The following is a 124,017-nucleotide window of genomic DNA, read 5'->3' as shown; positions in this document are numbered from 1 at the left end:
ATGTCACACATCACTTCTGGTACTGCAATTTCTGTCAAATAAAAACATTACAGTGTGTCTTCATCCACCTTATTCACTGGATTGAGCACCGTGCAACTTCTGGCGCTTCCCCAAAGTCAAAATGATTCAGGACATTGAGGTGGCCACGACAGCACAACTAAAGATGCTCACAAAAGAGGACTTCCAGAACTGCTTCAGAAAGTGATAGGAACAATGGCATAAATGTGTTCGAAGCGAGGGAGAGTATTTTGAGGAGGATTAATGGCAATGCGGCTTTTACTGTAATAATTTTTTTTAATTTACAATTATTTTTTATCACACCTCATATATTGGTTTAATAAAGACTGACGTTTTTGCACATTTAAGACTATCATTTTAGTTGCATATATCTTAAGCTATTTAGAAATCATAAGGTAATGAATTTAATTCTTCCTAAAGCACCCTAGCATCAAGGTACTGATTTAATAAAGAATTTCCTATTTATGTGTATTCTAGTTGACTTAGGAATTTACTAATTTAACTTTGTCCTAGTTCCTATAAAAGACCACTAGGGAGTGGGCTTCCTCAGACAGCAGCAAGGGTTGGTGACTAAAATTCATGTGTCGCATATAGAATAATATAATATTAAGACCTTTAGTTTTGCCCTTTTGAAGTTTACATCCTTTTCTTGTCAGTAAAATTGTGCTTAACATGAATGGGTAGGTAATCTTGCCACTTTTAATTTGTTTATTGCCTATTTAATGATATGCTTCCACCTAGAACTGAGAAAATGATTCAAAATAATAAAAGTAAAATGATTTGTTAAATTTAACTTTGTTAATAAAAATGCCTTGTAATACAATACTTTTATAAGAAGCCACAGAAGTTCTGTGGTGTTATCAAGTAGTCCTAGTAAGAATTAGTTACAGTTGCTGAAAGGGCAGCATGTAACATTGCCAATAGTTTAGGGTGGCGAATTTTTCAGTACAATGTAAACTCCCTTCTCCTTCCCTGTTTTCACACTGCTTGTTCCTTGTCTCCACTGAAATAAAATCTTTTGGGTCCTGAGAAACTGGGGAAATTGTGTAGTATTTTTTTCTTTTCCCAATTATATATTAGAAATAGTGTTTTTATACATGTCAGGATACATGCACCCCAGCAGCAGTTGGCAGCTCTAACAGATTTTCGACTCCAAGAGTGACAGCCTGTGCTCTAATCAGAAATGCCACAGGTAACGGTTAGAAGTGCTTTTGATATCAATATTTTAGTCACTGCCAGAGGTTTTGATAATTAGCAGAGTAATGTTTGAAGTAGATTTTCTTGCTGAAATCAATAGTTTATTGATCAATACAGTAGGTATTAGTAGGATCTCTCATTGGTAAAACTAGAGCTATTCAGGACATGTGAACTGACTGAATTATTTCAGAGTAGTTCCCCATTCTTGCATGAAAATGATAAAGAATCCAGTGAGGCCTGTAGCCTACACCCGAGGCCTGGTACCTGAGGCTTGACCCCTGAATGGTCTTGCTTCCTGCCGTTTTGTGCAAGGATTTCTGGTTGCTTCTTGGTAACTAGCTAGGACAATCCTATTTCTGGAATATTATCAAGTTCACCTGAAATGGACCTTTCATAGAAAGAGGTGAGTTAACTACTGAAACACAGAAGTAGGGCTTCACTGAGCTTACACAATAAGTTGTATAAATACTTTTGCATGCTTGCTAATATATGTTTATTAAAATCAGTGTGTGGAACAGTTTGATCTGAGCTTGACTTTTTTCCCCCTAACTTAGCAGAGATTGAAAATAGCTAACCCTCATCCACCTCAAGTTTCAGTGCCTATTAGCTAATTTATAAGAATTTAACAGTAGCTGCAAAAGAATGAATGAATAATAAAAGAATAAGAATTGTGTATGACTATATTGGCTCAAGTCTGTTAGAAACATCAGAAGTTTGGTTAGATTGGATTATCCAGATTCCTGGTTGGTTCCCAATGAATTTAGCAAGTAACTTGGCTCTCATCTATAGTTTTCTAGGTGAAAATGCAACTTTATTTTAGGTTGTATTATGCTGAGCATTCTAATGTGGCGTCTTAAAACTTGGAGATTTCACAAAATAGTGAAATTTTAAAACTTTTGGGACCAACATAGGTGCCAACTTATCTTGTAAGATAAGAGAATATTAAAACTATACCATTCATTATCATCACCATTTCACAAAACATTTCAACATAAAAATCTCAGAAAACGCAGTTAGTAACTACGCTGACAGTAAACTAGAAATATTCAAAACAAATTTCAAATGAAAATTTACACCATAAAATTGTATTTTACAATGTTATACTTTATGTTATTTTATTGATATCAGCTTGTCAGTTTGGAGATCTTAAAACTTTGGGGGTCTCAAAAATAGTAAAATTTAAAAATTTTTAATGCCACCCAAAATGGAGTCTGAATGGCCACTTCTTTCTGGTACCTTGTTTTTATTACAGTCATTGGTGAAAATCCGTTTTCAACTGGATATGTGAAAATGGAAGCAGCTCTATGAAGGCTACTTTAGTCAATTCAGAATGTTCTGTGTTAAGAACAGCAGTCCCATCTCCAGACAGGGCTAAAATTAGCAGTGGTACACCAGGTGCATCAGTTAATAAGCACTGCAGAGAAGGTCAAGGGAATATAGCTGCCTTTCCCAGGGCTGCAACCAGAGACGGTCCTGAGTGCCAAGCCTAAAGCAGTCTGGGAATTAGCTAAAGGAGAGCATCAGCTGCCAGGAGAAAGCCATTGAATTAACTGGTATATTGTACCTCTCCCACAGCAGAACACTACTTAGGTACTGGTTGGTTAATTAGGTTTTACAGACTGAACAAATGACTGAAATGAAATAATTTCTTGAATGAAATACCAAAACGTGGCTCTGTGAGCACTGAGTGAGCAACATATTCCTAGACACTCCGATTCCCCCAAAAACACGGGGTCTTTGAGCTCCATTAAGGCAGCTCAGGTAACTGAGAAACAAAAAGGGAAAAACAAAAGCTTTTTATAGTGTAAACTCAGACTAATAAAATTTCTCCTTTGTTCCCTGAATACTTGAAGAAGAAAGTAAGAAACAATTCAGGATTGCCAATTTTTTTTTTTTTTTAACAGCCTCGGGGAGTGAGCATTCCTTTCCTAAAAAACATTTAATCCAGTTTGGTAGGAGCAGCATAGTGGGATGGAAAGAGGAATCATCCGTGATTCAGAAAGTGCTTTATAATGACCAGGCTGACCTTGAACAAATCCCTCGTGTACCTAGTGTCTTCAATTTTCAGAATCAAAAAGCTCTTTCTTACTCTAACATTGTATGATTTTAATGAATCAGATCAGGGCAAATGTTTCAAAATATTAAACATTTCCTCACAAAGCTGACTTCAAACAGGTTTTGACTAAAAATAATTCCAAAATTATAGTATATTCAAACGTTCACCAATAAACTACTTAGGTGTTGCAGAATTTCTTTAAAAAAGGAATGAAAGTTAGAAAAAGGAAAATGGAAAGTAATGGAGTCCCAGTGACATAAAAAACTAACCCAAACAAAGCATGTGTCAAAAAAGATTTCTTCCCCCAAGTTACAGATTGGGATCCTGGTTTCTAATGGCTCTTGGGTATTTTACCTGTAATGTTGTTGCCAAGTGGACTTTTTTTCTAGAGTCCTTAGTTTTGATCTGCCACTGCTGTTGGTATTGATAAATATATTTTGTGAAACAGAAGTTTTGTTATCAACAAGGTTGGCTTTATTGTTGGCTATTTTGTATAGAGGTTTTCTCTTTATTGCTAACAGAAGACCTAGAGAAAAGGAGAAAACTATTAGCGCACTTTGCTTGGTCTTGCCTTCAATTTCTCCTTCCAGCACCAAATCACTGCATTACTGAGCTAGAAGGCTGAACTCAGTCTGAGGCGACTATTTCACCATGTGATCATAGCCCTAAAATTCCCACTCTTCTAATAAGCCTCCAAAATGGTACTAGAGTCTTTCTTTGGCTTTCTCTCGAAAGAGCAGGGAGCTCTTTCCTTGATTCAGATAGCAAGCCAAGGATATCTAAGATAACTTTGAATTGGATTGCTTTTAATCACAGCTGGAAACAAAAACTTATCTACTTTAGGGCCTTTTATATAGTTTCTGATTTTCAGGTGATTTCTTACAAGCACAAAGATGCAAGAGCCCAGAGGCCCTATTTAACCCAGAGGCTAAAAAGTGGGTCTGCCTTCCTCATTCCCAGCCATAAACACGTCCATACTCTGATTCCCTAAGACTGGAGGAGTGGAGGGAGAAGTAATTCGGTCCAAAAAGACTGCGATCCAGAAATACGGTTTCTATTAAGTGTTCTCCATTCATCTCCTATTTAAACCTCAAGCCTGCAAAAAGTGTGGTTTTCATAGCCCCTATTTGGCTGAAAAAAATATCTGTTCCACAAAAATATGAGATACAAAATTTTATGAGCAACTTGAGGGTTTTTTATATGCAAAGCCCACTAAAGACTGATTCATTCTCTATTACTAAAATACAGAACGCTACCTGAAAATTTAACTGCCTTCTCAGTAAACCAAGAGATAATGTGATTCCCAGTTTAGAGAATGGGCACAAATGAAGTCAATTGCTCGGAGGTCTCATAAAAATCAGAGGTGGGCAAAGATCTGAGCGTGATCTCTACTTGGGACAGCAACTAGAGATCAGCCTGCGGCTTCTTCCTCTCCCACCACAAGGTGGCAGGATGCCCCTTGCCTGAAATCTTCAGGTTACGGGAAGGACGCTGAGTCCCATAATGTATATATATTTTCTTTGGATTTAAGTGATTGTGTCAGACTGTCTCGTCTATGATATTGTCTGTGCTTCTAGAGGCTGATAACCTCTAGCTCAGTTTTGAGATGTTAACCAGCAAAAAGTTTTCCACATCATCTGAGTGGTGGCTTTTCACAAAGTGGTGTAACTAGAAGGTAATAAGGTCAAAGTCCAGGTTTCAGTAAAAATAAAAACAGCTGTTTAGCTGTTATTTATTACCTGATTACTATGGGGCCAGGCCACCTGGTAACTATATATATTATGTCATTCTCACAGCAATACTGAGAGTTAGGTACCCACTTTATGAATGAGGAAACCAGGATTACACGTAACTAGAAAGTGGAGGTGCTGGGGTTTGAACCCAGGTTTGTCTATCTCCAGAACTAGAGCTCTTAACCACCATGAATCAAAGAAAAATTAGTTCATACGGATGTGTTGAAGTCATGTTTCTATGATCAGATAAAATAGTTCACTGGTGAGATAGTCATTGTTCACAAAGACTTTATTATATCCTAAAGTGGGACCCAAATTCTTTTCCAAACTACAAAAGCATTCTTGTACCCTCAGTTCAAGCATGTTCTACACCCTTTCATTTTGAAAAAAATCAAATGTTAGATATTCATAGTTTCTCTACTTTGGTTCTAAAGACAGTGTAAGGTTTTATTTACGAAAATTTAAATCACTTGACCATTTCAAAAAGAATTCAAGTATATATAAATACAATGGCTTTAAAAAAAATTAATTTGTTCCTAACATGCCAAAAGGGAAGTTTAGTATATGAAAACTGAGAAGTACTTCAGGAAATGAATCTGTGTCATTTGGTTTAACCGACTTTGATTTTTCCCTAAACTGATTTCTGCCACAGAACCTTTCTCCTTCCCCATTCCTTGGAATCAGCATTCCTTGCAATACCCTTTAGGAAATGCTGTCTTGTTCGACAGCCATAAAGAACTTACCATTCCTTCGATACACCGTCCGCCGTCATGCCTCTATGACTTTGCATACGGAATCCCATCTTCCTGGAGTGGCTTTTCTTCTCCATCTGGATGAACTGTTACTCACCCTTCAAGAGACAGCTCAAATGTAACCTTCTCTGTCAAGTCTTTTCCAGCTTTCATAGATTATCTCTCCTTTCTGCTCTCATTGCACTGAGACTTCTACTGTCATACTTACATGTCACCTTTTCATTATTTCATGTTTGTCTCTCTCACTAGATTATTTCCTTAAGAGTAATGACCATATTTTATGTCTCTTTTACCACCTGTAGCTCTAACTGCACCTCGAACTTAGTAGGTGCTCGCCAGATGTTTGTTGAAGGAATGAATGAAGATGAGGAAACTGAGGCTCAGAACATTGAAGCAACTTGAGGTCACATAGGTATTTCATAGCAGAGTTGGGATGCACACACACGGCGCCTTGACTCAGTCAGAGGACCCTGCTCTTTTTACTATGCCTGAATAGCAAATTCATGGCAGAAGTTCAGCTTTTCCCCCAGCCATACTCCATGGCAGACAATACTCATAAATCAAACACCACCAAACCCAGCCTTTTGCTCTGGAACTTCAAGCATCACTTTGGAAAGCACCAACAGCACGGGCCCACGAGGACATACACGTGCTCTCCTTGCCCTACTCCACTATATTCTCCTATCAATCCAATTTTGTGGGCCTGGCAGAGTGGTTGTTGATTGTAGAGTTCCCCCACTGCTCTGCTCAAGATAAGGCGCCCTAAGCTGGCTCTTGGTGGCTTAGCAGGCTGTTCCTCTGCAGGGAGACCTTACGGTAGGGAGCGAAAGGCTCCAATTTTTTCTCTATCTTCCTCCAGTTATTCCTAGCATTCTGTGTTATAAAAGCTGCTGCCTCTCGGCACATGGATGCTAGAGCAGATTGTGCTTCCCACCCATTCATACACCAAGGTTTGCTCAAATATTTTCCCCTTTAATTTTGTAGAGGCAGTGTCGGAATATTTACTAATGATAGGAAAAGAACATAAACACAGGAGCCTGGAAACAATCCAGCTTACAGAGCATAAATATTTCCTCACGAAGGTCTTGCCCAAGACTGATTTGGCTGACACAAATCTTACAAAGCATATCGCCTATTCTGCTTGCTGCGGTTATCTCTGGAGGTCATCATCCCAAATCCTCCTCTCCCACCATACTTTTCTTTGGCTTTCCCTCCCCTGCCCCTTGGCCCAGAAGAGGCTGTTCTATTTTGTTCACATGACCAAGAGGACAGTAGATCACTAATAGATTAATGAGTATTGAGGCCCTTCCTGTAAAGAGAAAAAGATGGTTTTTCTTCTTCCTGTTCACTTCTACACCTCAAGACCCATCAAAAGTTATACCAAAGTCACTTTTTCGCATGCAGGTGTCCTAGAGATGTCTAACTTGGACAAAGATGAGTTGATGCTCCATGCTTTCCAGCTTCCAATAAGTATGGATGACTAGAGTTGTAAAAATACCTAATCTTTATTGAGCACTTACTATATACCAGGTACTGCGCTAACTGCTCCTTGTGAATAATCTCATTTACTCTTCATTATGTTTCCATACTATAGATACTATTCTAACCCTCATTAGAAAAAACTGAGGCTTAGGATAATTTACCTAATGGCACATAGAAAGTGGCAAAGTCTGGATTCAAACACAGGTCTGTCTGACTCTGCAAGTCCATGACTTGGACTACATTCTTTTAACAATGAGAACTGTCCAGTAATGGAAGGGGCCACTTTGATACGTAATGAGTGAGCTTCTGATTTGGGGAGGTGTTTAATCAGGAATTGGACAAATAGTAATCTCAAAAATCTGCTCTACCAATACAGCTCCCTCTAATGGCAGTGATGATTTTCTATTTGCCAGTATAACGGCTTCTTATTAGCCATCATTCTCTTCACATCATCATCATCATTTCTAATTAGCACACACTGTGTCAGGCATCTGTCTGAGCAGGTTTACTTACATTAACTCAATTACTGACAACAACCTATGAAATAGGTATTATTATCCCCATTTTATACATGAGGAAACTGAGACATAAAGTGACTTGTCCAAGGTCACACTAGTCAATAACAGAGCTGGGATTATAACCCAATCATCTGGCTCTCAACCATTTTCTTAACACTACATTGTACTGCCTCTTAATATTTGAGACATATGCCATATTCTTTAAAACTTTATCTTTTTATCAGTCATAATATATTTATTGGGAAAAAGGATATGTAACACAGAAATATGTTAACAGAAGTTGGAAGTCCCCCATACCCAATGTCCCAGACATTTACTGTTATCTTCACTAACCACATATTTTTATATATTTGTAGATTATAAAATATATAATGCTCACTAATATGAATTTTTTTTCATGTTTGTAACAGTATATCTGCAATATTTTCTTTGACTCTTCAAAACTCTACTTCATGCTTTTGAATCACCACATTATACAGTCATGAACATGGATCTTATTATATGGAACATAAACACATGCCAGTGCTTCTACTAGCGAACATTTGAGTTTTTTCCTACTGCTTTGCTATGATACAAAAATCTATAGGGAAGGTATATATATAAATTCACACACACACACACACACACACACACACACACACACACCAGGGGTGCCAACAAAATGTGTACAAGTGGACACTTTGGACACTTTGGTCACCATTGCTCAAGCAGTAGTTCGCCGTAATCAGAAGTGTCTGGATGCTGATGGTAACCACTTTGAGCACCTCTTGTAATTGCAGAAGTCAAACGTGACTTGTATTCATCTTTTATTATTGGTATATATTGAGTATTACAATTTTAATAGTTTTTTCCTTTCTTAAAAAGTGTATATTTATTTTTTGGAAATATATAGCAATTTCAGAATCAAAGAATACACATTTAAACATTCTACTCACTTTGGCCAAAATGTCTACCAAAAAGGTAGTATCAACAAGCAGCCCCACCAACAGGGTCCTGAGCGGGCTAACCTCCCATACCTTTGCTAGAACTGGGTTTCTATTACCTGTGTTTTTCATTACCACAAATATGATAGGTTAAAAGTGTATTTCATGCTTTCAATTTTTAAATTCTGATTGAGATTGGATATCCTGTTTTGCGTTTATTGATCATTTGCATTTCCTTTTCTTTGACCTGGCCCTTCATGTCTTTTATGACAATAATATTGACCACTCCTTCTCCGAAACTTTCTTCTCCAATGAGTTGGGTTTTTTTTTCTGTTCTTTGCTGACTTTCCCAATTCCCTGAAGACTCTTTCTGAGTCATTTTCCCAGTTCCTCCTTCTGCATGACCCCTAGATAATACAATAACAATAATGACAATAATTACATTTCACACAAGCTTACTGTGTGCAACACATTAAATAAAGCACTTAAAATAGTGGCCTTATGCACATTTTTTTTTAGGTGAAGAAAGGAAGACATAGTAAGTTTCACTGTAAGTGGGAAAAGTTCAAATTTGAGTCCTGTCTGTTTTGATTCCAAATCACCACTTATATTCTCTCCAAAATCCACTGTTCTTTCCTAAGGCTTGTCATTTCATACACATATTTTACGGGTTTCTTACCCATTTCCTTAACCTCAGAATCTATATTCTTGAACTCCTGGTCTATTAGACATTACCAAGTGGATGTAATGTGGTACCTCAAACTTAACACATCCAAAATGAAAATCATTACCTTCCTCGGACCCCTCTCAGACATCCTCCAAGATGACCACCTCTTGCCAATACTATTTCACTTAATAACACTGCCATTCACCAGTGGCCCAAGCTAGAAACTCCAAAACCACCTTTGACTTCTGTCTCCATTACACCTCATCTAATTGGTTCCAAGGTCTTGTCACTACAGACTCCAAACTATTTCTCCATCCATCCTCTCCACATCCCTTCTCCTGTGCCTTTAGATAATTAGGGCTCTCCACATTTCTGCTTTGTTGTATCTGCCTCCTAACTCTTCTCCCTCCTTCTAACATCTTCCTAAGTCCCATCTATCCTTCCTGTTGCTGTCAAAGTTGATGTTCTAAAGCCAGTAACTGATCATATCACATCCTGTACAACTCTGACAGTTGCCCTCTGTCTCCTGAATAAATTCTGAAATCCTTAGCATGGCACATAAAACATTCCATAATCTGGCCCCAATTCCTTTCCGAACTCCTCTCTAGCATGTTCCTACTCATGTACCTGAACTACAACCACTTCAGGCTTCTTGCTTTTCCTCAGAAATACCACGTATCTCCATGCCACTATGCTTTTGTTCATGCTACTTGAAATGCCCTCCTCTGGCTTCTTCTCTACCTGCTGATAGTTTACTTTTCTTTAAAAACCCTGCAACCCGCCCCCCAGCCTTACAGACAGTTTCCACCCACATTTCCAGCTTCACAATTGACTACTTGTCCACTTCGTTTATGTTTCTATTAAAGCTTTACTACAGACTAACTGGTAAGCCGGTCATGTGTGTCTGTTTTCCTGAAAGGACTGTATCTTAAACACATTAGGAACTCTAGTGCTTAGAAGGAGCTTGATATGTAAATGATTACAACATTTGTGATTTAGGTAATAGTTAGAGTAAACAACCTCAAAGTTTACTTCCAAATCTGAGATTTTGTGTCTTTTCTATACACTTAAATCTCATTTGAGGCCCTTGCAGCTATCATTTATCCTTGGAATTAACTCCTATTTCAAGAGGCCTGTTCTGCTTTCACTTCTTTGCAGAGGCTTCAAAAGCCAAGAATTGGGGCTCCTGGCAATGAAAGTCCAGTGAGTGTTGTCACTGGGCTCCTGGAGGACGGGGGGTGGGGGGGGGTAAAATGCACAAGAGCACATGGGAAAACTAGCAGAGCTCCAGGACATCTGGGATGGATTATTCCAGTGAGATGCTGAAGCAAAGAGAACAATTCTTGTACTGGGTTTTTTAATCGCATCTGGGCTTTGGCAGCCACTCCCATGGCTTTGCTCAGCAGTTCTTGAGGAATGAGATACGGGCTTGTTTCAGGGAAAGAAAAGCCTTTATTGACTCAACTTCTGCTACAGCAGAGTTCTTCAAAAGACTTCTCTTCCCCTTATATGGACTTTCGTGGTAGGTCTTGGTCTCATTATCATTTAAAGAATTAGTCTCCAAGCACCAGAAGCAAAATCATTACCACCTGGGGTCTCAACTGGGTTATACCAATGCCTCCTAATTTCTCCTCCTCCTATGATTCTTTTAAATCATGGACAAGGAACAAGGAACAGTAAAAGGCTGAAAGAAAAAGCAACCTCCGGCTACTGAGGGAACAGACATTCTAGCTATCCTGAAATTTCTCTTTTTAAATACAACGGCAGTAGAACTTTTGTTCCAGTTTTGAGGAAACATCATACATTTCTCCCTAGAATTACGTGTTTTGTTCTTTTAGTTTCATTATTATTACCTGCAAAGCACAAAATGTACTTCGGATCTATTCAAATTCTCAATCTAATTCTCAAATATACAATATATGGTGATACTGCCTAACACTTATCCCTGATTTCAGATATTCTGACCTGTGGCCCTGGAAGCAAAAGGCAGTGGACTGCAGACGAGGGAGAGGGGGGTGCTTTGCTAACAGTTACTGAGCACATACTCTCCCAGGCACTGCCCTATGCAAGTTATAAGCATTACTTTATTTAAACCACACAACTCTATGAGGCATACTATTATCTGCATTTTAGTGATGGAGAAACCAAAGCTTAAGGAGGTTAAGTGATATACCTAAGGCCACATTCATAGTAAGTCACAGAGGCAGGTTAAGATGCCACAGCTAGAAAAGGGAACCCTCATACACTGTTGGTGGGAATGCAGACTGGTGCAGCCGCTATGGAAGGCAGTGTGGAGGTTCCTCAAAAAATTACGAATAGAATTACCATGTGACCCAGCAATCCCTCTCCTGGGTATCTACCCAAAAAATCTGAAAACATTTATCCATAAAGACAAGTGTGCTCCAATGTTCACTGCAGCTTTATTTACGGTGGCCAAGACATGGAAACAACCAAAATGTCCTTCAATAGATGAATGGATAAAGAAGCTGTGGTATATACACACAATGGAATACTATTCGGCAGTTAGAAAAGATGAAATAGTACCATTTGTGACAACATGGATGGATCCTGAGATGATAATGCTAAGCGAAATAAGTCGGACAGAAAAAGCAGAGACCCATATGATTTCACTGATATGTGGTATATGAAACAAAAACAACAAAAGAATAAGACAAATGAGAAACAAAAACTCATAGACACAGACAATAGTTTAGTGGTTACCAGAGGAGAAGTGGTGAAGCAGGTGGGAGATGAGGGTAAAGGGGATCAAATATATGGTGATGGAAGGAGAACTGACTCTGGGTGGTGAACACACAATGGGATTTATAGATGATGTAATACAGAATTGTACACCTGAAATCTATGTAACTTTACCACCAATTGTCACCCAATAAACTTTAAAAAAAAAAAGACGCCACAGCTGCCTCCAGTAATGTATACTCTTTACCATTATTCTTAATATAAAATAATAATGGTTGAATTGATACACAGAAGCTTCTTACTTAAGCATTCTCTATTATCTCCAGCATCTCACAAAGATAATAATGTTCATTATTAGGCTGACATTTATTCAGCATTTAAGACTTGTCAGGCTCTGGTCTAAGTGCTGTATTATATGTGATGTCACTGATTCTCAGAAATCTTCCACTTTTTGAGGAAGGCACTGTTATTTTACTAATGAATATAACAGAGGCTGCCAGAGGTTAAATAACTTCACCGTGGTCGGACAAGTGTTTGAACCTAATTGTAAATCCAGACAGTGTAAGCCTGCGGAGTGTAAGCTTCACTGCCCACAGCATGTTCTGGAGTTAGAGAAACCTAGGTTCAAACCTCAGCTCTGCCTCTTCTTGGGTAAATCACCTTGAACATACCAGACCTTAGTTTCCCCATATGTAAAATGGAGCTCTGGAGACTTATATGCTATATCCCCAGGAGCATTCTCTCATTCATCAAAGTTAGAATCCTTATTATCTACTGAAAGAAAGTGTGTTTTTTAAGTAGGATAGATCTGGGTTCCAATCTTACTACACTTACCAGCTAGGTGATTTTAAACAAGATACTCAAACTTTCTGAGTCTCAGTTTCATCATCTGAACATGGGAGATAAAAAAGTACCCACCACATACAGTTATTTATGGATCAGAAATAGTATATGTAAACATATTCATACAATGCCAGAGAACTGGAAGGAGTTTTATATTATAGTTATTATTAATATTTTTATGGCTATTAATTAAGAAAATATACTTTCGTATACACTAGTAGGCAGGGGGCAAAGTTCCCCACATGCTCTCCTACAATGAGTATTACTGTGACAGGCCAGAGAAACTCCTATTCTAGAAAATGATAAAACAGGAGACAGACTCCTGTCGGGCCTACTTTAGGGGTGCCTGTGACTGAGGTGGGTGGGGACAGGACGGGCTGCATGTATCTCTATGCTCATCTTGTCCCTGACCTGTCCAGCCCGTTGAGAAAGGTCCCAATCGTGAGCCATCTCCAGTGAACTGTAGCCAAAGTCCTAATTCTCAGCCCATAATGATGCCCCTCTTTGTTAGAGCCCCTGGGGGGGAAGCAGTGCCTTCAGAGTCACATTTGCTTGGGCTCAAACCTCCAAGTTCCTTCACAGAACATCAGGGTCCCTTCTGTCAAATGAGAGCTACCACACTGGGTATTTGTGAGGATCAAATACTTTATGAATAGGACCTATCTCAGTTTTAGGGATTAGTACACACTCAAATTTTAATTCTCTTCTTTTTTAATAGAGAATAGTTCAAAAAGTCAACATCATTTTGAGATGAACAAATAGCAATGATATGCCAAGGATATAGAAGAGGGCAAGCATGCAGAAAACACTCTCTCTGTCTTAAATTCTAAACATTTCAAAACAGAATCTGAAGAGGCTCTTTTATTACTAGCTCTGGAGACAACTATCTATAACCCCCCCCCAAAAAAAAATTGCCTTATGTTTAAGGACTTAGATTTTATATATTCAGCAAGAAAAATAAGTTTAATGCGTTCCTATTGTATCTATCACAGGCTGTCAGCTGAGACACTGAATCGTAGGATTTGTTTATAATGCTCAGCATTGAAAGAGATATTATAAATACTGAATATTATTATAGCAGACCCCTGTAATATGGGGTTCTGAGAGACTACTAGAAATTGACTAGTTACTTCCAGTATAGGATTTGGCCAAATCCAGAGTACAGGTTGGCATTTTGCCTCACTCACAAGAATAACGGAAGTGAATCACCGTAACTGAATGAACCTGGGAGAGGCCATGCGACCCACATATCCACACAGGTGACCTAGCGGACGGCCAGGGTCAGAACTCACCTTTGCAACAGAGTAAGGACGTTTTTTGTGTCTCTGCTTTTACCATGCTCACTTCCGTATAAAAGGATCTGAATCATCAGACACTGTAGACAAGTTGAGAAATGTTAATAGGTTAAAGAGAGAGCCAGCACCTTCATTATAAACCAGGAGCCCACCAGTGGGACTGAGATGTCCCAAGTTCAAGCGCCCGCACAACATGTCCTCCTGGTTCCCTAACAAGGAAGAAAAGAAGTTTGCGTTGAAGGCTGTGCATCCCTCACACTGTACGTATATCATTCCACTCCACTGCACCTACCAGTGCCACTTTTGGGGGGAGGGGGGTGACTGACATATTCAGTATCTTGTTTGTGGTCATGGTTTCATAGCAACAACTTTTGCTGAGGTCTCTTACCTTCTTTTCAGCTCCAGGAGCAGTTTTTAATCCCCAGAATGGCATCCATTAGCATGGTCTCGTTCAGAAACTTCACCAGCATCCCATTGCTAGTGAAGACCCAGCATGAGGATAACGTTCAGACCTCGAAACAACAGCCCTGCTGTCAGAAGGCCTTTCCATTTCTTCCCTTTCTGGACGGGGACACTGGGGTAGGGCCATGTCTAAAGCCCTAAGGATAACAGCTGGTAACAAAGGTGCAACCCCTGCCTACCCTTACAGTATCCTAAGTCTCCAAGTTGAATCCCTGTTCCCAATGGAGAATGTAGCCAGACCATCAAACCCTCATGGCGAGGTAAAATCCAGACGGGGCTCTCCTTTCACTGATTTTGTGTAGAATAAGGTAATCCCTTACAATGTATATGCTGGCGTCTTTTTTCATTTCAGAAAAGATACCTTCAATGATGTCTTTGATTACTGTGTCTATTCCAAGTATTACAGGTCATCTTCATAAATAACGTACAATTCTTTGGCTAAATCTCTACTTTGTTCTCCACATCAAATACTTTCTCATTACACCCCCTCTCCTTTTCCTCTGCATTCTAGAACTTTCCACGTTTGTCATATAAATCACAGGTTTTTTAAAGTGGTTTTTTAAAATACCTCTAGAAGTATTAAAAATATAGGTTCTAGACCCAACTCTTAGAACTTCTGATTTGATGGTCTGGGATGGGGCTCAGGATTTGGTGTTGTTTGTTTGTCTGTTTTACAACTGACTGTTGTAATTCTAGATTTGCTCAACCTCTCTACAACACGTTAAGACTCTCCTGTTTTCAAGGTGGAATTTAATTTTATTAGATTTGTTGTTTCCCTTCTTATTTCACTCAGCATTTTAGCGTCATCCCATCTTTTGGCCTCATAGTGTCACCCTTTCATTTTAAAGTTTTATTTCCCGGTAAGTTTCTGATCCCATTACATTGATGCCATCCATATGTCCATGCTTCCCTTGAGGAAGCCATTGTGATCCTATAACTTATATTCATAAGGTTGCATTTAACTCTAAATCTTCAAAATGAAGGCCCCTTTCTCCTGTTATTCACTATTGTCATACTTATTTTCTGATTACATTTAGTTAACCTGAAAAACAGATAAAATCTCTGCAGATCTGATGTTTGCCAATGCATATGTGTCAATCACTTTTGACTCTACCCTCTGTTCACCTGAATACTGATTCTTTCCTAACTTCTCCTCTGATGTGGGTTATATTTACAGACATCGCTACTGATCTTACCAAGTCTTTAGCCTTGGCCGCTCAGTATACTTACTGACTGGTTGAACTGTTTGGTCACACCTCTTGCCATATCCCATGACTAAGGAATGAACTTTCAGGGTTGTCTGAGCTCCTTGGAGGAGGAGTCAGTGCTTAAGTAAGGATGGTTATACAAGGTGTTTCTGATTCCACCCCACCTTGGATGCTTTCAACGAGATTCTGCCACTGCCATACCTACATTCCAAGGTGGCGGTGTTGCTCTTTTGAGACTGGTCCAGGGGTAGACACAAGAAAAGTTTCTGTATCATGTTCTCTCCCTCAGCACAGCTAAAAAAGTGAAGATTTTTCAAGAGAGAATACTTTAAAAAAAAAAATAAAAGAGTGAGAGAGAAGGAAGGGAAGAGAGATGGAAGGGAAGGGAAAGGAGGCAAGGTGCGTGTACACACACACACATGCGCACGTGTATACACACACACACACACACACACACACACACACCCCACTCCTCATATTGTGCTTATAAGCCTGTGAGAAAATATAACAAAACCAGACAGTATTCACCTTCCTTAACAGCCGAATTGCCTTTCTGAGGTCTCCTTTGGCAAAACATATCCTGCCCATGTTATAATAAGCTTCAGCCACTTTTTCACTACAGTTACCATAGCTGATGTCCTGAGACTTCAATGAAGACTTTATGAGTCTGTAAGCCTCCTAGGAAATAAAATAAACAATTTTTTTTATTAAGCTGGCAATTCTGAAGGAACATGCAGGTTCTATTCCGTGAACTCTAAGTAGGAGGCACCCTACCCCACACTAACATAACCCACCAAAGGAAGGCAGTTGTGACCTAAATAATTTGTTTCTATGAAGAATTAAAATTTCAAGCTCATAATTAATAGTAATAGCTAATTCATATATATATATGAGTTATATATAATTCATATATATATATTCATATATACATATATATATATTCATATATATATATATATATAATTCAATTTTTGTGGCTACCCTATTATTCTAATATTGTTATAGATGAAGAAATGGAGACTAACAAAAGCTCAGGATCTAGCCCAAGATCACACAGCCTATAGTTGGCACTGTCAGGATTTAAACAAAACAAGTCTAAATTCCATAGCCCTCGCTCTTTTTTCCTTAAACTACCTTTTATTTTGAAAATTTTTAAATCTTCAGAAAAACTGAAAGAACAGTAGAATGAATATCTGCAATATTTTCACTAGATACACCAATGGCTATCATTTTGCCACATTTGCTTTATTGCATCCTCTCATTAAAAATTATATATATACATATAATATGAGCCATATTATACATAATATTTAATATATACATATATAAATACATACAACGGGATGTAAAATACAGCACAGGGAATATAGGCAATGGTCCTGTAACAGCTGTATACCATGTCAGAGGGGTAGTGGACTCGGCGGGGTTATCACTTTGTGAGGGGTGTAAATGTCTAATCATTATGTTGTTTTGTACACCTGAAACTAATAATAAAACAAACAAAAAATAAAATAGATACATACATATTTTTGTTAAAAATAAGTTAAGCAGTTATGATACTTTATCCCTAAATATTTAAGCATGTATCTTCTTAGAACTTCTCCTACGTAACTACAAAAATATTATCACTCTCAATAAATTTTATATTGATATAATACTATTAACTAATATATGCTCCATATTCAAATTTCCCAATTGTGCCAATAATGTTCTTCATAATTTTTAAAAATCTGTTTTGACAAGAATGCCCACTCTTGCCACTTTTATTCAACATAGTGCTGGAAGTACTAGCCAGAGCAATTAGGCCAAATTGGACAGGAAGAAGTAAAATTATATCTGTTTCAAATATTAAGAATCACATATTGCATTTAGTTTTCATGATTCTTAGTCTTCTTTAATAATTCTCCTGCCCGTTAAGTCTTTCGTGACACTGACAATTTTTTAAAGTCCAGCCCAGTTGTATATCAGCCCAGCTCTCACTCTTAACTACTTACTATACAGCAAATTATTTAGAAAAAAATTAAGTATACATTGGAAATTATTCATAGAACACTTCTTGTACTCATTTAACTTCCCAATGTGCTTTATTTAGGAGTGAAGTGGCGTAGTTATTGCTCAAATCCTCAAGAATTGCTCACCACCCTCTGCCTGTATTATCTATGTTGATATTTATAAATGTCTGGAACTGAGTTGAACATGTAATCACATCCTTCATATGTGGCATGTGAGAACTAACAATACATAAAAAGGATGTTAATTGCTGTTTTCCACGAAACATGGACATTAATTCAGGGATCTCGAGGCTCTACATTATCTTTGCACTTTTTAGAGTAGGAAAACATGCATGTAATCTGTTTATTTTTCTTCAGTGTACAAGTCTTTTCCCTCCTTGGCTAAGTTTATTCCTAAGTATTTTATTCTTTTTGATGTTATTGTAAATGGGAGTGTTTTCTTAATTTCCTTTTCAGATTGTTCATTGTTAGTGTATAGAAATTCAACTGATTTTCGTATGTTGATTTTTATCCTGCAATTTGTCTGAATTCATTTATTAGTTCAAACAATTTTTAAGGGTTTTCTACATATAAGATTTTTAGGGTTTTCTATATATATATATATAAGATCATGTAATCTGCAAACAGACATAATTTTACTTCTTCCTTTCCAATTTGGATGCTGTTTATTTCTATTTCTTGCCTAATTGCTCTGGCTAGTACTTCCAGCACAATGTTAAATAAAAGTGATGAGAGTGGGCATTCTTGTCTTATTCTTTTTTTTTTTTTTTTTAATTTATTGGGGTGACGATTGTTAGTAAAATTACATAGATTTCAGGTGTACAATTCTGTATCACATCATCTATAAATTACATTGTGTGTTCACCACCCAGAGTCAGTTCTCTCTTGTCTTATTCTTGATCTTAGAGGAAAGCTTTCAGTTTTTCACCATTCAGTATGATAGTGGCAGTGGGCTTTTAATATATGGCCTTTATTATTCCTAGTTTGTTGAATGTTTTTATCATGAAAAGGTGTTGGTTTTTGTCAAATGCTTTTGCTGCATCTTTGCAATGATCACATGATTTCTATCCTTCATTCTGTTAATGGATCACATTGATTGTTTTCATATGTTGAAAACCAAAATCCCACATGGTCGTCATGGTGTGTGATCTTCGTGATGTGCTGTTAAATTAAATTCAGTTTGCTAGTATTTTGTTGAGAATTTTGCACCTATATTCATCAGGGATATTCTGCAGTTTTCTTATAGTCTTTTTCTAGCTTTGGTGTCAAGGTAACATTGGCTTCATAAAATGTTTGGAAGTGCTCCTACCACTTCAATTCTTTGGAAAAGTTTGAGGAGGACTGGAGTTAATTCTTCTTTAAATGTTTGGTAGAATTCACCAGCCATTTGAAGCCATTTGTTCCTGGGCTTTCCCTTGCTGGGAGGTTTTTGATTACTGATTCGATCTCCTTACTAGTTATGTCTGTTCAGACTTTCTATTTCTTCATGGTTCAGTCTTGGTAGGTTGTATGTTTCTAAGAATTCATCATTTCTTCTAGATTATTCAAATTTGTTGGAGGGTCATCATTCACAATAGTCTCTTATAATCCTTTTAATTTCTGTGGTATCTATTGTTAATGTTTCCTCTTTCACTTCTGATTTTATTTGAGTCTTTTTTTTTCTTATCTAATCTATCTATTCCTAGGGAAAGGGTTCCACCAGTTCAGGCTGCTTTCCATTGGTTCTCACAGAGTGTACTTCTATGAGTGGAGCAGGCTGGCACTTCAGTTGAACCCAGGTATCATTTTCTTTGGCGTCCTTCTTTTTCTGATCACTTTCTTTCATGCATTTTAGGAACTGATCTTGGCTCTTAGAGTGCTTAATATGCTCAACATATACATGAATTCTCTTGGCAAAAATCTTGCCCTTTTTGTTTGTAATGCCAACAGCATGCTGGGTAACATTGTAGATAGACCCTTTCAGTTTTGCCACAGTCACATTTGTAGGGCATTGCTTTTTGAACAATGCCCATTCCTTTACTGTATATAATTACCACCTTTCCTATAGATTCCCCTACATGAGGTCTGACAACTAAGTTTGCAAACTTGTTGCAATGATGTTGCTTTGATGTTTTTTGATATCAGAGGGCTTATTCATTATGAATTTGTATCAATTGGACAAACAGTTAACCAAGTTTACTATTTGGAAGTGCTGAAAAGGCTCCGTGAAAAAGTTAGACGACCTGAACTTTTCACCAACAATTCATGGCTCTCGCATCACGACAATGGACCAGCTCACACAGCACTGTCTGTGAGGGAGTTTTTAGCCAGTAAACAAGTAACTGTATTGGAACACCCTCCTTACTCCCCTGATCTGGCCTCCAATGACTTCTTTCTTTGCCCAAAGGTAAAGGAAATATTGAAAGGAAGACATTTTGATGACATTCAGGACATCAAAGGTAATATGACTACAGCTCTGATGGCCATTCCAGAAAAAGAGTTCTAAAATTGCTTTGAAGGGTAGACTAGGTGCTGGCGTCGGTGCATAGCTTCCCAAGGGGTGTACTTCGAAGGTGATTGTCGTGATATTCAGCAATGAGCTTTGTAGCACTTTTTCTAGGATGAGTTCACGAAGTTAATCGTCAGACCTTCGTATGTGTCCATGTTTTCTAAAAGGCCTAGAGAACATATAGCAGGTACCTCTCCTCTTTCCTTTTGTGTTCGTCCTTTTGAGGAATTACTGGAAGACGGCGGTCCTGGCCAATGGATCATGTTCATTTTTTTTTAATCAGTGGCAGATTAAACCTCTATATTAAAAAAAAATTACATTCCCTGGGAATACAATTCCCTTCTGAGTTTCTGTTCAGGTCCTCTAGAACACGCCTAGAGGCTCATATCAGGCTTGAGGGTAGGAGAAAAAGCTCCTTTTAAAAATGGATTTACCCACAGGAAATGTGTTACAAAATTCAGCAAATTAATTCAAAAGTTATTGAGCACTTTCTATGTATCAGTTATTGTTTCAGGCACTGTGGAAACAAAACAGAAAAACGCTTGCCCTCCTGGAGCTTGTTTTCTAGTAGTAAAAGTGACCCGCCCATAGTCCTGTCTATGGCTGAGATTCAGAGCCACCTGGCACTCAGGTCCAATCACATCTCTGACCAGGAGCACGGTACACTTGGTTAGAAGCAGAGGCCATCAGGCATTGGTACCAGTGTTTCACCACAAAGTCATGATGTTCGTTGTACCAGAACACGACGAGGATAAGCAATGATGTTCTAACAAAGTACTTGCACATCTTTGAAAATAAAATTAAAATATTAGATCAAGCGGAACTGTAAAAAAAAAAAAAATTAGATCAATCTGTGGCATTGAGATCTCATGTTCATCTTCTGAACCAACAGAAAATATCACGGCCGCTGTAAAAAGAAATGTTGGAAACCACGGTAAGATTTTTGCCTTTAAAAGTGGTAGTTAAAATAGAACTAAAGAAAATGCCACCATTTATAAAAATCTTCAAATATGGAATAAAAGAAGCTTTGTTCTTCATTCTTGGAGAAATTCTTACTTACCGTGTGCCTATAGCCATATTGTTAAACTGCTGGTTGCATGACCAACAAGACAATGCCAGATCCATACAAGTTTCTCACTTGCCTGGGACAGCATAAAGTTGGCTTGGTGAGCTCTCATGACAGACAAAGGTCTTCACTGCATTCATGCTGTGTACTTAATATATAAAATTCAGGTCAAAAGATTCTAAGGAATAGACTAGATTCATAGGACTTCTAACTAAAAAGGTCAGCAGTCAAAAGCATTTTCTACACCTTTATTTTTTAATGTGGAAACAAAATTTTGGCTAATAAAGAGCTTAAGACCAGAAACCGAGAAGAAAATAATATATCAAGAGAAAGAAACTAGCAGTTAGATCCAATGCTTGAAGCCAATTTTGACTTAAAATATTAAATTTACAGGGCCATAGATTATGAGAGTCCTGGATTCGAAGGATCGCATGTACCAATATACAAGAAAAATACTTTTTTTTTTTAATACCAATTTACACCACCCGTATTTTCATTCCTGACTTTACCTGGGACTTCCCTGAGCTCCAGTGTCTGAATTGTGAGATAAAAAAGGCTGTTCCAATCAACAAACAAACTAGCAGTTGCGTTTATAAGTTGATCGTATTCACCTGTTTTTTCCCATTATGGATAAGCCACTTGTACAAATCTTCAATGGCCATCAGTGTTTCATAATCCTCTGGGCCCAATGCAGTTTCATATGCTCTGATACTTTTTAGAAAATATATCTCAGCAACATCTGCAAAACAAAGGGAAACAATTATTTAAGGCAAGCTGCTCGCCTTTACTAGTGCCTAATTTCAGCCCTGGCTCAATTAATTAAACATTTTCATGCTTCAAGTCCATGCCTAGGACTTCCGGGATTATATTGAAGGAGAGTGGTGAGAGGGAACATCCTTGTCTTGTTCCTGATCCTACGAGGAAAGCTTTCAGTCTTTCACCAATAAGCACTCTGTTAGCGGTAGGTTTTTCTGTACATGCCTTTTATCAGAAGTTCCCCTTTCATCCCAAATGGAGGTTGAATCTTGTCACATGCTTTCCTGCTTCCGCATCAATTGATAAGAATATGTGCTTTTCCCCTTTGGATTATTAATATGGTAGAGTACATTGATTCAGGTTTGAATACTGAACTAGAGTGACGTTCTCAAGATAAAAAGAAAAAAAGCCCTCACTTGATCATAGGGTACAAGGTGTGATCAAACAATTCGGTGACTATTTAAATAAAAAAAATTATTACAGTAAAAGACACATTGCCATCAATCCCCCTCAAAATACTCTCCCTCGCTTCAAACACATTTATCCCATCATTCTTGCCACTTTCCTGATGCAGTTCTGGAGGTGTGAATGTCTTTAGTTGCCCTGTTATGGCTGTCTTGATGCCCTGAATCATTTTGACTTTGGGGAAGAGCCAGAAGTTGCACGGTGTTAGATCTGGTGAATAAGGTGGATGAGGACACATTGTAATATTTGTGTTTTTTTTTTACAGAAATTGCCGTACCAGAAGCACTGTGTGACAACGGAGTGTTTTTATGATGGAAGATGATTTACAACACAGTTTAAAACACACCTTCTCTCAACCATAGCTCACACCCGACTGACTACACCGAACAAGTTGAAACTTGTCACACTCTGTTACTAAGGTTCGATGTGCTGCTTCCCATATTGAAGATCCCTGCCTTTCCGTTGGATGGCACTCGGCAGCAGCATTCACCGTATTTTGTGATCACAACAGAAAGGCTCCGTGTTACCCATGGCTTCTGGTACAGCAATTTCTGTCAAATTAAAACATTACGGTGTGTCGTCATCCACCTTATTTACCGGATCTGGCACCGTGCGACTTTTGGCTCTTCCCCAAGGTCAAAATGACCGTGAAAGGTAAACATTTTGAATCCATTCAGAACATCAAGGCAGCCATGACAGCGCAACTAAAGACACTCACGAAAGAGGACTTCCAGAACTGCTTCAGAAAGTGGCAAGAACAATGGGATAAGTGTGTTTGAAGCGAGGGGGATGAATGGCAATGTGTCTTTTACTGTAATAACTTTTTTATTTAAACGTTCACTGTATTTTTTTATCATACCTCGTAGTACTTTTTTATTGCTATATATTTTGTTAAGGATTTTTTACATCAATGTGCATGAAAGGTATTGGTCTGTAGTAGTTTTTTATTTGTTTTATTTTTTTCTTGTAATGTCTTTGCCTGGTTTTGGTATCAGAGTAATGCTGGCCTCATAAAATGAACTGGAAAGTGTTCCCTCTTCTTCAATTTTCTGGAAAAGATTACGTAGGATGGGTGTTATTCTTTCTTAAATATTAGGTAGAATTACTCAGTGAAATCATATAGGCTTGGAGATTTCTTTCTCAAAAGGTTAACAACAAATTCTTTTTTCTTTCTTTTTTTTTAAAATAATTAAGGGCCTATTCAGGTTATCTGTCATCTTGGTTGTTTGTTTTTAATTTATTTATGGTATCTTGTGACAGGCAAAAGTTTTAGATCTTTTTATAATTAAATCTATCATTTTTTGTGGTATACCTTTGTGTGCTCAGAGAGTTCTTCTTTCCACCAATTTTTAATTTTAAAAATTCAAGTACCGTATTTTTCAGTTTTAATGTTCAAAATGTTAATCCATCTGGAATTTAGTGAATGACGTGAAATGAAGATCCAGATATTCTTTAAAGTTAAAAATTAGTATGCAAGAAAAGAATAATGTTGCCTTAGAATCTCCCAATTCCATAAGCATAAACTTTTTCCAACTTAAAAAACGTTTACATATTCACAAATAGTTTAAAATTGTTACAACCATGAAGACTATTTTTAAAAACTCAAATATATATATAGATGTACTACACATACTGCAAAAATACACAAGGAAATTTTAAAAAGGAGCATGATGGTTAGCTAGAAAACAGAATCAGGAAGTCTTCAGTGAACATTTATGCTAAGGAAAACAACAATCAAAACATTATAATAACTTCTGAAAACTGAAAAAAGAATGTTTATTTAATGACATGGGGAAATACCAAAGGAAAAATGTGGGATGCAAAACTTTCCCTATAATTCTTTCTCACTCTCTCTGTCTCTCATATATGACTGGAAAATAATGTACACCAAAGTGGATTTTTTTTTTAACTTTATTTATTTTTTTAAGGAGGGCGCTGCTCACAGTTGCCCATACAAGGATTGAACTGGCAACCTTGGTGTTATTAGCGCCATGCTCTAACCAACAGAGCTAATCGGCCACCCTGGATTACTATTATAAGCAGGGAAAATCAACATTTTAAAAATGTTTAAATTACATTCTTCACAAATCCCAAATTCCTCCTGATGGGCCATGGAATTCATTGGTGTCCATTAATCTGATCAAGCCAGCTGAGCGTGGGACACATCCTCTCTCACCAGTTCCTTTGTGTCTCTCCCAAAGCTACACACTTTCAAAAGAATGCCTTGCCTGACAAAGGACTACTGTTGAAGAATGAATTCGTCACTTGGCTTTCCTCTAGAACCACCAGTACCTCACTTCTGAATATACACCAAGACAATTCTAGCGGCTACAAACATTCTCTCTTGTAAGCTAGAGAAAAAGAGTCAAGGGGAGGTTGAGAGTGGAGGAGGAAGAGTGGAGAAGCCAATGATTTTCTCTTTTGTCACTGGATTTCCTTATCAGAGGTCGCATTCATAGCGTATATCATCTTTGCTCTTTATGCAGGTAAATTTTGCTGAGATTCTAACAGAATAAAGGAAATAGAAATCATGATCTTATTAGTTGTGATATTCCATCTAATTTGGGAAGATATATATTGTGCCTAAACTAATGTGTAAATGATTCTATACAAAATGGTCTTATCTTTCCATCACAGGCATGAATAATTAATTATAATCTGTCCATATTGACAGACAGACCATTAGCCAATGTGCTTCCCTCCCATGACTGGGAAATTATGATAACTACAAGACCAGCTCTTTTACCTACCCGTGTGTCGGGCCTCTCCAGACATGGTATAAGCCTTGGCTAATAACGCACTCGCCTCTGCAGTTTGGGGGCTGACTTCAGTGAACAAAGAAACACAGATAGAATGGGCCTGGAACAGAGAAAATCGTGACAAAGTAAGTACCCAAATGATGGTGATTCGCTGTAGATTTTCTAGTAGTTCTCACAGAATTGCTAGCTGATTGAGAGTTGATATATATCTAATTATGAAGTTACATGAGAGACAAGTGTGAGTCTTGAACAAGTAATTTCATCTTTATATGTAGAAGGAATATATAGTTTCCACTGATTACGGTTTGGGAAAGATTAAATGAAATGGTGCATGCAAACCACGGGGCATAGTACTCATTACACGGTAAGTTCTCAATAAATGTTAGCTATTATTATTTTTTTATAAGGTTTCATAGCAAAAATAATCATAACTTTAGCTCAGCCTCTCAAAGGTTCAGTATCAAAGGAAGTTTGATAGAATAACGCATGGACCCTAGAACCATACTGCCTGGGTTCCCATATCAGCTTGGCCACTTACGGTGACACAAGGCAAGTCACTAACTTCTTCAAATATAAGACAAGGATGACAAAAATAGTATTTGTTACAAGCAGTTGTTGTAAAGATTAAATGAATTAATATATGTAAAGTATTTAGTAAACCACTTGGAATATAATAAGCACTAGGGAAGTGAAGATATTATTATTATTATTATTATTATTATTATTGTTATTAGTTATGCTAAAATGGTGGAGTCACTTTGGAAGGGTAAAGAAAAAGAAAACTTCTAGTCTGCACCATCCAACAGCAAGACAAGAAGAACCAGCTGTGCGTCATATTTCACAGACCAAACACCAGGAGGTGTTTTAAGGAGCTCCAGAGATTATCAGACATTTTGGAGCTAAGACACAATGCAGAGTTGTTAAAGAGTACAGGCTCTGGAGTCAAATTTTCTGAATTTAAATCCATGATCACCACTTGTTCACTACCCAACTTCAACTGTATTAGCTATAACTCTCTGTGCTTCAGTTTCCACATCCTTAAAATGAGATAAAATAATAATGGTGCCTATTTCACAGGGTTATTGACATGGATTAAATGAGTACACCCTCAAGTACACATATTAAAAGCATTCCATACATGTGAACTATTATTTTTTGTTGTTATGGAGAAACACTAATTATTTATTGTTTTATCCATTCTGACTTAGCCACTGCTTTAAAAAAGTCTGGGACACAAAATTGGATGGGCTTTCTCTGTAAGCAGTGGACTCCCTGCCTTCAGAACAGCTTTCACTAACATTTCTCCACTGTGTGATGTTAATAACTTTTGATTTGTCTGCAGTGTCTTTTCTTCACTATCAGACTGTTTTCATATATACTGTTGAATTGCATTGCACCTTTTCTACGATACAGGAAATCCTATTATTTTGATCCGTTTTTGGCTATAGGAAATAGCTGAAACCACAAGTAGGGTTCTCACTTGAGGGGAGAGAAGGTGAATTTAACTAGCAATTTCAAGGGACGATTTCAGTACATGATGCATAAAAGTACCCTAAACTGTTTTTATTATGACAGACAGAACATTCCTTCTTGTGTTTTGTTTTCCCTTGGTCAGGTGTCAAATTAGATACATCTGAGCAAAACACTTTTTTATTAGTTTAACCTTAGATTTGGAAATAAAACTAGCTAGACTAGCTTAGAGGGCACATGACAGTAACGAAATACCATGATTTTCCATTTAAAAAGCCCTTCAGATTTGCTAAAGATTTAAATTCAGTTGTCCCTACGGCTTTGATCCCTGGAGTAGACTCACTGGGCTACCTTTCCCTAGCACTAACAGAGATGAGGGCAAGCCTAGGAGGGGAACTGCTGGCTCAGATCAGGTCACGCAGCAGATACACCCACCCTGAGTCAGTCTTCTCCACCCAGGTCATTTAAGGTTGAGAACGGGCTCTGGTGTGGATCTGGAGGGAAGTTGAGGTTAAAATGGAAATCTGTCCCATCCCTTGTTCTTCTGAGAAGCTCAAGCTTCCCTGGCCCTGGGAACTGGGCCTGTGGCCAAACACAGCCACCTGACTGGGGCTCCAGCCAACCTACCAACCTGCTGCAAGTACTGGATGGCCTGGTTGTGGTTCCTCCTCAGCTGCTCCATCTGAGCCATTTCCTCGTACAGAGTGACCAGATCTGACGTCCTATCACCCTTGGTAGCAATAATGTTGCCAACTGCCTTTTCAAAGTATGCCAGAGCTAGGTTCAACCTATGGATGGCCAAGGAGGCTCTACAAGGAAAGGGATGAAGATGGAAAGTCACAGAGACGCCACTTATTTTCAGACACAAAAGGAATTGATTCTAAGAACTAAACAATTTGGCCTCCATACGTCAATCATCTCAGCGATTGGCTCAGAATCCAGCCTTGCTGTAAGCAAACTCCAATTAACCTGCATTTTACCCACTGGATTCCAACGACTACCATTCATCAAACCCATTAATATGTCGTGCTGCAGTCTAATTTTATTAAAAAAAAAAAAAAAGCAAATGAAAAAAATGGCTTCCAGTAATTTACAAGATGGGATAATTTACCCATAAACATAAACTTTCTAAAATCAAGATAAGATTTTATTACCTCTGGCTCCCTCTCTTTCAGGCCTAGGAAAGTGTTTACTTTGTTTTATTTGATTTAGTTTATTCCTCCTTAAAAATGAGAGAAGATGGAGAAAACAATGTCAATATCCCTCGCATAAAGGGGAGGTTAAATAAATTATGACATGATACAGTAAAATACTTCAGACATTAACAATCGTTTTCTTTTTAGACTAGAGAAATTCAAAATGTGCTACATTTAAAACTACTTAAAATATGATCTTGACATACATAAACATAACTGCTATGAACATTTTATATACATACACACAATGTTCATATATATGTTCATTCATATATATTCATATATGTATATAAACATAAACATAAATATAAATATATATAAAATGTTCATAGCAGTTATGTATGGGTGGTATTACAATTGACTTTTATTTTCTCCTTCATATCTGATTTTCAAATTTTCCAAAACAAAATGTGGACTATAATTTTTTTTTAAGGAGAATAAAATAGTATCTCATTATGGTTTGTTTTTCTAGAGACAGCAGGCACAATGAAAACATGGGTAGTTCAAAGCTGGTTCTCATAATTAGCTTTATGATCAAACTCCAGGAGCTTTTCTTTCCTTCCGAATAAAACAGGGTTAAGAATACCTAAATTACAAGGTTGTTGTGACTAAAAATTATATGTAAAAATCACCTAACATATAGTACACAATCAATATTACTTTTCCCTCTCCTCTTGCCCCCATCTTTGTATACCCAAATTGAATTAAAAATATGTGTGTATAAAATTATTTTATATAAGGCATGGTGACAATTTATTTTAAGTGGAAGGTTTATCCTTCCTCTGAAGATTAGGATTAACAATCAAAAGAGTATTGGCATGTTATCTAATAAATCTTCACCAAAAATTGTTTTGATCAATCAGACTACTAGTTCCCTTGCCCGTAAGAGCAGATGTTACAGAATGATAATACCTCTCATTAAGAGCTTAAAGGGAGCTATTAGCCAAGTTTTCCCCACCTTCAAAATGGGACAAGGAATTTGCCCTTACCAGATATTTGGGCAATATTGAATATAAGTCAATGTGGTATAGAAGGTGAGCTATGGATTCAGATAACCCAGTGATGGCTCTTCTACCTATTAATTCTGTCACCTTGAGTTAATCTTTCTGTGCTTTAATTTTCTTATCTGTTAAATGAAAATCATAAAAATACCTACCTCATAGGCTTGTGGTGAGGATTGAATGAAATTATGCAAAGCACTTAGAACAATGTCTAGGGTGTAGTTTTACTTAGTAAGCTTTCCAACACTTAGAATAGTGCATGCACAAAATAGGTACTCAATAAATACTGTGGAGTGAATGAAATATACACTAGAATTTATTCTGAAAAAGGAACAAGGCTACCTTTCACATAAGGCACAAACACCGTAGCCACTGCCCCATGTGACAGCAGGAGACATTCACTAGACTCTGATTTACAGATACTTTGATTTAACTCTGGACATTCAACCATCTCCCCGTTATTTCCCATTTGACTTCTAGATTCATGGTTGTTTAGAGGAGGCATGCACGACTCATGTATTTCATTTATGTACCATTCAGTCACCTACCCTACATGCCAAGTACTTACAGTTTTGGAAACAGACTGCTTTCAAGGATGTGAAGATATTTGAAAAATCTAGGGAACAGTAAACCTTTCATTATATTTTTTTTCTCTGATAATCTGATGGGCCCACTCTCATATCTAAATATTCTGAGTCTCAGAGGATCCCTAACTCAACTGCAAAACAGTTAAGTCTTGTTCTATCTTGAACAAATTCCATGAACTTTTGTTTCTACATGGAGCAGAGCTCTTCTTAAAAATGCACATGCTATGCATAGCTTTCATGGGCCTCCAATAAATTGTCTTCATTAAGTGTTCCCTTTTCATTTTTTTAAGGTATTATACTTAACGACAAAAGGAGGTTGCAATTCAGGAGAAAATGTGTAATTTTAGAATAAGTGTGAGAGGCAGTGTAAGAAGGACTAAAGAGTCCATGAATTCGAATCATGGATCCAAAACTTAAAGCTTGTCACCTCAAACAGCTGGTTTAACCTCAAGTTCAGTGTCCTTGCCCTCTAATGAGAGAATAATTGTACCAAGTATTTCAGTAGTGGCTGTAAAGATTTAATGAGACAGTGCACATACAGCATGGTGTATGTGTGTGGTAAATGCAAGTCTTTTTTTATCATCATTTGACTCTTATTTATTTATTTACTCATTTATTTACTTTTGCTCTGAACATTTTTCCTCCCTTTAATAGAGTACAGAAGAATCATGAAATTCCAGGCATCATTCATAAAAGCTTAAGCTACTCTAAGCCCAGATCTTACCTGCCCAAAGCAACTGTTAGGTCTTTCTCTGAGACTTGCAATCCATGTGGACAAACGCCTCCCTTATATAATTCTTTCAGCTCCTTCATGTTTCTCTCTGCCTTCTGCAGGTTGAAATAAGCTTCTCTGCCAGTGAAACAATCAAGGAAAATACCACGCACAGAACCTCCCCCACTGCCCAGGGACAGCAGTTGATACCATGTTTCCCTGAAAATAAGACCTAGCCAGACCATCAGCTCTAATGTGTCTCTTGGAGCAAAAATTAATATAAGACCTGGTCCTATTTTAATATATTTCATTAAATATTACATTAAATAATATTATATTTAATATAAGACTGGGTATAATATAACATAATATTATGTAATATAATATGATAATGGGTCTTATATAAGACCGGGTCTTATATTAATTTTTGCTCCAAAAGACGCATGAGAGCTGATGGTCCGGCTAGGCCTTATTTTCAGAGAGAAACAGTCAGCAAACAAAAGGGCTCTTTGGGAAAACAAAGCAGTATTTGAAAATGAGCACTTCACTATGCTCTTGATTTCCCACATGTATATGTTGTCAAGAAGGGAGAATTCTTTAGAAAAGGAACAGGGCCTAGGGTTTCCTGTGGTGGTTGCCTGAATGCAAGACTGATGTGGGTGGCGAGCCCTTGGAAGCGTGAACGGAAATTGTACATTACACTAGATTTTCTTTAGAGGTGTCTTCTGCCTGACAGCAGTTACGCACGTTTCCCAAGTTGGTTCCTATGAGTGGTAAAACAGAGGAACTAATTCTGCTGAAAGGGACTTTCTGGGTAGTTTAGAAAGTCCAAGCAAAGCAGGGTTTTGGCCAAAGGCAAATAGGAAAGAAAATCCCCTTATTCCCAAACAGATATTTGGTTCCCACATTTTCAAAAGCCCCCGGCAAAGGGCATAACAGAGGAAGTCCACAGATCCGATTTGCAAGTTGAGCATCAGACCAAAAAAGTAGACAGGGGGTGTGTGGAGAGGAGAAACTGGGGGCTCAAAGAGGGCTCATGTTTATTCAGGAACATGAAAAGCCCTTAAGAGTCGTCAAGTGGAGATGGTACCCAAAGGCTGTCAAAATCACACGTTTTTTGAGGACGGGCGTATAGGACAGTTCCCCTCTGGGGATATGGAGAATTACTTCTGTTGTCTGTTTTGCTTGGACTCCAGCTTCACAGGCAGTGTTCTCAACAGCATGTCAGAAACACTAAAATGTTGTAATGCCCTGGGGGGTGATTTTAAAAATCTCAATGAACAGACACACGTCAGACCTATTAAATCACAACCTCTGGGGTGGGACCCAAACAGCACTAATTCTTCAGGGGATTACAATGTGCAGACGAGTTTGACAAACAGTGCTTTACAATGACCACCCACCCTCCCACCACCACTCTCACCCACGTCTCATTACTAATACTCGTTTTCCTGGGTACTCACTGAAGAGCAAGACAGACTCTGAAAACTTTCCACTGGCTGGGGGATGTGTCCCCCGTGAGCTCCCTCCCACAGCTCATAGGAATAGACACAGGAGGAACAGTCATACCTTTCTAGATGGAGATAAGACATGTATGGAGGTCCTGGATGTTGGAACAGAGCTACATCTCCTGCCGTCCTATGTGAGATGACCCATCTGGTTCTGATGTGTGGCCCCTGGCTCTCATCACCAGACCCCGCAGGAAAGGGAAGGATATTGGTTCTTCAGGAGCCAGGCCATCCCTAGAGTATAATAGAGCATGACCAGAGCATCCAGGATTTCCTTTTTCTCCTTGTCTGAGGTTGTCTTTCGCTTCCAGGTCAGCAGCGTGTTCTTGGCCGATTCAGCATGTTTCTTAGCCTGAGCTGGGAGGCCTGGGGACGTTTGAGGGTGGGTAGCAAGAAGAAAACCATTAAAAAGCATGTTTCAGTCAAAGACATTCGTGAGAGGGGTTGGGTGGGCAGTGTGGTTGTCATATGGTCTATAGTATTAGTTCCCCAAACTGGCGGTGCATCAGAATGGTCTGGAATGCTTGTAAAGAATATAGATTCCTGGGCCCCACCCCAGACCTGCTGCGTTGGAATCTCTAGAGGAAGGGGGTCCAGGAATCCATATTTTTAATTAACTCCACAAGTGCTTCTTAAGCAACCATCGCAGTATAAGTCTGAGGACTTCCGTTTGGAAATCACTGATAGAGACAGGAGTAGAAGCTAAGGATCCCCTTCCCAATTCTGCCGCTAATGCCATTTGACATTTTCAACCCACTAAGCTTCTCCATCCTCCAACTGTAAAATGACAACAATAACTACAGAAGCTGCCCCTTTACAAAACACATGGAGACAGTCCAGGAACAAACTAGGTTATGCCACAGAATGCTGTTTTGAGCTGAGAAAGGCATTCTATAAATACAAGGGCTTAGGGATACAATTACTTCCATCTGGGGATATGCAATCCAAAGATGAAGCTGGTAATACTAATTGGCCATACACACACACACACACACACACACAGTCACACACACACTCACACACACACACACACACACTCACACACACACGCACGCACACACACGCACTCACACACACACACGCACTCACACACACACACACACACACACACACTCACACACACAGAATCTAATTTCTAAATACAGTGAGGCCCCTAAGGCAAAAGGAATGCCAAACCCCAGCTAGATAGAACTTGTGGCCTGTTATCCCTTGTTTTCTAACTTTAAAGACTCTTGTTCTGGCCACACACTTGAACTGCTATTTGTCCAGTTAACAAAGGTTGAGTTGGGAACATTCCGTTTACAGAACTATTCCCTCATCTGCCAGCCTCGCTCACTCATGTCTAGTGATCTCTTGTGGGAAAGGGGAAGCCTGGGAAAAAAGAGAAAGGCCGGCAGAGAACACATTATCCTAGGAGTTCTCCTCCACTCTGCTGAAGACAGCCATGGCAGGGATTCACTTTCAGCTCTCCTCTGTGCAGCACCTTGGGGCTGGTAAACATAAACCCTTGCCAAGTAGGCCCACTGTGCCCCTCAGACCTCCGGCCTGCAGTCCGCTGTCGCTTTGGCCCCCGGAGCCTGGGTTCACAGTACAGGGCTAATCAATGACAGGAGGGAGGATGTGAAAGGACTTGCGTTTGTTGCCCGCAGCCCTCAGATGGTCCGGATAGGCAGGACCTCCTTGCTGAGTCACAACAATGAGAACAAAGCTTCTGTGGAACAGCCCTAAAAGTGATCCAGAAACCAACAAGTCTTTGTAGAACACTCAGAAGATGCCTGTTCTATTGGTCTCAACTGAAGAGAAAGTGGACTTGGGCCAAAGAGAGGGCTGTGTCCTGAGTAACCAGATAACAGTGGTGCTCCCATTGCATTGTGCCTCACAAGCACCCTGTTCAGATGCAGATGCCTGGGCCTCACTTCCAGGATTATGGGTCACAAGTTCTGAGAATCAAGGGTTCACATTTGTAACAGCCATCCTCAGTGACATGGATGCAGGCCATCTGAGGACCACACTTGGAGACACACTGAGTTAGTAAAATCTTTATACACAAAGTGGGACTCACTTCGTTTTTGAAGAGGAGGTAGGGTTTTGACTGATGGAGAAGGAGGAGATGGCTTTCCACTAGGAGTACACAGCCTGAGGCCATAAAGACAAAGTAAGCAAGTGTGTGTGTGTCCCTGTCTGGATGGGTTTGGGGGGTTGGGGGTGTCAGGGAAGGCAGTAAGGTGAGCAATCTGCCTGAGGGGGAGGTTTTAAACCTAAACACATATAAGGTATGACTGGGAGAGGGAGAGCGGAGGCTTGCAGGCCAAGATGAGGAGGTTAGATTTGACCTCTTAGGCAACAGGGAGTCTTTATGAAGTCTTGAGGAAGGTAGCAACAGAAAACTGCCACGGACATCAGACCGAGACAATGAAGTAGGAAACTGAGTCTTTTTATCAAATAGGTTGTTTTCCACAATCAGGTGGGCCCTTTGCAGTGCGTCAATAAGGGAACAAAGGAACCAAATTTAAATGCCTCCCTGGGTCTGGGGGAAGGAGAAAAGTGAAACTGGACGAGTTACTGAAAACCCCCCCCAATCGGCACAACACAGCTTCTGGGCTCGTGAATGGAAAACAACTGAGAAGGCTGGTCTGCGGCTTTGCACGCCTGGCCCTCCCCGCCCCACCAGCGCCCAGTGCGGGCTGTGAGATCCTCAGGAGGAAGGCTGGTTGCTCTGAGCTCCGCAGTTAATTAACTACATAGTTCCTTATCTCCACGTGACCATGCCCCATGACCAAGTGGAGCTGGTGACCAATGGGACTTAAGCAAACTGAACTAGGATCTTGATTTAAAACAGCTCATTCAACTTTAAAGTCTGTCCTAAAGGGGAAAAAAAAAAAATCACTCTTTTCACCTTCCCAGAATCCACTCTGGTCTCCAAAGCGAGGTGTAAGGTGCCATAAGGGTGTAGAAGGAAAAAAACAAAAAGTTCTCTGCTACTTTATTTTACTTACTTTGTTTTCTATTTCTATGAATATTCATAATATTACATATTAGCACTGTTATACATAATTTATAATAAATAGACATATACGAAGAGTGTTTACTCAAATTTTTTTAGTGATAAGGGAGTTAATTCTCAAGAGTTTGGAGACCAGTGCTATAGATCTTTTTTTCTAAACTTTTTTTATAAACTTTTCAGGTAAGAAAGAGCACTTTTTATGCTGACAAAAAAAGTCTCTTTGTGACAGTATTTTATAGCATTTCCTACATGAGAAAATTCATGACAAAAGTACTATGAATCAGTATCAGTAATACTTTGAAATGAATTTATTTCTTATTAATTTCAAGAACACCCTCTTTCATGTAAAAATAACACTCTGCATCTATGTATATGTACGAGGCTTATTTTCTCTCTCTATGGAGAATGCTCTAGTCCTCTAACTCCAAGCCCCACATCCCCAATTCCAGTATCTACTCTGAGACCAAGTCATTTTCCTTTACTTGCTCTCCCAAGCTAAGGACACCACCCTTCTCCCTGCACCAACAGTGTAGCAATTTTCTAGGTAAAAATCAGGGTGGCAGCAAGACCCACCTCTGGAGCCTGAGATTCAGAAATTACAAAGATGTGTTGATGAATGAGGAAAAGGTCCAGAGACTGTCCACCAAACATATCATTTTGCTTTAGTTTCGGATGTGGTTCCACCACTGATGTCTGTTACTCTGACTCAGGCCAGACAGTATCTGCTCAAAGCCACCCAGTCTTTGCAGGCTGCTGTTGTCACCTCTGATCATCATGTACATTAGTGTGGCACAGTGATTAAGAGAACAGGGTCTAGAGCCAGGAATTCCCAGGTACTCTCCTGACTTAGCCACTTACCCTTGTCCTGTAACCTTGAGCAAGTTACCTAATCTATCTGTGCCTCAGTTTCTTCACCTACAAAATGGTAATGAAAATACCTTCTACCTTGTAGGGTTGTTGCAAGGATTAACTCATGAAAAAGGATTAAATAGTGCATGGCACATGGGAATGAAATGAGTTTGAATAAATATTAGCTGCTATTATTATTATTATTATTATTATTATTATTATTATTATTACCACCACCAGGGTCCATTCCTCTTAAGTGATTTATTATATTTGTCATTTTGGACAGTTTTCATCAAGTTGTATACAGAATCCCTATAAAAGGCTACACTCTCAAATGCAAACTCACTTCAGATAGGTATTAAGCTTCCTTCAGGTCAGATCACCTGGTTTTTACCATTCCCTGTTGTTTCTGTGCCGGTTTTGTTTTGTTTTGTTTTGTTTTACCATCTAGACAGAGAAGGCAAGGTTCCTGACTTATGCTCCTTTATCTGTATTTTGCAACACTTGTACTAGAGCCCTGAATACCTGGAAGGTTCCCAGCAATAACAGGCTGACTAAGCTATTCCTTTATTAATAATAAGCAAACTATCAGGAAACGGCTTGTCCATGGTACTTTATTCCCCTTCCTGAACACTTGGAAACAGTTCACCACTAGGTGACAAACCAGCTTGCTGTTCTCTGCCTGCCCTTTGCTCGGCCAGCGAAGCACCACATCATTGGGATTAGCACGAGGTCAGCTTTTTATATCACCAACAGCCTTGTATATTCTGCTGTGCAAAGGCCTCAAATTCTCTCCGGTTACTGACTCCTGAACCCCATTCCAGCAAATGCTCCAGTTTTTAAAAAACTTCAAACTCTCTGGCTCCTTCCTCATTGCCAACAATCTTCCTGGGTCTCCTTGTTTTATAAAATTATCTTCATGTGACCTTCGCGCCATCTCTAGCTCTCCTCCCATTTCCCTCGTCCTTTCAGCACGTGGTACTTTCAATACGTCGGTATGTAGCTGATGAAATCCAGCCTGTTTCCCCTCATCCCTGGTATCCGGCTTCTGCTCCAACCATTCGGCAGAAACGATTCTTCTGAGGGCCCTGAAGAGCTCCTACTATACAAATCCAGTCAGTTTCTTGGTCCCCATCTCGCAGCAACATCTGACACGCTCAGCTGCGTGGCTTCTCCTCTTGGCTCCCAAGGCACTGTACCAACTCAGTCCTCCTTTTATAACTTTTCCCCGCTTTCTTTCGCCTCCCCCCCCCCACTCTGGTTCAAGTCATTGTTTCTCAGTCTAGTTGTGTAGGACACAGCTCCTTGGCCCATCTTGGTATCATGAGCCTTGCACTTCCCCTGGCAGAGGGGGTCGTCATTGGTTGGCCGCTCACAGCAGCTCACGGCAGCTCTTGCCAACCTCTGGCTGCTCTCTCGGCAGCCCAGCTCCAGGGAGAGCTGTTGTTCCCGATCCTCGCTGTAGAGGACGCAGCTCACTGGCCCATGTGGGAATCGAACCGGCAACTTTGGTGTTAGGAGCACGGCGCTCCAACCCCTGTCCTCCTTTATAAACCTCTTCCAATTGATTCTTTGCCAACTCTTTACGGGGTCCTTTGTTCCCTTCCACTAATGTGTCCATTTTCCAGGGTCTGTCTTTCAATTTCTTTCTTTTCTTCTCTTTCCCTTTCAGAAATTTTACAATTCCTACAACTTCAATCTTGGCCTCCATGCTTAGAATTTCCCATTTCCCCTCCCTAGTTCTGGTTTCCAATATTCCTCCATGTTTATGATTTTCCTTGTCTTCTCCCAACTTCTCATCCCAAATTTCTAGCACCAAGTAAAAATGTACTAGTGGATTTCTCCACTGCAATTCAAAATCAATATATCAAGAACTGGACCCACCACTGCTCTTCCTAGTCTACTTCCTTTTCTGACCTACTTATCTCTGAAAATCGTCCTTTAGGGGCCTGGAACTTCCTGGTCATCTTTGGGCCTCATTTTTCCTCAACTCCAAATCAAACATCATGTCCCGCCAATTCTTCCTTCACAGTCTTTTTTTCTAATGATCATTTTTGAATAGGGAATACAGTTCCATGGTTCAAAAGTTAGAATAACATAAAAAGGTAAATGTTAAAAGGTCTCAGTTCCAATCCTGTTCCTTTTCACCACACACACCTTCTAGATAACGTTTTTCTTTCTTTCTTGTGCATCCTTCAGTGTTTCTTCATGTGAATATACGCATAAGCATATACTCTCATTTCTCTCCCTCTTTCTTACGTGAAAAGAGGCCTATTGTAAATATCATCCAGCACTGTGCGTTCTCTTTCGCTTAAAGATGTATCCAGCAGGTCTTTCCGTAGCAGTATATGGAGCTTCCCTGTACTCTTTTAAAGCTGCATATATTCCAATTGTGTGATTAGTCCTCTAGTGATGGGTACACTTGGTTGTTTCCAATCTTTTACTATCAAAAACAATGCTGCAAAGAATAATCTTATCCATATGTTATTTTATAAGTGTGTATTTAGAAAAGAGTCCCAGAAGTTGGATTTCTGTGATAAACGTATCCGCCCATAATAGACTCTTCAATTCTTACCTGCTCACTCATTCCCCTGTCACGCACCTAGTTTTATACCTACATGACTGCGATAGCTTCCCTTCTAGCTATCTTTGCTAGATTGACCTTTCCCAAAGCACCCTTTGATTTATTCATCCCCCTGCTGGAAAATCTCCAACAGTCCTCCGTGTCTACCAAATAAATTCCAAATTCCTTAGACTGTTTTTAAAACCCACACGATCTGCCAGATGAAGCCACCTTTCCAGGTTCGTCTTACCAGTCCTAACCTCAGCTAGACAGCGTGCTGACTGCTTTCTGTACATATGCTGCACTTTCCTACCTCCATGCCTTTGCCCAGGCCTTGTTCTTCATCAGAAACACTCACCCCTTCTTCTACCTACCCCCGAATCTATCACTTCACACCTCAGCCAGAAATGATTTCACTCCACTTCCCCAAAGCCCTGAATTTTAATCAATTACATGGCATTTATCTGCCTTCTGGTGCCTTCTATCGTAGTCGTCTGTGTGTAGTTCACCTTCCACATGAGGTGGTCAGTTCTCTGAAGGCAAAGGCTGCGCCTTCTGTACCTTGTACGGAATTTCCCAGTGCTCTTCATGGAATGGCGCATATACACGTCTCATTAAACACTCACTGGAAGACTGTTTATTGAGAGACATCAGCCTTTTGGCTTGACTCCCCTCCCCCAGTGCTGGAAAAGTCTCAAGGGGAAATGAAGCCAGCAGGTCTGATGGCTGTAAAACACACGCATGTGCAGTAAGGTATGAACACACACACACACACCCTGCCCACACAGAAGGCTGGCTCACGAATTCTGCCCATTTTAAAGTAGTTGCAGGACCAACGACAACAAAAGTAAGTGGAGCTCAGCAAGCATTTCATCGCTCTTGAAGGTTTGTGATTTTTCAAAGCTTTAGTTGTTTCAGTCTATGGACCACAGACTCTTAAGAAAGTTAAAGTGAAGAGACGGGGTAAGTAAGGACTATAGCGGAAAGAAGAGGCACTGGGCTATCCTCAAGCAAAGGTCCTGATCATAACCTAGTCTAGAAAAACTCTAGGCCAGGCTTTAGAACGTTGGGGATCGATGCTGGGCACTGTTAAATTACGTGGCACTTCATCTAATCAGGAAGTTGTTTTGTCCAACTAGAAAAAAATACACACAAAAAAACCTTCCTTTACAGGAAAGCTTTTTCCCCCTCCCACCTACTACCCATATATGGTTCTCCATTTATATGGCAGAACAGTGAATTAGGGAAAAAAGGATGATGTTCCCACCATCGTTTGTGATGTGACGTGTTTATTTATCTTGACTCAGCTTAGAATCTAACCGGAAAAGCAAAACTCAAAGTCAGTTTGTGGCTATGCACGGAAGGGGTTGATTTTGAAGATGAGGGCCAACCTCCTTCCACAGACCGATGGGCAGGAATCGCTCCAGACAGAGGGAGGCAGCATCTGGCCTGCACTGTGTTCAGACAAATGTTCCCCTCAGAAGCTTCTGGTACCTTCCTCTCAGGTTCAAGTTGCCATCACCTAAGTCTGAATTTCAGCAAAAGTCTCATCGATAGTCTCCCTGAATCTGGGCTCTCCAGGGGCCCAAGGAACATACTCGCTGGTGCCAAACCAAGTGCCAGTGTGTCACCAATTGCCAAATCCATGGCTCTCTCTTTGGCCTTCACCTCATTTGACCTCTCTCTGCCATCTGAGACTTTTGAAACCATGTTGCACTTCTTTCTGAAACCCTTTCTCCATGGAAACTCTTGCTTCTATGACACAGACACAGCCCCTCCTGATTTGTCTATTTCCTTTGCTGGCTCTCCTTCGGCCACCCATTTCTAATGCTGTTATTCTCCAATCTTCTGTCTGCTGTCCTCTTTTCCTCTTCCTATTGACTTTTTCTAATCAGGCTCATCCATTCCTATGGCCTCAACTTCCTATGTGTTAATCTCCCCAAAAATGACATCTTTCCTGAGCTCTAGACCCACTTTTCAATTGTCTACTGAACAGCTCACCGTGGAGTTTCCATGGGTACCTCACAATGGCTGTGATGCAGCCTGTCTGAAACCAAACTCAGTAGCTTCTTCCCCTTTCACCCATCAACCTGCTCTGCCTCTTAGGTTCTCTATTGCAACTGATTGTCCAGGTCATTCCCTATTCAACTTCAGCTCTTCCATGAAGGTCACCAATTCCATACATTATTTCCTCTGCATTCCAAATGCCATAGCCTGTCCGTTCACTGATTATCACCTGGGAGGGATAATGGCCTAACTGATCTTCACCTCTACTTTTTCTACCTGTCCAACCCATGCTCTAATTTTTGGTGTTTTTTTTTTCATTCTAAAACATAAGCTTGATTATGTCACCACCTCACCTAAAACCTTTTAATACCTCCCCAAGCTCCCCGACACCTGGGCCCACGTTAACTTTCCAGTTCTGTTACCAGGCATGACCTGTCTGTCCTAAGGAAGGTGTTCTCTGTTCTACCGTAACCTCTTGGCTCCAGAGGACGTCTACAATGTTCTATGTAAGGAGTTTCATGTAGAATACCCTCCTTTCATCTCCTACTCCTCTGCTAACACATATGGAAAGCCATCTTTGTACTCTCTACCAATCCCCTCAAAATCGAGGGAAACTTGTAATCATCCTTCAAAGATAAGACAAGCAGCACCTTGTCTCTGCAGCCTTTCCTCACTTCCTCCCCCCATGGCAGAACCACTGATCTGCCTCACTTGCATCCTCCAGAACTTTGTCCCTGTTCTATGATGGTGCTATCACAAGACCCCTGTATGGTGCCAGGGGGCAGGGACCACTCATTCGTGTACGTAACCCCAGTACCTAGCACAGTGCCACCAGACTTGTAAGAGGGATTCTCTTATAAGTACTGCAGTGGCACATGGCTAAAGTTGACTCTTATCATGAAGACAACAAGTTTATGAGATCAGCCTGGCTGAAGTAGAGAGATTCCAAATAAGGGACAATGTAGCTCCACTAGGGGAAGATTTTGTTTTGCCGAGGGCGTTCCTGGTGTCCCTTAAATCTCAGACAAGTGGGCACCTGCTCTGCCAATAGGTGAGAACTCCCTCCTCTCCTTAGCCATGTCAGCCTTCCTCAGAACACAAAGGTGTGTTCCCGAGGCCTGAAAGGACCTCGCTGTGACACACAGCATCACTGTCCCCAATGTCAACCACTCATGGTCATGCCACATGAACAGCCAACGACTGTAAAGTTATACTAACAACATGAGCTCAAAAGGGCCCAAGGAGCCCTAAGGAGGAACACATGTTCTGAGGTTAATACCTGAAAAGTGAATTCAATTTAACTTTTTCAAAAGTTCAGATTTCTGCTACCTCTGGCCCAGGTATATTGGTTCCCTTTCCTTGCAGCCCTTAAATCTCTGAAGCCCTTAAATCACTTAACTTGTACTCTAAGTTAGGCCCCACCGAAGGACTCGGGTGCAAGGGGGACTTGAAAAAGTCCTAGGTCACTGGCTCGCTTTTATCAAGCAGTAACATTTGCTGATCCATACTGTGTACCAGGGATGTGCTAGGTCAAATGAGAGCTAGTCCCTGTGTTCAGGGAGCTTCTATTCCAGAGGCAGAGGCGTTTAAACAAAGCACAAGAGTACAGTACAATGAGTTCCCTGGTCGAAGTGTAGGCAGTCCATGCCTGGGGACAGAACTGGCCCAGGGCAGAGCCTTGAGCTGGCCATGTCCTGGGTTCCAGAAATGTGCTCTTGCCTCAGTCAGTCTATCAACCAGTATTTATTGAGCCTCTACTGCAAAGTTCCTGCCCTCGTGGAAGTTATGCTTGGGTTTCAGTTTTAGCAAACGGATTTCTAACTTGCTCTTCTGTACCAGAAGCACCATTTCTCTAGGCTGAGGTCTCTGTCTTTCTCTCAGCCAGACCTTCCAGAAACTTGAGTTCTGTCCTTGAAATTCAAGTCCTATTATTGGGTCTGCCTCCCTGGTGGTGAGTGCACCTATCTGCCTGTCCTCCCCCAGTTGACCTGTGGCTGGAAACTCTGATATTATCCTTTGCCCACTGTGCCTCAGTGTTCTCCTCGATAAACTACAGGCAATATCAGTATCTCTTTCCAAAAAATATTGTAAGGACTAAAAGAAACTAGCTTGTCATGTGCTAAGTACTCAATAAATTAACTATCATCATCATCAGTATCACCTTTATTTCTAAGACACCTGCCACTCTGTCTGCCTCATCCTTGGACCTTCCCTCCTCTTGATGAGGTGAGAGTTGGGGACAGGAAGTGCCCCACCCCAGGCATCCCCACCCCACTGTGGTTGTGTGTGAGCTCAGTTCGGCCCTCATAGGCTGGCCCCCCAGACCCAGCTGGGGAGACCAAGTACCTCGGAGTGTCAGGTAGCCATAAGCCAGACTGGCCAAAGCCTGTGCACACTTCCAGTGTTCTTCCCCAAAAGTAATCCGAGAAAGGATGACACAGCGAATCAGCTCCTTGTTTGCTTGGGTATTCTGCAGAGAATAAACAAGTCATTATGCTTTCTGGAAAGGAGGAAAAGCTCCAGCCCATGCTCTGATCACTGGAAAGGACTGAATTCATCTATTATCTTTTCTCTTCTCTTTCCTTCCATACCACGTCAATCCATCAAGTCCTATTGGTTCCACCTTATTCCTATATCCTAAAACTAAGCTCTTCTCTTCATTCCTGCCATGAGCACCTAATTCAAACCACCCTTATCTTTTACTCAGTTGACCACAACAGCCCGTCCTAACTGCTTCACTCTCGCTTACCGTAGTCTACTTTCTACATCATAGCCAGAGTGACTTCTTTTAACCTTTTATTATGAAAAACTTCAGCAATATACAAGACTAGCACAGAGAATGACTCACTTGGCTTCATCAGGTATCTGCTCATGGTCAAACTTGTTTCATATCTATGTTTGTCATCTGCCTCAATTATTTTGAAGCAAATCAAAGATACACAATCATTTCATATTCCACAAGTATCTCCAAAAACTAGTTAGAATTATAACCACAAATTATAATCTCACTGAAATATTAGTAATTCCTTAATATTAAATATCTATCCTCATAAATCAATAATTACCTTATAAATGTAACATTTACCATTGTCTATACATTGAGATCAATCTCCTGAGTCTCTTTGATCTATGGGTTCCACCTCCCTTTCTAATTCTTTTTCTTGCAAATTGTTTGTTAAAGAAATTGGGTCATTTGGTTTATAGTGCTTCCCAAATATGTAAATTTTGTTGACTGCATCCTTATGGTGTCACTCAGTATGGCCCACCAGTCTCTGCTCTACCTTTATATTGGTAGTTAGATTTAGAAATTTGGTTAGCTTTCACTTATTTATTTTTTAAGCAAAATTACTACACAGGTTCTCACATGTTCTTCTATCAGAAGACATCTAATATCTAGTTGTCTCTTTTTCTGATTATTGGCACAAGTACATAAATTAATTCATAAAGGATCGTAAAAAATGCAGATATCCTAATTCCATCATTCTTTCTTCATATATTAGCTGGAATAATTCTATAAAGAGAAATCTCCCCTCATCTCCTCTTTGGTAACCCAATAGTACAATTCATATCAGGAGAGGATACATGATTTATTCTTTCCCTTTATTTATCAGCTTTCAAAACAATGAGTTTGTTAAACAGATTTGATGTTCCTGAACATGGCAAACTGATTTCTAACTCAGGGTTTTCCACCTCCTTCCCCGCCCCCTGCTTGGGACATTTTTATGTGTCATCCACTCTCTCATTTCATTTCTATTTTGTTTTTCTATTTTGTTCACCTCACAGTGGCCACCTCATCTAAAACAGACTCTCACCCCATCAATTACTGTCCCATTACCTATTTTTTTCCTTCATGGCACTTACCTCTCTCTGATACTGTATGAACTATTATTTTTTGCTTGTTGTGTATTATCTGTCTCCCCAAATAAAAGATAAGTTCCTTGAGGACAGAATTTTATTCCTCATGTTCACTACTGTATGCCCAGTGCACAGAGGAGATACTCATTCAATAATATTTGCTGAATAAGTCACCTCTCTATTTTAGTAAAGAGAGGGATAGGGTGGGGAAAGACCCCCCACCCCTACAGAACTGAATAGGCAGAGCGCTCTAAGAAATCGCAGAATTCCATCTTCAAGTCACAGGTGTCAGCGACTTACAAACATCGTCATTTACTAACTGCACTAATTGTCAAAGTCGGGCATTTGTTTCCTGGTGAGGTGAAAACATCACTTCAAAGAATCAAAGGCTGGAGTTACAGCCCTGCCTCCAATGTTTACTATTTGCGTTGCTTTGAGCAAGATCACCCTGAGTCCCAGCTTCTTCTTCTATTTGGAAACCTATGCCATCTCTTATGAGAAAAATGAGTCAGCATCAAAATGATCCAAACTTGTTCAGTGTTATCGAAATATAATCCATTTACAGGTTAATATACAGGTACAGTACTCCAAGGACTGCACCCTCCTGATCTCTGTTTCCTCCCTAACCTGATGCTTTGCCTGCTCCCAGCTCAAATACCCAGATGCAAACAATATTAGAGGGCATTTCCTCTGACACTTTTTAAAAATATCCATTCAGTCAGGATTTTTGAGTTCTCCATGGGCTGACTACCGTACATACTAAATTCTATTTTGAGGAAAAATATAACAGCATGAAAAAAATCACTGGAATGGGAGTCCAAAGCTTTGAGTTCTGTCCTGTTTCTGGACATTCTGTATGCATCCATCCCCCACTTCCTGCCCGGGGAAACTGAGACACCCAATGTCGGCTCTAGAGGTCAACCCAGCACAGCTGCCACTGAGGGCCACCCGCCAGCCCCTCAGGACTGTGAGTACTTGGGCTGGGCTAGATTTAACTCCTACATTTAAATCTGTCATTATCCAAATTAGCCAAGGAGGTGTCAAGCCTTAAAAGCCTCCATAGCAAATGGTACTTGTCTTTCTACAAGTGACCATTCTAGTCCAGATTTATGAAAGTCTAAGGGGTCCAGACCAGGATGAATGTCCTTTGCAAGTTCTCTGAGTAATGTACAGAGGTAAATGGACAGATGTATCCACGTAGGGAGGTATCAGCTTCTATCATCTGCCCCTGAAGTGCCTCTCAGCGTTTCCTAAGCCATCTGCACACCATTTTTGCACAGGTATACTTTAAGATCATTTTTCTGCTTGGCCAGGAATGGTCAGAAAGTCCTCTGTTGATAAACCAGGCTGTGGGAGCAGGCCAGCACCGCATTCTAATAATGAGGGTCACTGTCATGCTGTCTCGGCTCCTGGAGTTTGAACACTCCTGCTAAACACTTGCTCTGAGGTCCTAGCTCCCAAGTCCTTGCCTCACTCATAAAAGTCCAGAGGTCCGGATTCACGACCCCTGCTGTTCCCTCCCACTTCTGGAATTTTGGTTTGTTATGATTCCATTGTACTTACAGGCATCTTACTGGATCCTGGCCAGGCCTGAGCCTAGACTGCCTGGCTATCCTTGTTCTCAGGCCCGTGCCTCACTACCCTGGCCTTCTTCTTACCCAAGAAATATCATCCTGAAGTCTTTCAGGATAAATGAAAACAAGCTTTTTAGTTAAAGAAAATCAAACAGCAATACGAAGAGCTAAACAGTACCTTTTAAAGTCAGGAGCACAACTTCTCCCAGGAAGCATGCACAGTGACCATTGTGGAACCCAAAGGTAGGCTGTACCCAACTCTGCTCTGCTTGGTTTTCTCCTACTTATAGAGAAATTGCAGCACCTTCCTCTATTTCATATGCTTCGCTCTGCAGTTTAGGCAGAACTTCTCTAAACACGGACATATTTTTTAAATGAAAACTAAAACCTAGTGAGTTTTTTTCTTTTACCATTTTTCCTTAATCAGCTGAGCTGTTTTCTTCTGCGACTGGACTAATTTCTCTCTGGAAGAGACATGCAGTCTATGGTCTTCTCCTTGGCTTTAGTGTCTTCTTCACTCTCCAGACCACTAGTGGGATGCAACTCCTCTGTTTGCTGGTGTGCTGGGATCTTGGTTTGGCTGAAGGGGAATGAGAAGGGAAGAAGAGAGTGGGAGGTCACGTGGTGGGACCAGAGAGGGACATGGAGTCAGATTTGACCTTTGAGTATCTCAAACAAGGTAAAATTGAAGGACATAGCCAGCCCTCCCAACTGGAGGCTAGGGATAAGATTTCTAAAATAAACTTGAAGGAATAAAGCTGGGTGGTAAATTCATGTCACACACAAAGCCCAGCATTAGATAGCAAGGTGGTGATTCAAATTAAACAGATTTGGTGAATCACCCACCTGTCAGTCACAGCTCCGCTGCCTACTAACCATATGACTCTAAACAAGTTATTACTTAATTTGCTTTCTATAAATGAGGTCAATATGAATACCTACCTGATGAGGTTATGGGATTATATCAGATAATAGTCATTAATCACTTAGCATCGTACCTGCTATTTAGTAAGTGCTCTTGAAACATTAGTTATTATTATTTTATTAGCTCCATGACTTGAGGGTATTGAATTGGAAGATCTCACGGTCCTTCATGTTCTAAAGTTCTGATCCAAACCAGGAAAGAAAATGGATATAATGAACTAAAGTAAAGGGAACTAACGCTTTGAGGCTAGACTTCACATGTCCTCCTTCATATTTCTTAAAAGCTTCACTATGTAGTTGCCAACTAACTAAAGAGGATACTGTGCCACCAAGGAGAGAGGAGGAAACCCACACTGAGTCAAGTGCAGATTCAGAAGAGAAATGGCCCACTCAATTGTGCTAGAAATAAATGCATTGAGAAAGAGCTGAGTGGGTTGGAAATCTTCCCGTCTCCCTCCCTCTCTCTCTCCTCTCTCGTCTCTCTCTCTCTCTCACACACACACACACACACACAACATAGATCTCTGACTTCAATCCTGAACATAATTATAAATGGGTAATTGCAATGGTAATGATAAAAGTCAAAAGAGTTAATTTATAAAACAAGAGGTATCCATAGCCTAACATTACCAGAAAAAATCAATAAATGATCCAGAAGAAACAGAATTCTGAGATGTTAAAAGCAACAACAGAAATTTTAATGAATTATAATTAAGCCCCCCAAAGAAATCACCTTTGTATTCACAATAGCTTTTAAAAATTCAACCACTGCAGTTTTAATATAAAATGTATCTTCATTTTCCACTGATTAGGTAAGTAATGATTGTTCACTGTAAAAAAAAAAAAAAAAGAAGAGAGAGAGAAAATTCAGAAAGAAAAATCAGTGTCAGTGTAATCTTTTTTTTTTTAAAGATTTTATTGGGGAAGGGAAACAGGACTTTATTGGGGAACAGTGTGTACTTCCAGGCCTTTTTTTTCCCAAGTTGTTGTCCTTTCAATCTTAGTTGTGGAGGGCACAGCTCAGCTCCAGGTCCAGTTGCCGTTTCTAGTTGCAGGGGGCACAGCCCACCATCCCTTGCCGGAGTCGAACCGGCAACCTTGTGGTTAAGAGCCCACTGGCCCATGTGGGAATCGAACTGGCAGCCTTTGGAGTTAGGAGCATGGAGCTCTAACCGCCTGAGCCCCCGGGCCGGCCCTCAAGTGTAATCTTTTACACCACGTTTGAAAAATGACATGGTACTATCCATCCAGTCCTGTTCTAAACAGCACATCTAGGGCAGTCTGGCAAACCAGGTTTGCCTTAAGTGGGAGGTCCCAGTGTTTCAGGCCAGTGAGTGGGTGTGATGTCAAGGATCCGAGGTACTTACAGATGGAAGCAGAAGTCCCACTCAGTATCATTGCTGACAGTTGGGATTCGGATGGGGCTAGCTCGCATCTTCTTCCTACCAAGAATCACATGTGAGGTCAGCATTGGAAGAAAAGGCTTAGAAGTCTGTTCTATTTTCCCTCTGTGGATGCTATTAACATTAAACTGAAACTGCCCAAATATATAACCCATACTAATCCACAAACAGACTATGCACATTCATGTATGGAGACCCCTGGAAAGCAGAAATTAAAGACATTTGTCAAATTCAATCTCTGATTTAAATTTCTTTCCCTTGATTCCTACTCCACATTACTTCCAAAATCCCCTCTTTTTTCCCCCTTAAAGCCAGCACATTTACAGCTCCTGAATCATCAAAACCATATATGGTCATCTATTCAAGTCAGATAGTTTTTGCAAATATGAGAGCAAGATGTGCCCAAGCAGAGCAGCAGCTCTTGGTGCTAATGAAGTAGGCCAGTGTATTAGTTACTTCTCCTTGTCGGTATGGCCATCCAGTATTTAATAGGAGGTCCTAGTTAAGGAGCTAGAACATGTGTCTGTTTGGGTTGCCACTGTTAGCTGATGGGGGAAATAGTTAAAATTCATGAAAAAAAATTGATTTATCATTGCTTTTGAAATTCAACTCTCATGGCTATCCCAATCCCTTAAATCAAATTCATATCGAATGCAGTTATTCACTGAACATTAACACCCACCAAATAGCTCCTCATTTCACGGGGCATAATGTCCCTCATTCCCAACCTGAGCCTTGCGTAGCTCTGACTCAGGCTCCAGAACATCCACAATCCAAAAACCAGAAGGGAAGATTCACTGATTCTCTTGCTAAGCTCTACTTTCCAACCTATGGCCAGAGCGAAGGGTTTTGATTTCTCAAACTCCCAAATTTTGTTCTACGAGGTTCCACCTGGTCCTGAATTTTAACACTAACTATGGCCCCTCTCTCAAGGGCAAATCGCTTGCTTCTTTCCGCAGTTGTTTCGCTGTCATTTGGAAAACCGTCACGCAACAGCCCCAGCATCATCCGAGCTTCCCCAGGCTTCTTCTCGTGGGCACCGCCGCACAGACTCCAGACGGAAGACCAGGCGAGGCGGCAGCAAGGCCGGCCTCGCGCCGCGTACCTGGCGGAGAGCAGAGAAACCACGCCCCGGAAGTGGCCTTCGCGTCTCGCTCAGCCGGGCAGCTCGGCTTCGCCGGGCGGCGTCCGTGTCCCGGCCTGGAAGGACCTCGTTCAGGGCGCCTCACGGGTGTCTTGCGGAAGCGAGACGCTCTGCGAGGTCGGCCTTCAGCACTGGCCGCCGGGCTTCCGGCCTGGGAGACAATGGGGTTGCTAGGAAACGGAACGCTGAGGCTAGAACGGGAGTGTCGGCGCCTGTAGCCATGGCGACGCGGAGCATTGACGACCCGTTGGAATCCCCCGGCCGCTGTGGCCAACCGCAGCGCCCACCGCACCCTGGGCTTTCCGGTCCCGCGGGCGTGACACAGGCGACCTCAGCCCCAGCCCCACACTTCCTTCTCCTGCGGTTGAATTGTCCACTTTTTCTGAAAGGAACTTTATCCCTCGGAGATGAAGACGCAGGAAGAGGAGATAAATCCCATCCAAGGACCGAAAGGAGCGCCGGGCTCCACGACCCTACCTATTGCGATGTACCGGACTGAGTTGGACGACACCCTGAGCCGCCCGCGCGCCCCTCCCCGCACGCTGCACCCCTTAAGTTCCCCCGGTATCTGGCTCTCTGGACCCGGGAGCAAAAGCTCGGATGTAACTTGACGGTGATGGCACCGTCTGTGTTGCCTTTCCCAGTAAGATTTGAGCTATGCGTCGTTAGGACAGCGGAGTGCAAGAAGTGCGTAGCATAAGAAATGGACCACTAGTTCTGCTAATGGTAGGAGTTCGGAAAATATTTTCGAGTCACATTTGCAAAGACCACATAGCCATAAGTTATGCAGCCATATATTCTTATACCACCCCTCTTCAGTGGCCCTAAATATACATAGTGGTAACAATAATTCAGGTCTGACAGGTGCAAGGGCAATTGTGGACGATACCCAAACGAACAGCACCGGCTCCAGCAGCCTGGTGTTTAAGGGTGTTCTCGGGAACACTACAATGAATTAAGGGCCTGTGACAAGTCAAGTTGGAGCTGGTATGTCCCTCTCATTTTCAAAAAAGAGCAGGCTCAATTGAGAGAGAAGGAAAATATTTACTAGGAACTTGAACAGTGGTGTTTGCATTTCGTGTTTGTTCTTTCCAGCTCTAAGGCTGAAGTTCAATTGCTATTGATCCAAGACTGCCAAGATATCTAGCCTTTCTGGAGTTAGAATGGAGGAGCTATTTCAGTGAGTTGCTTAAATGTATCTTAATAAAACCTGGATGGCCTATCAGCTTAAGGTTTAAATCTGTACTTCAAGCTCCTGAGGCAAAATTTTAGACAGATCCCATGCTCTTTATTTTCTGTGTCCAAAGAGAATTCTCAGCATGGAACAACAATGAGAGCAATGAACTTCAAAATGCCAGGGCTTTGTTTTTGGCTCTGTGGGCAAACCCTAGCCCATGGATTTCAGTCTTCTTGCCTGTAAAGTGAGAATATTTGCACGTGTTGCTTTCTAAAACTTTTCCCAAGTCCACGATTTTGTAAGGGTAAACTGCAGGTTTTTGTGATTGATTAAAAAAAAAAAAAAAAAGAACGGCCTCCTGTTCTCTAATGCCTATTTCCTTAACACCTTGTTAATTAATCTTCATCTAATTGAAAAGTTTCAGTGTTCTGTCATTCTAGGAAATGACCATGAGGCTGTTTCTAAGTGTATTAAATGTAACTTCTCTTTCCTGAACACTTGCTTGTGCCTGTAATTGTGAAGGGAAGTGCGGTACCAGGGCAGACGCTGAATTCCCACTCCTAAAGCTGACATTCTGGTTCCACCTCCATTTAATTAGCTCTGATCAGAAGCACTTTGCCCTCATCTGTAAAATCAGAAATCAAGTTAAAAGAATTTTAAAGACTCTTAGAATGTCAAACCTCTGTGATATTCTTTCCTTGCCATCTTAATTAATCCTGTCCCCAGTGTAAACCTTAGTTGTAGTAAATGTACTTTAGGTTTGTTCACTAACTCTGGAATGAGATGCAAGTAATCTGGATGGACAGTGTGTTTACAGCGTGTTCATTCACAACTCTTCCCTTGATCCTGAGGTAGAAGAGGTAAGCATTGCTACTGTGGAAATCACAGAGGAAACGTGTAGAGGGTACTTCTAGACTCTTCCAACCCCAAATCAAATGTGATTATTCCAGATTATTCCAATCCCAGGAACTGTGACATTTAAGAAGAAAATCTAAATAAACTTTCTCTGAGACTGTGTAATTTCTTAGAACACATTTATAACCTCTCAAGACTGGGTTAGTGTTGGGTTGCAGCCTCCTTGGGTGCTTCCTGAGTGTCATCTGTAACTGACCCCCATCCCCAGAGGGCAGGAAGAGAACCAAAGGAAAAGACAGACGACTCCAGATTAGTAGGTGGCCCGTTTAATACGCAAGGGAATTTATGAGGCATGTCTTGGGCAACCACGGATAGATTTCTGCACCCACCCACCAAACCTTAAAAGTTTATATAGAACCCTTACCTGGGTTCACATCCACAGGAAGCCTTAACAGGGTTTAGTCACGTACCCAGTTCAGGTAGTTTTATTACATTTGTATCTCAAGGCTGGACCCTTGGAGCAGCTTCTGGGAGCAGGGAAGGCAAGCAGAGTGCACATTCCGAAGCACAGATGGGCTGAGGAGCCTCCGATTGCCCAGGTCCCCTCCAGGGTTACACTGGTGGGCACATCTTGATGACCTCACCCAACAGATGCCTTATTTTTGAGTCCCCATAGTGTGCCCTCTACAATCTCAAGACACTCAGAACTATATTGGCACTCTGCTTACTTGTGAGTTTCTCACACTCCATGCATCTCTCCAGAAATACCTATTGAATACCTACTATGGGCTCCATACTGTTCTAAGAATTAGGGAAGCAACAATGAACCGACAAAGATTTTGCTCCCGTGGAGCTTTTATTCTCCTAAGTGAAAAACATAGGGCTGTTACAAAACAATATGACATCTCTGCAAGTTAGAAAAAGACCATATGCTTAGAGAACAGGCAGCAACTTCTGTGAATTAGGAAAAACCTCTTCCTCCCACCAGACTCAGGCCCCTGCTTTGGGAACAGAGAGTAGACTGGCTTTCAGGACTCTCTTCCTCCCTCAGCTGGGTGAACCACCTTACATGTAAATGACAAATTATGTGGAGGAAAATAAAGCCAGATAAGGGATATAGAAAGTTATGGGTGGGTGGGGGGAGGGGGTGTGCTAGCATATACAGTGTAGTAAAAGAGGGCTTCTCTGACAAAGTGGTATTGAGCAGAGACCTCAAGGAAATAAGGGAGCAAATCATGCAGAAGGCTGGAAGAACATTGTTAAAGGCAAGTGCAAAGGCCCTGAGGCAGGCGCAAGCTTCACAGGTTTTTTTCTTGCCTTTTCCAGCTTCTACAGACTCCCTTCATTCCTTGGTTTACGGCCTCTTCCTCTATCCTTAGAGTCAGAACTGTAGCATCTTTAAAACTGACTCCACTTTAAAACTCTCCTGATTACATCAGGCCCACGTGCATAACCCAGGATAATTTTATTTTAAGGTCAGCTGATTAAGAACCTTGATTCAATCTGCAAACTTAATTCTCCATTGCCCTATAACATAAAACATTCACAGATTCTGGGAATTAGGACGGGGACATCTTGCGGGTGGGTGGGGGAGGTTATTCTGCCTACCAGAGGGTTTAACCTGACTTAAATGCATAGGTTTAAAAATATCTGGAGGTGACACCTAGGGAGCCCTTACTACCTATCTCTTCTCCTGTTAAAATCTCACATTATTTGGCTGTGTTTTCCTTTCTCTTCCCAACACGTCCTCCATTTATAATCAAGTACATTCAGCCACAGTTCTTGAATATAGTTTCTTCCCATTTTAGGACCTGATTTATAATGAATATGCAGAAATGTCTTTTCTTCTGTTTCTCTCACCTCCCATCTCTTGGGGATTTACTCCTCAGAGGAGACTTTCCATCTGCCGGAACCCACATTGATTGCTCCTTCAACCAGCTCGTCAATGGCCCACTTATGGCGGCCATCAGAGTTAAGCTGTCATCTTTTGTCACAAATATGCCACACACTCCCATAATGCTCGACAGTTCTCTGCCCTGAGCTGGTGAACTGAAATTGCTCCTTTGCTAATGCCTGGCTCTGTTGCTTTTTACCCCCTCATTCTTTGTCCTGCAGTTTGCCTGTTAACTTTGCTCAAAAAGCATCATCCCCATCTTTGCTGGACAGTTTCTGCTGCTGTCAGCTCCCAACATTCCACAGTTGTGCCACATTGCAATATGTTGTGCTGCAACATGTTCTGGGAGCATTTTCCCCACACAGCATATCATGTGTTTATCTTAAGATGGGTAGGTTTAATTATTAAAAGCTTTGGAGTCTGTGTTAGGTTTATGTAAGGAAAACAAATCAATGACTCTTAACCAATGTGAAGAAAAAGGCCATTCTTTCTCACTCACTGTGATGACATATCTACTATTCTACTTTTTATTTCTCTGCATTTTCGAATCACATGATGGAAGCTAGTGTGAAAATGGGGAACTTGAAAATTATCCAAACAATCTTCATGTACGCATAAAGACATTTATAGATAGGATAGTCAATGCATCATTGTTAGGGTTGAAAAATACTGGAAAACAGATGAAATGCCCACTGATGAGGAACTAGTTAAATAAAAAATAGCACAATCATACCATGAATTATGCAGCACTTAAACAGAGTGAGATGTGTGTGCAGACAGAGGACAATCTCTAAGATATTTTAAATGGAAAAGTAAGGTCCAGAAGACAATATAAAGGTGTGCTTCCATATTTAAGTGGAAAGTAAAGTACATGCCTACATGTACATATTCGCACAGGCTATCTCAGGTCACCCAAGACACTGAATAGCTGTTGACTACAGGAAGGAAACTAAGGGTTGGGAGTAACACCAAAATCAACAACAGAGATGCAAAATGAAACAAAAGTTTATTTTTTGCAATACTTGCCGTAAATTACAAAAGCAAAATGCTAAACTACAGCATATAACTTTTCAATATTTAACCAGAGTACTTGTAATAAATATGCATCCTGAAACAAGATAAAAGGCTACAATTTGTCAAGCATCCTACAAAATTTCTCAAGTTTTATACTCTGCAGCATTTCTGTGCGGGGACAGAAGGGGGGTGTTATATGTTTTCTTAAGTGCTGCGACAAAAAGTCCTTTCACATTTCTTTGGAGCATTTTCGAAATCGCTTAACTATAAACAACTTAAGAAAAGTAACACCAAGCTTGAAAGCCGTTTTTGCTTTGCTGTCACTGGTCCTCATCCAATACAGATTAACACATCATCCAATACAGCCAAGCACCCTCTGAGCCCAGGCAGCCCTGTGGTACGTGGGCCCTGTCAGAGCAGGCCTACACTTTCAATTACATACTTTGGAGATTTCTGTATTCTGTTTACATCCCTCAATAAGATCAATGTGGTAAGGGAAGCTGCAAGCAAGTTAGAAACATTTTTAACTTTAAAGTGAACAGAAATATTTTCCCCTAAGACCTTTGCTATGCACCATAATGTTGACAAGATCAGGTTTTTTAGGTTCAACATGGAAAAACTGATTGGTACTAACAGTTCTTCCAGAGATAGTTTATGGGTACTGGTAGAGAGCTGGGGTACTCAAAATTATTCAATGGGTAATAAAGCATTTACTATATTTAGAAATGTGCCATAGTTCTGAGGGCACAATGGCAGAAAATCTAGGGGTATTGATGGCAGCTTATACTGAGTATGGAATACATAACTACCTTTTGCTATAGCTGAAAACTTGGAGAAAAAAGTTATATTTTTAAAAAGTCTTAAGCATGGTTACCTAAAAAATATTTTGTTAATATAGTCTAATGTGAATTTCACCTATTTAGGGGTTTAGATATGAAAACATCTTTAAGAGCCAATAAAAATATTGTAGACAAAAAAACACCTTTAAAAAAATTGAGGTTAAGAACTATGAGGCATTTCTTTTGGCTGTAAACATGCAGTTTACTGTCCCTTGTTGAAACACAAATGTTTGGATTTCCTGAGCTTCAGGGGTAATAGCAGGAGGCAAGTTTGCATAGAAAATTTGCAGTATGTCAACGAGTTACTTAAAAAACTTTTAAGAACAATTCGCTTTTGTTTTTAAGCTTCATATTTTAGTTAGTAGTGCTCATCAAACTAAGGTTGACAAGCAGAACAATTAGATATATAAGGCAGAGGGGGAAAAAAGATGGAATTAGAGTTTTCAAATCCACAGGATATCACGATAAAGGGTCTTAAGAACGCACCGCATAACTAGTGACACACTAATTTGGTTAGAAGTCAAATCATGTCTTGGGATTGGAAACCAAAAGGCAAAAAGAGCCCTCCTGTACTAATGGCACAGCCAGAGTGTAGAAACTGAAGCAGCATTTACTACACGGAGGTGTCAACTAATCACTCAGTGATGACGAAGCCACACAGCCGGTCAGGTACCGAGGAGGGTGCCCGTCCACCAGCACCAGGGCCAGACTCCTGGGCACGGCTGATCCCAGCTCTAGAATCTGAAGGAATGACAGCGCCTTTCACCTCTGCTGGTTTAAAGTCTCTAAGCAGTTCCGAGGAGGACAGTTTCTCCTGGGACCAGTCCTCAGAAAGAAGCCTTTGGAAAGGGAAGAAGCTATGCTAGGTCACGGGACACACCACGAATGAGAACAATGGCAGTGGTCGCCAACAACTCCGGATCTAACACAAAGATGGAGAGCAAGGGGCAGTGTCCTGCCAAGGAATCCACTCTACTTCTTCTGGGACTGGTTTTTACACATGGTAAGAATTTGCTTCAGTACTTTCTGGACATCTTCATCCATCTGGCCCTAGGAAATCCAAAGAAAGACACTCATTAGAACCGAAGTTCAGTCCTGGCACTGTCTCCCAAGGGAATGAGATGGCTGGCTGGGACGAAGCCCTCGGCTTTCTGCCCTGATCTTCCAAAGGAATGTTAGCCCTGTCAACTCACACATTTCAAAGACGGGGCCCTGCTCTTTTCCCTCTGGAGGATGATGAGCCTGGGTCTACCCGAGCCCCCACCAAAGGGTTTGCAAACGTGAGCCCAGCCAGCCAAACTGCCAACAGTCGCAGGGATGACATAGTGCTGATGGCTCTGAGAATACTGGCATGCCTGGAAAATAAAGCCTGGGCTCCTGCTTCTGATGTGGGGGCAACAGCCATGTGCTCCTTCATTTCTCAGCAAGTGACGAGGCTGATCTCAGCAAACAGCACACGGGTTTCCAGGCAAAAAGCATTTTAAAGCTTTCCAGTGGAAGGAATTCTCCTCAAATTCTCATTTGTTCTACTACTTTAGTGATGGGAGTTTGGGCAACATCTGCTGCAGCATTTCTTTAGGATACCCAGGTACTTCCCAAGGTGTTACCATACCTGCACAGCGTACAGAAGATGCATCCTGTAAACAGATACGACCTCCTGGTGTTGTTTCTTGCATTCCTAGAATGAGATCATTTGACTTTGTTACAGAACTTTAAAAAAACAAAACACTATGAGAAAGCTGCGATACCCAAGCAGCTTTCTGATCTGAGAATGATACCCAAGCGATTCCCTCTACCAAATGCTGGCATATAAAGCTTTTAAAATTGTGGGCTCATTGGCTGTGTATTTCTGAAAACTTGCCAAAATTCTTAGGGAAAAAAATTACCTATGTGATATTTTGGTACGTCAGCTCTCGAAAATTCATGTTAGAAGTAGTTATTATAATCCCAAATTTGTTGCAAAAATTATATGTATACATACTTATGCAAATACACAGATACATTCACACAATGTAAATAGTATAAGGAAATAGATCAAATGAAAAAGTGATTGTCTCTGACTGGTTGAATTATGGGCGATTCTTATTTCTAGGGACTTTTTCAGAGTTTTCTGTACTTTCCAACTTTTCTACAATGACCAAATATGTATTAATTGAATTTTTTAAAAATCTATTCTTTGAAAGGGAGAGAGGGATTACCCACTATATAGCCAGTGTTGCACATACCCAGGGACTTCATTTGTGTAGCTGTGAGTGTACCAAGAAGGTGAGCAGAGCGTGGCACCAATCTCAGTGCAGTGGGCCCTCAATGCTTTTAGTGCCTTGTTGAGCTATTCTTCCAGTTCCTCTCAGTGACTGTTTCAAGCATCTTCATTCAGCTCTTAAATTTTCTAAGAGGCCTTTCCCCCTATTTCAAGATGAAAACTGAGACTATCATTATGGATGACTTCAAAAATCTACCAAAACATCCATCAATACCCATTCTCCCCTCCTTCCTATTCAAGGACAGCCTTTGAAACCTCAAGCCTTGGAAGTTCACGCCATTAGAAGCTTTGCTTGGAAACTCTCTCAGTGTTCTTTCCTCCATGTTTTGGTGACTGCACTATCATTTATGACTTTAATCTTCTGGTCACCGCCTTCCTTTCCATCCCTGTTTCTGTTATCATTGGGTTGACTGCAATTTCCACACAGGTGAGCCATCGAATACTGGGCCTCTCAGTTCCTCAACTGCAGCTTCAAGGACTTGCTCCTCATCCTCCCGGCCACTCACTCCCGTGGCCATGGCCCTGCCTCTGTCATTATGTCTGAAACCTCAACTGAAAGCATCCCACCTTCCGACCACCATATCATATCCCATCTTTCCAGCAAACCCTGCTTTAGGCTGCCCCTGCCGCCTGCTGTGATTCTTCAGCCCCTTGCTACTTACTCACTTCTCTAGCAGGCAGGCAGCCTTCTGCAGTCCAGATTCTGCTCCAGCATTCTACTGGAACGGTTCTCACCTAGGCTACCCAGGGCAATCTAACTGTCACATCTCAGTCCTCGCTGCCGCCTACTCATCCCTTCAAGACTCAGCCCAAGCATCACCTCCTTCAGGAAGCCTTTCAAGACTCACCCAGACTGGGTAAGCACATTTCCTCTGTCTGCCCGCAGCAGGGTGGGCATCGCTCTCTCAATGGATGGTTACCACATTGCGAGTGTGGTAGGCCATTACATTACATATAAATTCCATGAGGGTAGTGACTATGTCTTATTCATTTTTATATCATTGGCATCTTGTACAATACTGATACATAAGAGATCATTAAACACATGTGGACTAATTATACGAATGACTGTATAAACCATTAGCACATTAGCTACAAGTCTGTGATAACCACTTTACCGGAAAAATGACCTGTGTAGGACACAGGAAAGAGCATCTTCTCCTCCCCTGATTAGTCCTCAACTGCTAGAGCTGGGAACACACAAAACGCTGGTTTTGTACTTGGTGGCCTGCCAGAGTTGGGACTGCAGAAACCTGAATCCACCAGTATTAAGTCTGGACTGAAGACATGAAAAAATCCAGGTCCCATTTGTAAGTGAAAGCTAGAGGCAGTCCAGGACATACTAACCCTTGCCTTCCCGTGGAAAATGTAACATACGCTTGTCAACTAAAACCTTAACAGAGGCGGTGGTAGGCCACATAATGGCCCTCCAAAGATGTCCACCACATCCTAATCCCCAGAACCTGTGAATGTTACCCATAAGGCAAAGGGACCTTGCAGGTATGATGAAGTTAAGGATTTTGAGGAGAGAGATTCTCCTGATTATCTGGGTGTGCCTCAAATGTAATCCTAAGGGTCGTTAAAAGAGAGAGAGGCAAGGTCAAAGTGGGAGGAGATGGGAGGACAGAAGTGGAGGTTGAAGTGATATGCTTTGTAGGTGGAGATAGGGGCCATAAGCCGAGGAATCCAGGTGGCTTCTAAAAGCTAGAAAAGTCAAGGAAATGGATTCTCCCTAGAGCCTCTAGAGGGAACCAGTCCTACCGACACCTTGACTTTAACAAAACTGATTCTGGACTTATATGATTTCCAGAACTTTAAGGTGATCAACTCACGTTGTTTTAAACCAAGTTTGTGTTGATGTGTTACAATAGTCAAAGGAAACTAATACAGATATGAGAGGACTTTCCTGGATGCAATAAAGAGAGGGAACAAGAAGCAGCTTGTAGATATGTAGAAATGTAGATACACAGCTATCGGAGATCCTGGCCGCTAATAAGAAAAAATTCTTGTCACTATCAGAGACGGTGATGACCGGTGCAGAAAAATGGTGAAGGGATGAAAAGATAGTGGATAAGTGAACAGAAAGCCTCCTCTGCTGTCTTGCCAATTCTTCCTCAGAGTTACATCTAACCCACCTCATGGTAGATAATGACTGGAAATTCAACCAGTGCCTTCTGTTGCCCTCACCAACGAAGTCTTCAGTCCGTTGCTCATGGAAGTATAACAGTCCTTTCGGCAGGGCATGTGTTTATCACTCCTACCTGCCCTACCAGCGGAGTAGGCATGTCATCTGCCTCTCCTGTACCCCAAACCAGGCTGCAGAAACAAGCCCACTCACCGCCAGCTGGTTCTGCAGCTGTTTGACCTGCTGCTGTAACACTTCCAGCTGCTGACTCTGCCTCTTGGAGGCGCTCGCTGAGTAGGAGAGCTGCGAGAGGCTGTTCAGGGCCTCCTTCAACTTGGTGACTTCCTTCGACATCTCATTGATCTAGAGAGAAAGGAAAACTACATCATTAGGCAAGAACGTGCTTGCAGAAGCAACATTTCAGGTATTTCTAAGCCTTGAATGTATTGGCCTGTGGGACTCAGAGACTTTGGAACAATTCCTTTTTTATAGTTTAAGAAAACCCATAAAATGAAACATAAAAACAAATAAGCTAGCAAAGCCTCTGTGGGGACAGAGCCAGGAGTGCAGTTTCCAGGCTCTCTGCCTCACGTGGAAAGGTGCTCACTGGGATAGCAAATGGCCATCAACTGTGATTGGATGGCCATCAGCTGTGGCTAGTTGGCCGTCAGCTTTAACCAGTGAGCCATTGGCCACTAATATAACTGCTGTGGCTACACTAGCAGCAAATGGGGACTAGCAAGAAGATGGTGGCTGAGCTAGCAAGAGCGGATTGCAGCTAGCAAGTGAGGTTGGTTGGCAGAGAGAAGCAGACGGCAGGTTGCAGATAGTGTGGCTCCTGCTTCCTATGTCTCCAACCCAGCCGCCAGTGAGAGTATAGTGGTGTGACTCCCCTATCTATGGCTCCGTGGGTGTTCCTTTTTGGTCTCACCATGTACTGCGTTCTTATGTGGGGAGTGGGACCAGAGACCCCAGATGACACCCCACGTGACAGCCTCCTAAATCCATTATATTCAGATAAGGGCCCCGGATTAAGTATTGTGTTTTGATGCATGAAGGTAACAAAAGCCAGGACACTGATTTCCCTTATGAACCTTAAAAAGGGGTGCTGTTGAAAAAAAATAAAACAGAAACGAGATTCTAGGTCTTCTTTCTTTGGAGACAACTATGTCTTGTTCAGTATTGCTGACCTAGACGATCCAGAACAAGTTCTAGGAACCCTGATTTCCTGGACATCTTGCTTTAAAGTAAACACTACTCCTCCCTCTACCTCCCAACCCCTGTCCCTTTGGCTTTAGAAGCTCTTTTGAAACATCCATTATAATAAAGCGATAAAGGATAAATAGTATTCTAGTCAATGCCATTCAGAACATGTGACCAGGGGACCGGGATGCACAGCAGATTTGGACATGGAACCATCCTCCACCCCGACCTGAGCCTTCTCCTTCCTCCTGCCACACCCAGCCCGCCTCTCATCAAAGCACCCCACACCTCTGAAAATGAGGGCCAGGGAGGGTACTTTTTATACTGACTCAAGGGAAAGCTCATGGAGTTTAGGGAAGCAAGATTAAGTGTGGGAGTATTTGGGTTTACATGTGACGGAGGAATCTGTCTGGATTCCAAGAGAGCTGAAGTTCAAGATCGGTCACAAACACTTTTCAGTTTGTGGGGTCATTTCTGATCCCTGACACTTGGCAGAGCTTCTGTAAAATAATTATTTAAAGGGAAAAAATATGCACAACATATGCTTTAGGGAAGTGGTAGAAGATCAGTGTTATTTTTTTTTCTTAAATAAATATCCAACTTACTATTGTAACGTGGCTTTGGGGACAGATGGAGTCTTGTGCCGAGCTTCTGAGCATTCACAACAGGTTAGTGCAAACAAATGCTAAAAATGTTAACTATACTAAAGGATGAAGGCCCTAGGGTTTACTAGCTAGAAACTCAACAGCCATAGAATCTCACCAACCTTCTTGTCTTTATCCTCCTCCAGTTTTGAAGAGCTCTCCGAATATCTCTTCATTTCTGCAAGCTCTTCCTGAGCATGCTGGAATTTTTGCAAAAGTTCATTTACTTCTTGCTCTTTGGATTTCAAGAGAGTCTGAATAGTTTCCTTTTCCCTTTTCATTTGTGAGACTTCACTTCTAATCTGGGCAACCTCTGAATGGGCCTTCTCTTTCTCTTTTACGGAATCCTTCAGTTTGGATGCCAACACACTCACTTCACTTTCTAAAGACGACTGGAGCTTTTCATAGGCCGACCTGGGCACCATCGCCTCGGACATCGCAGCCTTCTCCTCTACCAGCTGTTTCTCTAGTTTGGCCACCTCCACTTCCTTGCTGGCAAGGTTCTCTTTAAGACTGCCGACTTTTTCCTCCAACTCTTTTGCAGTCGTCCTCAGCGTAGTTATCACCTGCAAATGTTCCGTGATGGAGACAGAGTTCTCTTTCTGGGCGTCAACCAGTTGTTTGAGCTGTGTCAACTCGTTCAACACTTTTGAGTACTGAGACTTCATTTCGGACAGTGCCTCTTCTGCCTTAGCCCTGGATACGTTGGTCACCTGCATCAGTTTCTCATGCTCTGCTTTATGGATGTATTCAGCTGTTACGTCTTCTAGAGACTTCCTCTTCCTATAATCCTCCAGCTCGGCCTGGGCTTCTTTGTACAGCTGGGACAGCTCGCTCACCTGTTTGTTGAGTTCATCTATCATCCTGTTCATGGCCTCTTTCATGTCCCCAGCCTCATCACCGGCCTCTTGTGTCATCTGACTTTTCAGTGTATCTTTTAATCTCATGACTTCTTCTTGGGCCTCTTGGTATTTCCCAAACAAAAATGCTTTCTCCTTATTCATATTCTCAATAACAGAGCAGTAGGAACTTTTCATTTCCTCATACTCTTCCACAGGTGGCTTGATGACCACACCTGTCTCCCTCTCTACAAGTTTTTCCTCTAACTCTCTCACTTTGTCTTTATTTCTTTCACTTTCTTCTAACGCGTTCTGGAGCTCCTGCTTTAGCATACCTAGTTCCTCGTCAGCGATCCTTAGCTCACGATGTGAGTAACTATCCACACTCTCAGTCGAGACAAGGCCCAGTTTCATCTGCTTCTGCACACTCAGGACTTCTTTCATCATCGCCTCCTCGTACTTGCTCTGAGTTTCCTTAAGTTTCTGGCTGAGGTCGGAGCCATTCTCGGAAATCTCAGCATTGTTTAGGCACACCGATTCTGTCCTTCTGGACTGGAGCTCAGCCTGTAGCTGTTTCTTCTCTGCTTCAGAGCTCTCCAATCTGTTTTGCACGTCTTGCAAAATCTCTTGTAGTTGCTGAATTCTGACATCGCTGTCATAGTAGATTTACTCAAGGGATGTGTTAAGACAGATGGAGAGGACTTGGAGTCGGGGGGAGAGGTTTCACTAGGTTTGCCCAGGGATGGGGCCAAGTCAGTGTGGGTGGAGTGGTAAGAGTCAAAGCTCAGGTCAGCTTCAGCCTCCCTGGGTGTTTTGGCCTGGGAAACAAGGCAAGAATGAAATGGCACGAAAGGTGTGGTTAGGTGAGCAAGCAACTGGCATGAGAACAAACCTGAAACTTACGTTATATATGGGAGAGCAGAGTGATCATTTTCTTGCCCCATGAAAAAATATGGTCTGGGACACGAGAGTCAGATTAATGACACTAAGCCTATTCTGTCTCTATTTGGACACATTTTTTGTGTGTGCCACTGTAAAAACACTAGATTTGTTTTGGCTATAAAGCCTCTGACACAAATTTTTCCTTTATTTCTCATCTTATTCTAGTTGCCAAGATGGACAACGGGCTTAGTACAGCTATTTCTTATCAATTTCTTAAATTTGCTAAATGATCAACTTTACTAAATGAATAACTAATCATATATACACACACATATACAATCTGTCATATTATAGATATCATACTATATATAGTTATATATAATCTATGAATTTAGCAGCTTACAAAATTAGGGCTAGTAAATCACTCTCAAAAACAAATAATTTGAAACTATAAAATGCTTAAGTCTATACTTAAACAAGAAGAAGAAACTAAAGTAGATGCTTAAAAAAACAGCATCTGTCTAACCCTGAAAAATACAGTAGCTTGGCTCTACAAAGTAGTCTGTGGTAGCGATCCCTTTACCTACCTGCAATTTATCTTGTAATTCCTTATTGTGTAAGGTAAGAGAAGCAACTTTTGCCTGTAATAGGACAAGAATATCTTGTTGGTCAGCTTCAGAACTTACATCCAGTAAGCTATCAGCACCTTGGAAAAGAGAAAGGCAATTTAAAATAATACTTAAAAATTAAACCATTGTTTCTCTGACCTCTAACAAACTCCCTTTCTGCCCAATCCAGTTCTTCACCCTAGTCCTGACTAGGAAAGCCCCACCAGCTAAATAAATGAACAGCAATTCTCAGCTATTCAGGTTTCCTTACTGGGGTATTCCGGGCACAAATCTAAATGCCTGGATGCATAGAAGCTCATATGAGAAAAGATGGATTTGGTCCGACACTGTCCATTCACTTGATTAAGCATCATACTTTGGTTGTTGTTTTTGTTTGTTTGTTTGTTTGTTTGTTTTATTGTTCCCATGCCTAATTAAGTTTCATTTCTGTGAATCCTTTTAGAAATATGTCCATTGGTTCATTCACTTCTTATCACCACCATCATTACACTAGTTCAAACTTTATCACCATACTTTGAAACTTTGCAAACGACTTCCTAACAAATCTCTATCTCTCTCCCTAATAAAAATCTAGTCTGCATACCATTGTCAGACTAATCTTCCTAAAACATGCTTTGATACAGTCACTCATTTGGTTCAAGTGTTTTAATTGCTCTCCCTCCAAAAATAATCTCCAAATTCCTTTATCTGGATTAATTTAAGTAGATTGGGGCCTCTATGATCTGGCCCCAATCTACCGTTTTAGGCTCATGACTCATGATTTCTTCCTCTAGTAACCCATGTTCCTCAGGTTCAAGGTTTCCATCAGACCCTCTATATTCTCAACACAAGGCTGCTGCTTTAATTCTTCACCATATGGCTGCCCTTGCAGCATCTCTTTGGTTAGGTATCTCTTAAAGACGTCTTTCAAGACCCACGTCAAACTAGGCCTCCTCCTTAACGCATTCGCTGATCAACCCGGCACGAAACGGTCTTCTCTGAATCCCACAGTAAACACTGTTGGTAAGCCACAACTTTTTGACACCCTACTGATTATCATGCTCAAATACAATCTAAAGCAATGCTGCTCAAAGTGTTCACTGATCGAGTCAAGAAATTTGCTCCAAAATAGTATTCAATATACTGCTCCCGTTCATCCAGAATGTCTTCCTATGAAAAAAAAAAATGTCAGCTGGACAAATTGGCATGCTCATTGATATAGCTGGATGACCTTCTGGTGCAAGCTCTTTATTTATCTGGACTGACAACATTTTACAGACTACATTCTGAATAGCACTGATCTAAATTTTTTACTGTTATTTTTTAATTTTCTCACAGCCATTTAATACAAAGATGAAAGCTTTAATTTTAATTTGGAAGGATGCAAAATGACAGTTCTTCATGGAAATGCTTACTTCTGGTGCCTAGTGAGTAAGCCACAGCTTTATGACATGACATGAAGTCATGTGAGCATGGAATGAACCAGAAAACTGGGAGCATGACTGTAATTCTAAGCAACAGAAATTACTTCTAAGATATAATGGATGGATTTTAAAGTATCCAATGTAACAACTGTTCAGTTATACTAACATTGATCTCTGCCAGGAATTAGAAAGTTTAATATTTCTAAATTATGTAAGTTAAAGTCTCCAAACACATGAAATGCTAAGACTACGAAACTGAACGCTGGAGCAAAAAAAGGCCTTTGAAATAATCTACTGTACATTTTAAATTGCTTCTGAAGTACTACACTACATTCTTAGAGGGTCAACCTACAGGATTGGACTCTTGATACAATAAATTAAACCCTATCTTGGTGAAGACAATCCGATTATGTGTCATTTCATTAGTAGCCCAGTTTTGCATGCGTCTATTTAAGATCCAAAGGTGAAAAGTTAGATTGTGGCAGCCATGGAAGTGCTCGCTTGGCTCTGCTTTCAGGAAACAACCTGCTGCTCACCTTTAAGGAGCTGCCAACTGACCGCTTGCAGTCCATGGACCTCGACTCAAAATCTTTTTAAATGCGTAAAATAGAATATACAGGCTACAGTAATTCAAGAACTTATTTTGTAACAGAACAAATAACAACATCTGGCAGCAAGTCTAATAACTGCCAGAATTTCTAGTAGAAATATTATAAATGATGTTTCAAGAAACCTGCAATAACTGTAAGGTGGTATGACATTATCTGTGAATTCTCTTGTTGTCCAAGTTCCTGGGCGGCTTATACCACTGGGAGTTATTGCCTATATTCATTCATACCGGAAGGATGTGTTAACATGTAGATAGTGACAAATGAAACCAGAGATATATGTTTTTCACATCCAGGCTCTGAGACTCCTTCAAATCCAGGCACAGGCCCTTGAAGTACAGATAGTGTCCGCCTGTGTGGGACTGGCAGCTTTGGGGTGGCCTGCCGGGGTTCTCCAGCCTCCTTACATAGTAGCCCCAGTTGGCCTTTGCTCTCTCTAAGCGGACATGGAATAGAGATGGCTCAAAGGAGGAAAAACGAATGCCCTGTCATCTCACCTGCAGTACTGTCACTCAGTCTGTCTTTGTTTTCCCGTATGGAACTGATCTCAGCCTGCTGGAACACAAAAATGACTTAAAAGAATGTTCCCGAATGGTTAACATTCCACAAAAGAATCAAGCAAAGTTCTTCCTTGGTGTTACCAGAAAAAGAGAAAATCTCCATTAAAGAATGTATTTTAAAATATCAGTGAATAAAAGTGATAACATCTACTAAGGTATACTTTCCAAAACATTAGAAGTAACAGAGGGTATAGTCTCAAGATATTTTTCAGAAATTTCATTTAGTAAGTGTAGTACAAATATCTTTTAAGATGATAATGTTATGTAATAGCTAATTTAGTGGGTGGGCTGTGACCTAAAACTTGAGATGGCAAATACTACTTTCAAAATGAAGTCAAATAGAAGTTTTACCTACCTGGGTAATACATTGATTAAAATATATGAGAAGTACTTTTTAGCATTATCATTTAACAAATTAACTGCTATTAATATATTATTATTATTGTTGTTGTTGTTATTGATATTTCTAAGAGAAATGGTAGTAAAGAAGACCTGTCAGGGAAGGAAAAGGTAATTTTATAAAGGAATAAAAATTCTTATGGTCTTGGATTAGCAATCTCCTAAATATTTCTTCTAAACCTTTGTCCATGAATATCAGTTACTATATTGCAAAAATTCTTGTAACTTAAAAGCCAGAGTCTCATTTCAAAACAAAATACAGTGACTGGCCAGAAATTACTATATTTTATCTAGATGAGCTGCAGACCACAATAAGCGAGATAATTCTCAGCAAAGAAACTTTTGTAAAGGCCCAAATGCTAAAAATGAAGTGGCTCATTTTTGGTAAATGCTTATCTTTACAAAAAGCTTTTTTCACTTTAAAAAATATATGCTTATTTTTATTTTTCACCTATATTAAAGTACAATAAACAGCACCCATACAAAGTTTACAATTTGAGTTTTTTTTTGATAGACATATGCCCACGGAATGACCACTATAATCAAGATACAGAATATTTCCATTACCACTAAAAGTTTCCTCATGCCTCACACAGTCAATCCCTGCCCACCCTATTCCCAGGCAACTACTACTCTCCTTTTTGAATTTTCTAGAATTCCTATAAAATGGAATGCCATAGTATCTGAATTTCTCTGTGTCTGCCTTCTTTCACTCAGCATGATGATTTTCAGACTTATCTGTAATGCTGCTTGGACATCATTTCATTCTTTTTTATGGCTTATTAATATTCCATTATATGGAAAAATCTCATTATCTGTATCCCTTCACTTCTTGAAGGACATTAGGATTGTTTTCTAGTTTGGGGATATTTGAATAAAGCTGCTATAAACATTTGTGTATAAGATTTTTTGAGACATATATTTTAACTTCTCTTGGGTAAACATCTATGAGGAGATGGTTAGAACATGTGTTAGGTATATTTTGAATTTTTAAAGAAACTGTCAAACAGTTTTTTAAAGTAGTTGTGCCATTGTACATCACCAAGAGCGTGATAGTTCTAGTTCTTTCACATGTCACCAACAATTGCTATTTTTCATCTTTTTAAACCTAATCCATTCTAAATAGTGTCACTTGATCTTTTCATGGTTTTTAAGGAAATGAAAATCTTTATACACTCTATTTCTGAAAATCAGCTTGTAATATTATTCTTTTGAATGCATTGCCTCCGTTAAGCCATAATCATATTAGATTATGGTACTAATTATAAGAGCATAACTTCTTTTCCTTGCCTTGCCTTGTATAGGTATTCATCTTAAGAATTTATTAATAAAATCTAGTTAAAATGAGGAAAATGGTAAGTTGATAGAATCTTTTCCAAATTAAAAGAAAATTTATCTTTAGCAATTCCTTGGGTGGGGGAAATAAATATACAAGTATACCATTAAAATTTCATTTTAACGACTCTGGGTGGTGAACACACAAGGTGATATATAGACGATATATTACAGAATTGTATACCTGCAACCAATGTAACTTTACTAACAATTGTCACCCCAATAAACTTTAATTAAAAAAAAAATTTCATTTTAACAATTATAAATTTTACTTTCCTCCCAAGTGCAAATTTTCTAGTGATTGTTAGGTAAATAGATACTGAATTGAAATATCCGTCCATTCCTTAAAATATTTTCCAACAAAAGATATACAGAATCAGGTGGAATAGACCTAATGGATTTTTTAAAATTTCTAAAATAAATACATATTACTGTTATAGTCAGGAAAAAGCTTAATTAAAAATATGCAATTACTTCTCAGAAAGATATCAGAGAACAACAAAAATTTCCAATTTTGATTGGCATTGTATCAACTCAATTTAGTAAGAAGACTCATTATTAGGTTAAGTTCTTATCTTTGCCCATTTTTATTAAATGAAGAAATTACTACTTAATGAATGTAATTTATTCATCTGACTCTTTTTGTATGGTGTCCATGCCAGGAAAAATAACCAAGGGATGCTTCTTGATGACAGGTTGTAAACCTCACTGAGAAGTATATTCTGTTTTGCACTGTATTATATAACTTAAACCAAATCTCTTATGTGTCATACAATTCAATAGCAAAATTAAACACAGACAAGAAATACCTTGAAGGGAGGTTCAGCGAAAAATACTGACTCCTTTCCTGAAAGTGGTGTTGAAGTTATTGATCTTGGGGAAGACACATCACTCAACTAAATAAGAAAAACAAACAAACAAACAAAATGAAAGTCATGGATAAAGAATGCTTCTTCAAAGTCTTTTCTTCTCTAGTGTCAAAGAATTTAACCAATGCAAATAAATCTAACAGTAATTATCCTTCGTTTTAATTATTTCAGAGGTAATATTTTCAACGTAACTCAGCTACCTCAAATACTTTTTGAAAGTTTGCAGAATATAACTAAGTAACTTTGCTCTTGTATTTACTTGAATCAATTTTAAAAATCTATAAAATTTCTATTGCAGGTTGAGATTATTAATGAATATGCTAACGCAGTTAAAATTACTTATTAAATGTGATATTTCTCTCAACTATTGGCATATGGATTATTCTTTTTATGGCCTATGATTCTTTTAATAACAAACCTCAGCCCATTTTTATTTGCCGTTTTATAGATATCTGCACTTCCTCCTCTATACAGTAGTCACTATAATCTGAAATGAAAGCTGCTTTTAATATTATCAACCTTAAATATAATTAGAAAGGCTAATGTATTTTAACAGTGTTTTAAGAAACCCACTACAATTCATTTTCAACTAACTGCCTCACCAGCTACCCATTCTCCCGCCCTTTACTAGAGCTGTAAATATGAGGATCTAACGGGACTAAACTTATTATCTTAGGGAAAAAGTTTCTGTCATAAAGATTGAGAATTTCCTTGAGGCTTTCAAAAAAAATACTATTAATTCTTCAGTTTTAAAATCAATAAGCATCAACCTATTTCTTTACAAATAATCAAAATCCTTTGTACCATAATTGTAATTTAAAACCACTGAAGAAAATTTGAAATGTGCATTTAAGGGTCAATTCTAAAACATTTCTTTTTGGCTTAAACACAAAATGACAAGACTATGACTTTGTTGTTGTACGTTTGTTCATTGTTGGTTGACTTTTGTTTTTACCTGGGTAGGACTGATAGGAGGTGGTGGAGCTTTGCGTTTTTTTGGAGTTCCACTTCTTTCTGAGCTTATTTTAGAGACTTGATCATGCTGAAAGTTATCACAGTCCAAAGAATGGAGGTGGGTTAGTTAGGTTAGTAAAGTCTAAGCAAATAGCTTCATCAAACAATGAGAAAAACCTCAACAGCTCATGCATGTCTTATTTTATCAAGACCTGAAATTTGCTACCAACATTAAAATAAGTAATATGCATGCTCCAAGTTTTCTTCCAGCAGCCCATGCTTTAATAGCAAGAAAATAAAAAAACACAAGACAAAATCAGATTAAGTTGGTGTGCAAAACTGGGAAAGTAGAGAATGAGAGGTTCTCTGCCACAATTTAAAACCCAGGATACATTGCAAGTCTAGCTTTCATCTTAAAGCAAAGCCATGGTATTTTCCCCACTTTTTTATTACTTCCATTTATTTTCCTATTTTTTTTTCCATTCATTTTCTTAAAGAATATAAATACAGGGGAAAGGAAGAATCTTATCTCTGAAGGTTATGGAAAAACAAGTAACAGTTAGTACATAATAAATTCCATACTCAGTGTGTTTATATTTTATTTCCAAAAACTCTGATGTATAAATGAGTAAATATAATAGCCAAACATATATCTTGTTAATAAAGTAAGCAAGAGTAACTATGCTTTTTAAAAAAACTCCAAAATAACAGGGCAAACTTCTCAATTTCTGTGTAATGCTAATGACATTTTAGAAAAGCCCCACTTAAAAGGAAAAGCTAAATTTCTTATTTTCATTAAATATCTAACAATGCCATGGATATAGTCTAAAATTCTTGTGATATTACAAGTATTTAAAATATTGTTATTTCATAGTTTAAACCACATCAAACTTTTTCACAACAATAGGAAATATTAGTAACTTTTCAGAAAAAGATGACTATATAAGCAGGAAGTTTAAAGTTCAAGCTCTGAAAATAGGGTAAACCATTTCAAAAACATTTCCCACCTTACAACAATGAATCATTTATTTTAAAGATATTTCACTCCTCAAGTGTTTTCACTATAGTCTTTATCACTTTTCTAGTGGACCACAGAGTGGCTTAATCAGAACATTTTCAAATTCCCCCAAGCGAAGATTCAAAAAAAAAAGAAAAAAAAAAATCCCTACCCCAAAGATAAATACCTGCTTTGGTTTTGTTGGTGTCTTTAAATCTATAGAGGAAAAAGTGGAAAAGAACAACAAAAAAAGAACTATGAGAACCATAATAACTCATTTTGGGTGGGGGGGATACACACACAACATACACAATATTTAACACTTCATTTTTCTTCAAGAATATGTTTAAAAGAAATAAAATATCATGTTGCACAAATTCCTTTACCCTTTGGGGAAAATGCAGTGGATAAACTTAAAACAACACAGGATATTTTCTTTCACATACCAACATCCTGAGAGATTTTCGATAATAGAAGGCTTTGAATTCCTGCATTTTCTGAGAGTTTGGAATAATGTAAGGCATTGTGTCCAAGAGAATCTACAAGGGTTAGGTCTGCACCCTTTTTAATTAAGGCTTCCACAATGTTCGAGCCTCCCAATTTCACAAGCCACCATGAGAGCAGTTCTAAAGAAAAAGAGAGACACCAAATTAGTCCCAACAAACGTGACAACTCTTTCCTGGGAAAATCATTTCAGTTGTCTTAAAAACGGGGAACAGAAGAGTAAATGCTGTTAATCTAGGGATTCACAATGGAACGTTATCAAGATGAAATTAGGTAGTTGTGTTTTTTTAAAACCTCAGAATAATTCAAAACATTAAGGCCATGTTAGGGTCAAATAACATAGACATAATCTTCTAAACACGATGGAATTTACTACGATTGGCACAAATCTTGTCCTCCTTCCACCTCAAGCATTTTAACACTCCTTATATACATTGTTAAGACTGTTTTCAAAAAGAACCAGTATGTTACGTTTATTGAGTTTTGCATGAAAAGTCATAGGAAATGGCCTATTCACTTTAGTATTTAATAATCTCATCACAGACTCAGTGATGTTCCCAGAGGTCTGGGGAAAAATATTTTAAGTCAAAACAGATTCTTGATTATCAAAAGAGGCAGAAAAAAAAAAAGTTAAAACCATTTTATTACAAATGATCCAAAATACAGCTGTGATATTTTGAAAGACCCTCAGAATATGGGTATCTCTGAAATCACATGATTTGTAATTCTGTGGTACCTTCCATTTTTGTCCCTGGAATTTACATCTGCTCCATGATCTAGAAGAAAGTGACAGACCTCACTGTGGCCACTTTGGACTGCAAGAAGCAGTGGTATGTTCCCATCCTAGGAGACAAATTCAGATGAAGATTTTAACTCAGACACCAAATGCCAGAATTACAAAGGTCTTGTTCTTTCTACATTGATTCCTGAATTATCCTTCTGGTTGTATATGTAACCCCCCGCCCCGACCCCACCCCAACGATAGTCTGTGCCCCAGCTGAGCATCTTAGCACCACTCTTCTTATGGAATTTCACTGACTGTTAGCTTTCCCTCAGGAGCCTGAGCCTCTTGGGCTGCTTGTTCCCTCGGCCATCGCTCAGTCTGACGAAGATGTGAGAGAGAGTGAGTGGAACACCAAGTATGTAAAGGCTCAAGGCATCTATCCCATGTTTACTGAGGGACAGTTGTGGAGAAATGAAGGCCCTGTTTCACATGGCATCAGCAGGTACCACTGCCCTCCAAGCAGCTTATTCTCAGTGAACTACATGTACCCTGTCACTATTGTCTTCTTGGAAAGCACACCCTTTCATTATCTTCCTAGGTATCAAAACACCACATTAATTAAGAGTCTGTGTATTACTGACCCATGACTAGATAAAGAGATGGATGGAAGGAAGGATTGGTTGAATATGTTACAATTTGACAATTGACAATTCCTTTGGAAAAAAAGGAAGTTAGATCCCCAACTCATATCCACAGGTGGATGAAGAATTTAAATATTACAATAGAAAACATTAAAAAAATACTAGAATACATAGGTAACTATTTCCATAATCCTGGGGTGAAGAAGGCCTGACTCAAATGACACAATCAGAAAGATAAGCTTTTATTCTGCTCTTTCCTTGAACACACCCTACAAATGGGGTTAACAGTAATATTTAAAGTAGATGTTTTCAAATAGACAAAGGAAAAAGATAAGTTAGAATTTATCCAAGAATTTTAACGTGGGGATTTTTAAAAATACAGTTGGTGCTAAAGATAAAGTCTCTTCTTAAAATAGAATTTCAGACACATTTCTTAAATTGTCTCTATGAAGTTATATTTTCTGGTTATAAAATACTGAAATTCGGGGAGTATGAATTTATTTACAGATTCTATAAGCTTACTTTACAATTTCCCCATCAGGAATAAGTGTGTGCTTATCAATTTCCATTCAACAGCGGGAAATTTAACCCTGTAACCAGGAGCAATAGGCATATAAATCCATTCTCCAAATAGTGCAGGGAGGTTAAAATAGGCTAGAGGTGGTCTTCAAAGTTGAGAAACCCTAACCAGGAATGTCCAAAATGACACATGGGGAGCTGAAAGAAAACAATAGAACTTCTATTTAAACTTTTTTACTTTTAAAAATCAAAAAAATGTAAGTGTTACTAATATTTAGGTTGAGGGTAGATCACATCAAGCTAATACTTTACATCTGTTTTGCAGAAAAGGATCTACACTGACAATCTATAGAATCTGCCAAACACTTAGGTCTCCAAGGTCCTAGTGACTCGCAGAAGTAGCCCACAGTGCTCTAGAAAACAGTGTCCACCTCCACTTGGAGTGGCCACCTGGTACTCACCAAATCCTTGAGGTTTATGGGGCTTTTGTGTTCGCAAAGAGCCTGCACAGCTTGAAGGCAGCCCTGTGCCGCTAAGAAAAGGGGAAAAACAAACACCACAGGCTGATCACAAAACCACTCTCACAAGCAGGGCATCAGACCCTCTTAGCAAGGAGAAGTTTAGGTTCTACCAGTTTGCATTGAAGAGAAACGGTGTCAGGACGGTGAAGGAAGAGGTTCTCAATTATTGTTTAATTTCAGTGTCAACCAGACCTAAAGCCAGCACTGCCAGCTGCTGTCGGGCAATCATTTGACTTAGCTTTTTCCACAACTAGCACTAAAAGAAATGTGTAACTCTAATCATCCAGAGTTCAGTGTCAATGTTTTGTCACTTGAAGCAGTGTGACAGATAGTAAAACAAGAGGTTGATAAATTGATTGATGTCCTTAGTGAGCACCAAGTCAGAAAAAGCTGTATCACACATTACCTGACATCCACAAATGCTTATGAATAGCTTAGATTAAACAAGAATGTTACGTTGATGAAAACATAATAACCATGACGATTTTTACTGGTTGTTTGTTGGGCAATTGATGAATTCTAGGTTCCTTCCTTGGTATTTGCAAAATGAAAAAATGGAAATGTCTAGGAAATGATGACAGAAAACAGCACTAGGAAAAATATGGTAAGTTGAGTGGTTTGAGTCAAGAACATGAGAAGTTGGTGTAATCTTATGGCAGAAGAAGACAAATAAAAGAATGACAGTTACCTGCATATGTAAAGCTGTTTTCCCAGAGCTATCAATACTTTCGGCTGGGCATTTAGACTGTAAGACAAAAATAAACACATCCATATGATAAAGTTCCATTCGATTCAGTTCCTCTTTTTCCTGTACAGTATGATGGTACTTAGGAGGAAAAGTATAAACATGAATGAAGTCCCAATGCCATGCTCCAGGGTCCTGTCGTTTCTTACGAGGAGGGAGAACTCATCTCCAAGTAATCACGACACAGGCAAACTGTCCACCCTGTTGCCATGCCATCCTCTTAGCTCCTCGGGCCCTGCCTGGCCCATCTGTCCTTGTCCTCCTCCCTCTGCTCTGGTCACTTCTCCTCCTTTTGCCAAACATAGAACCTTAAACGGTGGGGTTCCTCAGTGCCCTCTCTCTAAGCTCTCTTCCTTGCTATTCTCATCACATCCATAGCTTAAAATACCATCTAGAAGCTAATGACTCCCAAACGTATATCTAGTAATAACAACAATATTGTATATTAGCTATCACGGCCAGGCACTGTTCAAAGAGTTGTTTTAAAGGCTTCTAACAACCCTGGTTAGATACTATCATTAAGGTCCCATTTTCAGATGAGGAAACTGAGGTACAAAGATGTTAATAATCTGCTCAGGTCACAGTAAGCGGCAGAGCCAAGATTTGAACCCAGAGTGGCTGAGCGGGAGCCTGTGTTCTTGTCTGTACACAACAGAGGTCATTGCTAAGCACCAGGCTGATAACCCACTTCCTATTCCGTTCTGCTGTCTCACAAGCGCCTCAAGAAATCTCCTGGTCCCCTCCGCCTCCCGCAGCCTGACCCCCCAGAACACTTCCTCTTCTCCATTAACAGTGCCACGTCAATCCAGTTAATGAGCCAGAAACTACCGAGTCACCTCTGATTTCTTCTCCTCCTTCCACATCTAATTTTCCAGTACGTTCTGTCAAGTCTGTCTCCAAAACATACCCTGGGTCGACTGTTTTCTGTTTCTCTCCATCACGAGCTAGTCGAAGCCGGCACCTTCTCACCTGGACAGCCTCTTGGTAGATCTCAACAGTCCAGCTTTCCCCGCCTTTAATCAATTCTGTATACAACTAGGGTGATCTTTTAAAAACTGTGAAATGTCACTCTTTGCTTAAAAAGCTCTTCACAGTCCCACGCTGGTCATCATGACATATAAGTGTGCATCATATACCTTTCTCCTCACCGGCTTTGCTCCAGGCCCGCTCACTGGCTTTCTTTTCTCTCTGACTCGTGCCTTTCCTGACTTAGAGCCTTCGTACTTGCGGTTGTGTCTGCTTGGAATGCTTTCTCTTGGCTCTTTGCCACTGTTGAGATTCTCAGTTTTCAATATCACCTCCTCCACGAGGCCTTCCTGAACACCACCCCTCACTCCTCTCTCACAGTACCCCTGATAGTTTCCTCTTAATGTTGTGCAATTTGTAACGTGTATTTGTGTACTGCTTACCAGACTGCAAGCTCCACCAAGATAGGGGCTGCTCTGCTCATGAGTATATACTCGATGCCTGAAACAGTGCATGGTGGCCCAGGGAACACTTGCTAGAAGAGTGGGGGAAATAGCGGGCTATCCCAGGAGGGAGAGAGTTCATCTGAATTTGAAGGATTTCACAAGCCTCTATTTGTGTTTCTTGACTTTAGTAGGTAGGACTTCAAAACGAGCAGCCACTGGAGAGGGCGAGTATCTCCAGCAGACAGACAGTAAGAGCAAAGGTCTAGAGAGCCCAGAAAAAGAAGTAAATATAGAGGGCGCAGGGGTGAGGGGTAGCAGGAGATAGCAGGGGACACATCACAAAGGGCTTGGATTGCCAGAGGAGAGGTAAAGAACTGACGAGACAGGCACAGCACCCAAGGAAAGCAACCTATTGGGAGGATAGCAAATCCTCAGGTTTTCACACCTACCTGGAGAGAACAGCATTCAGATAATTTGTCAGTTCAGGGAGGCAAGAACAGGCAATGTTAAAGCGAAATGTCTGTCTGCCCTTCAGTGGTGAGAAAATGGAGCTCAAGTTACAACTTACCATGCTTTGGCCTAATTTTAGAACAGCACAAGGAACTGTTTAAAGACTTCAAAGATTCCAGAGAAAAACCAAACCATTTGCATAACCAGATATAAAATTACATTAGAGGCTAGAATATCTCGTCCTTGCTCATGAGGATTTCCAGCTTGTCAAGTTCATTCTTCCTTAAAATCAGAGCCAGATGCAAAGTCTCGATAGCCAAGCCAGGCTGAGAATGGAGATTTAAATCACTTAGAAGTTTAAGAAATTGAAGTAAGACCAACGGCGTGGAGGCAGGGCACCTAGTTGGGCAATCAATGATTTTCATTTATCCAGACTGTCCAGTCCCAGGAAGGCAGATAAGAAAAGTTCTATTTTAATTGTTTCCAGGGAGAAGCCTCATAATGAAAAATAATAATAATCACAGATGTTGATCTATTTTTCTTGAATTTCGCTTCAAAGACCTGTTAAAGTTAAGCATTCCTGGCACTGGCGGTAGCTTGCATCGTGTAATGCAAGACAAGAAGCTGTGTGATCAACAGAGCAGGACAAGCTAAAGAATGTGACCACATTTCTGCATTAGAATTGCAAAGCCAAATTAAAGCAAGATGCAGGGTCCCGAACAGTGCTCTGACGGCTGAGACAACAGCTCCACAGAACAGACAGTACTCCAAACACAGATTTATTGCTGTGCCTGAAAACAGCCAGCCTGCATTTGGACTGGCAACAGCTGGCTGTTTAAGTAAGGACTGGTATTGGGATTTCATTAAATATTCATCTTTAAAGATTTACGGACATCATCACCCCAAGCGATCATTATAAACTTCCTGGCAAGGTTATCAAACCAGGGAGTTCGCTTAAAATTATAGTGAAGAATAAAACCAAGAACCTAAAAACTGAGACCTAAAAACTCATCGAGTTACATACAAGGAAACAATGGTTGCAACTTTGCTTGGCAGGAAGAGCTGTCTTTATTCTACTAATGATTGGAAGAGATAATACTAGGATAGTGGATATCCTATGTATATTGTAAGGATCTCCAACAGCACGGAAAAAAATTTTTTTTAACTAATAATGGGAACAAGTCCTTCAGAAAAGAAAAGAGAGGAGTTGTACAAAGGGGAGAAAAGGACTGGATTGCAGGAAGACACTCCAATGGTGATTAGGACCCTCTTCCCTAGCAGTGCAATTGCTACGGAAATCATCTCCTTGGCTGTCATTTCAAAAAGGAAGCTTCTTAGGAAACCCTAAGTGGGTCAGTGTTTAAAGGAGAGCAAGAGAGTGAGAGAGAGAGAGAGAGAGAGAGAGAGAGAGAGAGAGAGAGAGAGAGAGAGAGAGAAAGAGAGAGAGAGAGAGAAAGAGAGAGAGAATATTTGTTCTTTCACAGGTAAGGTTACTTTCAATTTTAAAAACAGTACTCGTATGCTTCTAACATGAAGCTGTTGGCCTCTTTTACCTGGAGGAGTTTCCTGACGCATTCGTGGTGGTTGTTCTTGGCTGCGAGGTGCAGAGCACTGTGTCCTGATGGATTTAAAAAGAAAAGGGAAACAAAAGCCACACGTTTTAAATCTCTTTCTTATCTTTGTAATGAAGACAACTATGAGGAAATGAATTGTTCTCCAACAAAGATGGGATTGTTATTCTTGAGAGGAAGGCCTCAGTTTCTTATCTTTAAAGGTAAGTGTGACAAAAGTGGGGGAGCACAGAGCATCCTGCCCACTGGATAATATTCAGGGTCCGCTCCAAATGCCATTCTTTTCGGGTGCAATTAAGCTTGGGCTAGAAGCTTGTGGTGGACTTATAATATGCAGCGTGCAAGTTCTGCTTTCAGCTGTCAGTCTATACACCAAATGTCCTACATCCACAGTCACACCAGGCTGGGACTACCACAGGCCTAGGGACCCAACACAGGCAGCCTGCGAGCCCGCAGAGAACATACCAAACACCCACATACTTCCGGCCCTACCTTTGACCTCTCATTTCTCTCTCCTCCAAATGTACTCTAGTCCCTGAATGGAAATTACCTGAGTTCTCAATATTCAAAGTTCTTATGTAAAAGAAGGGAAAGAGTGATAAAAAAAAAAATAACCACACCTGTTCAAGTAGCGTTTCTTTACATTCTCTTCATAGAACACGACCCCAACATGTGCTGTCTGATGTTTCTCTGGACAGATAACTTTAGGAATCCTAATTCTATATCCAAGGACCCCCACTGCTCCCACTTATGGGATGTCTACGGAAGAGGGGCTGAGGGGCCCTGGGGCTACCAGAACAGCAGGCTCCCAAGCCTAGGGCCTTGACAAATTGTTCTCTGCTTACCCTGGATTCTCTTCCTCTAGGACAACCCAGCTTACTCTCTCACCTCTCTCCTATGCCACTGGACCCCTGCCTTCTGAACAAGGCCTTTCCTGAGCTCCCCATTGAAGATTCCAATTTCTCCCCCGCCCTTTTTATCCCTATTCCCTCCTCGTTTCTCTGTGCTTCACAGTACCGAATGCTTTCAAACACTTCCTTCCCACCTGCCCCCTAGTTCTCGTTCCATAGATGTACATATTTATGTCGTTAATTGTCCTTTCTCTACTTGAATGTAAGCTCAGTGAGGACAGGAGTTTTTGTGTCTAATTCCCTGCTATATGCCCAGTGCCTGTGATAATGCTGGCACACAGTAGGCTCTCAATACATACTTGTTACTTAAATGAGAGGGTATGTTCATTACAAATATCTGGGGAGAGGAAATCAAAAGGTACCACCGCCAGCCAACCCAATACATCGAGTAAACTCTTAAATCCTACATTTTCCAAACTCATATTCGACTAAGATACCCTCAGTGTTAACAGCTGTAAACAATCCATGCTTTGGAACATGTTCAATGCAAGGTTTCTCACCTCAAAGCTACTGACATTTTAAGCTGGAGGGGGTTGTCCTGTGCACTGTAGGATGTTAAGCAACATCTCTGCCTCTACCAGTTGGGACAATCACAAATACTGCCAAGTATCCCCTGGGAGTAGGCGGCAGAATCACCCCCAGTCCAGAACCACTGACTTAGAGGAACAATTTCTTTTATATGGTGGTCCAGTCACCAAATACCATTTCTCCTTGCTGAATTAGTCTTTACTCTGTAACACTGATTGGAAATCCACTAATCATTAGAGAATTGCTATGTCTAGGAAGTACCATACTTAAAAATTAGAACGTTTAGGACCGCAGAGAGCTGAACAAAAGCATGTGGTCAATAGACCAGATCCTTCTTTTCTGAGATCAGCTGTACTGAGAGCTTTTCAGGGTATGCCGAGGGGGTGTATGTGCGGTGGGGCACTGAGAGGCAGGGATCCCTCCATCCCCTCCCAAACAGATGAGGATAAGAAAGATTAGGAAACGAAGGAAATGAGACCCTTGGAAGCAGGAAGGCAACCATCTTCCCTACCCCTTCCCCCTTCCTCCTTTCACTGCACGAGCCCTCCTCCTTCCAAGATGTATAATGAATGACGGTGTGTGTTCAGTGCATTATGTAGTAAATAGGCTTTGGTGGGCAAGCAGGGCTCCCAACCATCATTTGTACCAATGTCTCTAAGGACAAGCACATTCTGGGCTTTAAACAAATGCTTTACAGATGAACTTCTGGAACCATCCTGATTGTAAGCAGAAGACTGTTTATGTCATGTATGCATGCATTAACTTTCTCTATGCGGTGGACAAAAGCTTGTCTACATAAACATTACCCGTTGTAAAAACGCATGGCTCCCCAAAGACAGGATGGTAGGGAGATTTAAACAATTCATCGTAAAATAAACAACAGGCTTCTATTTCACTCCCAGTGTTCTAGTCACACCTGGAAGTAAGTGTGATGTTTCTAGAGAAAACAAAATTCTTCTATTCCTTGGCCTTGCGATATGTTTTTCTAAACAGGAGCACTAAAGTATTTTTCACTTAAGTAGTCCCAAAATTCCCTGGACACATTACACCAAAGTGAGATGCCTCTCACTGCTAACATTAAAACAAAATTCTCTTTCTAATGCAAAATTTTCTGGAGAGAATATATTATATTAGTGACAGAATCTCACTGTAACGAGACAGTGCATATGTCGGGGGCCCCATTCAGCTGTGGATCTGTCTGGAATTTCAGGAAGCAATTTCCCCACAGGCAAATAACAGGGCAATCCTAATTCAAGTGCATTAAAGCCGAACTTGACCTGCAAGTAAAAAGACCAATGTTATTTATAAAAGGCAAGAGTTGTGGGTTATTACAAGTGGTTTAAGAATCTTATGATTGGGCTGGCCCGGTGGCTCAGGCGGTTATTGCTCCATGCTCCTAACTCCGAAGGCTGCTGGTTCGATTCCCACATGGGCCAGTGGGCTCTCAACCACAAGGTTGCCAGTTCGATTCCTCGACTCCCACAAGGGATGGTGGGCTCCGCCCCCTGCAACTAAAATTGAACACGGCACCTTGAGCTGAGCTGCCGCTGAGCTCCTGGATGGCTCAGTTGGTTGGAGTGCGTCCTCTCAACCACAAGGTTGCCGGTTCGACTCCCTCAAAGGATGGTGGGCTGTGCCCCTACAACTAGAAAACGGCAGCTAGACCTGGAGCTGAGCTGTGCCCTCCACAGCTAAGATTGAAAGGACAACACTTGACTTGGAGAAAAAAAAAAAAAAGGCCTGGAAGTACACACTGTTCCCCAATAAAGTCCTGTTTCCCTTCCCCAATAAAAAAAAAAAAAAAATCAAGGTTAAAAAAAAAAGAATCTTATGATTGAAGGACAGTCTGAGAATGGCTCAGCCATTCTAGCCATGAAACACCTTCCCCCAAACAACCTCAGACAATATCCATTTATTCAATTCTTTAAGATCACAGGAGAAAACAGAGAAGAATTAACTAATACAATAGAGGAATTATTGATGGGACTGAGAACATACTGTTCATAGTGCCTGTGAAAAATTTTAAAACCAATAAAATCACAGGATACAAAGATATGGCTAACACATACCAAATAGCCAAAGTTTGAGAAATGATCATTTCAAATCATAATACAGAAACATTTAGAAAAATAAAAAGAATTAAATGATACTCAACTAGATGAGGTATAAAGTATTTTTTAACAATAGGAATTTCAGAATGCTTAATATATTTAAACAATAAGAGTGTACATTTATTTGGTTCTTATTTACAATTTTAAAACATTTAAAACGTTATTTCTAGAAATCCTCATTTTTACATCAAATTTTTATTACTGAACCACATATCTTATCTCTCTTGTTACATTCCCGAGAGATAAGATCTGAGTATAAAAGATTGATTTATAATAACCATTCTCACTATTAAATAGTTATGAAATTATCCCCAGTAGACATTTGCATAGTGTTTTATATAGAATCAAAAGATTTATTTTTTTTTTGCCTGTGTGTGTATCATCTGAATTATTTTCATGACCAGGTTATGCTAATCATTGCATACGGTTGCCCCTTCTGACCTCCCATACATGAGTTAACAGCAAGTAAAGCACTGTAAATCTGCAATCATTTTTGGTTTTTCTTTATTCCAAATTAAAACAGGAAATACACTTTGGCTATAATTTGCAGTTACATTTTAAATGACCCATCCTCCAAGGTGCCTGAGTTTCAAGATGAATATTACCTTTCGTATCTTTACATGTTATCCAATTTGAGAGGGATTAGAGCCACAATGGAATGGAGGGCCACCCAGAAATCAAAACAAAAGCTAAACCAGCCCTAGAGACATTAAGGAAGAGTAAGGGTTCTCAAGTTTTCCCCCTTCTAAGGACTCTCTGCAATATATTTCCATACCTCACCTCTCACTCTCCTAAGCCTCTCTTCTTCTTTGAGAAAAGAAATACATATACATACATACACATTTGTTTGATAAAGCAAATGTGGTGATGTTAACATTTAGGGAACCTGGGTAAAGGATGTATGGAAATTAATTCTTTGTATTTCCTTTGTAACTTTTTGTAAGTCTGAAATTCTTTCAAAATAAAAGTTTAAAAAAAAAATTAAAAAAGCATTTTATTATGAAAGACAAGCATGCAAAGGGATCGGAGAAATTTAAGATATAGGAATGTGACAGAAATTGCATATCATCCTTCAATCTGTTTCTACCACCTTCTATAGTTTAACTGGACAAATTGCTGCCCAGAATTTCTCAGCTTCCCATAAAGCCGGCTGTGCCCACAGAACGAGCTTCTGCCAGATGAGACCTGAGTGCAGGTACTTGGGGGCTGTTTTGCCCATCCCCTTACTGCTACTGTGCTTCAGACTCCTGGGGAGCCATCCTGGGCCATCATGACCACAGTAACATCCTGGATGGTGGAGTAACGGGGGTGGGGAGTAGGTGGTGCGGGGGCAGTGAGGGTGGAGCAGAGCTGCCATACCAAGAGAGAGAAAATTCTAACTTGTTACACCACCTTATCACATTGTGTTAAATGCATATGGCTCACTAATAAAGGGAGTCTGAAAGCTAATGCTTCTGAGAAGCACTGATAACAAATAGAAGATGCTTTGGTCTACTTTAATCTTCTGTTAATGCTTCTGTTTAATCCTATCTCACACTTCAGGGTGCTAAATGCAGGCATTTCCCACCTCCCTTCCAGAAAAAAAAAAACCAGGAGTCAATTTTACTATTTGTCTGGCAGTAGTGTTTTCTAAAGAAACAGACAGAACCGCCAATTCTTACATCAGTGAAGAACAGGAGCCAAGAAAGGAATGAAAGGTGCTGGACAAATAACAGAGGTCCAGTTCAGAGATGGCGCAGTGAGCTCAGGAACCGACTTTCCCAGCTGACACTATATATGCCTCTGATGCTGTTTGGGCAAACAGGCAATTAAGGAATGGGGGAAACCCCCCCAAACCAAAAACATAAGTCATGAACTTCTGCAAGTATTTGGGCTTTCTTTTCTGATTTGTACAATGAGAGCAGTTAGCTTGGTGGTTATCCAATACTTTTTCTTGATAAAGATGTGAAATCTTTTCAAAAGCCTCATGTGTAAAAGAGAATAAAGGTGACCTGGGGGAAGCAGTAATAACTGTAATGATATAGGAGCTGAATACAGTGAGTTCTCACTGAGCTGGACACTGCTGAGACGCCCACACGGGCCATCTCACCGAAGCCGCCATGGGCCATCTAAAAGGATGTGACTGTTGGTACTGTGTTGTAACTATTTTCTGACGGTGCTTTGCTCTTAAGATTGTTTGTAAAGCATCCATAAAAGTTCTCTGGTCAGACTGCCAAGCATTTCATGTGGAAGGGGTAGTTGTTAAAAAACAGATGCCAAGGACCTTGTTTCTCCAGCTTAAATCCAGTCACCAGGTTAGAAAGGAGGGGAACGTACCAATTTGACCATCCTGTAGACTTGTTCACAAAAAGAATAAAAAGGGTCAGTGTAATCTATTTTGAAAGTGGGCTTTTTCAGCAACTCTACAGGGAAGCATGGTTTATGGTAACATTTTTGTACTGGTTCTCAGTGGGTGCTGGGATTGAAGATGACTGTATCTCAGTAATAATGTGGCAATACTTAAAGGAGCTTTACCGAAAAGATAAATCCTGTAAGAGGCGAGCCATTTAATCCATTCTTTCACCACCATAAAAAATGTTTTGGACTAATGATGACCACTGAGGCACAGTGACTAATGTCCCTGTCCTTCCCTTGAACTCGGATGTGCTTTCTTGACTGAGAGAGATGGAGGTAGTGATTAGCCGATAGGAAGGACATGGGCATCACATTTATCTTGTTTGTTGTGACAGAAAAAAGTTTGAGATGTGTTGTTCTAGATAACACAACAGACATTTCCATCGGCATTTTTTGCACACAGCTTTTTCCTTCTTTCGTTCCTGTGTTCTCTTTGCATGCTTTCAAGAAATCATGAGAAGGTAGTGCCTCATTCAGACCAAAGTAAAACAATAAGCCCAGGACCAAGTACTGACCTCACTGCTAGGCGAGGAGGAAGTGACTGGTAACTCTGAGACATTTCCTATTCATGGAATGTCTGGACAATGTCCTGGGGCCACAAAGTGCTGTGGATTCCACCAATTACAATCAGAGTTGAAAAAAATGGACTCTGGCAGCATACGCTGACCAGCCCAGAGAAGCAGCCAGGACGGGTCTGCAATGTCCCCTCCAGCGTTGCTTCTTGGAGGGCAACGTCACCTCAGTTGGCAGGAAATGTGCACTGCACTGGGGTGTCTCACTGCCCAACACTTCACCAGGCTCTTAAAAACTGAGTTAGGACTCGGGTGGTAAATACCTACCTACATGGTGTGCTGTGGCCACAAAAAAACTATGCTTCTTAAGAGCTGCTAGTGCAGGAAATAATGCTGGTGAAATGAAATATTTTTTTTAAAAGGGCAGGGTGCAGAGTTTATTATATAATGTGATTTCAGCTATGTAAAAATGTGCCAGGAAAAATCTGGAAGGAAATACAACAAAGTAGTAAAATTTGTTTCTTCTTGGTAAGAGTACAAGCACTGGTTATCTTCTTTAGAGTTTTCTGTATTCCCCAAATGAGTCCATATTAGAGAAACATATTTTCCTTATAATAAAAAGATAGAGAAGAGGAGATGCTTGGTTATGATGGAAACCACTCTACTCCTGTCTAAAATCTATTTCTTAACATCAGACGCCATGAAACAAAACTGTATTACAGCTCCAATTTATTCACTTTAAGCTAATTCTTTTAGATTATGATTTTCTTAGTGGGAACCCTGTTTACTTAGAGGACATACATCCTATCAAGGGTCCTTTAGCCAAACACACTGCTCTATGAGGACTTTAAAAGTGGTAACAATGAACTTTAAAAACAAAATAACTGGGCTTGAGATGAAAGATGACTTTAATTAGTACAACACAATTAGTATTTCCATCAAGGTAGTCAAAGAAGCCATTCATTCGCCTGCTGATATTGCCAATTCTCGAAATATTTTTGGAGCTCTTCGTGGCACTGCTCAGAAAAATCATCTGTTACTTCAATCACTGCCTATTTTTTGACCAAAAATGGTTTTACCAGTGAAACCTCATTTACCTGACTTGACTTCAAGGGGCTCTTGGCCTGTCCTAAAAAAAACAAATTTATTCAAAAAGAATCAAGATTTCCAACCACTGAAAATATCTAAATTAAAAAAAAAAAAAAGTGCCACAGACTTTTTGAAAACAATTCTGAAACACAAGTTTTCTAACCATATTTTGTGTAATAATTCTCACAATATCTGACTGACCTGTGCGCTCCTTCCCCACCAGATAACTATTCTGAGGGGGGTCAATGTTTTGGGGAAAGAGGAAGGGGATCCATTATGGATTAATGAAAAGCCTAGATAAAGACTATAGAATTGGTCTGATTTCATATTCTAGTAAAAACTAACAAAAGCCCACTAGAAGGCAAAGATTTCCAAGAACAAGAGAGAAATGGGAAGCTATCTGTAGCTGCTTTGATCCTCTGGTGGCCAGCAGGGGCAGAATTCCAGGCTGGACCCCCGAGGGGCTCTTTCCAGTAGAACAATGTTCATAAAACATAAGGCTCTGCTACCTTTTCTCTCCACTTGCTTTGTTCACTGTTTGTCAACATTAATTTCACATTAGAATAACTTAGGGAGGTTTAAAAATAATACAATGGAATCTGCATCTCAGAGGGTAGACTCTGAGTATATATGGGGTGTGTGTGTACTGTTTATTCCTGCTTTTCCCTCCTGTCCTTCTCCCTTCCTTCCTTCCAAGTTCCCAGATAATTCGGATGCCGTGAAACACAGTATGGGTGAGAACCACAGGCAGCTGGCCCAGACGAGGACCACGGCTTCTGTCCATGGGGCTTATCTCAGCTAGCTGACAAAATGAGCTCCTAAACAACTCACTCCATTGATCACCTCATACCACGATTCATAAAAACAAAAGGTAGGGAATACTGTTTGATCCACACATACAATCTTCGAAAATAATATATTTTTTTTTAAATGGAGGATAAGAAACATACAGTCTCTAGTTGACTAAACACATATAAAATGAAAACACTTGTAAAGGCAGAAATGATGAAACCATGTCACAGCCTACTCTTTGGAGGTGATTCTATGTGCTTCTTTTCCAGAATGATCACCTCTGTGATACCTACTCTTATGCTGGTCTGTTGACTTAAGAGAGAAAGACCACATACCGGCAGTATCTTGGGCTGTCACATCCACGCCATGTGTCACCATCACCCTGAGGCATTCCACGTGTCCTTTTGTAGCAGCAAGATGAAAACTAGAAAAGAGGTAAACACAATTTCCTTAAGATTTTCACTCTTTAAAGTTCATCTCCGATGTTTTTTTGCCTGTTCAGGTACATTTACCTCCTCCCTCTTGAGCTCCATAAGTACCCAATGTGTAGGTATGATTATCAACCTCGTTATAACGATGATGAAACTGAGGCTGAAAGTGGTCTGACAATTTGCTCATTGACACTTTTTATTAAGTAATGGAGCAGGGCTAGGTCTTAGGTCTTCCAACTCAAAGACCAGGCTTGGAAAAAAGTAAGATTCAACTACATGTTTGTCTCTTCACAAACACAATAATCAGACTATGGACTAGATTCAATTCCTAAACAATAAGTACTTTATCAACATTTTTCTGTTGCCTAGTGCTTTCACTAAAACCATTATTTTCAAGTAATACACTCTATAAAGAGAAATTTGTCTACGTCAAATAATGGTCAAGCTTCCTGGACAACATCAATGTCAAATCCATTATTGTTTTGTAACTAAATAACAATCATTGCACACAAGTTTTGTAATGTGTACCAAACCTCTTACTTCCCACTATTATACATTATCTCTTTTCATTCACATAACAGTCTTTTGAAGCGAGTCCTATTACTGCCTCCATGGATGGCAGGTATCTACACGCCGCCGGCATGGACAGCATTCAAGAAAGCCCACAATTAGGCTTAGTTGTGACAGAACTCAATGCCACTTGGGAGTATGAACGATGTTCAGTATGTTTAGACTTGCCATTATATTAATAGAAGGGATAATGTCCAAATGCCATCCCAAGCATCCCTGCATGTCCCCAAAGTGAAGGACACTCCTGGAAGCAGAAGGAAGCACAATTCCACTGCACATTCCAGCCCAGAGGCTGAGAAGGTCAAAACCCTTGGGAAGGTCTCCACCATGGGGGCCTTCCCTCTTCTTGGTCTCCTTCCAACAGAGAAAGGTCAACGAACCTTCCAGTTCTCTTCCTGCCTTAGTTCAGTTTTATGGACTTGCCTTCTCAGGACACTTGCCATCCAGCACTTTAGTGTCTGTACCTCTGAATTAAGGCACAGGCAATATTTTTTCACAGGATAGAACTGTCACTGGGGCCAAGGGTCACACCCAACTGGCAAATCCAACAGGTAAACCAATTCAAACCCAAGTCAGCTTGATCCCAAACCTCTGCTCTGGAGAACCAGGCTGAATGAAGGTGGACAGATCAGCATATGGAGATACTTCAGTTCTGGTTGCAACTCAACCCGAAGTTAGATACTGTGTTTCCCCAAAATAAGACCTAGCCAGCTCTAATGCGTCTTTTGGAGCAAAAATTAATATAAGACCCGGTATTATATATATTACATTTATTAAAGTACATTATATTATATTACATTGATATTAAAGACCCGGTCTTATATTATAGCAAAATAAGATTGGGTCTTATATTAATTTTTGCTCCAAAAGACACATTAGAGCTGATTGTCCGGCTAGGTCTTATTTTCGGGGAAACCGGGTATATACCTTTGGGAAGTCAGTTTAACCTGAGTCTAAATTTCCTGCATTGTAAAGTATTGGGATTGAATCAGATGATATCTGATGCTTCCTGCAGCTCTAACAGTCTATTATTTAAGCCTCCGTGGCTTGGATCAAACCAACTATTTCTGCCTTTGTGCAGCCATTTATGTGGAATGTTTCTTTACAGTTAAAATCTACTTTGTAGATGATTTCACATTACGGTGAAACTTTGATCATATGGAATGACTTGGGAATATGATGACTTGTTTCAATGGAATTCCTGATTAAATACAGCTTAACCAAAAGAACTTATTAAAGAGCAGTACAATTATACCTGTTTTTCATCATTGTTGGGGTAATGCAATTTTACAATAAGTGAAGTTCACCTTTAAGCAGCAAATTGTTTAACCCATCTTGGTGGAAGTTTTCTAAAATTTTCCCAGTCTTAGTCACAGTATATGTTACATAATTTAATTGCTTTGGAGGACATAAGTCACCACTAGAAGACTCAATTACTGAACTCTGCGCTCAAGGCTATTAATCTAAATGCCCCAGATTATTCAATCTTAATATTTATCGTCTTTTCTTAATGTCTAGGTGTTTACTTCCAAGCTGTTCACTCTGCTATCTCCTAAGACCAGGGGAGAAACCAAAATTATCTCAACACAAGGGCAGCCACATCCTGTGCTATAAGTAAGAGTACCAGGATTAGTGATTAGCATGTGCACACACACACACACACACACACACACAAACATATGTGTAGCTATACACTTCTGATTAAAGTATAACATATGCAAAGAAAACTGCACATATCATAATTGAATAGCCTGCTAAATTTTCACAAATGGAACCTGCTGGTATTCCCATCATACTAATATAGAAGATACAGAATGCGGACAGAGACCTAAATGCCCTCCTCGTTATCTCCAGTGAGCACCCAGGACCTCTCCATGTGCCCCTTCTAGTTACTAACCCCTTTTCCCATGTAATATTTATATTTTTCCTACGCTGAGACGTCTCAGGTTACCTCTGGACTGTACATTATATTTACAGGAGGTTGAAACTGCAGACACATATGACAATGAAGCATTATTGGATGCCATTTCTGTATGTTGATAAATGTAGTCTGATGAATGCAACGTGGTATTCTATATGTGATTTGGGAACTGCAGAATTTTAGGATCGTTATTTGGAAGGTCAATGATGGTTACAAGGCCGGAGAAGTGAATTGTTAGGAAGTTGGAATCAATATCCAGTCCTACGATAGAAACTTTTCTAGGCATTGATTTTTAAAATGAAATTCCTGTCATCAACCTGTCTTTGATGGCTGTAACATATTTTGAGCCAAATTACTTAAGATTTCATTGCTTTAATAAATTGTGTATGTGTCTGAAAGAGAGATTTTTGTTTTGCCTCTCTCCTTAGAATTTAGATCAGGAAGTGACTTTTTCCTTTATTCTGGGAGCTCTCCAACTATTCTTCTGAAGAATCTTGTATCCTGCTGGAAAAAACAGAATTTTCCAAATTCATAATTTTCTCCTCATATATTCTACCTAAAACTTCAAGAGTCACTGCTCCCAGTCACTGTTCATAGATAAAATGAACAAAGAACCAACAGAAATAATGAGAAACACTGATTCATATAAGGACAATTGCGCTTGCAATTTTACACTGCTTTCTCTAATATACTTTTAGCTAGTAAAATCATTCTTAGTTGATGTGGTTCAATTAAATATATCATCATTTCAAGGTGTTTCTCAAAGACAATGCTAATTTCCAGAAGTTCGTTGTGCTCTTATGTCACATAAAAGCTGCTGCTCTATTTTCTAAAACACACAAAGCATGGGGATAAGCAGGAAAGGGAAGAGTTAGTTATTTTAGCCAGAAGTTGCTGATTCATTTTTCCGGGTAGACAAGGAACTCCATTATGTAGCATTATTCCTTTTCCCAGAGTATACAGTTCTGGGAAATGGGAACAAAGCCAAGAAATAAGATATTTAAGTTTGTTCTTGGAGAATGGTCACCAAAGCTGGCCATTCTCTGTTTGCACTGCCAGATCTGCCCTCCGTCTTTAGCCCCTGGGTCTGTGGCCCAGGAGACAACTCTACTGGACTGCACCCAATGGGCAGGCTTGTCTTTTGACCTCTGGTTGGGTTCAACCAATGGGAAACACTTGGAAGAGACAGGAAGATAAAACGGTTCAGGCCATTATCCCCTCCACTCCCTCCCTGCCAGGCCACATGCTGGCAGTGGCTACCCTCCTCTATGAAGCCCACATGCTCTGTGAGCCAGCTCTCCCAGAGCTCTCTGGGTTTTGGTAACTGCTCTCTCTTAGCACCTTCAGGTGGGAACAGATTCTCACTATTACTAACCCAGGGCTGCTTTCCCAACCTTGCGGGTTTAATCCAACCACAAGTTTGTAAATAGTTCCTTTCTTAAATGCTCACCGATTATCCTATTTCAGGGTGCTACCTATTTCCTGCTGGGATCTTGAATAACACCAGTGTTGGGTATTTTGTGTGTGACCATCTACAGGATAAACCACTAGGTTCCTGTGGCTATCATTTGATTAAATACACACAAGGAAATTGAGGCTTTAAAAAATGTCTCAATTCCACATATAATCAAGTTGATTATTTAAGATAGTTGGGCATTTTGGCTAAAATGTTTTTATGGAAGAATGTGCCATTATCACTTTATATGGAATACGATAAGTGACTTCAAAAAGTTTTCTGATAAAGTCTCAGGCCAAAGTAGGAACTAGTTTAAAAGGTTCAAGAATATACCTTCCCAAGGATAAGAAAAGCAACTGACTTAAATGAGATCCAGCACTCAGTCTAGAATGTTCCACTGTGCAATACTAATATTCAGATTTTAAAATGTGGATTTGGTCTTGAAAGAATAACCAACATCCCATCCACAACACATGCACACACACAGTTGTATATGTTACAACTGTGTTCTAAAATTGGGAAAGTCTTTAAGTTCTACTTCTATGGGCATATTTCATGGAATAACAAGTGTTCTTCAGTGATGAATTAGAAAGTTTAGTAAAATCTTCCATATCATATAATATATTGTATACTCTGTGTGTGTGTGTGTGTGTGTGTGTGTTACATACTATTGTATATACTATATACTATCCTATACCATATAGACTACCGATTCTACTCTTTACTATATTCTATACAAAAATCTGAAGCCTAGGTTCAGAAAGAGAAAATATAAAACCACCATCAAAAGAATAGTTATTTGGTATTTGCTGATCACTCTAACTCCTTAAAATATCCTATCTTTTATCTAATACTATATCATTATCATTGAATTTTAATCAGAAAATCATTTTACTACCTAACTTGGAACATAGTGTCTATAACCTGAAAGACTTTGCTAAATAAATTGCCACATAAAAGAAAACCAAAATGGTCAGTGTCCTGATTTAGCTTTGTGTTGTTTTCATGAAAGACGTACAAATGGAGAATAAGGCACAAATCAGACAATCAAATGACTGTCAGCGACTTCCTAACCTCCCATAGCCTTTATCTTGCGGTAGTCCTAACATGTTCAATCCAGCTCCCACTTGAAGAGCCACCGACTGCCAACATAAAGAGCTGTGGCCGTTTGTTAACCCTCTTCAGAAAGAAAGGTGCTACAAGACACAGCCCTGTCTTTTCTCGTAGACTGTCCTCCCTCCAAGAGCCCAGAAGAAGCTCTTAATCAGGAATGAAGTCAATGCCATTGGACAAAAGGGCAAGGTGGGAAAATTATAGTCTTGTTTTTTTTTGTCCATATTAAATTTGGATATCCACTCATTTTAAGGTTTTAACTTAAATCATTCTACTATACTTCAATATATGCAGAAAATCTCATCTTTATTGCTAATACCCCAGATTTTGAAAACTTAAACGGAACTACCAACATTATAGCTTTATTAAAGCTAAGAGGAGGGACAGACAACACATGTTGTCAGATGAGAAAATATAACAAGAAGTTGATGTCAGGGAGGGACTACATGTAAACTTTAAGGGCTCAGACTAACTGGGTTTGAATCTGCAATTCACGCTTTATTATGTGCGATGTTGGGCAAGAGCTCTTTGTATCTCAGTTTCCACATCTGTAAAACGGGCTGTGAGGAATAGAGGAGTTATATGTCAAAGCTCTAAGCAAAATGTCAAGCATGTAGTAAACTCCCAAAATGCCACCAATTGTAGCCTCACCAACACAAGGCAAGGCACGGAGGCTGGGACATGATGGACTTGTCTCAATGATCAGAACACAGGCTAGCAGAGGTTGAATCAGAACTACCACTGCTTAAGAAAGGAAGAAAGAAGGAATGAAAGAAAGAGGGAGGGAGCGAAGGAGGAAGGAAGAAAGGAAGGAAGAAGCAGGGAGGGAGGAAGGAAGGAGGGAAGGAGAAAGGGACGGGGAAGGAAGGAAGGAAGGAAGGGCCGGAGGGAGGGAGGGAAGGAGGGAGGGAGGAGGAGGGAAAGGAAGGGGAATGAGAAAGAGAGAGGATAAGACCTATGTGCATTTCCACTAACTGGAAACTTAGGAACAAAGTGGTAGACAGTAGCAGAAGACAAAAAAACCATCCAAGACTTGTCTAAAGTTCACATTTGAGCTGCTAACATTCTGGCACCTTTCTCAGAAGTGATAATCTCAGAGCAGGGTTTGGCAGTGGCAAGTCATTAGCATTTAGCTTCTGAAGGTGAACAAGCAGAGCCAACTTTTAATAAGATACTCAAGTAGAAAGTTGGGTTTTGCTGGGCGGAAAAACATGATTAGTCAGTGACAGAACCTGGATTTGCAAATGACCATGAGTAGGTTTCCTTTCTTATGCAGTGACAGATAAACGTAGCCATCCTCAGTGGTGGCAGTCCAAGTGACCGATGGGCTGGGGGCCACCTTGTGTCTGGATGGCAGATGGACATCTATGGGGTTACCTCAGGCTTAGGGGGCAGGTGGTGCCCCAGGTCAGCACACAACTAATGAAGAGCATGGCTGGTGTCCTCTAATGCCCTGTGTCCTGGATAAAGTGGTGAAAGAACACACCTTATATAAATAGAGTTTGCAGACAGAGGTGAGATGGGGGGAGACAAAGCAGTAGGTTGATGAACATCCCCCCCACGCCAACTCTAAAACAAAAAGCGTATTCTTGACGATGTTAATTCTAGAGAATTGGAACTAACCCAAGCATGGGATAGTTTTGATATTTCTACAGTTGCACAGTTTTATAAGGATTGCTATAGCTAAATATCATTCACTCATAGATTTACTGGGATCCTGGAGCATTTATGTGTCAGACACTGTTCTAAGCACTGAGAAACCTGTGACGAATACAACGAAGTCCCTGCCCTCCTGGATCTCAGCTTTTAGTAGGAAGACTAGAGATACAACAGTGGTTCTCAACTGGGGTGATTTTGCTGTCCACCCCCCAGATACTGGCAATGTCTGGAGATATTTTTTTATTATTCAAGGGGCAGGGTAAGGGGATTCTACAGACATCTAACGTGTAGAGGCAAGAAATGCTGCCAAATATCCTGTAATGCACAAGACAGTCACACACAACAAAAAATTATCTATCTAGTCCAAAATGTCAATAGGGCCCAGGTAAAGACAGTCTGATTAGCCAATAAAAACAAATGTATAATTTTGAGATAGAATTCATTATTAAAACAAATTAAACAAAGACTGAAAAAATAACATGAGCACATTTTAATCTTTTTATTGATATAATTCACAGACCATAAAATTCACCATTTTAACATGTACAATTTAGTTATTTTTAGTATATTTACAAAGTTGTGCAACCAACATCACTATCCAGTTCCAGAACATTTTCCTCACCATTAAAAAAAAAAAGTACCCATTAGCAGTCACTTTCTATTTCCATATCACTCTGCCCATGACAACCACTAATCTATGCTCTGTCTCTATGTATTTGCTTATTCTGGACATTTCATAGAGATGGCATCATGTGGTCATTTGTACGTAGCATCTTCCACTTGGCATGTTTTCAAGGTTCGTCCATGTTATAGAGTGTAGCAGTACTTCATTCTTTCCTTAAAAATATTCCATTGAATGAATATACCACATTTCGTTTACCCATTCATTAGTTATGGACATTTGGTTATTATGAATAATGCTGCTAAAACATTCGTGTACAAGTATTTGTGTGTTTTCAATTCTACTGGGTATATACCTAGGAGAGAAATTGCTGAGTTATACTCATATAGTAACCATCTTTAACTCTTTGAGAAACTGCTAAACTGTTTTCTAAATCTGCTGCACCATTTTATACCTCCCGCAAAAATGTAGAAGGGCTCCAATTTCTCCATATCCTAGCCAAGACTTGTGATTGTCTGGCAAATTTTAATGTAAGAGATGAGAATTTTCATTACAACCTAAATTTTCCAGAAAAGAAATGTTTAAGTCTTTCTTAATGAGGTTATTTCAGTTAATTCTAAGTTAAAATTTCCCCCTAGAAAAACATAAAGGAGTGAATGCAAAACCAATTTGGAACATCTCTGTCTCTATGTGGGCTTTTACTCCTAATTTAAAAGTGTGGCAGTTCCTTTGAAACACAGGAAATGTCATTCTTGAGTCTATATAGCAACATATCTTACGAAAGATTTTGTTGACTTGTTGATCTCTACATTTACACAGGTCAAGAATTCAGTGAAAGAGGGAGGGGTATAAAAACCTTTTGTCTACTCCTCTAACCCGAGGCCCAGAAACAGAGACACTTGTCACTGCCCGGGATGGCTTTCCAGATTCTAGAGTAGTTGAACTGACAGCAGTCCAATAGCCTAAGTCTTGCCTATTCAGAGTGGTCCTTGGCCCAGGAACTTGTTAGAAATGCAGGCTCTCAGTCCTTACCCCACATTTACTGAATCAAAAGGTGCATTTTACAAGTTTCCCAGCTGATTCACATGGACACGAAAGTTTGAGAAGCACAGCTCTAGTTGAAGTGGAGCACAGGTTAAAAACCTCACACCATCATTCTTACCAAGGCACCCATTGTTTCAAAGTTCTTTTGCGTCGCTTCGCTTCTCGGCCTTTTGGCTAAGATCAAGTGTAGTATCTGTTCTTATCAGTTTAATATCTGATACGTCCTCTATCCGAGGACAATATATTAAATGGATTTTTGGAATTCGGAGATGGAATAGGAGCCGGCTCCGTCCACTCCACGCATCGACCTGGTATTGCAGTACTTCCAGGAATGGTGCACCAAAAAAAAAAAAAAAAAAAAAAAAAAATTTCTTTTGCAAACATGATCCCCTTAGCTTTAAAAAACAATCTCATGGATGTATTCCACAAAAAAAGGAATCTATGCTGTTTGGAGTTTTATTACGCTTTGCTTATGACGCTCAGCTAGGCCCTTCAACAGAGGTGTAACTAAAAGGCACAAATAGAGCAGCCTGAAGATATATATAATACTACTTTGATCCCTTTGCTGCTTATTGACATTTGGAATTTCTCTGCTCTCGTCACTTGGAAACTTCCCAAGGTTTCTATGCTTGAGAGTGTCGTGCCTCCCAATGTCCCCATGCCTCAACCCTCTCCCTCTCCCTCACTCCCTCTCACACCAATAGTCAACTACTAATGTCCAGGAGTCTGAAATAGCAGCTGGGTGGCAGTCTGAAGGGCAGTGGAAGAACCAGCGGATGGAGAACGAGCGGCCTAGGAGGCCAGGGTACCATGGCTGGGTTTGCTGCCTTGTTGCTCTGTCAACGTGGCTGACGTACTTCACTTCAGTTCCCTCACTTCTAAACCATGTTTCAGACAATTAAATAACACTATCATCATCAATAATAATAGCAGTTTATCTATTGAACACTATGTACTACCGTGTTTCCCTGAAAATAAGATCTAGCTGGACAGTCAGCTCTAATGCATCTTTTGGAGCAAAAATTAATAAAAGACCCAGTCTTATTTTACTGTAATATAAGACTGGGTCTTATATAATATAATATAATATAACATAATATAATACCAGGTCTTATATAAATTTTTGCTCCAAAAGTCGCGTTAGAGCTGATTGTCCAGCTAGGTCTTATTTTGGGGGAAACATGGTAGTTATGATTTAACTCATTATAACCGCAACAAACCTACGAGAGGGGTAACAGTTATCATTCCCATTTTACAGAGGAAGAAACTGAGGCACAGAGAAGTTTGAAAACTTGTCCAAAGTCCCAGAACTAACAAGTAGTGGAGCCTGGACGCTACCCTAGGCATTCTGCCTGCAGAGTGGGCCCTTCACCACCGTGCTGAGAAATTGCACTGCTTGTTAAATTACTTTGTGAACTGTGAAACGCTATATCACTTACTGGCTGTGTTGCTCTTTAAAAAACAAAGTTTAAACTGAAAAAAAAAATGAAAGTACTTGGCCAGAAAGCAAATACTGGCTTCTCACTGGGGCAGATGAGGGTTGCCCGTGCTTTCAAATGGAGAGGAATGTAATCCAAGTGCTGAAGCAAACAGGGCCTGCAACAGAGCTTTCATTTCCTACAAAACCACTCGGCAAATTGTGCAAACCTTCCCGAAATAAATATTTCAGGACAAGGCTGGGATATTTCTTAAGGCTCTTCACCCGAAGGGGACTTGAACTGTTACTATTCAAAAGCCCATGCGTGACAGCCTGGAAAGTTCCTTCTATCTTTCAGAGTAATAACAAACAATTCTTGTGTCTGATTGCCAGCTGAAACATATAGTGGGAGGAAATACAAACTCACAAGGCTACTTTTAGAAGACTTTGATTTTTAAGGCATATTCATTCACAGAAAATGTCCCTCAAGCCAAACTCTTTCTTGTCCCCTTCATTACTAGCCAGTTCCTGACACCACAAGAGCTGGCCGAGTTAAGTCAAGAATGCAACAGGCTGGCTACCACAATTGCACTTCCAGTTCCTTCCATTGCCTCTGCAAGCAATTATCACTCCCCAAATCAAGCAAACCACCACACCCACGCCACGAAATAACCATATACCAAACTGCCAGGACTAGCCATGTCCAGATTCCCAGAGTAATAGAAGGTTCCAGGAGGATAAACTAGTATAATATCCTCATTTCATGGATGAAGACGCCGAAGCTCAGAGAGGTCAGAAAATGTATAAAAGATCAGAACCTGAATTCACTGCTCTGACTCTCTAAGAGCTGTTTGTCCTGAATGTACCCACATCACCCTTCTTTGTTTTTAAAAAGCCTTTTATTTTTTCCCCAAGAGAGGGGTCACTCGGGTCAGTAAGACTCAGAAATACTTCCTGACCATAACCAGCTTTCCATAATCCCTTGAGAGCTTCAGTATTTTCCAAACACCTAAAATCGCCTATACTTTAATTGCATTCCTTTTGTAAGACATCTTTCTCGAGGGAGAAAAATGATATTTAATCATACTAAAACAAAGCAGGGAAATTAAGTATTCACAATTAGGATTTAATTCAAAGTACTCCCCGTGGCCCACAGGCTCTCCACAAGGAGGGCTTGGCTCCCATCTGACCTCACCTTCTAGCTCTCTCCATTCACTGAGTGCATCTAGCACCCTCCCACCTCCGGGCTTTTGCCTTGCTGTTCCCTCCCCCAGGACAGAAGTTCCAGAAAAGTGCATGGCTCAGCGCCTTATTCCACCAGGGATCTGCTCCAATGCAGGAGTCTGCTCAGAGAGGCCTTCCTTTCTCCCAGTGGCCCCTGGCCTCTGTTTTCTTCAACACACCTGACATTACATGAAAAAGGCACACTTTTATGTGTCTGTCTGCCCCGCTAGACTGGACATTCCAAGAGGTCAGAGACTTTGTCTTGTCTACTACAATTTTCCGACAACGTAGAAGGGATAAAATCTGGGGACAGGAGGGAGGAGACACAGATGGAAGATAGCACACTTGGAGCTAAGAAACCCCACAGCATGTAAGCTGAGCTCGCTCTTTGCTCTTTGGGATTGTCTGGTTTCATGAATGGGGTCTGGAAACAGCAGTTGGGCATTAGGAGATCTCCACTAGGGCAAATCTTTAGTTTTGAATTTGCTTTTTTCATCTGAAGTTTCAATGTTGAGTTTCCTTAAACTGAGTTTCCCATAAACTGGCATGACCATGTTTTCTTCCTCAGGTTGTAATGTAAGTTTTTAAGAGAGAAGCTGTGTCCTTTATGTTATTATAGGCTGGATTTTGCTTCCCAACCTTGTATCAGACACTGAGTGGCTTTCAAAGCCCAGACCAGCAGCCGCAGCATTAGCGGGGAACTTGTTAGCAATGCATATTCTTAGGCTCCTGCCCAGACTCCGCAGAGCCCAGCAATCTGTTTTAACAAGCCCCCCGGGGTGATGTTGAGGCATGTTCAATTTTTAGGACCACTGGCATAGTAGGAAGTATGAACTAAAAGTCAGAATTCTTTGGTTTCGGTTTCTGCTCTACCATCCCCAAGCATGTGACAACAGAGTGACTCAAATAGACTAGTCTCAGTTTACTCATCTGTCCATAGGATCACTGCAGCCTTTGTCAGCTCTAAAAGCTGACCAATTATTTTATGGCAATTATTTGCTGCAACATCTAAAATCTAACGAGGTCACTGAGTGCAAATGAGGCTTAGCTCACAGCAAATATTTCAGTGGGACAATCCTTAATCCTGAAAGATTTGGATTCCCATTTCAGATTAAAATCTGAGGGTAAGGAAGGCAGTACTTACTTACCGTCTAATACTTTCCAGTATAAAAGCCTCGAAAAACTAAATTCTAGTCTGCTATCAGCGCAGAGAGAAAGCCTGTCAGGCAGAGAAGTGCTGAAGCTATCTGGTTTTCTGCTATTTCAAAAGCAGCTGCAACAGGGACTCCCATCACTGCTTCTGCGAGGAACTGATGTGGCAGAAAGTCTGAGAAATGGGAACAGTGGTTGCCTTTTCCTGCTAAATGTTTCAGATACATAAAATCAAAGGTGGATGGCATAAAAAAAGGCTATAAAGTTTAGGATTATCGTCCTTTATATGCTTATGATGTGCTCATAGAATAAGCAGGGCTACTTCTGGGGACACAGATCTCCTGGGGCCACGAGGGAGGGAACACAGATGGAAGATTACATACTCAGAGCTCAGAAACCCCATGATATTTAAGCAGAGCATTAGCTCTTCAGGATTGTCTGGTTTCATCAGTCAGGTCTGGAAACAGCGCTTGGGCATATTAGGGCAAATGATTTGTCTACATAGTCATGATAGAGCCCCAGGCTGTAGCACCTAGAGCTGAGAACAGGTGATTTGTACCAATTTCCGAACCTTTCTGATGCGCACTTTCCTCTTCATAAAGGACTCCAGGGTGATTGTAAGTATCAGATGAGAAATGCCTAAGGGAAATTGACAAGTCTTTTAAAATGGGTGGAAGAATGAACTGCAATATTTATTGAATGAATGACTCACATGAAAGGCCCTAGCTTGGTGTTGGGGCACTTGATATTAACACGATTCATAACAATTCCTTTCTTATGAATGGGGTACGATTGAGCTCTAACCCTGATTGTCTATTAACAGGGGTGAGATAAGGACATAGGAAACTAAGACCCATCAAATCCCAGATGGTTGAAGAAGCAGAGGCGAGCATGAGCTCAGTCACTTTGGAAATTCGAAAAGTCTTCATGAAAGAGACAGCAAACGGGGCTTTGAATGATATGCAAGACTCGGTGAGCTGGGTGGTAGTGGTGGTATTTTGGAAATGGTGAATTTCAGGGACTCTGTTGCGGAAGCAGGAATGTTTCTAGAGGACAGGCATGTGCTAAGCGATCTCATGTCCCTCAACCCTTGAACTGTCTGGTTGTCAGCGTGAGAACCTCCTGCTCCAGGTGCCCTCTCATATGGAGTTGGACTGAGGGGAGGTCATTTGTCTGTGTGTGCTGAGATTCACACCCATCCGCCCCTGCTCTGCTCTCCATCACAGCAAACGGCTCCATTTCCCAGGCTCTCCTGACCTCTGCATACGGGAGTAGGTCCAGCCAGTGGAGAGCATGGCCAGGGGACCAGAGGGAGGGGCAAAGCCAGATTGCTTCAAGCCTCAACAACAATGACCCATTGGAGTGTCTAAAATCCTTCATTCTCAATATATTTAACCCAGCCTTGAAAACAGTTTTAAAGTGAAATATCCTGTGATTCCCACCAACATTTTATCACTGTAGTCCTGAATTTCCAAATCGATTCTCATCAACTTGCACCACTTCTATGGTGACAAGTTGCAGGGACGGAGTCCCAGAGAGCAGTTTCTAGGCTCTCGACCTCACGTGGAAAGGTGCTGGCTCAGGTAGTAGATGGCCGTCAGCTGTAACCAGTTAGCCATTAGCCACTAATATAACTGCCGTGGCTACGCTAGCAAGTGCGGATTGCAGCTTGTGTTGATCCTACTTCCTGTCTCGACCAGCAGCCTTCGAGAATGTGGTGCTATGACTCCCCTATCTATAGCTCTGTTGGGGTTCCTTTTTGGCCTCACCATATACTGCGTGCTTGTGCAGGGAGCGGGAGCTGAGACTCTGCATTACACAAGTCTTCCCTCTAAAGTACAGTTTTTCAACAACATCTGTTCAGGTTTAACATAAAACACTATTTCCCTTTAAAAACTCTGTGAATTTTATTACTTTACATAATTTGGTTTAAGCCCAAAATTTAGTTTATCTTTCATTTTAATTGTATTTTGTGCACAAGCTTATATACACATACAAGTATATGTGTGTGTGTGTGTGTGTGTGTGTGTGTGTGTGTGTGCCAGAAAAAAAATTCATCTGGGCTCCCTGAACTTGGCCTCAGCCCACCTATAAGCTATCATAGGGCAGAACCTGTTGGGAAGCTTTGCACTGGGAAACCTGGGGCCTCACTGTGGAGTATCTAGAGCAGGGGTGTCCAAACTTTTTTCAACGTTTTTTACCAAGGACCATATGCAGTAAAATACACAAACAGCCGGGCCACTCACTCGAGGTGAAGTACGTATTGCCTCACCTGGTTTATTTAAGTAAACTAAATATGTTTTTGGAATTTTCTGCGGGCCAATTAACAATGGATCGCGGGCCGCAGTTTGGACACTCCTGGTCTAGAGCATTGGTTCTCAGTTTGGGCTAATCATTCAAACCACCTGAGTGCTTTAAAAAACCCTATGCCTAGACTGCGCCGCACACTAATTACGTAGGAATCTCTGAGAGTGACACCCAGCATTTTTAAAAGCTGTCCAGGTGATTCTCATGGGAGTCAAGTTGAGAACCACCGATCTAGCGTCTAGTGCGGCCCTGAACTTGAACTGCTGTGATGTGCTCTTGAAGAAGGGAAGGAAACATGGAATGGTGTCGCTGTTTGTCTTTTGAATTTGGGGTGGCCTCTATTCATACTTTTACCAACACCTACACTGCCTCCTCTTCCCCTGTACCCACCCAAATCCTCCCCATCCGTTCTTCAAGGCCCACCTAACCTCACACCTCAAGCAGGAAGCATTTTATAGTTTAGCACTTAATTATTCTCCAGTACTTTCATGGTCTTGTCTTCTCAGCTAGACACTATACGCATCGTGTAGACAAGGCCCACCTTTTCTCCTTTTTCTGTATGTGCCTACAATAGAGTTTGGAACATTTTAGATGCAAGGAGGACTTCCCAACTGGTAGATTAATGAGACAAACATTTGGGCAAATTGGCAAGATAGGAACAGACGTTATATCACCTTCAAAACTCTATGTGATCAAAAAGCAGAGTGGCTATGCTATAACAGCAATTACATCCTTCAGTTTATGCCTCTGTCAAATATCAATAGGTTTCAGGAAAGATAGGGTGATTTTTGCCTGGAAGGGGATTTTGTAGGGAAGGAGTTTGCAATTACACATAAAGTATGTAGTAGTTTTAGGTAAATTAATTTGGGGGCCAATTTGACTTGATTTACAAGACTGAGCTGCTGGTATAAAATATCTAATACATCCCTATTTTGAGAAAAAAGGAAGAGACAAAAAGCAACAAGCCATCAGCCAGAGAAGCCTCTTATCATACTGCAGAATTCAAGGACTACCTCCCCTATTTTATATTTAAGCTCCATGGAGTCACCTAAAAATACTTGCACAAGTTCTTGCTTTCAAAGCCAAAAAGATCAGGTTTCTGGAGTCTGGGCTATGTATGCGGAATATGTCTAGCTATCTATACATCCATGCCTGGGTGGTATTTATTCAAATACTACAGTCCCAGCAGTGATTTTATTTAGTCTGGTTGTTCCTAAGACAAACACACATAACTTTAATTAAATGCACACCAAGTGTAGGGGAAACCATCTTGAAACAATTAAACTGTTCTACGGTAAGAGGTTTAGGGTACCCTCCCACTTCCTCACCTCCACCATAGAAAGAGAACAGATGGGCAGAGGGAAGCCAAGCCTGACTCTATAAACACAGCCTGAAGCTATAACTCTCTGTCTTGCTCTATTTTGTTCTCTTCTGACCCAAGACATCACCCTTCTTTTACTCTCTCCTAAATGAATTCCAGTCATTTAATTGCTATTCACTTTTTTTTAAACCCCTCTTGATCAGTTTTAGAGGGAGAAAATTTTCAGACAAGGTTTCTTATCTTCCATAAAGGAAATACTCCAGGAAGCAACAGAAAAGTCTGGAGAAAGACCAAACCACCATCTGGTTATTGACCTTGGGTTGTGAGGCTTCTGGAGAACGTGCATCGAGATGGCTGCTTTTGCCGCCTCATTCTTGGAACTTTCTGTGTCATCCGGTGTCTAGGTAGTAAAGGCTCAGTGTTATTACTCTTTTTAAATTGCACTGGAAGCTGGAAAAGGAAAGTGCAAGGTTGTGACATTCACCAGAATAGCTCTTTTCCTCTTGAACCTCTAGTTAATTTATCCCTAATTAATTTAACTATGAGATGTTACCGGCAAAAGGAGAGTGCTTTCTCCATGAAATATCCTGAAAAGCCACTCCCACAAACATTGACTGAATGCCTCTTCTGTGCTCAGAAGAGTGGGAAAAGCCAACAAAAAACAAAATCATATGCTCCTTGTCCTCGGGGAGCTTACTATGTTGCAAGGGACTCAGTCTTTCAGAGAACAAAGATTTTGCTTATGCACAGTTGAGCCTTTTCTGTTGTTGCTACTGTTCTTTCAGTATAAGAAAATACATCAAATTCTAAATTAAGATGGTAGTTGTTCAAGGAGAAAGAAAACCACAAAAGGGCTAAGAACATCAGAGAGGAAGGCATTCTGGACTGGACATAGAACCTGTGCAGACATCTGGATGTTCTTACATGAGGGGAAGGCAGGGAGCAGAGAGCCTCACCTCCAACAGAATGTGAGTCTGAGAGAACGTTCAACTAAGTAAGGGCAGGGTCAGTGCGAGGCCCTTGAAAGCCAAATTCAGGACTCTAGGCTCCAGGCAATAGGGAAACACTGTGTACTACTGGGCAAAATAACAGAATGGGTCATTACAAAAGCTCATAGAAAACAGGACTCTAGCTTAATTTTAATATGGAGGGTAAATTAAAGGGTAAACGCGAACTAGAGGGCAGAGAATGAAGCCAAGTACTACTGTCAAGGGCCTATCTTTTAAGTGAGTGGTCTGGCCGTACCTGTTGGAGACAAATGCAAAACACTGCATACGTGTCCACAATCAAATGCTGGTCCTGCAAGCCCCATGGGGCTGGTGAGGCAAGAGCTCCAGCAGAGGGGACACGCTGGGTCGGTCTATCATGGATTCAGAACCACTCCTAGGAAGCCACCAGTTTATGTGCTATCAAACCAAATGCATGTGGAAAGAACAGGAACAAGAACAGAAAGGTCTCCACAGCTTAAGAAAAATCTTCAAGTGTGAGGCAGACACATACACACTCAGGCAAGAATGCACAGATTAGACTAACTCAAATATAGAAGTGCAGACTTGCAAAGGTGAGAAGGCTGAAGCAAAGGGAACAACACTGCTTGGGGCTCATTGTTATAACAGAACCCTTGGCCTTGCATTATTACATGACAGTAAAAGGACAGGAGAGATGCTTTCCAACCTCACAGCCCCCTTCCTCCTTCTGCATACCAAGACCACTAGATTTGAATGAAAATATGAAGCCAGACAGATTTAAGTCCATGGTGCCTTTGAAAAATTAAATTCTTGTAATTATCAGTTAATAACTCTAATCATCAAAAGGAATATTCCAATCAGAAAATGAAATGTAGCAGGTAATTACTCATCGAAAATCTTGCACTGAAAAAATAATTATCTCCTTTCCTCCTTTTTCACATAGTTCTTCTTTTTACATGTCATCAAAGGAAAAAATGGTGGACTTGTACATGCAAAGGTAGACATGTTAGAACTGGTTCTAGAGTTAACACAGGAAAAGGTGTACCACGTGGGCCTTAGTTTTATCATCTGCAAAATGGAAGCGTATAACTACTTTTTGTATAACTACTGCGTGCATTTCTAGTGTTAGAAGAGAATAAGATGAAGAACTGATTCATGCTACAACGATGAACCTTGAAACCATTATGCTAAGTGAAAGAAGCCAGAGACAAAGGGCCCCCTATTGTATGATTCCATTTATATTAAATATCAAGAATAGGCAAATTCATAGAGACAGAATGCAGATTAGTGGTTGCCAGGGGAGGAGGAGGGAAGGTTGGGGAGTATCACTGTTTAACGGGTGCAGGGTTTCATTTGGGATGATGAAAAATTCCTGGAACTAGAAAATGATGATGGTTGTACAACATTGTGAATATACTTAAGGCCACTGAAATGTATATTCTTCTACAGTTAAAATGGTAACTTTTATGTTGTATATATTTTATCACTATGTAAAAACGGGGAGAGACTAGAAAATAACATTCTGGCTGTGTACTCTACACATAATAAATATTAACAGAAGGTATATTTATCAAGCTGTGGCTAAGCTGCTAATCTAATTTTTCTATTTTCGTTTTAGTGGGTATGTCTTAGACAAGACCATCATGAACCATTCTCTCACCTTTCTTTGGCATGGCTATAAAAGATTGTTTTGTGCAGACACCTACAAAGCTGAACTGGGAGGAGTAGGAGCCAAGAAAGCTGTGGAGTGGTACAAGAAGTAGTCCCAAAGCACCATGTGTACCACCAAAAATCTCAAGACAGGAGTGTGGCCTCTGCCACTGTCACTCTGATAGCACTGACTCCACACATGGCATCATGGGAAAAGGTTAATTCACTCATTCAACAAATACTTTCTGAGTATCTACTACAAGCGGAGTGATGGGCTAGATGTTGTAACTACAGCAGTGTAAAGTTAACAGTCCCTTCTATCCAGGAAATTTCGATCTAGAGTACAAGAGGGATGAGAACTAAAAATTACGGAAGATTGAGAAGGCAACTGACTCAACATAATATCAACCAACAACCAAAGCCCACCTACCACTGGGGGTCCTGGCTACCAAGTCAGAGTTCACGGGGTGTTGGCCCTGTGTGACAGACCTGAGAGACAGATCTCTGCAAATGTCAGGTCAAACGAGGCAGACGGGGAGAGCTCAACTTACGGGCTTCAGCGGAGGACAAGCCCAGCTCCTAGAGGACCAGGCTCTGATCGGAGAGAACGCTTCCCTCTGCCCTTTGTGAACCAGCCAGCCCGGCCCCTCGACAGAGCTCAGCCCCTTAAGCTATCGTGTGTCTCTCCCGACCACGGCGTTGGTGTCTATGTTATAAGATCCAATGGGTGTCAGGAAGAGTGCTTCAGTGGCAAAATTGGCTAAAATGTGATGCTCAATCTTCTGGAAATTCGCCTTTTATTCTCCCTACCTCTCCTGCAATCTAGAGTCAGTCTAGTTGCTAGATGATGGTTCTCTCTGTTGAACCTACATGGGACACTAAAAGGTCTTGATTCCTGAGTCTCCCCACAGATCAAATGATCTGGACATCTGGGGTGGGCATGGCATCAATATATTTTTTAAACCACCCCAGGTGATTCTAATGCAGGCAGGATGGAGAACTACTCATCTGGGGTAAGAAGGAAAGGGAACTGGCTTTATCAAGTACCTACTATGGGCTGGATACTGTGCTAGCTCCTTACATATAATATCTATAGCTAGGTACCCCTCGCACATCCTCTTGGACTTGTTCTGGCCATAAGCATATGGCCCCTCAAAGCAGCACTCAACCTCGGCAGGACAAGACATCAGGAACAGATACCGCCGTTACCTTACCCCTTGAGTGGGATAACTCTGAAGCATACTTTAAACCTGGGGTAATTAAAATAGTTTTATGAGGGGCCGGATAGTTAATACGGGAGGCTCTATGGGCCATACAGTCTTGGTCTTGCCTACGCCAATCTGCCTTTGGGGTGGAGAAGCACCGATGGGCAATGCTAAATGAATGCATTTGGCTGCATTCCAACAAAACTTTATTTACAAAGACCGACAGCAGGACACAGTTGGTCAACCCCTGCTCTAAGTCTAAATCCCAGAGGTTCTTAGTGGCAATGAGTGCCAGCTGACCATGGCAGTGACAGGTCAATAACACGCTATGCAGGCTTCATTCGCTTACCGTGCACTTCCTACGAGCACTGGCGAGAGTGACTACTCACTCTCAAATCCTTGTCTCATAGCCTGTTTCTGGGGAACTCAACCAACGTCAGTATATTGTTTTACACTCATAACTACCCCAGAAGTTGAATACTACCATCTCTATTTTACAGGAAGGAACTGAGATTCAAGGAATACAAAACTCATAAATGAGAGTCCAAATTAGAAGCCTATTTGGCTCCAAAGTCCATGATCTCTTTACAACACGACCAGAGTAAGGATGGATACAAACAAATAAACACACACGTGCATACACGTAAACAATCAAATATATAGTTTTAATTATGCAAGCAAGAGTGCCACATATGGCAAGTCATAAGGCGAAATTTATACTACCCATGTAATTATTGATCTATGTAAAGAAAGGAGTTTTAAAAGAAATAATAATATAAATAGTAAGGTTTAAGGGTGATGAAAAGAATTACTTTCTTTTATGCTGCTGTTTCTAATCTAGGACAGAATTCATTTCCCACCTTCTCTGGTGAAATCTTTGGTTATACCTGGGAACAAATACAGCCATTCAAGGTAAAGCCCAATATGTAATTTGGAACTTGAGGAGAAAGAAATGAGATTAAGACATTCTTCTACCTATTTTAACATGGGGGTAGAGGGCTAGTAATTTCTCAAAGTCCCCTTAAAGGCACGTCTGAAGGTCCCCTATGGATCCTAAGGATTCCAGAGAACATTTTGAGAACCCAGAGCTGGCACAGTTAGAAAGCAATCTTTTTAGCTTACGCGGTCTTGCCCTCGCTGTCCTGTTTGGTGGCACTGGCCCCCTTCTTGCCCAGCAGTGAGGCCACCTTCTCCGCGTCTCCATTCTCCACAGCCTGCAGAAGCCGGTCATCATTCTTGTTCCACTCATTGGTCTGTGGAGCAAAGGGGAGACGCAGAGTCAGTGGACAAAAACTGGCCACACGGCTGTACTGACCGGCATGTCCTCAGTCCTCCCAGCTCCCCACCCTTCCCTCAAATCAAAATCTTCCCCGAAATGGGAACTTTAAAAATACCTTCCCCTTCACCATGGTGGCACTCAAGAAGGCCGGTTTCCCAAAAGGAAACATCAACAGTTCAATGAAATAGTGGTCGGTGACCAAACTCGGAAATAGTTACTTCTTTTATCTGAAGTTGGGAAGATGAAGCAACTTACCTTAAAGACCTCGAGGCCAGTTTACACATTAGCTTGTTTCTAGCTAAACTAGACAGCTGGCCTCTCAGAACAGTGGCCTTTGACCTGGTCCACAGCTCACTGGGCCCACGGTGTTACAAAACTAAACAGGCCAACAGCTCAAGGTTACCTGAGAGTTTATATACATACACACCATTCTCTGTCTGCTTTTACTGCCGCTTTTTCTGGCCTGCTTACTGGGCCCTGATTTTCAAGTTGTATACTGATTTTAAGTAGTTGTCCAGGCTACCGACACAACAGAGGAGCACCAGAAACAAAATTCCTTCCTGAGCAAGCTAATATACACCAAACAGCTTGGAGCCAAGCCTCTACCAATGCCAAACCCCAGCCCCAACAGAGCAATTATGCAAACCACAGTAACAGTAACACTTTCATGTGCACAAAAATTAGTTTTTACTCTTACAAAGGAAAGAGTGGATCTCTCTATATAAGAGTAAATTGGCCTTGAGCACAAGACTAAGAAGTTTCAAGTGTGAAATGGCAGCAGTGATCCACAGAAGGTTTTAGAGCAGAGGAGAGAATAAAATCAGTGATTGAAGAAGAGTTATTGGAGGTGTATATGGCGGATAGAATTAATGGAAAGGGCAAAGGTCCTGGGGCACATCGAGGCCCCTAGTTCCCTTCCAGGCCCCTCCAGCTATGGATACCACCACCTGGGAGAGACTTCTCCTTCCTCCCCAAACTTTCTACAGAGAGTTCTCCAGGGCTCTCTCTGCTTCCTTGTGGCCTCTAAATAATAAGAACCTCCAGGTAGTTCACCTTCAAGGCTTTACCACTTCAGGGAAGCAGATAGAGGAGATACTAGAGATATAAAAAGCTAACAAGAGGGAATTTTACAGGCCTACAGTTTTCCATGGCCCCAGAAGTGGGCTCCCAACCTCTCTGCACTGATAGAACTGGGGAACCCAACAGGACTCTGCCCTCTCATAGAGTAAGAGTGGGTCTACCAGATATCTAACCCTTCAACCCCAGCCCACAGCCAGGGCCTTAGAGAAAGCCACAGGCCATGGAGGGGGAAATAGGTGTACCCAGGTTTCAAGTTAGGAATTTGCTTCTCTGAGAGTCTCAGGACTGAACCACTGCCATTTCTCAGGTATTCTCTCTTCCACCATGGCCATCACTGAGTACAAGAACATAGGAAAAATGGGGTAGGTTTGAGTGAAAATGAGAAGTTTCTCCTGTAGGATGCATGAACTTGAAGTCCAAAACTCTAGATGGACACTTACATGTTATGTATCTTAAGTCACCCAAAAAAACCTCTCTGTGCCTTAGTTTCCCAAGGCGTTGGGACTGGATAACCACCGTGATTCCCCTAAAGCTGAGAAAACTTTATAATCTATAAAATGCTCCAAACCAAACTCTGCCTGGGATTATTCTAGAACAGTACTGTCGCCAATAATGCAACTATTTTGTATTTGTACTGTCCAAAACTGGAACCACTAAGCAGTGATTCTCAACCAGGGGTGATTCTGCCTCTCAGGGCACATTTGGCGATCTCCACAGACATTTTTGATTGCCCTGTCTAGGGAATGCTCCTGGCGTCTCAAAGCTAGACGCCAGGGTGCTGCTAAACATCTTACAATGCACAGGACAGCCCTCCCCTAAACCAACAATTCTCTGGCCCAAACTATCAAGATTGCATTGGCCACATGCAGCTACTAAGCACTGGAAATGTGGCTACCGTGACTGAGGAACTGAATTTTTAACTTTAATTTTAGATTTCAGTGCAGCTCTCCAAGACGGCTCCCTAAATGTTTTTGACAAAGTAAGAATGTGTCTGGACCCCTGTCATCCACACTCTTCTACAACAATCATTTTACTCAGAAAGAAGACATTAGGTCTTTCTTCAGTTGTAAATCAGGCTTCCTCTTGAAGGGGAACTCAATAAATAGGCCACCCCAGGCACAAGCATTTGTTAGAACAGGAAGCTTTACTTATTAACAACAAAATGTAGCAAACACCAAGAAACACACTGCAGCTTACTTCCCCAGATTGCACTTTTACAAGCCAAAACCAAACCAAGAAAGTTTATTGAAGTACATGTAGGACTCGTGATTCCTACGTCCATTATCCCAGTCCTACATTATTAGTGCTGCCTTTTAAATCCTTTCCTAACTTAAAATGACCAAATTAAAACTGGATTGGGAAGATCAAAAGGATATTAAATCGCAGAGGACATGACTGAAAGTACTTAAGCAAAGAAAGACCACATAAAAGGATTTTCCTTTTCAGTGCCGCTAAGGCACTCAACTCTCTGGTAGAGAAAAATCTGATTGCAGGGGTTCCCTAAAATTAGTTACATGTGGATATTTAGGGAATTCAATTTCTATAGGACATAACAAGAAAGATCCCCCTTCCCCTACTCTTTAGAGAACAAGGTCAATGTCATATCCCTTGAGGTCTATAATTCTCTTTTATTTAGATTCTCTCCTCAATGCAGGCCAAAAGTTCCTTTTCTCTTAGAGCAGATGAGGCGAACAGAATATGGCTACCCACACACAAAGGTCTAATAAATAATTGGCATCACCATTCAACCTGGATGTGCTACAGATGGAGGACAAGCTAGCAGCAAGAAGGAGAAGGACAGGTGCTGCACACATTGGCCTTAGAGCCTGAGTCAAGAGAACAGTGCAGAACAAATTGGGCAGACAGGGCAAACCTGAAGAAGAACTTGGGGGAAAGAGTAGACCATCAGTTGGGAAAGGAAAAGAGAGATAAGTTCTACTCTTAAAATTCTCACAAGAAAGCTAAAAGTAGAGGGAAGAAGGGTTCCAATTAGACCTCTAACTCAGCAATCCAGATTCTGAACAGTGAGTCTTTCAAGGTGAAATGACATTGCCCAGACCACGGGCCAGCATAGCAGGGAGCCGTTGCTCATGTAATGGAGTTCTCTAGTCCTGGGCCAGGCTGATGGTTATATTTGTAATTAGTTCTGCTATACACGACTGACCATACCATGTTTCTTCGAGAACCATGGCTTTCAAGCTGCCATTACTTTCCTCTCCTAAACAAGTCCATGGAGATATTCCTTATATTTTCTCCTATAAAACCATTCCATCCAGTGCTACATCCTATATCAAAAATACCCTCGCCAATCACCCGGACACAAAATAGATGTATAATAAACACTTTTGGTGCCATTGCTCTTGAGAATTTAGAAGCAAAGTCCTCTCCCTCACCTCTATCGTCTGCTGAGTGATACTAAATTGAAAGCAAGCATCAAAAGAAATCTTAAAAAGCTGTCTTGGCCAGTCTACTGTCCAAAGGTAGCATTGGTCAGATAAATTGGTTGTGATATTATAATATAATAAGAAATACATGTTTGTTCTTTGTCCCCAGTTCCTAGCACAGAGCTCCTAAAACCCATGGAATTTCCTGAGCGATAGGGGTAAGAGGAGCATCTTTGTTTTATTTATAATAAATAAGCCTCTTTCAGCCTTACCTGAGTTTATGTTAACGAGGTGACTGGTGGATGAAAGCCTCTAGATAGCTTCAGGATGGGAGCTCCTCGTCAGAGGAACCAACTAGTTATTACAACTCTCAGGTCCCCACCCCCACCTTCAGGGAGGGGAGAGGGGCTGGAGATTGAGTCAATCCCCACTGGCCAAAGATTTAACCAATAGTGCATCCATAACGAAACCTCCATAAAAACCACTAAACCATGCCTAAACCTTGGGGTTCAGAGAGCTGCTAGGTTGGCGAACACATTGAGGAGCTGGGAAGGTGACACAGGAGAGGGCATGGAAACACACACACACACACACACACACCATACCTTGCCCTATACATTTCTTCCAGTTGGCTGTTTCCCAGTTGCACCCTTTAGAATAAACTGGTAATAATCAGTAAAGTGCCTTCCTGAGTTCTATATGCTGTTCTAGCAAATTCTGCAACCTGAGGAGGGGGTTGTGGGAACCACCGACTTTATAGCCGATTGGTCAGAAGTAGGGTTGACTCGGGACTTGCAATTGGTGCCTGAAGTGGGAGCAGTCTTGTAGGACTGAGCCTGTAACCTGTGGGTCTGATGGTAACTCCAGGTCATCAGTGTCAGAAGTGAACGGAATCACTGGATACCCTCTTGGTGTCCGGAGAGGAGGAGAATTGATTGTTGATATGAAGAAAAACCCCACCCATTTGGTATCAGAAGCGTTTTGTGTAAGAAGCAGATCAGATGATAGGTGAAGTTGGAAACTTTGTCCTGACATCCCCAAGTACTTCACTCAAACACTTCTGGAGACCACCATCACACCAACGACACCTCCCTCCCACTCCCCGTGTAAATCCTTTCCTCTAACTGGCACTCCCTCCACAGGGCAGGCCTAGCTCTCCCTCCACACCGGACTTCTGGTCCCCTCAGAACAACTGTTTTCAACCTATTAGTGGGTTAATCCAACATTTAAAAAAAAAAAAAAAAAAAAAAAAAAAACACCAGATACATCATATTTGATAAGGTTAAATGTTTTTGTATGTGTGTTCTGGGTGGTGATATTTTATATATATATTTATATATATATATTTTATATACATTTTTTTAAGTGTGTGTGGTTGTGTGTGTGTGTGTGTGTGTGTGTGTGTATATATATATATATATATATATATATATATATATATATATATGGTGCCAAAAAAATGTATACACATTTTAAGAAAGGAAAAAAACTATTAAAATTGTAATACTCAATATATACTGATAACAAAAGATGCATACAAGTCACGTTTGACTTCTGCATTCACAAGAGGTGCTCAAAGTGGTTACCATCAGCGTCCAGACACTTCTGATTACGGCGAACTACTGCTTGAGCAACGTTGACCAAAGTGTCCATTTGTATACATTTTTTTTGGCACCCCTGGTATGTTTCTAATGGGGAATCACAATAAAAAAAACTTTGATTGCCTCTGCTTTAGAATGCTCTGCCATCCCATCCACCTACAAAAGGCTTCCTTCTAAAGCCTAGCTCAAGCTCTGCAGGTTCAAGCCATTCTGGTGACCTCCCTCTACTTCTTTCCTCCGCCGAGTCCCGAAGGAAATGCCTACTCATCTGACTGAAGCCCACAGTCTAGACTTGATGAAATACTGCGTCCAGTCTTTTGTTCCTGAGCTCCCTGTGTGCTTATTTGGTTTCCTTGTCTTCAGCTCCTGAAGGTACAAACAACAGCCTTCATGCTTTACTCCTGTGGTGCCTAGCAAATGCTCGTATCTGTTGCTGATTTTAGCAGGAGGTTTTTCCTCTCGGTTAACCTAAATCTCTCCCGACTTAGCAAATAGTTGCTTTTTTCATTTATAAAACTCTCTCATTCTTTTGCAAACAACTATTGAATCATCTTTCCAAGGTTTTTATAGGCTAAATAAATCCCATTCCCTTAACTTGTCTACTCCCCATTACTTTTCTAAGGCCAATTTTCCAAGATTTTGATCAGGGTACACTTTCTCCAAATCTCTTCACCACTAAGAGGTCTTATCCGTTTATCCGGGTGAATGCAGTGTTTCCCAGTCACCAGGCACCTGGGTACTTGTTATATATGCAGATTCCCAGGCCTCATCCAGGAGATTCTGATCCCAGAGATATGGGCTGGGGCACCTGGACTGGTTTAGTTCAACAAGTGCTCGCGCTCTCTCTGATTCTTATTGCAAGTTTGAGGACAGCTGGAACCTATGCAAAGACTAACCACAGAATTTTCTTGAAAGGATTTTCTTCCTCCATGAGGCATTATTAAGGAAGTGGGTGGAAGATGAGAAAAATTCTCCACTTTTTCCTTGCAGAACTAGGTATTTTGTCTCCCACAAAAGCTTAATAAATACTAGACTTTCCCGAGCAGTTGCATGTGCAACCCTGTGTATAAGAATGTTAACAAAAGCATTGCTCATGGTAGGCAGAATTTTACAAATAATCAAATATCCAATAACAGAAGATAAATCACAATATAATCAAGCAATGGCTACCACACAGCAAGGAAAATGAACAAGTTACAACTACATTCAACATGGATGGATATTAACAACAATATTACTGAAACAAGTAAAACACAAAAGAACACAATAGTATGACTGCATGCATATAAAGATGAAAACAAGAAAAATGGATCCATCTTGTTTAGGGATACATGGATAGATGATAAAACTATGAAGAAGAGGTTATCAAAAGACAGGATACTGGTTAGGGTAAGCACGTGGCGTTTGGTCAGGAAGGGACACCTGGGAGCATTCTAGAGTCCTGTGCTCTATTTCATGACCTGGTTAGTGCCTCCACAGATGTTCACTAGTTAGACGCCACATTCTTTTGGGGGCACTTCTCTCTATTTGTGATTTGCACACATACACACACACATTCACAACACAGTCACACACACACACACACACATACACACACACATACACACACAGAGTTCAGAAAGAAGTTTTGTGGTTCACTTTGGTCAAATCAATACCACGCCAAGTATCTTGCCAAGGTTTGCATTTTCCCTTGCTATTTCTTCATCTCTGAAATGGGAAGCAGCTCCTGGTTCTTAGGAGGACTCCAAAACCCCTTTGAGAATCTACCAGAAAGTTATCACCTTTCCTCAGAATAATGCACACACACACAAAAGCTTGCGTACAATTTCAGAGGGTGCTCTGGCTTAAACCCCTACCCAAAGCCCACTCATTCAAGCCCAATTTAAGAACTCTTGGTCTAGAAAAAGAGACAGGCTTCAGAGTTTAGTGCTTTTGAGCTGAAATTCTAGCTCCCTCACCTCCCACGTCACGTAGGTGGTCTCAAGCAGGTCATCAGCATCTCTAGTCTCTACTTCCTTATCTGTCAAATGGGGGGAATCCCGGTTACTTGCAAATTATCCTGAAAATTAAATGTCCTGTACATGAATGCTCAGCACTCAAAAAATGATGACGATTATTATTTGATTAGATGATCCGCACTCTTCCTTCCGGATTCATGTTCTATGAATCTTTTAATATTACAGTTTAGGATTGACGGTCTGTTACCTGTCAGAGGTAGATAATGCCTTACGGCAAATTTACATTTGCAAATATTCTGCTATGCTCCTTAAAAATCATATTTTAAAGGACTCCAGAGAAAACATTCACAGACACGAAATTAACTATTTTATTGAATATGGCTCGCTTTTCCAGCAGACTGTTTAAACAGACACTATTTCAACAGAGCACATTAGGCCACATTTTCAAGTTCAGGAAGCCATATGTTATGCTCCGGAGACATGTGTAATGTGTCAGCTATGAAGGACAGCATGTGGGAAAGGCAGACTTTACCTCCCATGTGGGCTCCAAACATTCCTGGTAATATATCACAAATGAGATTTTCAATGGCTGGCCTGTAAGTTTCCTATTCATCAAATCATTTCCAAATGACACCCACTTGCTTAAGAGTTTTCCCTTGAATCTTGGCCTTTTGAAAGCATTGCCTTGGTCTTCTGAAAGCATTACCCTCCTTGGAGGGTAGCAGACACCATGTCAAGCGTGTGATGAACGCTGGGGCTTTGGCAACTGGCAACGTCTGCCCTTGGCCAGACATGGCATCACCTTCTTTTATTTTGGTTTAATCCCTGGGAACTGAAAAACCAGTGGAAACTCAGTGGTCACAGACATCTGGCTAGTGGACAGGTTTGAGTTTTGGAATACATCAACCCAACCAAAATAATCCAGTGACACAGAGCAATCTGGGAAGAGAGTTTCTTTGACTTTCCTTACAAGATACACTAAAACTCTAAGCATCACAAATTAGCATGGCTCCGGTTGTATGGATCTGTTTGAGCAGCCTTCTGGAGGAGTCTATTTGAGAGATTATCTTTGGAAAGGCTGCATTTCTCCCTGTAGTTTACAGAGAGCAGACTGTTTTGCCAATATAATCAGTAAGGCTAAGACGAACGTTAGACAAAGTAGACAGTGTTTTCACTGAGAAACTTTCAGGTTCATACCATCCAGAAAAAAAAAAAAGGAAAAAAAAGAGCACGCATCTCATATTTTAAGACAGAGGAGAAGAAACAGGCAAGCTTCAGGCCTAGATGACAATTTCCCCCGTTAACTGTACCAGCCAGTACTTATTAGATATGCATCCACTAGGTCCCAAGCAATACAGAAAATTCTACAGATGTTAAATTCATTTGTTCATTCATTCATTCATTCAACAAATATTTACCAGTACTTTTTATATAGCTGGCATAGTCTTCACTGGATTTTCTAGATAGTTGTGGAAATAAAATACAGCAATATGAAAAATATGCCAACAACCCAAAACAGGATATTAGAGTGGCAAAGTAAGCAAACTGGTGAATCAGCACAATAGAAAAGAGAGACAACTCTTGGCTAGGCAGGCAGGGAAGGTGTTTTGGTTTGGATAATGAACTAGACCTTGCAATGAGTAATATTTAGGTTAATGGAGAAAAAACAAGACATAATGAGTGAAAACGCAAGATGCGTTCAGTAAATAGTGAGTTGATACAACTGTGGCCTTACATCACTGTTGTCCTTCACGTCCATGGAAAACCCAGAAAATTACATATATATATATAATGACATAAACATTTGACCGTTCTCCCAGTTTTAACAAGCCCAGCAGTTTCAGATAGAGCTTTGTGTATCATATTAATTATTTCAGACCAATACAAAAGTTCATCTAAAATGAGTTGGCCCTCTCCCTACACTTTTGTTTTAGACTATTCACACAGTAGGTTACAGTATTTCTGCTTTCCAGCCTGAAATCCATCACCAGCCCCTTAATAGACTGCATCAGTAATTCCCGAGGTCTTTTCTACCTAACTGCTGAATGCTGGTTCATGGACATAATACGTAATTATAAACACCTTCATCCAGAAACAGGCTGATTCTCCAACCGGCCCACTTCACCAAGCTACCTACTCATTGCTCCCCTTGCCCCTGGCCCTCTCGGGCCACCAGGATCAGGTGAGTTCCCCTCGTTAGGCTCTCCCATGCTTCTCTTCCACAGCGCTTGGCACAATTATAATTAAATAGTATTTCTAAAGTATCTTTAAAGATCTGTCGACCTCCCATTGAATTTGGAGTTTCGGGGCATGGCCAATAGGCAGCACCACTAAATTCCTGGCCCCTTGCCCACTGCCTGCCAGATGGTAGGGGCTCAATTCAGAGCTGCTCATTGGACGGCTTTGTTTCTCTCCCTTCTACCTTGGGAGCCCCTATTGATTAACCCCTTCTCTACCAATACCTTTGTCTTCATCTACAAATGCACTTAAAGTCTCCACAATCCTATCAGACTCCTTGCTTTGATGATGTTGACCAATGTTTCAACATTATTCATTATCTTAAAACCATGTCACATGAGGTAAAAGTCAGTCTCACGGGTGCAGAAATAAGTCTGGGAATAGACTTATCCCTCCAGGGAGAAAAACAGTTCCAGCCAATTCAATTGGGTTCAAGCACTCAATTGTTTAGTATCTATATATATCAGGTACTGTGCAAAATCCTAGGGATAAAAAGATGGATATGAAATAATCTTGGCCCTTAAGGAGTTTACAGACTTCTGAGAACAGAAAAGCACACCCAGTAACTACTAACATTATTGTTTGTCAGTGCTAGTCCAGTGCTGTGAACAATGTCCTGTCAAAGCCAAGTGGATACTATTACAACTAAAAATCATTAAAAATGTGCAGTGCTAGGAACCATACTATATTACAATTTAATCTTAATAATAACTCTCTCAGTTGGGTGCTACAATTAGCCCATTTTACAGATGAGGCACAGAAAGGTTAAGAAACATTTAAAGTTATTCAATATATAGTGTAGTTGGTTCTCTCGAGAGGAAAAAGCTAAAGCAGTTCAGTTTAAAGGAAAATGAAGGAACTTTTCAGGATAAGCAAGATTTAATTGGTTATAGACGGAGGCAAGCAAAGGAGTCAGTGGAGAGAGACAGAATGAAAAATATAAGGGGTGAGGGGTTGAATTGAGGATTCAAGCCAGGAGGAAGGCTGATCTTGGTAAATTAGTCATGTTCTGCCTCTGAGAGAGGAAAAAGGAAGAGGAGGGTGAGCAGAGATACAGTGGTAGAACGAACGTCAGTTTGTGTTTTATGGCTTCTGCTTTCTTTGGGAAGCAGGAGGCAAAGTATGCAGGGTCAGTGGTGGGCTAAGAAGCTTGAAAAATGTTCTGAATAGCTACTGTTTCTAATAGTTCCTGGGGGAAATGAGAAAGGAAACCCACTAGAAATGAGTAAAGGGGTTTTCAAATAGCCCTGAAGGTCCAGCTGAGAGTAGGAATTATAACTCCATAAAAAATCTATTCAGTAGTGTCATGTGATTTTTCACTAGAAGCACTGGGTAGGACTGGAGCAGGAGGTGGTCAGCTTGATGACTGGAGATTGGACAGTCAGGTGAAGCAGAGATTCCAGGGTTAAGAGGATGGGAGGTGCCAGTGGGCAGATACTTGAAATGATTACGGGATCAGGGAGGGATGAGGCTAAAGTCCACGGCTCAGTCCTATAAATCAGGGGCAGGTTGTTGGAAGGTCTTTCATATGGATGTCAGAGTTTCCAGGGTGATGCCAGAAGGCAAAAATGGGAGCTGAGCGTCAAAATCCTGGAGAGAGTTCAGGGAGCAAGTTACAGGTCCCAAAAAGGTGGTAAAGAGAGCGAGATGAGGACGGCCCAGCATAATCAAAGAGCAGTGACTGTCAGTTGAGAAAGGAGTGATGAGGTCGTACAGCAAATGGGTCAAGACTGATGAAGAAGTGGTTTATTGACCTACTGTGTGCTAGTCCCTTACAGGCACCATGAAGAATTAATTTCATTTAAGTCACTGTAACCACCTATACTGGGTTGAATAATGTCCCCACAAAATTCATGTCCTCCCTGAACTTAATCCTCCTGAACTCACTCATGTTCTCCTGAACGTGACCTTATTTTGACATAGGCTATTTATCCATGGAATCAATCGAAGATGAGGTCATACTGGATTAGGGCAGGCCCTAAGTCCAAAGACTGGTGTCCATATAAGAGGAGAGAGATGCAGACGTGGAGGAGACAGGAAGGAGGGCATGTGATAATGGAGGCAGAGACTAGCGTTATGCTGCCATTAACCAAGGAATGCCAAGGATTGCTGGCAACCGCTAGGAGCTGGAAGAGACAAGCAAGGATTCTTCCCTAGAGCCTTTGGAGGGAATATGGCCCCACCAACACCTTGATTTTGGACTTTTAGCCTCAAGATCTGTGAGAGAATACCTTTCTCACAGTTATTTAAGCTACTCAGTTTGGGGTAATTTGTTACAGCAGCCTTAGGAAAGTAATACACTACCCTGTGTGGTAGGTATTATTATCCTCATTTAACTGATGGGGAAACTGAGGCTCAGAAAATCTTTCCCAAGGTTACAAGGCCAGAAAGTGGAAGAGTCAGGATTCAAAGCCCACACCTGTGGTGCCCTGGCCACCCATGCACGCCCAGCACACTGAGGAAGGCCAGGCAGAACACAGAGCCTGGCCTTCTGCCACGGTATGATGGGCCGTGGGGGGCAGAGGGAGGAGAGACCTCAGTGTGGCGGAACTGAGACTGGAAACTCTGAGCTCCAAGGCTCTTTCCAACGCAGGAACTACCCTTAAAGCAAACTCAACGTTATATATGAAATTTGTAGTTATACAAAACATTTCAAGCATGGTTATTTACTTTATAAGCATGTTTACAATAAGGCCTCTTTGAATAGTGAGCTCTTAAAGAGTTAAGTTCTTATAAATATTTATATGCATACGAGGATAAATGGAATTTGATTTACTCACAGAAATAATCATTACTTAAAAGGAGATACATGGTAACACTGAGTATCTCAAGGTCTGAGCGAGGCTTTTCCTTGCACACAGACAGGACACTTGAAGACATGTCTGGCTATAATCCAAGCACACACCAAAAGTATTTTTGGCATGTATTTTAGCATAATAAGCAGCCATGACCCCGACCTTTGCTCTTCACCCAAAGGGCACAACATAGATGTCACATGAAGTATCCAGACGAAATGATTTCATCCACAAGTCCTAAGTCAAATGCTAAAGTGCATTTTAAGTGTCTAAATGGTCAGAGTAAAGGATGAGGGTGGTCTCTGGTCCTGATCATACCTAAGATTGTGCCCTTTATAGATGCTAAACGATTTAAGGGACAAAACGATAGCTAAAGAAATTTACAAGGAATCGAAACAGTCCTTGAAGTTACAAGTTCTATGTGACATCTGATTGCTCTGTATTTTCTGCTGCCCCACCCTTCCCTGCAGTCCAACCCAAACCCCCAGGCTCACATACACACACATCCTTTTGGAGCCAGTTAGTTCAATAGGGGAAAGCTGGGGTCTTCAGTGGAGGAGAGGTCAGCCACAGCCCAGGATATCTCAATTGCCTATGACTCGTTTTCTTGTTTTGAGACTAAGAAAACATTTGAGGACCCAAAGTTTAGGGTAAGAGGCTAAGGCAGCCCCCCACACTTGGTGTCCCCTAACACCTAGTCAAGTATAAGTCATTAGTGACTATTGTGGGTTGACTAGTGTCCCCCAATCACTCATGTCCACCTGTCACCTCTGAATGTGACCGTAACTGAAAATAGGATCTTGAGATGAAGTTATCCTGGATTTAGGATAGGCCTTTAATCCAATGACTGGTACCCTTGTAAGAAGTGAGGACAGACACATGGGGAAGAAGGCATTGTGCAGACAGATAAAGAAATTAGAGAGATGCGCCTACAAGCCAAGGAATACCCAGGTCTGCTGAGAACCACCAGAGGTTAGGACAGCGACATGGGACAGTTTCTCCTTCACAACTTCCAGAATGAACCAACCCTGCCTATGCTTTGATTTTGGACTTCTGCCTCCTGAACTGTGAGAAAATCACCTTCTCTTGTTTTAAGCCACCCAGTGTGTGGTAACTTATTACCAATACGGTGACACATAGGGACAGGGTTGCTCAAGCAGCACCAAATGGCCCCTCAGTACTCCGTCCTGGTTGGCAGCAGCCGCTGCAGGAACCACAGAAAACACTGATTTGCTTCCTGTTTGCTCACAGATAGTCACCAAGTGGTATGTTGGGTACTGACGATGAAATAGTGAGCCTGTGGTAAGCTGGCTGTGCACAATAGCGTTTATCTCAATGCTGGTGGGACTGCCGTGTTTTTTAAAACTTACTTTGCGACATTTTTCAAATTTTTAAAGGAAAAAAGTTATAACAAAAAAATAACATTTTTTTGTTTAACGCCATGTTTCTCAAAAAGCTTGGCTATGTGACGGCACATTAGAATCACCTTAAGTCTCTGAAAAAAATACAAATGCTAACTTTTCAAACTTTTCTATGTGATTCTACTGTCAGCCAAGATGACAAATTAGCCTGGTATTAACCACATTTGTATCTGTTAAAACGCTGAACTAGACCAGTGGTTGAATCTCGGCATTCATCCCTTCCAGCACATAAAGACTTACTAAGTGCCAACAGGCAATCAAGATGCCTCACAGAGAGAAAGGGGCCTGACCCAAGTTCACTGTACCCTCTTTCAGATAAGCCCCTGCCTTGCTTAGCGGTGAGGTCACCCAAGCCGGACACCCGGCTGTTCTGTCCCCCCAGCTCCGCTGCCAATTACTCACCAAGGACTGCTGACACCGTTGATGTGGCCTCTCCAGTTTCCCTTGCTTTGACCCGGTTTCCATTCCTACAGCTAATGCCTTTGTTTAATCCAGTTCGGATCAACAAACACCTTTTTGGTTCCACTTTTGCCAGGCATCACGCTAGACACTTTAGATGAGGCTCTCCTCTTTGCCAAGCTCCTGGCGCACTCTGCCAGGAATGGATACTTGGAGAACCAGTGAAGAGGTTCCGACACCAGTCATTGTTTATCTAGGACATTTCGATAGCCTCTTAACTGGACTTTCTATTTCCAGTTTCCCCACTTCCCTTCTCCCATGCCAAATTGTCTTGCCTACTGTTCTGGCTCTCTTTTCTATACAAAATCATCCATGGCTGCCCAGGGCCAACAAGAGGCCACCTACTCTTTAGCACGCCTCCCATTCCCCCACACTCACTCCACAACGCACAATTGAAGGCTTTTCTTACCCAATTTCAAATCTTTAATTCCACTCTGCCCAGCTCTCCCTCTGGCCCATGCAACACCCCACGCTAGAGCGTGGAGCTCTAGCCAAGTTCTTGATTCAAGAATCCAAGTTATTCTTTCCTCTTCTACACTGCAACTACTCAAATAATTTTTCCTCTCCCATTTTTATCTTGCTATCTCTCTGCCAACAGTGTAAAGTTGCTCTCTGCCTTTCATTTTAACAGTTTTATACTGGCATTCGAAGCTTTATACTTTTCCTGTTTCATGTCATCTTACAGAGTGGCAATATAGTGTAGAGCTAAGAGCTCAGATTCTGGGTTCCTGGGTCCAAATCCTGGCTCTACCAAATCTTAGCTGCATGGCCCTGGAGAAGTCACTTAAATTCATATGTTTCCTCATTTGTAAAATAGAAGATAATAGCACATTTAAAAATGTTTGACATCCCAACCAGGTTGTACTTGATGGCAGAAACCTTCATATATTTCCATAGTGTCCTTCCTGGTAAATATCTAGATTTTTTTTTCTTTTAATGAATCAATACATTAAAATAAACTTTCTCCAGATGAGGGAAACATTCCAGTACTCCAACTCATCATTACCATTTCAAATTTCTATCTGTGCTGCAACTGGGTTTGGAAGCCTCAAAAAACAGAAAGTCACTTAAATAATTAAAATAGTACACACATAAAAGCACAATGCCTCATGCTATCAGAGGTTAATTTTAAATAGTCTGGATATTTTAACATATTTGAGATAAGAGACGCCACTGATTTATTTATACCAAAAACTCTTGCAGTTCTCAAGAAAAGGCTTATCTGTTACAGACTTTCTACACACCAATAATAGCAAACCCCAAATAAACTCCAATATCTATGCATAGGGGGAAATGTCTGGTTCCAAGAAATTATTTCTGCCTGATGTCCAATGCGAGAGGGCAGTATTTTTTAAGAGCACAATACGAAGGCCGTGACCTTTATCATCAGTCTCATCTTTCTGAGGTGTCACGTGACTAAAATACTAGAATAGGAATTTTATAATATCTGATAGAACCCATCCTTTCTTCAATCTTCCCCCAGGCCCCAGAAAATGTAGGACCCCCCAAGGAAAGCCCACGAAGGCTTACCCTATAACTGCCCATTTCTTAAGAACAACAGACGCCAAAACCAAAGACTCTAGCAAATCTGTAGAAATTTGGGAAACTCATCGAGGTTCCCATATGTGAAGCCTCATTTATTATCCTTTTAAAGGTCACAAGAGATTCCCCCAAAATGTTTTAGAATTGTATGATTCAGCTAGATGCCCAATGCCAAGTAAACACATTAAAAAAAAAAAAATCACCAAAAGGAGGAAATTCTAGTCAAGCGATATTGCAACTCTCATGTGTGATTCGGGCTACAGATTTTGACCTTAGTTAATATAAATGTCAGGAATCTGCACACTGAACACACAAATTGAAAATGAATAAATTTATTGATGGTTAAAACAATGAAATAATAATAGAAAACACAGATGCTTTTGAAATTCTGAAACTCCATTTTCTAGGGCACGCTCCACACAACTTCTTATCATTTAGAGATAATTTCTACTGTTAAGTCACTTGGTGTACATCTAGTGGTGCCCCACAGATGACAAGTTCTAGGGCAAGAGCTGTGACTTTTACACCTGTATCCCAGGCACACAGCACAAGAGCCGACATGTGGTCGGTGAGGAATAAATGTCTGTCAAGTGAATGAATATTTGCCTGAGTAAAAGGCCCCAGCAAAGCACTGGGCTTTTTCAAATATAATGTTGCACTAAAACTACTGAGGAAGTAGCCCGCCATCATGATTCCCCCAAGATGGTTTCCTCTTCTCCACTGCAACTATTCGAACATTATTACCTTAATATTTGCATCTTGACCTACTGGGCATCAGCTGGCTCCCTTTGGTCTATTCTAACAAATCCAAACTCTTTACACTATCAGATCTGCTACTGCATGCCTACTTCCTGAAATGCAGCATAATATCACACTTCAAAGCATGGACCTGGAAGTCAGGCTGCCTGGCTTCACAGCTCAGCTCCGTCACTGTGACATTGGGCAAGTTACTTGACTTCTGTGTGCCTCAACTGTAAGGTAAGAGATAATAAGAGTAACTTCTATCATAGAGTGGTGGTAAGAACTAAGTGAATCAAATATTTACAAAACATTTAGCTCAGTGTCTGTCTGGCACATAGTAAGCATTCAG

The 124,017-nt window shown here is 40.7% G+C and overlaps 2 protein-coding genes and 1 non-coding gene across 3 annotated transcripts; 1 reads left to right on the top strand and 2 right to left on the bottom strand.

The window, feature by feature from the left end:
• Positions 1-8,804: 8,804 nt before the first annotated feature.
• Positions 8,805-49,149, bottom strand: TTC23L (tetratricopeptide repeat domain 23 like). Its single transcript, XM_033110902.1, is given in 14 exon segments — positions 8,805-9,086; positions 14,182-14,264; positions 16,383-16,532; positions 22,032-22,159; positions 25,392-25,500; positions 27,502-27,679; positions 30,379-30,510; positions 32,084-32,240; positions 42,644-42,767; positions 44,780-44,801; positions 46,137-46,191; positions 46,194-46,306; positions 48,018-48,092; positions 48,782-49,149. Coding segments are annotated over 14 exon segments (1,593 nt in total). The 5' UTR covers positions 48,820-49,149; the 3' UTR covers positions 8,805-8,857.
• A 6,179-nt stretch (positions 49,150-55,328) lies between these two features.
• RAI14 (retinoic acid induced 14) lies at positions 55,329-107,667 on the bottom strand. The gene is given in 18 exon segments (XM_033110008.1): positions 55,329-56,026; positions 56,589-56,654; positions 59,578-59,727; positions 61,334-62,709; positions 62,712-62,868; positions 63,520-63,638; positions 66,070-66,124; positions 68,676-68,762; positions 70,874-70,902; positions 71,133-71,283; positions 71,285-71,312; positions 71,927-72,033; positions 73,536-73,614; positions 74,291-74,340; positions 77,756-77,820; positions 86,446-86,534; positions 107,293-107,423; positions 107,565-107,667. Coding segments are annotated over 18 exon segments (2,871 nt in total). The 5' UTR covers positions 107,619-107,667; the 3' UTR covers positions 55,329-55,948.
• Positions 95,081-95,271, top strand: LOC117025387 (U2 spliceosomal RNA). The gene has a single exon (XR_004423599.1). It is a non-coding gene; the product is annotated as a U2 spliceosomal RNA (small nuclear RNA).
• Positions 107,668-124,017: the final 16,350 nt, after the last annotated feature.

This window comes from Rhinolophus ferrumequinum, chromosome 7 (genome assembly GCF_004115265.2).
Source record: "Rhinolophus ferrumequinum isolate MPI-CBG mRhiFer1 chromosome 7, mRhiFer1_v1.p, whole genome shotgun sequence".
Taxonomy (NCBI): Eukaryota; Metazoa; Chordata; class Mammalia; order Chiroptera; family Rhinolophidae; genus Rhinolophus; species Rhinolophus ferrumequinum.
Note: the sequence above shows the minus strand (reverse complement) of the source record. Positions and strands in the feature narration are given on the sequence as shown.